Source organism: Dipodomys spectabilis, unplaced genomic scaffold, assembly GCF_019054845.1.
Source record: "Dipodomys spectabilis isolate Male_0828 unplaced genomic scaffold, ASM1905484v1 ptg000478l, whole genome shotgun sequence".
NCBI lineage: Eukaryota > Metazoa > Chordata > Mammalia > Rodentia > Heteromyidae > Dipodomys > Dipodomys spectabilis.
In genome coordinates, this window is record NW_024871155.1 from 781,462 (window position 1) to 921,431 (window position 139,970).

At 50.0% G+C, this 139,970-nt stretch overlaps 5 protein-coding genes across 7 annotated transcripts in view; 1 reads left to right on the forward strand and 4 right to left on the reverse strand.

Annotated features, from left to right (window-relative positions):
- Positions 1–8,362: 8,362 nt before the first annotated feature.
- On the reverse strand, positions 8,363–71,253 carry Ptpn9 (protein tyrosine phosphatase non-receptor type 9). Its single transcript, XM_042668828.1, has 13 exons — positions 71,174–71,253; positions 41,977–42,120; positions 39,378–39,467; positions 37,696–37,820; positions 33,512–33,617; positions 30,459–30,569; positions 28,006–28,334; positions 23,661–23,754; positions 20,804–20,870; positions 14,328–14,406; positions 13,070–13,220; positions 11,583–11,790; positions 8,363–10,166 (listed from the first exon to the last, which is right to left on the reverse strand). Exons 1-13 carry the CDS (start codon positions 71,234–71,236, stop codon positions 9,952–9,954), a joined length of 1,782 nt encoding a protein of 593 aa, XP_042524762.1. The 5' UTR covers positions 71,237–71,253; the 3' UTR covers positions 8,363–9,951.
- Positions 71,254–75,998: 4,745 nt separating this feature from the next.
- Snupn (snurportin 1) lies at positions 75,999–99,511 on the reverse strand. 3 transcript variants are annotated; one of them, XM_042668831.1, is made up of 10 exons: positions 99,237–99,249; positions 98,892–98,905; positions 95,331–95,493; positions 90,863–91,010; positions 89,748–89,852; positions 89,414–89,510; positions 86,072–86,169; positions 83,094–83,171; positions 81,015–81,095; positions 75,999–76,502 (listed from the first exon to the last, which is right to left on the reverse strand). In XM_042668831.1, exons 3-10 carry the CDS (start codon positions 95,486–95,488, stop codon positions 76,179–76,181), a joined length of 1,089 nt encoding a protein of 362 aa, XP_042524765.1. In that variant the 5' UTR covers positions 95,489–95,493; positions 98,892–98,905; positions 99,237–99,249; the 3' UTR covers positions 75,999–76,178. The 3 variants fall into 3 exon arrangements, with proteins under 3 accessions (XP_042524765.1, XP_042524764.1, XP_042524763.1); XM_042668830.1 differs by lacking the exons at positions 98,892–98,905; positions 99,237–99,249 and adding an exon at positions 99,436–99,511; XM_042668829.1 differs by lacking the exon at positions 98,892–98,905 and having other exon boundaries at positions 99,237–99,396.
- Positions 99,512–105,167: 5,656 nt separating this feature from the next.
- On the reverse strand, positions 105,168–106,752 carry Imp3 (IMP U3 small nucleolar ribonucleoprotein 3). The gene has a single exon (XM_042668836.1). It carries the CDS (start codon positions 106,676–106,678, stop codon positions 106,124–106,126), a length of 555 nt encoding a protein of 184 aa, XP_042524770.1. The 5' UTR covers positions 106,679–106,752; the 3' UTR covers positions 105,168–106,123.
- A 3,736-nt stretch (positions 106,753–110,488) lies between these two features.
- Positions 110,489–119,920, forward strand: Snx33 (sorting nexin 33). The gene is made up of 2 exons (XM_042668838.1): positions 110,489–112,044; positions 118,757–119,920. Exons 1-2 carry the CDS (start codon positions 110,568–110,570, stop codon positions 119,008–119,010), a joined length of 1,731 nt encoding a protein of 576 aa, XP_042524772.1. The 5' UTR covers positions 110,489–110,567; the 3' UTR covers positions 119,011–119,920.
- A 9,063-nt stretch (positions 119,921–128,983) lies between these two features.
- Cspg4 (chondroitin sulfate proteoglycan 4) overlaps positions 128,984–139,970 on the reverse strand; it is a 32,965-nt gene continuing 21,978 nt past the window's right edge. The window contains exons 3-10 of the mRNA XM_042668891.1: positions 138,925–139,970; positions 137,229–137,708; positions 136,555–136,731; positions 134,796–134,994; positions 134,573–134,707; positions 134,057–134,220; positions 131,362–131,545; positions 128,984–130,912 (exon numbers count right to left, since the gene is read on the reverse strand). The exon at positions 138,925–139,970 is cut by the window's right edge and continues 2,500 nt beyond it. Of these exons, the coding sequence (XP_042524825.1) occupies positions 129,081–130,912; positions 131,362–131,545; positions 134,057–134,220; positions 134,573–134,707; positions 134,796–134,994; positions 136,555–136,731; positions 137,229–137,708; positions 138,925–139,970 (4,217 nt within the window). The 3' untranslated portion in view covers positions 128,984–129,080. The remainder of the gene's footprint in view (positions 130,913–131,361; positions 131,546–134,056; positions 134,221–134,572; positions 134,708–134,795; positions 134,995–136,554; positions 136,732–137,228; positions 137,709–138,924) is intronic.

Below are 139,970 nucleotides of genomic sequence, written 5' to 3' on the forward strand. Positions count from 1 at the left end.
GAGTGGAAAAAGCCAAGTGAGAGGCCTGAGGCCCTGAGTTGGAGAAGAAAAAAGTGTTTCCAACGAAAAGGGATAGACAGAAACGTTAAAGGCCTTCAGATTGGAAGAGTGGAAACTGAAGACTTAATAAATACCTGTAAATGCTTGAACTTGGGCAGAAGGTGCCAGCCTGCCACAGGTGTACAGGCCCAGCAGTGTGGAGTAAGAAGTTTAACATCCTAACAAGCAGGGAGGCTCTGAGTAGGGGAAATGAGGCAGCAGTAGAAAAACAGTTTTTTTTTTTTTTTTTTAAATCACGTGTGTTTGGCGAATACAGACGTACATCTTCATGGAAAGGATGGGGTGGGGGAAAACTGAGTTTTGTTTCTTTCTACCAATCACTCAATCTAGAGTTTTCCCTACCTTCAGAGGCCCTCAAGGAGAAGCTCTGAGTCAGGACCTTCCCTGCATCATTTGCTGTTTATTAGAAGGTCACACAAAAGGCATTTGTGGGTCCAAGCCCCACACCCCCACCTGTGTTTGACAGAGCTGAGCCTACAGTCAGGGCCCTTGAGAAACACTTGTGTTGCATGTAAGAAGTTAGCGTGCTATCAAATAGGGTACACAGAGTGAAGAGCACACAGTCCTGAGGACAGCTTGGAACTCTGCTGCCAATCAGGGGACTGTCCCATAGACTGTTGAAAGTCAAGTATGCAATATGTGGGCAGGGACAGCAGGAGGAAACGGAAAGTGAAGGAAAGGGGGACACTGTCCAAAAAAGAAATGTACTGATAGCCAGGCACAGGTGGCTCACGCCTGTAATCCTAGCTACTCAGGAGGCTGAGATCTGAGGATCTCGCTTCCAAGCCAGCCCGGGCAGGAAAGTCCGTGAGACTCTTATCTCCAATAAACTACTAGAAAACCAGAAGTGGTGCTGTGGCTCAAGCAGTAGAGCGCGCACCTTGAGCTGAAGAGTGCAGGGACAGTGCCCAAGCCGGGAGTTCAAGCCCCACAACAGACAAAAAAAGAAAGAAATGTACTTATTACCTGACTTGTGAAATGATTATCTCTTCTGTACAAACACCTTAATAATAAAAATATTTAAAAAAGGACTCATGACTGGGGTTCATGCCTATAATCCAGCACACAGGAGGCAGAGGATGATCATGAATTTGAGGTCAGCCTATGAAGCAAGATCACCTCTTGGGAAAGAGAGAGCCCCGTGTGGGATTCAGAAGTGGATGACTGATACAGTGCAGCAGAAGAAATGGCCAGTGAGGAGAAAATATACATTTACTATGGAGGTATGCCTTTATCATACTCAATAACTGTTATATTCTTAGGCAAATCTCTTCCTCTGCCTGGCTTGTTGACCTGCTAAATAGTTTAAACTGAGGTAGAAAGTCTCGTTCTGAGTTGGGTGCTGGTGGCTCACACCTGTCATCCTAACTACTAGATCTGAGGATGGTTTGAAGCCAGTCTGGTCAGAAAAGTCCTTGAGACTCTTCAATAAACTACCACCAAAAAGCTGTAAGTGGAAGTGTGGCTCAAGTGGAAGAGTGTTTGCTTTGAGCAGAAAAGTTCAGGGACAGTGTCCAGGTCCTGTCAAACCCCAGGACTGGCATCAGAACAGAAAGAAAGTGTAGCTCTGTTTGCCGCTGAAAGGGTGCAGGCAGGCAGAAGACAGGGTTTGGGAAGTCCAGTGGTGATCTCACCTACAGTCTGGGTCCTAGAAAGCAAGTAATTTCTGTGAATGAGAGTCTTCAGGAATGGCTATGGAGGAAAGGCAGGAGGCCTTGTGGCCACCAGGGTCAAAGTTCACTCTAGTATGAAGACCAACTTTTCCTGAATCAGAACACTGATGCCCTGATGTCTCAATCCCTGTCTCAGGTCCGCAGTCTACTTGCCACTGGTCACAGCCTAGCGGAAGGCAGGCCAGGTCAGGCATTAGTGTGTATAGAGACAGAGAGGTAGGGTAGAGAGAAAGGACATGTTCTGAAATGCTGGTCCTGCCATTCCCATTTGAATCTCTATCTGTGGCTCATCCTCCATTGCTGTGTAAAAGGATAAGTTAACAACTTAGTAAGTAAAGTGAGGCTCAGAGCAGGACAGTGACTTGCCCTTGTGAAACAGCCAAAACAAGTCTATCTGGGTACAAAACCCTGAGTTTTATCCACTGCCCCTCAGACTGGCTCTGCTGTATTCAAGCCATGATAGAAGGTGGGGTCTTTGGAGCAAAAACCTAAACCCTGCTTCTTCTCCTGACCCTCAAACTGCCCCAACTCCTCCCAATCCCCAGCTCAGACAGCAGTGTGTGGCCACACAGTTCTAAATGAGTTCTGATCATTATTAGAACTTTCCTAAAATTTCTACACACACACACACCCTCAACTAAAAAACATACTCTCCAGCACCAGTGGCTCACACTTGGAATCCTAGCTACTCAGGAAGCTGACATCTAAGAATTGCAGTTCAAAGCCAGCACAGTCCAAAAGACTCTTTTTTTTTTCTTTTCTTTTTTTTGTTCCGGTCATGGGGCCTGAACTCTGGGCCTGGGTGCTGTCCCTCAGCTCTTCAGCTCAAGGCTAGCGCTCTACCACTTGAGCCACAGCGCCACTTCTGGCTTTTTTCTTTTTGCTTATGTGCTGAGGAATCGAACCCAGGGCCTCAGGCATGCAAGGCAAGCTCTACCACTGAGCCACCTTCCCAGCCCACCCAAAAAGACTCTTATCTCTAGTCAACTACTCAGAAAAAGCCAGAAGTAGAGCTGTAGCTTAAGTGGTAAAGCACTAGCCTTGAGCAAAAGCTCAGGGACAATCAGGCCTTGAGTTCAAGTCTCAGGAGTAACACAAAAATAAACAACTAAATAAAATACTCTGACTGAGTGCTGGTAGCTTACACGAGTAATCCCAGCTACTTAGGAGGCTGTGATCTGAAGATCTCAGTTGTTGTTGTTTTTGTTTGGGGAGGGAGGGGTCATGGGGCTTAATCTCTGGGCCTGGGTGCTGTCCCTCAGCTCTTCAGTCAAGGCTAGTGCTCTACCACTTGAGCGATAGCGCCACTTCCAGTTTTCTGGTGGTTTATTGGAGATAGGAGTCTCATAGCCTTTCCTGCCCCGGCTGGCTTTCAATCTCCATTGAGGATCTCAGTTCTAAACCAACCTGGGCAAGAAAGTCCGTGAGACTCTTTATCTCCAATGAACCACCAGACAATGGAAAGTGGCGCTGTGGCTCAAAGTGGTAGAGTGCTAGCCTTGAGCCCAAAGCTGAGGGACACCACCAGGCTCCACAACTGATTTTTTAAAAATTAATTAAAAAAAAAAAAGCCACTCTGAACCCTCAGTCTCATAGTACCCTATTGCTTACAATGAGGACCCATTCAAGTTTTGGGGGGTACCTTGCATGGTGGTGACTGAAAGACATTTAGGGTCTGTACTTCGTTGGCTGCTATGAAGTCCGCAGGGCCGTTGTTCTGAGGTCAGAACCTCAGTGTAAAGAGGCTCAGGCCCATCCAGGAGGCGGGGTCTGAGACAGCCCTCCACCTCCACCTGCCCCTCCATTCAAGAATGAAAGCCAAGCAATTAGTGAGACACTCATGTTAGCAGGATGCCGGTGGCTCACGCCTGTAATCCTAGCTACTCTACAGGCTGAGATCTGAGAATCATGGTTCAAAGCCAGCCCCGGCACAAAAGTCTGTGAGACTTGGTTCTCCAATAACACTACCAGAAAACCAGAAGTGGCACTGTGGCTCAAGTGGTAGAGAGATAGCCTTGTGCTGAAGAGCTGAGGGACAGCGCGCAGGCCCAGAGTTCAGGCCCCACGACTGACCTTCCCCCCCCCCCCAAAAAAAAAAGAATCTCACTTTAGCCATTTCCTAGCTGGATGACTTTAGCCAATCTCATTTATCTTCCCTATTCCTTCCTTATCTGTAAAATAGCAACATTACCCACTTGAGTGAAGTGTGGCAAAATTTAAAACAAAGTATACCAAGCAAGCAAGTCCGCAGGCCAATTGGTTCTTTCTCAAGGCCATCCCATTCTTCTCTGGGTCATTCAGAGGAAGCCTGGAGCTAACCCACCAAACCCACTGAGAGAAGAAATGTATCTTTCTAGCAAACCAGTTCACTTGGGTTGTGTCTATTTCATTATTTCTGATCTCTGAGCAGTGAAGATAGAATTTTTTAGTAGGTTTAAAAACCTGCTGCTAAGCCAGGCTCCAGTGGCTCAGACTTGTCATTCAAGCTACTCAGGAGGCTGATATCTGAGGATTGCAGTTTGAAGCCAACCATGGGCAGGAAACTGTGAGACTCTTATCTCCAATAAACTACCCAGAAACAGCCAGAAGTAGTGTTGTGGCTCAAATGGTAGGCTCAGGGACAGTGACTAAGCCCTGAGTTCAAGCCCCAAGTCTGGGCAAGATAAAAAATAAATAACATTTAAAAAGACTACTACTTCCTGCCATGAAATGCCATCCATGGTTCACTCTTAGGCCCCCTCCCAGCTTAAATTGGGAAAATAGAGGTTAGAACAGCATGAACATTAGTTTACCTGGATTTATTTTCTCAAAGTGTTACCTTTTGTATACCAATAACTGGTAACTTTTTGTATGTATATGCTCATCCTGGGGCTTTAACCCAGGGCCTAGGCGCTGGCCCTGAGCATTTGTGCTCAAGGCTGGTGCTCTACCACTTGAACAACAGTGCCACTTCTAGTTTTCTGGTGGTTCATTAGAGACTTTCTTGCTTGGGCTGACTTTGAACTACAATCCTCAGACCTTAAGATTACAGGCATGACCCACCAGGGCCTGGCTGTTTTTTGTTTGTTAAACAAATAAAAAAAAAAAAAAAACCTGTCCTGTCATCCACTTCCTGTACTGGGGCTTTGAACTCAAGGGCTTCTGGAAAGACAGAGCTATTCCATCCAGCCCAGATTTTTGCTGTCCCCCCTGCCCCCCCCCCCCCATGTCCAGGGGCTTGAATTCAGGGCCTGGGCACTTTCCCAAGCCTTTTTGTGCTCAAGGCTAGCGCTCCACCACTTGGGCTAGCACCACGTCCAGGTTTTGAGTGGTTAATTGGAAAAAAGAATCTCACAGGGGCTTTTCTCCCTGGGGCTGGTTTCAAACCATGATCCTCAGATCTCAGTCTTCTGAGGAGCTAGGATTATAGGTGTGAGCCAACAGTGTTTGGCTGCTGGTTATTTTTAAGAGAATGGGGGTGGGGGGTGGGGGGGATTCGCAGAAACTTTTCTATCCAGAATAGCTTCAAATTGAGATCCTCCAGATCTAGCCTGCAGAGTAGTTAGGATGACCATCGTGAGCCACCACATGTAGTCAATTACACTTCGTGTCCATCTACAAGTCTTGCTGTGATAATAACTATGGGGCAGAAACTCCCCTAAAAGAGAATATGGTGCGACCTTCCTCCACGGATGACCATGGTCTGTGCTTGTGAGCAAGGCCCAACAAATTGAAGACCTAAGTTTATTCTTTTTCTCCTAAAATACCCACTCCATCTGTCCACAGGGAGCAACAGGGAGGCGTAAAGGCTTATGGATTGGTTTTAGGGATTACAGGGGAGCCCTGACCTGCTTTTCCCTCAAACTGGAGATCAAATGAAAGAGAACTGGAGGAATGTAGGGAAGCAGCACCAACTCAGAAACTAGCTGGGCACTGGTACTCTGCGATCTGAGGATTGCAGCTCAAACCAGTCCAGACTGCAAAGTCTATGAGACTAAATCTCCAATTAACCACCAAAAAACTCTGGAAGTAAAACTGGGTGCTGGTGGCTCACGTCTATAATCCTAGCTACTGAGGAGACTGAGACTTGAAGATTGTGGTTCGAAGCCAGGCTGAGCATGAAAGTCAGTAAGACTCTTATCTCCAATGAATTACCAGAAAACTGGAAGGGGCTCTGTAGCTCAAAGGGGTAAGGCATTACCCTTGAACAAAAGGGCTCAGGGATAGCACCCAGGCCCTGAGTTCAAGTCCCACAATCAACAACAACAAAAAAAAGGTGGGGGGGAGGTGGAGGAGAGAGAGAATTTCTCTTATGTTTAAAGAATTACCAACCCCAACCATGTAGGATAAGGCAAACAACCAGGAGCAGAGCTCTGCTTTTAGGCTAGGCTTGCTTCTCTCCCCTGAAACACCTCTTCCTTTGTTCAGCAAGGACAAGGGAAGGCCCTCCAGTGTGAGAACCTTCACTTGCTGGACAGATTCTAGTTCCTTTGCTTTCTCTTCACCTCTAATACATCCTAGCACAGGTAGACTCATACTGGCAGAAGCACACATATCTGGGCATGGTAGCATACACCTATACTCTCAACTACTTGGCAAGCTAACACAGCAGAAACCTAGGAGTTTAAGGCTAGGATTGACCACATAGGTACATTCTGTGTAAAAGTAGTAACTAAGGGCTGGGAAGGTGGCTCAGTGGTAGAGCGCTTGCCTTGCATGCATGAGGCCCTGGGTTTGATTCCTCAGCACCACATAAGCAAAAAGAAAAAAGCCGGAAGTGATGCTGTGGCTCAAGTGGTAGAGCACTAGCCTTGAGCTGAAGAGCTGAGGGACAGCGCCCAGGCCCAGAGTTCAAGCCCCACGACCGGAACCAAAAAAAAAAAACCAAAAAAAATAATAACTAAAAGTGCACCACAATTAACAGTGACAGGAAGAGATGGATACTGGTAGCTCACACTAATCTCCTAGCTACATCTAGTTGAGATCTGAGGACTAAAGTTCAAAGTCAGCCCAAGCAGAAAAAAGTCCTGAGACTTATTTTATTTTTTATCGGTCATGGGTCTTGAACTCTGCCTGGGCACTGTCCCTCAGCTCTTCAGCTCAAGGCTAGCTCCACCATTTGAGCCACAGCACCACTTCCGGCTTTTTTTTCTGCTTATGTGGTGCTGAGGAATCAAACCCAGGGCCTCATGCATGCAAGGCAAGCGCTCTACCACTGAGCCACCTTCCCAGCCCACCCTGAGATTTTTATCTCCAAGTAACTACCCAAAAAAGCCTGAAGTGGGTGGAGGTGTGGCACACATGGTAGGGCACTGGTCATGAACAGAAAAGCCAAGAGAGACTACAAGTGTGAGTTCAAGCCCCAGTCCACACACACGCACGCACGCACGCGCACACACACACACACACACACACAGAGTAAGAAAGCTATTGAACCCTGAAGATTTGAGAAATATGCAATGGATAACTATGGAGAGTGGAGACTGGAACTCATTAGCTATTCTTAAACCTTGACTACCCTGTCACTCCTCTCCCGGGCTGGGTACAGAAATTTCCAATAAGGAACTTGCTGTGCCAAACTTTCAATTTGCAGGCAGGTAAGTTATAGCCTCTCCCCTTCCCCACCCCAGTCTTGAGGCTTGAACTCAGGGCCTGGGCACTATCTCTTAGCTTTAGCTCAACCTCTTGGTTTATAGCAGTTACCAGGAGATAAAGAGTCTCATGGACTTTCCTGTATGAGCTTCAAATCTCAGATCTCACCCTCTTGAGTAGCTAGGATTACAGGCATGAGCCACCAATTCCTGGCTATCCTGGCTATTCTTACTATTACAAAATACCATGGTATTTTGTAGACCCAGAGAGCCAGTCACCAATCCTGCCATCTTTCTAGCACAAGATCATCATGCCTAGATTCAGAAAGGTACTGTGAAAGAAGAGCTAGGAAACGCAAAACAGAAATACAACTTGTCTCTGATGGATGATAAAGCACTCTAGCATGTGTGATGCAGCAAAGGCTTTGGAGCAGACCAATCTGAGCCCAGGTGTGACAGCCAATCACTGGATCCCTCTGGATGCCACCTTCCTCAGCGACATGGGAAGGGGAGAAGGGGGAGAAGCACAAGGGGCGAAGGTAGCGTCTAAGTGGAATACCATAAGGTTTCAATGAGATAACGGGCAGCAGAGCACCTCTCTGGGCTTGGCAGGAACCTGGTGGTGGTCCTACAGACAAGGCGGCATAGCTCCTGGAAATAAAGAGTCTCAGCCAGATGCCAGTGTCTCACGTCTGTCATCCCCGCTACTCAGGAGGCTGAGATTTAAGAATCAAGGTCAGGAAAGTCTGTGAAACTTTCATCTCTGATCAACCTCCAGAACACCAGAAGTGGTGCTGTGGCTCAAAGCATAAGCCCTATGACTGACAAAACATAAAAAAAGTCTCACACACTGAATCCTAAGGGCTGGGGACTCATATGGTAGAGTGCTTGCCTAGCATAATAAACACAAGTCCCTAGGTTCAAAACCCAGTACTGCCAGAAATAATAAAAGAGAGATTGAAGGTTTGGGTTCCTCCCTACCGCCCCACATACCCACCCCAGCTTCTGAACCCCCTCCTCACCTTCCCAACCCGACTGCTACATAGATGAAGCTAAAAGGGTTTGATCATGTTGGTATATTTATAGGTAAATACAAAACCATAATCACTGTAAGAGCCTGAATAGGAACATTACAATTATTTTCGGCATCTGACTCAGTCCATTGGTGTTAAATACAAAAATGAAATGATTGTAAAAAATAAAAAATATACAGAAAGATCTTATTACAGTATAAAAATTATGGAGGTCTGATCAGGTGCCAACCTCATCTTCCGTAATGGGGGGAGAGAATGTTTTGGAGGTTGTGGGAACTTGGGGTGGGGAATGTAGAGTGTTGGGGAATTGTTGGTTCTGGGTCTGGCTCATCAGGGTGGGTGGGTGGGCTGGGCAAAGGCAGGGGCAGGATGGGCAGGTAGAAAATGAAAGGTGATTGAAAGGTACCATCCCTCTCAACAAGGGGCTATGCGTTCCACTCACTAAGAACCCACCCAGTCTGAGGTCTTGGGTAAGGCAGGAAGAAGAGGGCATCTCAGTAGGCCATTTGCCTAAGGAACCTTCCAGGGGCCCAGGGGGAAGGGGGGGGGGGGGTGCTTGCGGGGGAGAATTCTCTCCTTGTCACATCTCCTCTCATACACCTTGTACCGTACTGATGGCTTTTGGCTCTGGCTGCTCAGTGAGTTCATCTCCCTCCCTGCCCCACCCCGGGGACATCAAAAGGAAGCTGGAGTCTGCAATCACAGTGGAGGTCCATTCCCAAAAATCAGCAAAAGGAAACAAAGAAAATCTGTTAAGATAGAGGGCAATCTGTGCTGAATGAAACCAGTGTTACCGCAAATGACAATTTTTGACTCCCACCGGAGTACAGGAGGTCACTGCTTAAGGAGGAGAACTGGATGTGTCCCTCTTCCTTCATGTCCCCCCTCATCGGACAACAGGAGCCCCGACCAAAAACCCTGGCTAGTGCAGGGCCATGAGGAGGGGGCGCTGAAGGGCAACGCGGAGCCCCAGGAATGTCTACAAAGAGTATCTGTGTGTATATGTATTTATAGAATACGACCATATTATCACATACAATATATATTATATACACACGCACATATAGATCCATACACGGAAGAGTGCATACGCGCGCACACACACACACAGGAGGACAGGAGAGATGGGCACACACGCCCTCTGGAAAAACGTGCTTGGCATGTGGGCCAGGTGCCAGCGTACGTCACATGGTCAAGCTCTCTGGGTAGGAAGGTGAGCGCTCGCCAAGCCTCCTGGTGAAATCCTAGCAAAGGAAAGGAGTGGGAGAGAGGAAACCTCCAGAAGAATGGCACTGGGGAGGGGGAGGGAGGTTCCTGCCCCACTTACCTCGGCCCCCTGGCAAAAAATCAATAGCCACAATTTGGTTTTAATAAGGCACAGTTCAATAGCAGGTGCTAGGAGTGAAGAACACATCGCCGCTGGCCCTTTTCTAGTGACAATTTCACCACACTTCGCTAGCCAAAGGGCAAGGCTGCCCGGCGTGCCCGAGTGCACCAGGAGACGCCAGATGGCTCTGTCCATGGCTTCGGTGGGACTGATGGCACCTCTAGGCTCAGCGGAGTCCAGGGTGGTTTAAGGAAGGCTGGCCAGCAGGTAGGAAAGGTGCGGGACAGTTACTGACCCTCCATGGTCAGCAGATTCTGGCCCGAGGGAACCATGCCCTCTTTCTCTGCGAACTCCAGAATGGCCTTGTAGCAGAAGTAATACTGCTCGGGGGTCTGGATGCTGAAGGCCCTCTGGGTGCGCATGCGCGACACTGTCTGGAACACATTAAGGGTGCCAAGCTCTTCCAGCTGGGCCAGGCAGATGTCCAGGGAGCAGAAGGTACCTGCAGGAAGAAGGACACTATCACAAGGCCGGTCCAGCCCTCTTGCTCAGCTTCCTCCCAAGCAACTCAGACAGGATGATGAGCGCACTAAAGGCCACAGGCGCCGGGTGCTGGTGGCTCACGCCTGTCATCCTAGCTACTCTGGAGGCTGAGATCTGAGACTCACAGTTCAAAGCCAGCCTGGGCAGGAAAGTCCATGAGACTCTTATCTCTAATAAAGCACTAGAAAACTGGAAGTGGCACTGTGGCTCAAGGGGTAGAGCGCTCACCTTGAGCTGAAGAGCACAAGGACAGCGCCCAGGCCCAGAGTTCAAGCCCCACGACCGACCAAAAAAAAAAAAAAAAAAAAGGCCACAGGCCTTCTGCAGAAAGGAGGCCAGAGGGCCTTGGGCCTGGAGGAGGAAGGCCAGGAGGAGGTCACGGGGAGAGCCTGAGGCGAGGGAATGAGAACACCTTCCATCTCTCCATCATATATGGGATGATAAGAAGAAGTGGGCAGGTAACAGAGGACTTCCTGCTTCAATCCCAGACAGACACCACCCCCCACTCCTCTGATTCCCAGAGATATATCTTCTGCAGTGGCCTAAGACAAATGGATCCTGGTTCTAGAATGAAGAACAGAGTGCTGGGCTGGGGTGGAGTAGGGTGTATGAGCAGAGAGCCCCAGAAGGGAGGGGAGGAAGGGGAGGGAATGAGACAGAAGCCATGCACAAGGTTCCCAGTGACGCGATGACAAAGTGACAGGGGAGGAAAATCCCAGTGGGGGACAAACAAAGAAACGACACACGGAGGGGCTAAGTCTGCCAGGTGTATATTCTTTTTTTTTTGGTCAGTCATGGAGCTTAAACTCTGGGGGGCCTAGGTGCTGTCCCTGAGCAATTTTGAGCCAAGGCACTACTTCTGATTTCTGAGTGGTTCACTGGAGGTAAGAGTCTCATGGCCAGGCTCCAGTGGCTCACGCCTGTAATCCTAGCTACTCAGAGGAGGCTGAGATCTGAGGGTCGAGGTTCAAAGCCAGCCTGGGAAGGAAAGTCTGTGCAACCCTTATCTCCAATAAATGCCCAGAAAAAAAAAAACAGAAGTGGTGCTGTAGCTCAAGTGGTAGAGCACTAGCCTTGAGCTGAAGAGCTGAGGGACAGCGTTCAGGCCCAGAGTTCAAGCCCTCATGACTGACAAAAAAAAAGGAGAGTCTCATGGACTTTCCTGCCGGGGCTGTGGCTTTGAACCTCGATCCTCAGATCTCAGTGTCCTGAGTGCCTGGCAAAGATGGATTTTTGTAGTTAATTTACCACCTATGGATGAAAGGAGTACTCCTCCACCCCCCCCCCCCCCCCCATAGACTCCCTGTAAGAGCTTGGCGCTCCTCCCTGCCCCTAGACTCTCTGGATGCACCAAAAGTGCCAGGGGACTGCTTACCTGTCCTGCCGATGCCCGCGCTGCAGTGGACCACGATGGGTGGCTCGGGTCCCTGCCCCTTGGCGCGTGCGCCCGTGCTGCTCACGGCCAGGCTCTGCTGGCTCCGGACCACTCGGAGGAAGTCGATGAGTGAGGCCGCGGAGGACGGCACACCGTAGTCCGGCCAGCTGAGAAACTGGAAGTGGGTCACCTGGCGTTTCTGCCGCTCCTTGGCGGAAGGAAGGAAGAAACAGAGGTGAGGGAGGTCAGTGCTGGACACTCAAGACCCCGGCATTCCCATCGACAGCACTTCCCTCTCCCAGCTTTCCCCACAAACGCTTCTCCATCAGTCAATGAACAACGCACAATTCCTGTATTATAGGATCCAAATTAGGATCTCACTGTTTCATGTTGCCTCAAACGTCATCTTTCTACCTCCGCCTCCCAAGGGCTGACATCAGAGATGCGTGACACTGTCCAGTTTAGGACACAAGGCCCTAATGCTAAGCTCGGAGTGTGGCCCATGAGCAGAATTCTTAGTGACAATGCCTGAGGCCCTGGGCTTAGTCTCCAGCACTGAAAGCAGAGTGGACACAGATTCCTGATGCTGAAAGTTTTACTCCTGTTATGGCATAGGTGCTAATATGATTTATACTGACTCTACACTGAATATCCTTATCTTGTTCCTAAAAAACCAGAAGTAGCTCACACACTACGTAAGGTCCTGCCTATCCTCTCTCTAGAGATTATTTCTCCTCCTCCTCCTCCTCCCCCTCCTCCTTCCCTTCCCTCTCCCCCTCCCCCTCCTTCTTCGGTCAGTTCTGGGGACTTGAACTCAGAGCCTGGGCGCTGCTGTCCCTGAGCTCTTCAGGTCAGGGCGAGCTGGTTTTCTGGTGGTTAATTGGAGATAAGAGTCTTAGGAACCTTCCAGACTGGCTTTGAACTGTGATCCTCAGATCTCAGCCTCCTGGCTTTAGAGATTTCTTTTGAAGCTCTTTCCCAGCTTCAAAAAGAAGAGTCAGGTACTGGTGGTTCACGCTTGTAATCCTAGCTACTTGGGCAGATAAGCTTGAGAAGAACGAGATTCAAGGCCAGCTAGAGGCAACAAGTTCACGAGACTGGGTTGGTGGAGTGGTTTACTTGATAGAATGCCTGCTTAGCAAGCATGGGTCATGGAATTAAAACTCCAGGATCTTAAAAATTAAAAAAAAAAAAGTATGTGCAACCCCATCTCAACAGAAGACACTGGGCATGGTGGCACGCACTTGTCTTCCCAGCTATGTTAGGAAGCAAAAACGGGGTGCGTGTGTGTCATGGCCCAGTCGCACACTTGGGCACCAAGTGAAACCTTATCTCAGCAGTAACCACTGCAAAAAAAAAAGGGCTGGATGGCTTAGAGGTACAACACTGTCTCTAGCAAGCATGAGACCCTACGTTCAAACCCTAGCACCACCTCCCTTACCCACTCTACCCTGCACCCCAAAAGGCGAATAGAAACCTATAGTTACCTCCGTGTTGTGAATTTCTAGCGTTGTTTTCTTATAATGGTTCATGTTCTCCACGCCTAAATTAGTCACGGTGAGGAAGCCAAAGCGGATCCGAGAGTCCTTTTCTAAAGGCCAGTACTGGCCACACTTCCTCCGGCCACCTTCCTCAAAGCTGAACACAAACAGAGCGAGTTCAGCCCCCGTCGGTCCTCAACCCACAGTGGGCTCACTTCCCCACATGGCCCCCACGATCGGCTCTGCCCTTGGGGGGCAGTGCCATCTGCATTCTAACTTGCACCCCCGACTCCTGGCAGAAGAGGAAAGGAAGCCATTCATTGTGAACATGCCTCAGGCGGGCCTTGAGCAGGACATTCACAGGGCTCTTACTCTGTCCTCACTCTGCATGGTAGTCCTCACATATTAGGGGGAAACAATGATGAACAAAGAAAGAAAATACTGTGGGCTGGAGAGCACTGGGCCTCCCCCGGCGGAGCATCACCTCTCCCATAAGGCGCTGGGATCCTGGAGCTGGTCAGGGGTGTGGAAGGGCCCAAGTCCTTCTCTGCACCCCTCAGTGTGCCTGTACCCCAAGATCCAAGATCCCAACCACAAGTGGCTACAACTGTTCCCCGAAAGAGGGAATGGAGCCGACAGGCTTCCTGTCTTATCCGTCTAAAATAGGTTATTATACTGGTAAAACAGGGAAATCCTTCAATTTGGTAGATTTGAAGGCCAAGATTTCAAAAACATTCCTCCCTTTATTCAATCAGGTTTCCTGCCTGACTCATTTTATATCATATCTTTTTCTTTTTTTTTTCTTCTGTCCTCCTGCAGGTGGAAATATGAGTGAACAGAAAACAGCCAAAGTAGCTAGAAATGGCGCATAAAGGGGAGCTGGCTGTGGCCTTACCAGGCACAGACGCTGGATTTGTGTTTCCCAACACACCATGGGACAAGGATCGGAGCTCCAAATAGGCTATAAACTGGCACAGGGGCACCAGACACATGGGCCACAACTTTGACGAGTTAACCTGGCTACACTATACCCTCATGTGCTAAGAAAACACTGGGATATGTTTGCCCTGGCTGTTGTAATCGTCACTGTGTCTAAGCAACTCCTTCTGGAGTCACACACGCTTGGAACTGGGGTAGGGATGAGGGTCAGTGGGCCAAAGGGAATGAACTCAGGCTCAGCACCAAGTACTCGCCTAACACGCACCAGGCGCCAGCTTCAAGCGGCACACTGCAAAAAGAAAAAGCAACGGCTGCATCCACTCACCGCGTGGTCATGACAATCACCAAGACTTTCTGTTCCCACACCATGAGCCAGAAATCCCGGTAAGTATTCTCCAAGGGCCCTGGAATATAGAAGAGCGAGCAATGACCCCAGGGCATGCCTTCCTTCCTTCCCTAGCCTCTACTATTGTCCACTCAACACTAGCTCTAAATCGTAGTGTGTGTGTGTGTGTGTGTGTGTGTGTGTGTGTGTGTGTGTGTGTGTGTGTGTGTGTGTGTGTGTGTGTGTGTGTGTGTGTGTGTGTGTGTGTGTGTGTGTGTGTGTGTGTGTGTGTGTGTGTACACACCCAAATGTGCTCATCAGGACTGAAGCTTGAATTCAGGGCTTTACTTGGTAACTTGACTTTTTTGCTCAAGGCTTAAAATTCTACTACTCAAGCTGCATCTCCATTTCCAGCTTTTTCTAGTTAACTGGAGATAAAAGTCTCATGGATTTGTCTGCTTACTCATGCTTTGAACCTCAATCCTTAGAGCTCAGCCTCCTGAGTAGCTAGGATTACAAGTGTAAGTCACTAGCACCCAGCATCAGCTAGTTTTTTTGTTTTTGTTTTTTTAATCGATTGTGGGGCTTGAACACTGGGCCTGGGCGCTGTCCCTCAGCTCTTCAGCTCAAGGCAAGCGCGCTACCAATTGAGCCACAGTACCACTTCTGGCTTTCTGGTGGTTAATTGGAGATTAAGAATTTCATGGCTTTTCCTGCCAAAGCTAGCTTTTTTTTGGTATCAGTTCTGGGGGGCTTGAACTCAGGGCCTGGGTCCTGTTCCTGAGCATTTTGGTGGTTAACTAGGGATAAAAGTCTTATGGAAGTTGGGTCCCAGTGGCTCATGCCTGTCATCATAGATACTCAGGAGGCTGAGATCTGAGGATTGCAGTTTGAAGCCAGCCCAGGCAGAAAAGTCCCTGAAACTCTTATCTCCAATAAACTACTCATAAAAAGCTGGAAGTGGCTCAAGCGGTAGAGCGTTAGCCAAAGAAGCTCAGGGACAGTACCCAGGCCCAGAGTTTAAGCCCCAGCCCAGTAAAAAAAAAGGGGGGGGGGAGGGAGGGAGAGGCAGGGCGCCAGTGGCTCACACCTGTAAACCTCGCTACTCAGGAGGCTGAGATCTAAGGATCATGGTTCAGAGCCAGCTCAGGCAGAAAAGTCCATGAGACTCTTATCTCCAATAAACTATCAGCAAACCGGAAATGGCGCTGTGGCTCAATTGGTAGAACACTTGTCTTGAGCTGAGGAGCTCAGGGATAGTGTCCAGGCCCAGAGTTCAAGCCCCATGACTGACAAAAAAAAAAGTCTCATGGACTTTCCTGCCACTGGCTTCAAACCATAATCCTCAGATCTCAAGTCTCCTGAAGAGTTATGATTATGGGCCTGAGCCCCTGGGGATCAGTTCAGCTAGCTTCCTGATCTTAACACAAGTTGCTACTACTCGGGGATTCCTTAAACACCCTAACAACCCTGTGCAGGAGAATGTCAGAAATGCAGAAGGTGTGTGTCAGGTAAGCCACAGATTCTTGCAGAAAGCACACCTAGACTGTTATGTGCCCTGAGCCGCAGACTTCAGCTTCGATCCAGGATGATACAGCCAACTGCACACCCCTCCAGCTGGCTCTATCTCGCCTATAAGAAGACACTTCTGGCTCAAGCCTAAAATTCTAGCTACTTAGCAGGCTGAGATCTGAGAAGTGTAACTTGAAGTCAGCTCAAACAGAAAGGTGCATGAGACTTTTATCTCCAATCAACCAGCAAAATGTCATACTGGAGGCATGACTTAAATGGTAGAGCACCAGCTACAAGGCAAAAAGGCTAATAACCAAGAGGCCCTAATTCAAGGCCTAGTATGCATGCACACATGGACAAACATACACACATGCACAGAACGCCATGAGCACGCACAAGGCCAGGAACTGTTATAGATACCCTGGAGGTAATGATCAGGAGGCTCTCAACTCAAGACTATCAACCTCACTATACAGGAGGCATTAATAGAAATCTGAGGTCCAGACAGCCTTGAGTCCATAATGGGGAAACAACTAGAAGCAAGAAGAGCTAGGACACAACTTGAGTGGTAAAGCACAGGCCTAGTGAGCAACAGGCCCTGGCTTCAAATGCCAATACTGCCAAGAGGGAAGAAAAAATTACTAAGGGTAGATAGCAAATGGCTTGTTCACACTATAAAGTTTTAACTGGGCACTGATGGCTCATGCCTCTAATCCCAGCTACTCAGGAGGCTGAGATCTGAGGATCATGGCTCAAAGTGAGCCTTGGTAGGAATGTTCATGAGACTCTTTATCTCTAATGAACCACCAGAAAGCCAGAAGTGGTGCTGTGGCTCAAGTGGTAAGAGCACTTGCCTTGAGCTGAAGAGCTCAGGGACAGCGCCTAGGCCCAGAGTTCAAGCCCCATGACCGACAACATAAAAAAACAAAAAGTTTTAAAGGTTGTAGACACTGTAACATTTACTCCTTGACATTTGAGAATCCAGGCACTGTTCAGACAGAACAACACTCTAACAGTACTGACCCAATGGATGCTGCCCAGAATTAGTGATAGACCTCCCATCGACCCACTCAGTCTCAGTACTGTTTCTCCATTGGGGAGCCAATCACAAACCACACATTGCCTTGTGTTAACTTTGTAAGTATCTTTATAAAAATTAATTTTTTGTTATATTTTTGTATCTAGAACAGTTCTATGCTCTTATTTTTGTGTTCTCTTTCAGGAGTCTAATCAGATTTCCTTTATTTTTATTTATTTTTGGCCTGGTCCTAGGGCCTTGAACTCTGGACCTGGGTACTATCCCTAAGCTTCTTTTGCTCAAGGCTAGCACTCTACTACTTGAGCCACAGCTCCACTTCTGGCTTTTCTGAGTAGTTTATTGGAGATAAAGAGTCTCACAGAGTTTCCTGCTTTGAACTGCAATCCTCAGATCTCAACCTCTTAAACAGCTAGGATGACTGGTGTGAGCCACCAGTGCCCAGCTTTTTTTTCCTTTTTGGTGCCTTTCTTGAGGATTGGACTCAGGGCCTGGATGCTGTCCCTGAGTTTTATTTTTTGCTGAAAGCTAGTGCTCTACTACTTGAGCCCAAAGATTTTTTAGGGAGATGAGTCTCATTAACTTTCTTGGCTAGGCTGGCTTTAAACCTTAATCCTCAGATCTCAGTCTCCTAAGTAGCTAGGATTATAGGTACTGGTGCCTGGCTTTTTTTAAAATTTGTTTTTTTAAACCATATTTTTTAATGTTCAGAGAAGTTATACCTTTGTGTTCCTCCCCTAGAGGAATCCTCCTTTAGTCTGTCTGTGGGTGAATGCCTATAGTTTTAAACATGTACTTGACTCTTTTCTTTTGCTTTGTGAGATTGATTCTTGCTTTGAAGCCTAGGCTAGCCTTAAATTTGTACGCGGCCCAGGATGGGCTCAAAGTCACGACCCTCAAGTGCTGGCATTACAAGCAGAGCTGCCATTCCCAGTATGAGCCAGAATTCTATCATATGCACCATAACTGGGACTGTTTGGGTTTGTTTCTCATGATTAGATTCAGCCTTTTTCTTTCCTTTTCCTCCTCCTCTCCCGTTTTCTCCTTCTTTTTTTTTTAGGTCCCAGCCCACTCAGACACTTACATGGGCTAGGCAAATGCTCCGTCACTGGGTTACATCTTCCATCCCAGGTGTGGATTGTTAAGTTCCCAGAACCAAGAACAGCATGGCTGACATGCATGTCTCTATTTCAGGGGAGGCTTATAATCTCAGCAGAGCTGGGCAGAGTTGAGGGGTAGTAGCCTGCTGGCCTAACAACGTGCAAGGCCCTGGGTTCCTTCCTCACCACAAAAAACAATCAGGGGCTGGGAAGGTGGCTCAGTGGTAGAGTGCTTGCCTTGCACGCATGAGGCCCTGGGCTCGATTCCTCAGCACCACATAAGCAGAAAAAGCCAGAAGTGGTGCTGTGGCTCAAGTGGTAGAGTGCTAGCCTTGAGCTAAGAGCTGAGGGACAGTGCCCAGGCCCAGAGTTCAGGCCCCACGACTGGCCAAAACAAACAAACAAACAAAAAATCCACTCATAAACAAACAACCAACCCTTTGTGAGAATTACCTTCATCAGCACCACTAGGAAGTATAAGGCTTTATCTTGCTGGTCTTGCTCTGCCATGGGCAAAGAAGTTTTGGCAGTTTGCTGCAATGTGATTTTGTCTACTTTGGACTTTTTCCATCTTCTTGTGTATTCTTTTGGAGTTGGGGTGGAATACTGTCTTATTCATCTTCTCTATCCCTCAGCTTCCAAACTTACATGAAGATGCCATGTTCTTCTCAAGACAGATAGGAGGAGGCCAGGTCAGGAGGAGACCTGGCCCCACAGGAGTGCATACAGAATTCCTCCTGAATCCTCCTCCCTCCTTGCCCCTCATGATTCATGGTCCAGCTTGGGACTGTACTCTGCGATGGTTAAAGGACAGGCAGGAATGCTTGTGACAGTAACATATTTATTTGTGTGTATCGGTCCTGGGGCTTGAACCCAGGGGCTGGGCACTGTCCCTGAGCTTCCTTTGCTCAAGGTTAGTATTCTAGCACATGAGCCACAGTGCCACTTCTAGCTTTTTCTGTGTATGTAGTACTGAAGAATTGAACCCAGGGCTTCATGCATGTAAGGCAAGCACTCTACCACTAAGCCACATTCCCAGCCCCTGTTCTCATCCTGTGACCTGACCATACTACTATATAATCTAGGAGGTGGATTTAAATTTCCAGTTTATGCCTTTGCAGTGAGTTTCCAGACACACATTGTGCCAAAACTCTACTTATCACCTGTCTGCCTCAAGCATTACCAATCATTAAGAAAGGCCAGCATCTGGGCTGGGAAGGTGGCTCAGTGGTAGAGCGCTTGCCTTGCATGCCTGAGGCCCTGGGTTCAATTCCTCAGCACCACATAAGCAAAAAGAAAAAAGCCAGAAGTGGCACTGTGGCTCAAGTGGTAGAGCGCTAGCCTTGAGCTGAAGAGCTAAGGGACAGCACCCAGGCCCAGAGTTCAGGCCCCACAACTGGACCAAAAAAAAAAAAAAAGAAAGGCCAGCATCTGGGGATCACAACACCAACTCAAGTTATACTTCCTTTCAAACCCATGCCAGCATAGTTTTTTGTTGTTGTTGGTGGTGGCAGTGGTGGTGGTGTTTGCTTTTGCTTTGTTGTTTTTCCTGTCTTTTGCGGGGTGAGGGCAAAAGAAGGAAACAGGAACAGAAGGAGGAAGGACAAATACATGCACTCATGGCACTCAGTGTACACTATGTGGAAAATGTAACTTGTGGGCAGGGACGGGAGCGGGAAATGGGGGAAAGCAAAGGAAGGGGTGACAAAAGCAAGAAAGCAAGAAAGAAAGACAGAGAAAGAAGGAAGGAAGGAAGGAAGGAAGGAAGGAAGGAAGGAAGGAAGGAAGGAAGGAAGGAAGGAAGGAGAAAGAAAAAAGGAAGGAAAGAAGGAAGGAAGGAAAAGGAGGGAGGGAGGGAGGGAGGGAAGGAAGGAGGAAAGGAGGGAAGGAGGGAAAGGAAGGAAAGCAAAGGAAAGGAAAGGAAAGGAAGGAAGGAAGGAAGGAAGGAAGGAAGGAAGGAAGGAAGGAAGGAAGGAAGGAAGGAAGGAAGGAGAAAGAAAAAAGGAAGGAAGGAAGGAAGGAAAGGAAGGAAGGAAAAGGAGGGAGGGAGGGAAGGAGGGAAAGGAAGGGAAGGAAGGAAGGAAGGAAGGAAGGAAGGAAGGAAGGAGAGAAAGAGAGAGAAGGAGGGAGGGAGGGAAGGAAGGAAGGAAGGAAAATGAGAGAGAGAGGGAGGGAGGGAGGGAGGGAGAGAGGGAGGGAGGGAGGGAGGAATATACTCACAACATAACTGACTTAGGAAATGGTAACCTCCACTGTACCACACCTTAATAATAATAAAATTATATTTATTTATTTTTTTTTTTTGCGGGTCATGGGGCCTGAATTATAGGCCTGGGTGCTGTCCTCAGTTTTTCAGCTTAAGGCAAGCACTCTACCACTGGAGCCACAGCGCCACTTCTGGCTTTTTCTGCTTATGTGGTGTTGAGGAATCGAACCCAGGGCCTCATGCATGCAAGGCAAGCACTCTACCACTGAGCCACCTTCCCAGCCCATAAAATTATATTTAAATTAAAAGAAAAAGTTACACCACTGAGCAGGGAATGAAGCTCAGTAGAGGCAGTAGAATATTTGCCTAGAATGTACAAAACTCTGGATCTAATCATTAGCAATGGGAAAAAATAGCAAAAATAACAACAAAGTATTCCATCATCTCATACAAAGAACCACAGGTAGAGAGCATAAAATCTACATCTAAGAACCAGAACATCTTTTCTTTCCATTTTTTTTTTTAGGTCCAAGACTGGGAACTGAACTTGGTACCTGACGCTTTCACTCTTTGACTAATGCTCTACCAACTGCACCATGCCTCCAATCCCAGAGCATCTTACCTTGTGTACCAATGTAAGCATTCTTCTGCTTATAGCCATCCATGAAACTGGCATTAATGTAATCTGTCTAATGATAAAAAGGATACATCATTATAGGTGCAAGAAGGTGCTTTGGGGACAAAAAATGATGTGATGGGTAGGTAACAACCCAAGGGGGAAATATTGTCTTGAGGCAGAAAATGAGGAGCAAATGTGCCAATTCTTAACATCCTTTCAATAACGGTGGTGGGACAAATGGTTCTTTAGGCATATAAAACTCAATCTGCCCCCTTCTTCATACTATGCATACAATGATCACAAAAGTAATTGGGCATGATGGCACATGTCTGTAATCTCAGCATTATTAAACACAATAATTGGAAAGCCAGCTGAGAAGATTCTGTCTCAAAAAAAAAAGTCGACTCAAAGTGGTTCATGGACCCCATGTAAGTTCTTCAAACTTTAAAACACTGAGAAAAACAGATAATGCCAAATCTGTAAGACTTAGGTTAAGCAAAGAATGTTTAGACATAACACTAAACTTAAAAGGGAACAAAAGAAAAAGTATAATCTAGATTATATAAAAATGTGAGCTGAGGGCTGGGAAGGTGGCTCAGTGGTAGAGCGCTTGCCTTGCATGCATGAGGCCCTGGGTTCGATTCCTCAGCACCACATAAGCAAAAAGAAAAAAGCTGGAAGTGGCGCTGTGGCTCAAGTGGTAGAGTGCTAGCCTTGAGCTGAAGAGCTGAGGGACAGCGCCCAGGCCCAGCGGTCAGGCCCCACAACGGGACTGAAAAAAAAAAAAGAAAAAAGTGAGCCAAGTGCGGTGGCTCACGCCTATAATCCTAGCTTTTCGGGAGGCTGAGATCTGAGGATCACAGTTAATAGCCAGCCAGAACAGGAAAGTCCTTGAGACTCTTATCTCCAATAAACTATCAGAAAACTGGAAGTGGCGCTGTGGCAAGTGAAGAGCGCTAGCCAGCCCCACAACCAACAAAAAAAATAAAATTGAAACTTGTATGCTTCAAAGGACACTATCAAAAAAGTGAAAAATCAATCTTTTTTTTTTTTTTTTGGGGGGGGGGGGGTCCGGTCGTGGGGCCTGAACTCTAGGCCTGGGAGATGTCCCTCAGCTCTTCAGCTCAAGGCTAGCTCTGCTTATGTGGTGCTAAGGAATCAAACCCAGGGCCTCGTTCATGCAAGGCAAGCGCTCTACCACTGAGCCACCTTCCCAGCCCCCCAAAATCAATCTTGTATAAAAAAATCCAAGGGTGGGCCAGGATGGAGAAAAGAGGGAGAGATGATGGAGGGGGTAACACCAATCAAGACGCACTACACTCCTAAGCCGCCTTCTAGAACTGAAACCCCTTTGCACAACTATTTAATTAAAAAAATCAAGTGGCGCTGTGGCTCAAGTGGTAGAGCTCTCGCCTTGAGCTGAAGAGCTGAGGGACAGCGCCCAGGCCCAGAGTTCAAGCCCCACGACCGACAAAAAAAAAAAAAAAAAGTCAATTTTTTCTTTAGAATTTAGTAAAGAATATAATCCAATTTGAAATTGAGCAAAAAATAAAATAAAATGAACTATAGAAGCTTGGCTCTGGGGGCTCATTCCTGTATCGCTAGCTACTCAGGAGGCTTAGCTTTGAGGATTACAGTTCAAGGCCAGCCTGAGCAGAAGTCTGTGGGACTCTTATCTCCAATAAACTACTCAGAAAAAGCCAGTGGTAGTACAGTAGCCCTGTGGCTCAATTGGTAGAGCTATAGCCTTGAGCTGAAGAGCACAGGGACAGTACCCAGGCCCAGAGTTCAAGTCCCACAACCAATACCACCTCCCCACCCCCACAAAAAAAAGAAGCAGCTCAGGGTCAGTGCCCAGACCCTGAGTTCAAACCCCCAGGGCTAGCCAAAAAAAAAAAAGATCAAAGAGAATTCTCTTATAACCCAGCAATTCTACAACTAAGGAAGTCAACAACATATATTCATACAAAACCAAAACCATATTCACAAAACTGGAAGAAAGTGAGGGAAGAGCTGACACTGTACAAAAAGACATTACCTGACATGTAATTGTAACCTGTCTCTTTTATATAATAATATAAAAAAGGAAAGGAAAAAATATACAAAAACAGAGCATTACGCATAAGTCAAAAATGTGCAATTAACTAATAGGCCTTCAAGTAATGAATGAATAAAATGTGGTATGTCTACACAATGGAATACTACTTGGCAAGAACAAGTAATGATATGCTGATGTTACAACATAAAGAAGGCAGGGAGACATTTCTCGTTAAGCGGAAGAAGCCAGATACAAAAGGCCACAAATTGTCTGGTTCCACTTATATGAAATACATAGGACAGGGAGACCCACAAATAGAAAGTTGTGCTTCTGGGGGAAAAGCTCAGTGGTACGGCACTTGCCTAGCGTATGTAAAGCCCTGGGTTCGATTCCCAGCACCTCAGTAAAACAAAACACAAAAAAACCAGATTAGAAGCTGGGTGCTGGTAGCTCAAGTCTATAATCCTAGCTAATCAAAAGGCTAAGATCTGAGGATCCTGATTTGGAGCCAAGCTTGGCAGGAAAGTCTGTAAGACTCTTATCTTTAATTAATCAAAATGCTGGAAGTAGAGAAATGGCTCAAGTGGTAGAGCCCCGGCCTCAAGTAGAAAAGCTCAGCCAACAGTGCCCAGGCCTTGAGTTAAAGACTTAGAACTGGCAAAAAAAAAAGAAAGAAAAAATAGACTGGGGTAGAGTTTCAGGAAGAATTGTTTTCTTCCCAGTCTCTTTATGAAGCAGGATGGAACTCGGTGGTCTCTCTGAGGCTACCAAGTGCAGGTCAGGCTATGAAGAGTAGGAGTTTCACTCTGAAGTTCTGGCTACCTGAGTGAGGCCACTTCTCTTGGTCAGCTTCACCCTGGTCTGGTCCAGACAGGGCACGTCCCCATAACGGTTCTTCTCTAGGTTCACTGGAGACCTAAAGGCAATGAGGGACTGAAGTGAGAATAGAGAGCATGGAAGGACAGAATGTACGGGTAGTACACTAGGAATACAAAACTGGGTGTCCCAACTGCAGGGAGGGGCCTTGGGCATTTTTCAGTCTCTAATCTACACGAATCCACAGCATTTCCCCTTTTCCCCTCTGCTTGTCTGTGGGGATTGAATCCAGGGCCACACAGACTCTAAGCACGTGCCCTCCCACCCAGCTAGTCTCTCAACCCTGTTGAACATTTTTCATCGGTACCTATTACTTATAGAAATGAAGGCTCCAAAAGAATTAAGACAGAAGTAATACCAGTAAGAAGTAAGGGGCTGCCGTAAAAAGTACCTATAAACGCCAGGTGCCAGTGGCTCCTACCTGTAATCCTACCTACTCAGGAGGGTGAGATCTGAGGATCATTGCTTGAAGCCAGCTAGGGGCACACAAATCCTTGAGACTCAAATTTCCAATGAACCAGCAAAAAGCTGGAAATGGAACTATCGCTCAAGTGGTAAAGTGCTAACCTTAAGCCCAAAAGCTCAAGAACAGCGCCCAGGCCCAGAGTTCAAGCCCCTAGTACCAGCACAAAAGTAATACAACAACAACAGCAACAACCCTACAAATGCATGAAGTCCTGGGTTCAATTCCTCAGTACCACACTGAGCTCAAGCCCCAGGACTGGCACGTGTGCACACATGCACGTGTGCATGCACACCCAAAGTCTGACAGGGACTTTTTTGTCCGGGCTGGCTTTTAGCTGCAGTCCTCAGATCTCAGCCTCCTGAGTAGCTAGGATTATTGGCGTGAGCCACCAGCATCTGGCTAGACTCCATTTCTAATAATCAGCAAAAAGTAGAGTTGCAGGTATGACTCAAGTGATAGAGCACCATCCTAGGAAGCATGATGCCATGGATTCAAACATTAATACTGTAGGGAAAAAAATAAAAATAAAAACATTCTTAGACTTCCTTCTTCTCCCTGGAAGGCAAAGTGGGATATAAGGCTTTTAAAAGAATAACTGAAAATCAGATGACGGAGTTAGAACCCCTGCCCGTCCCTGATGTTCTATCCTACACTCACACCCAGGCCTGAATCCCACCAGGCAAGAAATTGGAAAACTGAAGTAGCGCTGTAGCTCAAGTGGTAGAGCGCTCGCCTTGAGTTGAAGAGCTGAGGGACACCGCCCAGGCCCAGAGTTCAAGCCCCACGACCGACAAAAAAAAAAAAAAAAAAAAAATTGGAAAACTGTACCTGGACAAAATGAGAAGCCATTAGTAAAAAGAGTTCTATCATTTGGAATACTCTTTTTTTTTTTTTTTGGGTCCGGTCGTGGGGCTTGAACTCTGGGCCTGGGCGCTGTCCCTCAGCTCTTCAGCTCAAGGCTAGTGCTCTACCACTTGAGCCACAGTGCCACTTCCGGCTTTTTTCTTTTTTCTTATGTGGTGCTGAGGAATCGAACCCAGGGCCTCAGGCATGCAAGGCAAGCACTCTACCACTGAGCCACCTTCCCAGCCCCATTTGGAATATTCTTTTTTTTTTTTTGGGTCCAGTCGTGGGGCCTGAACTCTGGGCCTGGGCACTGTCCCTCAGCTCTTCAGCTCAAGGCTAGCACTCTACCACTTGAGCCACAGAGCCACTTCCGGCTTTTTGCTTATGTGGTGCTGAGGAATCGAACCCAGGGCCTCAGGCATGCAAGGCAAGCGCTCTACCACTGTAGCTACCTTCCCAGCCCCATTTGGAATACTCTTAACCAGACAGCTGTTCGATCATTTTAATTTGAAGCTCATCTGTGCAAACAGGACTTCTAAGCAGTTTTTTTTCCCTTTGTTTTTGTGCCAGTCCTGGGGGCTTGAACTCAGGGTCTGGGCACTGTCCCTGAGCTTATTTTGATCAAGGCTCTATCACTGGAGCCACAACACCACTTCTGGCTTGTTTTTGGAGGGGGGGGGGGGGTTGTGGGCTTGAACTCTGTCCCTGAGCTCTTTAGCTCAAAGCCAGCACATTACCACTGGAGCCACAGCGCCACTTCCGGTTGTAATTGGAGATAAGAGTCTCATGGACTTTCCTGACCAGGCTCGCTCTGAACTATGATCCTCAGATCTTAGCCTCCTGAGTAGCTAGGATTACAAGCATGAGCCACAGGTGCCTGGCCCAAGCAGTTTTTAAAGACCCCATTCCTCAGTGCAAATTAAGAGCCAAGGATCTCCAGATAAGTAAGGAAAGCCCTTAATAAGGGGTACAAATTTAAATACACATACAACAACAAGAAAAAGGAAAGCCAATAAAAAAAAATTATTCGAAAAACAGAACTCAGTATCTTCAAAGGAAATAGATAATACTATTATATGAAAGCAAGAATAAGATGTTTTGAAAGAGAAACAAAGAAGAAAACCTCTTGGAAATTATAAAATATATTCAAGTTTTGGGGTGTACCTTAGTGGTAGTTTACTTACATGCCTAGCATGCTAAGATTGAGGGTTTGAACCCCAGCAGGGGGAGGAGGAGGAACACCCAGAATAGGAATGGCAAGATAAAAGAGAAAATTAAAGCAAACTTCCCAGAATATGAAACAAAATTCAAAGCAATTAAAAGTATGAAAAAAATCATATAAGTAAGAGAATTATTCTAAAGCAGGGTGCCTATGGCTCATGCTTGTCATCCTAGCTACTCCGGAGGCTGAGAGCTGAGGATCACAGTTCGAAGCCAGCCTGGGCAAGAAAATCTGAGGCTCTTATCCCTAAGTAACCACCCAAAACAAGCAGAAGTGGAGCTGTGGATCAAGTAGTAGAATCCAAGCCCTGAGTATAAAAGGTCAGGGACAGCAGCTTAGGTCCTGAGTTCAAGCTCTAGAGGACCTGCACTAGAAAAGAACAGATTAAAGATCTTAACCTAGGACCTAAAATTTACAACTACTACAGCAAAGAATAAAGGAAACACTAAAACAGTGACGTAGACAGAAACTTCCTGAACAGACTCCACCAGCTCAGCAAATTAGAGCAAGGGTTAACAAATGTGATTGCAGGGAACTAAAAATAAAACACTTTCACACAACAAAGGAAATAGTCACTAGACAGAAAAGACAGGCTACAGAATGTGAGAAGATCTGAAACTCTGAAACTACTACAGGAAAGAACAGGAAAAACACCAGAACTTTTTGGCATAGGCAGCAGCTTTCTGACTCGCACTGTAACAGCTCAGCAATAGGAGCAAATGGGATTACATGAAGCTGAGAAATTCCGCACAGCAAAGGAAAATAGCCACTAGGCTGAAAAGATAGCCAAGAGAATGGAAGAAAATCTTTGCCATCTATTAGCTGACAAAGAATAGCCAGACACTACTTGTGGGCAGAGACAGGATGGGGAAAACTGGGGGGAAAGCAAAGAAAGGGATGTCATTGTCCAAAAGAGAAAAGTACTCATTACCTAAATGGTGAAATGGTAACTGTACCATAACGATCAAAATAAAATTATATTTAATAAACAAAACTAAACAAGCCAGGCACCAGTGGCTCATACCTGTAATCCTAGATACTCAGGAGGCTGAGATCTGAGGATCACGGTTCAAAGCCAGCCCAGGCAAAAAAGTCTGTGAGACTCTTATCTCTACTTAATTATACAAAAAGCTGGAAGTAGAGCTGTGGCTTAAGTAGTAGAGCCCTAGCCTTGATCAAAAAGAAAACTAAGGGACAGTGCCCAAGCCTTGAGTTCAAGCCCCAGGACAAGCACAAAAAAAAGAAAAAAGGAACAAAGACGCACCCCAAACAAGAAAACATGACAACAGGCGTGCTGTACCAATGCCTGCCTAAGAAAACACTTGGAAAGAAATAGAGCAACATGGAAAGAGAACTGATAAGCTTATTGCCGACAAATAGTTACCAAGTCGTTATGAGCCAGATATAAACTAGCAGAGCATTTGCAAGTAGGACTTAGAAGGAAAAATCCAAAAAGGTAAGAGACAAACTCATTTACAATCCTGCCCCTGGATGCTTCCCGCCTCTCAAGATATTGCATTTTTACTACATTGTGAGCTTGACCCTTAAAAAAAGAATCTTGTATTGTAAGAAAATATCCGGAGGTATTTCCATTATTACGGAGACCCGCCCGTTAGTACAAGGAACTTCCTGCAATGTCCAGGATAGCACACGCACAGCGGCCGTCCGGGTGGTCAGGCCTGCAACCGGTTAGCACAGAAGAGGCAGTAGGGTCCAGAGCTGCAGCTGGGCCTGCCACGTGTGGTGCCCCCACTTACATGGAGCAGTGGAACGTGCCCACGGGGTGCTCCCGCCGGATATCCTCATACTCCTCGTATATGCCACGCTTCTGCCGCGCGTTGACATAGTGCACCAGCTCGTGGATGGTCATGGCATGGGGGCCGGGCACGTGCACCGAGTCCAGGTCGCAGGCAGGAGGTAGGGAGAACAGGATGATCTCATCCAGGGGGTCGGGGTGGCCATTCACCTGGGGTAGGAACTGGAAATTCCAATTGGCCAGGTCAATTTTGACGTACCCACCCAGGTTTTCTGGAAGGCACTCCCTGGGCAGGTGCTGGGTCACTTCAGATGTCTTTAGTATCTGAATCTGGAAGGCAGAAAGAAGAGAGATATTGGAGGGGGGGGGAAGGGTTAACACGGTGATGACAAACAGCTCACACGCTACCACTCAGCTTAGATTTTTAGATTTGCTGGAAATCCTGGTAGACTTGTGAAACCAGTAGACTGTACTTCATCTACCTAGGAATGAGCTCCGCTACTCAGGAGGCTGAGATATGAGGATCACAGTTCAAAGCCAGTCCAGGCAGAAAAAGTACCTGAGACTCTTTTAAATTTTCTGGTGAGAAAATCAGAAGTGGAGCTGTGATTCAAGTGGTAGACCACTAGCCTTGAGCAAAAGAGCTCAGGGACAGCACCCAGGCCCTAAGTTCAAGCCCCCCCCCCCACACACAAAAAAAAGAAGTTTAAATGCCCAAAATATCTTACAAATTCACTCCTTGGAATTCGGGGGCCTGGAACATACCTTCTGAAAGCAAGGTACAGTGCACAAAGGCTTTGTACTGTGTAAGTACCTCAGTACTATCCCATGTTAGTACTCTTCACTACAAAGAGCACAACAGGTAGTGGTTATTTTGGTCAACCCCACACAAGCCTGTTAGCTTAGCTTGTATTTTGCTCACAGCTTGGTATAGGCATTCCCAAAGGTGAATTCTATGAAAGCAAGATGAAGCCATTTACCTAGAGGCAGGGTAGCACAGGAACAATGTCAGGCAAGTCATCATAATATGTAATTATACTCTTAAGACACAAGCCTCAAGCTAGTCTGGTTGGCTCTTCTTACAATCTGTGTGGACTAGGAACGGTGATCTCCTTAAAAACTTGTATCCCCCTTTCTAGTGCCTCTTCTTCTTCTTCTTCTTTTTTTTCGGTCGGTTGTGGGACCTGAACTCTGGGCCTAGGCACTGTCCCTCAGCTCTTCAGCTCAAGACTAGAGCTCTACCACTTGAGCCACAGCGCCACTTCAGGCTTTTTCTGCTTATGTGGTTCTGAGGAATGGAACCCAGGGCCTCATGCATGCAAGGCAAGCGCTCTACCACTGAGCCACCTTCCCAACCCCAGCCAGGGCCTCTTCTTGGAAGGCCCTCGTCTCCCCTGTCTCACCTGCCCTCTGAAGCCCTTTTTGAGCGCCTGAGGCAGAATTTTCCTCTATGCCCTTTGTGTTCTCTCAGGACCCTATGCTCCTGGAGGCACAGAGCTCACTGAGAGCTGAATTCCCAGAACCCACTGCTTTTGAGTTATGCATGAGTGTATATTCCCTCTAATTTAAATGCAAGAACATGCCTGGTGTAGTGCTGCACACCTATAACACACTGGAGGGGGTTATCTTAAGAATCATCTCTCGGCGGGGCACTGGTGGCTCTTGCCTATAATCCTAGCTACTCAGGAGGCTGAGATCTAAGGATAACAATTCAAAGCCAGCCTGGGCAGGAAAAGTCCATGAGACTCTTATCTCCAATAAACCACCAGAATACTGGAAGAGGTGCTGTAACAGAGCACTAGCCTTGAGCTGAAGAGCTGAGGGATAGCACCTAAGCCCAGAGTTCAAGCCCTATGACCAATCCAAAAAAAAAAAAAAAGAACCATCTCTCAGGCTGGGATGTAGCTCAGTGGCAAAGCACTTGTGTAGCAAGTGCCATATCCTGGGTTCGATCCCCACTACTAAAAAAGAAGGCAAAAACAAAACAGAAAGTTAAAAAAGAATCATCTGCCCCACTCTGTCTCACTAGGCAATTAAGAAGATTTCACAGCACAAATATCTTTACATTAGCTTGTCTGATCCATGGCCTCAGTTACAAGTATCCTCGCTATTCATCTTATTTCCTAATTCACAATTTAAATTGCTGTACCAAAACTTTAACTGGGTCAACTACATTGTTTTGGGTTTTTTGTTTTTTGGTCGTGAGGCTTGAACACAGGGCCTGGGCGCTGTCCCTGAGCTCTTCTGCTCAAGAGTATCACACTACCACGTTCAGCTACAGCGCCACTTCTGGTCTTCTGTTGCTCATTGGAGATAAGTCTCACACTGAGCTGGCATGCCCAACTAAAAAAAAAAAATTGTTTAAGGTAGAAAACTAATTTGTGGGTTTTCACTAACAGATAGATGGGAATGTGTTTATCTACCTCCAAGTAAGTGAAGGTAAGCCTGCCTTACCCTCTCCCGGACTTTGTCCTTCAGGAGCAGGCTGATGATGGAGTAGGGAACTCGGAACCATATAGGAGCTCCTACAATCAGTACCTTCTTCAAGCGAGCTGGGAATGCCCCCTATGGAGAAAACACAGCAGGTTTTAAGGACACACCTACAGTTTCAAGTATAGCTTTTCTTCACTCCTTCTCATTCTGACCCAGCAGGGAACTCCATAGCCTAATTTACCTTCTATCTAATTAGCAAGAGGAAAAATGGCCAAAAGAAGTAAAGAAATGTGAAAGCGATTTACCTTTACAAGGAATGCTAGCAAGTCCGGTGCCAGTGGCTCACATCTGTAATCCTAACTTCTCAGGAGGCTGAGAGCTGAGAATCACAGTTAGAAGCCAGCCCAGGCATAAAAGTCTGTGGATTTCCTATCTCCAATTAACTACAAAAAAGCTTTGAGCAAAAAAAAAAAAAGATCAGGGACAGTGCCCGGCCCTGAGTTCAAGACCCAGGACAAGGAAAAAAAAAAAAAAAGGACCTCAAGATTCCATCTCAAAGATAGCCACCAAAAAAGACAGACTGTAGGCATGGCTCAAGTGGTAAGAGTACCAGCTGACAAAGCAAGCCAAGGAAGTATGAGGCACCAATTTCAAACCTCCATACCACCAAAATAACAAAATAACCATAGTATATAGAACTAGAGGTATGGATCAAGCAGCAAAAGCATCAGCTGGTAAGCATGAAGCCCTAAGTTCAAAAATACACTAGCATAAGTCAATTTATAAAATAAGAAGAACATTCAAAGCAGCAGAATTTAGGGAATAACTAAAATAGCCATTTGTTTTTCTTTTGTGCCAGTCTTGAGGCTTGAACTCAGCACCTGGGAGATCTCCCAGAGGTTTAGTGGTCTGTCACTTTGAGCTGCAGCTCCACTTCTGGCTTTCTGGTGGCTCAATGGAGATAAGAGTCTCATAAACTTTCTTGCCCAAGCTGGCTTTGAACTGCGATCCTCAGATCTCAGCCTCCTGAGTAGCTAGGATTACAGGCGTGAGCCACCAGCGCCCGGACTAACTTCATATTTTTGAGCCAGGCTAGAGGGAGCTATTAACAGAAGAGTAAATACGAGTAAACTTTTCATCAATGGAAAAGGATTGAATGGTTCCATCCATCAACAAGAAGGAATGAATCAAAGCAATATACCACAATATGAATTTTAGTAATGATGATGAGTGAAAAAAACAAGTTCTAGGCCAGGCACTGGTGGCTCACTCCTATAATCCTAGCTAATCAGGAGGCTGAAATCTGAGGATCACAGTTTAAAGCTAGCCTGTGCAGAAAGTCCATAAGACTCTTTTCTCCAATAACCCACCAGAAAATCAGAAGTGGCACTGAAGCTCAAGTGGTAGAGTGCTCACCTTGAGCTGAAGAGCTGAGGGACAGCACCCAGGCCCAGAGTTCAAGCCCCATGACGGACAAAAAAAAAAAAAAAAAAAGAACAAGTTCTAGGAAACAACATACAATGTAAGCTCCTGTTTCTATAATTACTACTGTAGAGTCACAAGAACAAATAAAAGCTATTTCAATAATATTTGCCAGGTGAGATCCTAGAACGAATGCTCCTATAGCAATGTTTTCCAAGCTGCAGGGGGTAATGCAATGAGCACAGAAATAAATTTACAGTTTCACATTTTAGAAATACCAAATCCAGGAGCCAGTGGCTCATGCCTATAATCCTAGTTACTCAGGAAGCTGAGATCTGAGGCCAGTCTGGGCAGACAAATGGTTGGGAGATTTTTATCTCCAAGTAGCCAGCAAAAGGATAGAAATGGAGTGGTAGCTCAACTGGTAGAACATCTTCAGCAAAAAACGCCAAGCAAGGGCACAAAGGCCCTGAGTGCGAGTCCCGTACTGGCACAGACACAGGACAGAATAGGATGGGATGAGACGGGATGGGACCGGATAGAAGTCATCTAAGTAATTACACACAGCAAGGGTGGAGCTGCTTCTGTGAAATGTTTTTGCTCTGTAAATACATATACATAGGTCTATCCACCCTTATTATAAATTTTAAATCTAAACAACCCAGACAATCTCATCCATTTTCCCCCCAAATTCACTGGGATGCAAAATATGACCAGAAACAGCGTAGTCTATTTTATAGCTTTTATTCTTCTCCGCTGTATTGAGTGCTGGGATAACAGACAGGCACTGTCAAGCCTGGATAACCAGGTATCTTTTAAAGTTGAAAAAGTAAGAAATGCCTCCAGATTTTACATATGGGAGTGGCTAACATACACGGGAAGATTGTTATGTCATATACATTTATATGCATATAATACTACTTATTTGTATAGATTAAGTTTATATGCATTCCTTTGTACTAAGTTGACATGTAAAACATATTTCAAGGTGGCTCACACTTGTAATCCTAGCTACTCAGGAGACAGAGATCCGAGGATTGTGGGTCAGAGCCAGCCTGGGGAGGAAAGTCCATAAGACTCCTTATCTCCAATTAACCACCATAAAACCAGTAGTAGGCTGTGGCTCAAGTGGTAGAGCACTAGCCTTGAGCTGAAGAGCTCAGGGAGAGGGCCCAGGCCCAGAGTTCAAGTCCCAGGACTGGTTAAAAAAAAACAAAACAAAAGGGCTGGGATGTAGCTCAGCGGCAAAGTGCTTGCCTAGCAAGTGCAACGTCCTGGGTTCAATCCCCAGTACCAAAAAAGACAAAAACAAAAACAAACCGTATTTCAGGTTAGCCTGAGACACACAAAAAAAAGTCTGAGAAGCCACTGGTGCAGTAACACGGTTCCCAGATGCTATACTTATGCCTTCATTAATTATTCTTCTACAAGACTCCAGGAAAGAAACATTCCATTTTTATGACTAGAATTTGCTTATGCTTTTTTTGACTTTCAGTTCTTCTCACTTCATTCTCAACACCATATCTTGTTCTTATGAAGCAGTTATTAGTCATCGTTTATAGGTGCCTTTCAATTAAACATAATGTCCAAATTTACATCATTCCCAGATCTCTTCCCCCAGAATAGAAAGAAAAGCCCTCCCACAGCCTTACCTTCAGCAGATTTAGGACCTTCTTGCCAAGTTCCAGCTCAAAGTTGGCATAATTAGAACCACACATGTCATAGATAAACACCAGTCCATTCCTTTGAGTTTCAAAGCTGTAAACCAAATCATTCAACAAAAACATTTGTTCAGTGCAAATGACTTTATTCAACAAAAGCTAGGTATTAACTGGCTTTTGATATGCATACCAAAAAGATCATTACCAACATTGTGTGATTAGACTACTCATATATAGGTGCATTTCTGAAAAAACACATTTCTGAAGTGGGGGGGGGGAGGTGTGTGTATGTGTTCTGAAGGGGGGGGGGGGGAGAAAGAAGGTGTGTGTGTGCTTTTTTTGCTCAAGACTAGCATTCTACCACTTGAGAAACAGTTCCATTTCTGAGTTTTTGGTGATTAAGAGATCAGAGTCTTAATGGACTTTCTTGCCCAGACTGGCTTCTACCACTTGAGAAACAGTTCCATTTCTGAGTTTTTGGTGATTAAGAGATCAGAGTCTTACTGGACTTTCTTGCCCAGACTGGCTTTGAATGGTGATTTTCAGATTAGGATTACAGGCGTGAACCACTGGCGCCTGACTAAGTGAGGCTCATTTTCTGCTTTACCTTCGAGAAGTCTTTTATCCATTTACCCCTTTAAGAAAATCCAAGAAAGAAACCCAGAAGGTAACATTTTTTTTAAAAAATTTTCTAATTTTAAGGCATATACAAGGTTTTCCATCAGATGTTGTTTCTAAGAATCCCACAATGTCTTACATTAGTATTAAATAATAATTAGTACTTTTTCACGATCCCAGAAACTATGGTTTTCTGACATCAAAGGTACTGCCAAACATGTGGCACAATTAGTGAGCAGACCAGCCGGTCTAGAGAATTTCCGTTTCTCCATGTGCTCATCTAAGGCTAGTTTTTTAAATTACAGGTTTTCTTCTCAAAGGCCCTGATTTTAACAAGCTGAAATGGAAGTCAGTGACAGGAAAGAGAATGTAATAAAAAGCAGGTTGTATATTCTTCCCAAATCAAACTGCTATCCTGTGAAAACACATAGGATAAATACAAATACAGAGTCTTGCTTTCCTTGGTATAGAATATGAGGTGTACAAATATGGCAGATTGCCTCCCTGCCAAGCTTGATTTCTACATTGTATGTTACAAGGGAGACCAAGAAGTTTCAAACACAAGTGGGGGCCAATGGTTCCTGCCTGTAATCCCAGCTACTCGGGAGGATGAGATGGGAGGGTCACAGGTCAAAGCCAGCCCAGGCAAGAAAGGCCATCAGACTTTTTTCCAATTAAGCAGCAAAAAGCCTGAAGTGGAGCTGTGGCTCAAGTGATAGGGGACTATCCTTGAGCAAAAGATGCTCAAGGACAGTCCAGCCCTTGAGTTCAAGCTCCAGGTCTGTCACACACAAAAAAGCCATAGTCCCTGTCATTTGTTTGAAAAGAACCTGGAGAAGGGAGGGATATGTGAGGGCCAATCGATAAGCAAGACTGCAGAAAACAGATGACAGACAGGTGAATATTTATGACAGCATTCTCTTCCCATCACAAATACTGGGCAATATTCAATTATATAATGTTAAAAAGGTTCCCTGCCCTCAAGGAAGTCACATATTAGGGTTACATATAAAAACAAAAACAACAACAGCAACAAAAAAACTCTAAGCAAGCTCTGAGTGGCTCATGCCTGTAATCACAGCTACCCAGGAAGCTGAAATCTGGAGGATCATGGTTTGCAACAAGCCTGGGCAGAAAACTCTGAGATTCCATCTTTAATTAACCAGCAAAAAGCCAGGATGGAGGTATGGCTCAAGCAGCAGAGTGCCAGCTGAGAGCAAGAAAGCCAAGCAAAAGGCCTTAGTTTAAGTCTCAGTATTGGTGCGTGCATAGAAGCGCATGTGCGCACCCACATATACATATATACACACACAGAGAAATCTATTATTAGTATGTTAAAGTAAATGGCATCCATGTGCCATGTACAGTTTTTTGGGGGGAAGAGGCAGTGCTGAAGGATGAAACTCAGGGCCCTGGTAAATACCGTACCACTAAGCCAATATGCACAGCCAAGGCTATGAACAATTAAGTCCATAATGCAGCATTGGTAGTAACTGTCATGAAGGTCAGAGTAAGAATTTCATTCATGGCAGGTTGAAGTGTGAGAGCCAGTGATAACACAAAGGCAAGACTTAGTGAAGGAAGGGAGAGGAAAGACCATTCTGGTTTTCCAGTCTTGGGAGAAAGTATTTTGCTTGAAGGGCTCACATCTGGTTAGCACACATGTGTCCACTGGATGATGAGAAATCACTGAGGTTTTAAACCAAGGGATGAATATTATAAAAACAAAGTTGCAATTCTATTTATGTATTGTGCTGTTTGGCCCTAGTGTGGGATAACAAACTCACGCTGGCAAAGAGCAAGATTTGGCTACTGTCCCACAGCTGACCACCACCAAACAGTTGGCCAGGCCTACATGACAGTTCACCCAAACAGGAAAGTCAAGCTGGTATACTAAAGGACCCTCTCATTTGTCTTCCTGAGCTAGTGGGGCAATTCACACATTCTCACATTTTGACAAGTATGCTAAAGACTTGCCACAGGAAAGGGGAGCTGAGAAACCCCACACCTCTACTAAGAACCACTCACACTGCTGCCCCTCAACTCCTGAACAACTTCATCGTTTCAGAATTATATTGTATGTGGGATGTGGATTTCTCTCTTGCAGCATAAGCTAAGTACTGGGAAAGCAATGGGAACAAGGCAACACAAGTGAACTGGACAGGGAGTCCTAGCTCAGACAATCCTTTGGCTGCTTCCAGCTTCTAAGTGCACAGCATGCTCTCTTGCTGCCTCAGTTCTCTATAGCACTTGCTGGTGTGTTGGCTGGTTGGCTGGATGAACCCAGGATCGCTCAGCCAGTCTTCTACTGGAGCCACGCTACCAGCCTTTTTATTTCTGACTAGGTCTCACTCGCTTTACCTGAGTATACAGGACTGCACCACCACACCTAGCTCCTTCTTATCCACAGGACCAGGCAAAGACATCAAGAGCATAAAGAGATAAATGAAAAAAGATGCAGAGCAGGAAATCAGCCTAACAGAGTAGAAACAGCTCAGGCCAAGAGCAAAGCAAACAAGGCCTGAGACCGGGCTGAGCCCCCCACAGGAGGACAATTCAACAAAAGCCCCACAGTGGCAGACTGCAGCCTTAGAATGTGCATAGCCCCGTGCTCAAACCACACCATGGGGGAAAAACGTGCAGGGAACTTCTTTGCTCTTTACTTTCTCTGTTTATGTAATCTCATTCTCCTGAGGGGAGAAAGAGACCTGGCATAAGCTTGTTCTTATTCCTATGTGTCTGTTTTTACAATCAAAGCTATTTTGCCTAACTTCATACTTTTCTTGTTTTGTTTTGTTTTTGTCGGTCGTGGGGCTTGAACTCTGGGCCTGAACGCTGTCCCTCAGCTCTTCAGCTCAAGGCTAGTGCTCTACCACTTGAGCCACAGTGCCACTTCCGGTTTTCTAGTGGTTTATTGGAGATTAGAGTTTCATAGACTTCCCTGCCTGGGCTGGCTTTGAACTGTGATCCTCAGATCTCAGCCTCCTGAGTAGCTAGGATGACAGGCGTGAGCCACCAGCGTCCGGACTAACTTCATATTTTTGAGCTCTTCCCCCAGAATAGCAATTTTCAAAAATCCTGAGGCACACATAATTCCTATTTCACAAAGAAACCGAGGCTGGTAGAGGGTTGTTGTTGTTTTTAATTTTTCTTGGGGTGTGTTTGTGTGCCTGTCCGTCTGACTGAGACAAGATATCACTGTGTAGCCCAAACTGGTCTTTCACTCACGATCCTCTGGCCTCATCTACTAGGGAACTAGTTAGTCGCATGCCCCTAGGTTTGTGATAAAAGCAAAAAGAATCTGGGCAAGTAATTTTATCCCCTCTGACTTCCAATAAGTGAATCAATTGCTAAGAACTGGCTCTTCCATATCCTGACTTCTGGAAATAGATCCACAGAACACATCTCGACAGTCACCCGCAAACAGGTTACACCCTTCAAAACATGGGCTGTTTTCTATTCACTGTGCTGCCCAGGGCACAGCCCAGAGCCAGAGGAGGAATGAACCTGCTACACTGAACCAAGTCAGAAACCGTCCCAGCTCTGCCCATGCTTACCTATCCACCGCTCGGTCTAGCAAGTAGAACAGAGCCTGAAGAACCACGTGCGGGACTGACTTGTGGGGATGATGCAGTCTGGCAGTGAAGAGAGCAATGGAAGCTCCAGTTGGGTCCCGAACATTCTAGAGCAAATAAGAGAAGAAACATTTGGAAATAAAATAGAATGTCCTAACAACCACGAAGTCTCACACCCTGGATCCAGAGTTGGCACAGGAAGAGAGAGATGCTGGCAGTATGTCCCTGACTAGAATCCATTGCTTCAGAAAGGAAAAATACTATCCTCCCACGTGCCCGGCTCTCGCAGCACCTCCTGCGCTACATCTACATTGTTGTGGTAAGGAAAAATGGAAAATCCCCTTTTTGGTTTTTTTTTTGGTCTTCTACTGAAAGCGATCAAAGGATGGTTTTAAACTGGCTTCATAGCTCATATCCCAAGCAGGAAGGTAGAAGAAACCAGCAGCAGGATCGCCAGTTGCTTTATTATTATTTTTTAACCCATTTCTGTTTCTTAGACAGGTTATACACATAGCCTGACCATAATGGGTGTGTGTGTGCACACGCATGCGCACTGCTACCAGTGCTTAGACTCAGGATCTCATTATTTTGCTCGGCTTCTTTGCTCATAGCTCTACCACGTAAGCCACGCTTCTGGACTATGCCATGCTGCTGTAAATCTCTGGTCATATCCTTACCTGAGAGGCCAAGAGGTCTCTGGGAAGTGGAGAGGTCCCATTAAAGAAGGAAAGGGCTCAAGGGGTAGAGAGCTAACCTTGAGCACAAAAGCTTAGAGACAGTGGCCAGGCCCCAAGTTCAAGCCCCAGGACGGAAGTGGGGGAGGAGGGAGACTGATATGCTGGGGATAGGAGGGGTTAAGAAGAAAGAAATGAAGGTGATGCACATGATCCAAGTACATTTTATGTATGTATGGAAACCACACTTTTTGAGAAGGAAAGGCTGTGTTCTTACACATTAGAGACCCACTGCAGGCCTTTAACCTGACTGGAGCAATGAGAAACTTTTCTAAGTCTCCTATAAATTAACTATCCATCATTCATTTCTTTTTTTTTTTTTTTTTTTTTTGGTCATAGGGCTTGAACTCAGGAACTGGGCAAGATCCCTGAGCTCTTTTGCTCAAGGCTAGCGCTCTACCATTTGAGCCACAGCTCCATTTCTGGTGGTTCACTGGAGATAAGAGTTTCACAGGCTCTCCTGCCACGGCTGGCTTCGAACGGTAGCCCTTAGATCTCAGCCTCCTGAGTAGCTACGATGACAGGCCTGAGACACCACGCCACCAGTTTCAATCTTTTTAACTATTAGTAGAAATGTCAACAACTTGTAATTATGAGTAATTCAATTGTTATTAGGTACCTCACATCTACTCCTGACTGTGGTTAAGATACCAAGGGAGGGCTGGGAATGTGGCTTAGTGGGAGAGTGCTTACGTAGCATGCATGAAACCCTGGGTTCAATTCCTCAGTACCACATAAAACAGAAAAAGCTGGAAGTGGCACTGTGGCTCAGGTGGCAGAGTGCTAGCCTTGAGCAAAAGAAGCTCAGGGACAGTGCCTAGGCCCTGAGTTCAAGCCCCAGACTGGCCAAAATAAAAGGGGGGGAGGAATCCAAAGAGAACAGATACGACAGGAAGCTGCAAAGCACTGCCAAGATGTCTTCACACTCACTAGGATGGTGAACTTGCCACTGAGGATCTCAGAACGGAGCGGCTCCTCATGAGGCTTCAGCTTCACGATGCCTTCCTTTCTTCTTGTTTCCTGCAAAAGAAGCGTATCAAGATGAATATAAAAATAACTACACCCCCAGGACAGTGTCACGGAACCACCACATCTCAGAGATAAGGAATAGGAGACAGCAACCGAGTTGTGAATTACTTTGCAACCTCCCTTTCCCAACCAAATTCCTGTCCACAGCTATCTCATATCGAATACTATCTGTAAGAATCCTAACCCTGAAAAACAACTCATGAGTAACATTAAGGTAGCAGATCCAATTTCTTTTTCTCCCCCCCTGAATGAGTCCTGTTTGAACTCAGGACCCAGGGTGCTGTCCCTCAGCTTTTTCACTCAAGGCTGGTGCTGTACCACTTGAGCCACACCTCCATTTCAGAGTTTCATTGAAGATAAAGAGTCTCAAGAACTTTCTTACCTTGCCAAGCTTTGAAGTGTGATCCTCAGATCTCAGCTTCCTGAGTAGCTGGGATTACAGGTGGGAACCACCAGTGCCACCCGATCTTTCTGCTTTTCAAACCCTTCTACGATGACCTCCATCCATTCTAATGGTTCCAATATTCTATTTTAATTATGCCGAGTTCTCTTTTCAGCCACAATAATTTTCTCCTTTTTTTTGCTAGTCCTAGGGATTGAACTCAGGCCTGGGCATTGTCCCTGAACTTCTTTTGCTCAAAGCTAGCGCTCTCCCACTTGAGCCACAGCGCCACTTCTGGCCTTGCTCATCTCTGCTTTGATCTCTTTGCTCCCACTCCCACTCTGACTCAGCTAGTTTTCTCTCTGTCCAACTCCTGGCATCTGCCTGCCACGCTCCTCTCATTGCCTGATTCCTGCTCATGCTTCAGATCTCAGTTAGAACTGATTTCTTTTTTTTTTTTTTCCCCCCATGGGGCTTGAACTCTGGGCCTGGGTGCTGTCCCTGAGCTCTTCAGCTTAAGGCTAGTGCCCTGCCACTTGAGCCACAGCGTCACTTCCGGCTTTTTTCTTTTTGCTTATGTGGTGCTGAGGAATCGAACCCAGGGCCTCATGCATGCAAGGCAAGCCTTCTACCACCGAGCCACCTTCCCAGCCCCCACTTTCAGTTTTTGAGTAGTTAGTTGGTGATAAGAGTCTCACGGGAACATTCCTGTCTAGGCTGGCTTCAAACCTTGATCTTCAGAGATCTCAGCCTCCTGAGCAGCTCAGATGACAGGGATGAGCCACTGGAGCCTGGCTCACATAGCATTTTTATCAAGGATATTACCAACGAAGAAAGTAAGCATTAAGCTGGAGGTGTGGCATGTGTGTCTGTGTGTGTATACAGAGAGAGACAGAGACTAAGAAACAGTGAAGAGGAGGAGGAAGAGTAGAAGAAGGAGGTGGAGGGGAAGACGAAAGAGGAGGAGGAAAGAAAGAAAAAAGAATCAATGCAGAACCAAAGTTTGATCCCCCTTAAAAAATATAAAAAAATTATAACTACAGTAAAATGCTGGTGTAGCTATATTTGCAAAAGGTACTGTTAAGACCTGGATCTTAATATAATGGTTCTTTTTTCCCAGCACTAAAGCTCTTCTTCTTAAATGACTCTCTAAACTCGGCATTCATCTGAAGAAAAGGTTTCTAAAATTCCCAGATATCCTGAAAACCTGTGGAGTAAATGGGACAGGTCACCAGGGGACGGGGCACAAGTGAAGACTCAGCCAACTGCAGGAAGGATGAACTACTATCCCGACAACAGGATGCGGTCAGGTGTCAGAACAGGTGGCATCTACCTGTTCTATCGTCAAAGTCTGGACACCAGTGGTTCACGCCTGTAATCCTAGTTACGCAAGAGGCTGAGATCTGAGGATAATGGTTCAAAGCCAGCCTGGTCAGGAAAGTCTGTGAGACTCTTAGGTTAACCACCAGAAAACTGGAGACAGAGCTGTGGCTCAAAGTGGTACAGTACATGGGCTAGAAATGTGGCTTAGTGGTAGAGTGCTTGCCCAGCATGCATGAAGCCCTGGGTTTGATTTTTCTATATCATATAAATACAAAAAGTCAGAAGTAGCCCTGTGGCTCAAGTGGTAGAGTACTAGTCTTGAGTAAAAGAAGCTCAGGGACAGTACCCAGGCCCTGAGTTCAAGCCCCATGGTTGAAAGGAGAAAACAAAAACAAAAACAAAAACAAACAACTTTAGGGACAGAAATGTCTTTGCAAAAGTACCCCTGCTGGGGCTGGGAAGGTGGCTCAGTGGTAGAGTGCTTGCCTTGCATGCCTGAGGCCCTGGGCTTGATTCCTCAGCACCAGGTAAGCAGAAAAAGCCAGAAGTGGCTCTGTGGCTCAAGTGTTAAGAGCGCTAGCTTTGAGCTAAAGAGCTGAGGGACAGCACCCAGGTCCAGAGTTCAGGCCCCACCATGATCAAAGAAGGAAAAAAAAGTACCCCTGCTCACCATGACTCTACAGTCTCAAGCATTCGTGTTTCTCAGCCAGAGAAAGGTGTGTATATGAAGAACAGCAGAAAGAACATGAAAAGGTAGAAAGCAGCCCCCCCCTCCCCCCCGCCCCATGCACCTACTCTGTATGAGTGGAACAACTCCACAGCACGAAGCACATCAAACTTCCTGGCCATGAGGAACTTGACGGCGACATTCCATGACAGCGGAGACACGTTGTACTGGACTGTCCACTTGTTTATCTCCTCAAGAAACTGCTTGGTAGCCTGTTGACAAACGAAGAATTAATATACACACACACACACACGTAGGAAACAACAACAACAACAAAAAAAAAGCTGGCAAAATTATCATTCTTTCCCCAAGCCAGAATGAATCTAAAGTTTACATAGTTTACTGCAGGTAACAAGACAAGACAAGAGAGCTGGGCGCCCGTGGCTCACACCTGTAATCCTAGCTACTCAGGAGGCTGAGACCTGAGGATCATGGTTCAAAGCTAGCCTGGGCAGGAAAGTCCTTGAGACTCTTATTTCCAAAAAACCACTTGGAAAACCAGAAGTAGAGCTGTGGCTCAAGTGGTAGAGCACTTAGCCTTGAGCTGAAGAGCTCAGGGACAGTGCCCAGGGCCAAAGTTCAAGCCCCATGACTGACAAAAAGAAAAAAGACAGGAGAGAAACAAACAGGTCTAAAGTCAAATAGTTTGAAACGATATACAAGGCAATACATGGCGATGCATGAGAAAATGACCAGGGGGAGACCAGGGCTCCTCGATGTGATGTTTGTTATTGGTCCCAAAGCAAAGGAAAACAAAACAAAAACCCATCCGAATCGTAGCGCATAGTTTGAAGGGACGAACAACGCAAGGGCACTGGAAAGGACTGTTGCGTAATGGTGCAGAACAGCCATCTCAGCTGCTACTCTGGTCCCACAAGCGAACTGGACAGAGCAAAACAATCAGCAAATGGTTTGGACTTTGGAATTAGCAGCACTAGTTAATAGCAACAAACCTACCAGGAGGAACTGAATAAATCAAAAAGCCAGCTGTTCTTGTGCTCACTGACCCCACAGAATCTTGCTGGGCCTTATATGGCAGCCCCCTCCCAGGGAGTCGCCAACAGTTCCCTGAATCCTCAGCCCCCAACCTCAAGCTGGCAAGACGCCTGTTTCTAGAATTGTTGGAAGCCCTAGACCTCCCTATGATAACCAATTTCTGCTCTAGCCAAACTACCCTTCTATTTCTTTAGAGTGATGAGAGTTTTGTACAGTTTACTCTGCATTGCATGGCTCTCCTCTCTCTTCTGTCTAGAAACGTTCCCCAGGTATTAGTCCACAGTGTGATCAACCTACTGAGAATTCTGAATTTTAAACACACCCTCATTATCATTTGACCCACATTTAAGATGCATTTATTCATATTAAACATCTACTTATTAAGCCACTAACTGTAGATAAAAGAAAAAGTATGTGGGGCTTCAGTGGCTCATGCCTGTCGTCCTAGCTACTCAGGAGGCTGAGATCTGAGGATGGAGGTGGAAAGCCAGCCCAGACAGCAAAGTCCGTGAGATTCTTATCTGCGATGGACCACACAAAAAAGCCACAAATGTGCTGTGGCTTACAAGGGTAGTGTGCTAGCCTTGAGCACAAAAGCTCAGGGACAGTGCTCAAGCCCTGAGTTCAAGCCCCAGAACCAGCTCAAAACAAACAAACAGTACAGTGACACTGTCTGTTTGCTTAGTCTGCAAGACCCTGGATTCTATCTTCAGCATGGGGGGGGAAAAGGAGAGAAAGGAGACAAAACCAAACCAAATAAAACCACATTTGCTCCAAAAGATGTACAAGTGACTAGGCACAAGGAAAGTACACTCATTTTCCAGTTGAAAATAAGGGTGGCGAGAGCAAAGGCAATACTGGACTTCAGAGCTTTGACCATAGGCCCTGCATGGAGAGTGCTGGCCACAGGCCCTGCCTGGCCAAGGCTGTCCATACTGCCACACATTATGTTTGAACAACTAACTGGAATCCTAGACTAGTTAGCAGAGGCTCCCAGCTGAGCACCTCCTTCATCCCTCATTTCTATAAAGTGACAATGGAACTTTGTACAGCAGTGAGAAGTGAGGTGTGAGAGGCTACATCTGAGTTCTAGAGCCTTCCGCCGGAGGCACTGGAGAAAGGAGACAAGCAGCAATGCTAATCAGGCACAGCCAGTGAAAAGAGCCAAGAAACAGAAAGAAAAGAGCCAGATCACACTGGCTGGGCATCAGCTGACACCAAACCAGGGAAATGAGCCCGACAAAAGGCAACTGGACAAACTTAAAAAATGCTCCCCCCCCAAAAACAAAACAAAACAAAACACACAGTCTGAGTTGTTCTGCAAGATTAGTGCCCAGTATCAGAATGAGGAAGGACAGTAAGGAAAAGACGTGGGCATACAGCGAGCCTACAAACCCCAGTACATCAAGGGTGTCCCCAGGAAACGTGCAAATAGTATTTTTTTGGGGGGGGTCCGGTCGTGGGGCCTGAACTCTGGGCCTGGGCGCTGTCCCTCAGCTCTTCAGCTCAAGGCTAGTGCTCTACCACTTGAGCCACAGCGCCACTTCTGGCTTTTTATGTAGTGCTGAGGAATCGAACCCAGGGCCTCATGCACGCAAGACAAGCATTCTACCATTGAGCCACCTTCCCAGCCCCCAAACAGTATTTTTTTTAACAACCATCTTCTTTTAAATCCGTCCTATAGTGAGCTTCCTTGAAGCTATTTGTAGAATAAAACACTAGAATAGAAACATACTTACCCCACTGTTTAGCAGAGTATACAATATTTCCAATAAAAAGAAGGAAGAAATAAATTGATGCTCAGGGTGCAACGAAGTGATCTGAGCTTCTCAGACATGAACTACACCAAGATGACTTATCCTTGTTCATAAATAAATTACTAAGAAGAGGAGGAAGACACATGTATCACTATGGCCTGATGAGAGAAAGGCATGAAGTTCTTATTCCCTCCCTTCCAAGTACCTCTTGCTTTTTTTTTTTAAATAAACTCACTCCAAGGTTCTTAATGTCCTGTAGCTCCCAAGAGCTAGCCTCGAGCTGACCTCTGTCCCCCTGCTGGCCAGGATGTTATTCTTGGCTTTCAGCATGGGAACAATTCCTCCTGCTGTGGCCTGGACCAGGCCTTGCCTGAAAAGTCCAGTGTACTGTAAACAGGGCTGTGCTATTTACACAGATCCCGCTTGCTCTGCTTGGCCTCCTGAGCCCCAAGCCTCTGGTGAAAGAGATGAACCTCGGAAAGAAGAAACGAGGAGCCCCATGTCTTCCACTGGCCTCCTCCAGGACCCTTGCCCAGTGCTCTGTGTGTGAGCACACAGATCGGGCCTTAACCACTGAGCACACACACTTTGGTGGGTAGCCTGGCTAGTTACCCGAAAAACAAGTCCCAGCACATGTGGTGAGCAATATGCTCTTCAGGAAAGAGCATCGAAAAGCATCAAATGAGTACCCGTCCCATTTCCTGCTCCAAGAATGAACAGGTCAAAAAGATGAGTCACAGTTTAGAAAATATTTTAATTCAAGGCCAGTGGTTTGAATGGATCCAGGCCCAAGAGCAGGCGCAGTGGTTAATGCCTGGCAGCTAGGGAGGGCTGGGCCGAGGAGCCTCTGTCTCCCCTCTAGAAAAGACATGAAGTAATTAATGTAAAGGAAAAACAAACTTCACTTACAGCCACTCAACTAGATTATCAATAAACATGTGTTTCCCAATAGTCAAAGACTTAGTATAATTACATACTTCCACAATTAGGTTTAAATAACTAAAACCAAGTTTCCTAACCGTGACTGAGAGTCTTAATGGTACTAAGAGAACCTCCTATAAAATAGCTGAGATTCGGGGCTGGGAAGGTGGCTCAGTGGTAAAGCGCTTGCCTTGCAAGCCTGAGGCCCTGGGTTCGATTCCCAGCACCACATAAGCAAAAAGAAAAAAGCCGGAAGTGGCGCTGTGGCTCAAGTGGTAGAGCGCTAGCCTTGAGCTGAAGAGCTGAGGGACAGCGCTCAGGCCCAGAGTTCAGGCCCCACAACCAGACCCAAAAAAAAAAAAAAATAGCTGAGATTTGGAGAGAATAAGCGAGCGGGTGATTGTTGAAAAGGAAATGTACTCATTACCTGAATCATTCACTAACTGGAACCCCTCTGTACATCACCTTTACAATAAGATCGCTGAGAAGCTAGGTGACAGTGGCTCATGCCATGCCTGTAATCCAAACTACTCAGGAGGCTGGGATCTGAGGATAGCAGTTCAAAGCCAGCCTGGGCAAGAAAATCGTTGAGGCTCTCACCTCCAATTAACTACCAAAAAAAAAGTCGGAAGGGACTGGGATTTTGGCTCAGTGGTGGAGCACTTACCTAGCATGCGTGAGACCCTGGGTTCAATTCCTCGGTACCACATAGGCAAACGAAAGAACGTCAAATAAAAAATATTTTTTAAAAAAAGCGAGAAGTGGCGCTGTGGCTCAAGTAGTAAAGTGTTAGCCTTGAGCACAAAAGCTCAGGGACAGTGCCCAGGTCTTGAGTTCACGCAGGTGCTTGTGCAGAAACACACACACACACACACACATACATACACACACACGCTCAACACCAGCCATTAGTGTTGAAGTGATGGTATCACAGAGAATAACACCAAAAATTCCCAAGAGGATAACCACCTTAAAGGTTAAAAAACAAAAACAGTGCTGGTATTCTTGTTTCACAGGCAGAATCGTAAACGAGGACAGCCCGGGAAGAGGAAAACAGAGGAAACCTGCTCCTGAAGTAGAAAACTCCTGTCCCCCGAGGAAGCGGCCACCCTGCTCCATCCAGGAGCAAGTCTGGCACAGGTCTGGAAGTCAGGAGATCACTCCACTCCCCATCCACCCCCATGCTATTCATGCTCTCATACTCTTTCATGCTTTGGGGTCTGAACTTAGTGTTTCAGGCAGACACTCTACCATTTGAGTCACAACTCCAGCCCTTTTTTTGCCAGTCCTGGAGCTTGAACTCAGGGCACTGTCCTTGAGCCTCTCTGTGCTCAAGGCTAGCATTCTACCACCTGAGCCACAGCACTACTTGCGACTTTTTCTGTGTATGTGGTACTGAGGAATTGAACCCAGGTCTCCATGCATGCTAGGCAAGCACTCTACCCTAAGACACCTTCCCAGCCTCCAGCCCTTTTTGATCTGTTTGGAGTTGGGTTTTTATTTTGGTGGTACTGGGGTTTGAACTCAAGAGGCTCACACTTGCTAGGCTGTCCCTCTACCACTGGAACCACACCTCCAGTTCAGCTTTTTGCTGGTTACTTTGGAGATGGAGTCTAGAGGACTTTCCTCTAGGGTAGTCACAAATGGTGATCCTCTAGGTCTTAACTTCTGAAGTAGCCAGGATTACAGGTGTAAGCCAGGGTTACATGGTATGGTTGTTTTGAAGGAAGGGGCAGGATTTCACTTTTTTGTACAGGCCAGACCAGAGAGCAGATCATGATCCTCCTGTTTACACTTCCTACTGTGAATGGGATGACAGGATTTGAGAAAGCATCTCATTTTTTGGTTCTATTTACATTTTTGGCCTGGATTGATCAGGAACCACTGGATCCTCCCCCATCTCAGCCTATCACCTACCTAGGATTGCAGGGTAAATCTCTAAATGAATGGCTGTTTCGTTTTGGTTTTGGGGTTTCAACTCAGGGCCTTTGCACTTGCTCACAGGTGTCCCAACACTTAAGCTACAACCCCCAGCCTATTCTCCTTCTGAGTTTATTCTAGTCATTTTACACTAAAATTTCTTCTAACAGAAGCAATTGTATGCCCTGTATTGTTTTCCTGTAGCCTATTATCAATTCAATCTCTCTAATCCACTTTATTCAAAGAAAAAAAAGAAAAAAGATCTCCCGATGTAGCCCAGGCTAGCCTTGAATTGGGCAACTCTGCCCTGGTGTCCCAGTGCTGGGACAAAAGCCTACATTTAAATTAGAAATCTCCAATATGCATTTATCTGTGAGAAAGAATTCTCTAACAGGGAAAATCCTCCTCCTTTGGGGCTCATGTGGCCATACAAAAGCAGTTCTAGCCAAGAAGTCTTTACACATCCATCCGCCTCCATGTTTAAATCCTTTTTTTCCCTACTGGAGCTCCGGGGATTAGCAGGGCCTCACGGAGCACAAGTTCTTTTTCACAGCACACAGTGACTAGGGAGCACTTGTCATTATAATAAAGGAAAACTATTTTATGCAGGACAAACATCAGTTAAAAAACGCAGCCAGTCTTGCTGCACTGAATATCTAAATGAGAAAAGTGATTCATTAAAAAACTCAGAAGTCTGGCTTTTAGCAAATTGGAGGTTCCTCCGTGTCTGAAGGAACATTTTATTTCCCCATTATTCTAGGACAGATACATTATAGTAAACTGCCTTCTCCTTGGGTCTGTTTTTCTATCTTTCCTTCTTTGTAAATTATTGCTTGCTGTGTCTATTCATTTTTTGTCCATGTCAATCTGCTGAGAAACAGATTCTAAGCAAACACACACAGAAGAGAGGTTCACTGGATTTCTAATCTAGAATTATGAATTTCCCTTTAGCACTTTATTACTGTGCTAAATATAGAAAAACTGTCCTTGTAAATGAATATTAATTTTAAATTAACGTTATTAATATTAAGTTAGTATTATTGCAAATGTTTTCCTTTTATTATGAAAACACTGCTTTCCTTAAAACATGATTTAAAATTGCCTTTCCAGTGGGGTGCACATGGCTCATGCCTGTCATCCTAGCTACTCGGGAGGCTGAGATCTGAGTACTGAGGTTCAAAGCAGTGAAGTCCATGAGACTCCAATTAATCACCAAAAAGCTGGAAGTGGAGCTGTGATAATGCCAATCTTGAGAGAAAAAATATGTAGGCCCTGACCTTAAGCCCCAGTAGTAACACCAGAAAAAAAAAGGAGTGGAGAATTTTCAATTTTATCATGCTATGAAATAATGTAATAAAGGAAATTTGGGGGGAGGGAAATCACCTATAAACCTCATCATCCAAAAGAGCTACTTTCATGCTTTTTGGGTTTGGATGGTTTATGGATGGAACAGAGCCATCAACACAGGCAAGTTTACATCTTGAGCCCTCATCTTCTTAAATGATTTTTAAAAATTAAGGTGAGACTGGGTACAATGGCTCACATCTGTAATTTCAGCTACTGGGGCAGCAAAGATGGGCAGGATAGGCCAACCCAGACAGAAAGTTATCCAGACTCCATCTCGATATAACAAGCCAGGGGTGGTGCTATAGACCTGTGGTCCCAGCCATCTGGGAGGTACAGGCAGGAGAATCACAGTCTGGAGCCAGTGAGGAGAGAAATGTGAGCAAAGATGAGCTGGAAGCACAGTTCAAGTGGAAGAACACTCACCCAGCAAGCTCAAAGACCTGGATTCAAACTCCAGTACTGCTAAAAATAAATTTAAAAAAATAAAAGTTTGAGCCAAGCAGTGATGGTTTGGGCTGTAACAGATGCCAGGCCTGAAATCCCAGCCCCCTGTTGACTGAGGCTAGCATGTTTGAAGCCAACCTGGGCTACACAGAGACCTTGTCAAATTACTAGATCACATACTTCAACAGAAAATCCTGTTTCTAGATGTTTGTTCTCACGTAGCTTGAGGAGAAGGAAAGAAAGCTGAAGTGTCTGAGTCCTGGTTCACACAGGTTTCCTCCCTGGCATGTGTGCAGGGGCTGGCAACATAATATTCCCCTCAAGCAAGAACATCAGAGAGCCTTCAGCACCAGGCAATCAGGCAAGCACTCACCAAGCATTTGCAAAGGATATGAGAAGCCACTACAAGAGGAGATAACTACTCTGAGCTATGGGGCTGGGAAGGTGGCTTAGAGGTAGAGCGCTTGCCTAGCATGCATGATGCCCTGGGTTTGAATCCTCAGTACCACATAACACAGAAAAAGCCAGAAGTGGCACTGTGGCTCAAGTGGTAGAGTGCTAGCCTTGAACAAAGAAAGCCCAGGCCCTGAATTCAAGCACCAGGACTGGAAACACGGTGGCACCCCCACACCTCCCCTCCCCCTTCGCCCCCCACATCCCAAGCCATTTATAATCCTATGTGGTCAGTTCTGGAACAAATCTATTCAATGAACAGAATGAACAGTGATGGGTGTCAAACGCTCTTTTCGCTCTGGAGAAGTATCTTGAAGAACAGTAAGAATCTGCCAGGAAAAGAAGTGTTTGCCTAGCATCTGGAGCCCCTGCACTGGCCCTCTAGACAGACAGACACACACACGCGCGCGCGCGCACACACACACACACACACACACACACACACGCACGCATGCACGCACGTGGCAGAACTGTCTATCAGGCTTTGCTACTCCTGGGACCCAAGGTGATTCAGGAGTCTGGAACATGTCCTCGGAACAGCTCCCAGAAAGTCTCTCTCTCCCCTCTCTCTCTCTCTGGTTAGTCATGGGGCTTGAACTTGGGGCCTTGGTGCTGTCCATGTGCTCTTCAGCTCAAGGCTAGTGCTCTACCACTTGAGCCACAGCTTCTGGTTTTCTGGTGGTCCACTGGAGATAAGAGTCTCCTGCCTTGAACCACAATCCTGGCTTTGAACCACAATCCTCAGATCTCAGCCTCCTAAGTAGCTAGGATTACAGGTGTGAGCCACCAGGGCCCAGCAGAAAGTATCTATCTTCTTACTCTTATGTTCGTGCGTCAAGGCACTTGAGGTCGAGAAAAGCAGGACTGGATCAAAAGGAGTCGGGTACGATATAAAAGGAAGGCATAAATGCCAGGCTTTTGTCCTGCTTTTAAAGTTTCCCTGGTGAGCCCAGAGATAGGATCTCAACTACTGTAGCCAGACTGAACTCAAAACTCCTGATGCTCCTGCAGCAGGCCAAGTACTTCAATTACAGATTGACTGAGGTGCAGGTAAGCGTTAGCCAGCTGCTGGTGACTCACGTCTATAACCAGAATAGAACCCCTGCGTTCTATTCCTCAGCACCACATACACAGAAAAAGCCAGAAAGTGGCACTGTGGCTCAAGTGGTAGAGTACCAGCCTTAAGCAAAAACAGTTCAGGGACAGTGCCCAGGCCCTGAGTTCAAGCCCCAGTACTAGCAAAAAATTAAAAAAAAATTGTTCACCCATTAAGAGCAAATTCAAAAACCCTACAAATCCCATGGGAAATGCCAAGGTAAAAATCACCAGGAAGGGGCTGGGAATGTGGCTTAGTAGAAGAGTGCTTGCCCCTAGCATATATGAAGCCCTGGGTTCAATTCCTCAGCACCACAGATAAAGCCTGAAGTGCTGCTATGGCTCAAGTGGGTAGAGTGTTAGCCTTGAGCAAATGAAGCTCAGGGACAGGGCCCAGGCCAGAAGTTCAAGCCTGGCCAAAAAAAAAAAAAAAATCACCAGGAAGAAAGGTCTACTATCAATGGTGCTGAAGAAACCAAATGGGGCTGGCTCAGAAATGCAGAACCCTGGCAAGCACAGTGTCAGAACCAACGAAGAAGCAAAGCTAACCACTATTAAAGGATTAACATCACACTGGGAGCAGAACAACAGGAAATCGTGGCTGACCAAGTGTAGCTCCCTTTAAGATTTCAAAGCTTCAGGCAACACTGCAAGACCAAAGTTAACCGAGCCATTAACTCCCCAGTGTAAATGAGTTCCTGCTGGCAGAGGGAAAAGCAGAGGGTTTCTCAGCACTCTAGCAGCCAACTGTGGAGGCACCGGTCCGCGAAGAGCCTGACCCCTACCTATATCTGACTCACTGAAAATGTTCTATGCCTTTAAGAAACATTAATACTCTCTCCCTTTGGATGACTGTTACCCTCCCATACATAAGGAAGTGTCAGCAAGTATTACAATGAAGAAGGCAATTCGATACCATGTATGGGCGCTGGAAGGTGGCTCAGTGGTTGAGTGCTTGCCTGGCATGCATGAGGCCCTGGGTTCGATTCCTCAGCACCACATAAGCAGAAAAAGTCGGAAGTAGTGCTGTGGCTGAGCTGAAGAGCTGAGAGACAGCATCCACAATGGACCAAAAAAAAAAAAAAAAGTCACATGGATTTTCTTGCCCAGGCTGGCTTTGAACAGCAATCCTCAGATCTCAGCCTCCTGAGTAGCTAGAATGACAGGCATAAGCCACCAGAGACTAGCTAATCTGAGATTCTTATCTCCAACTAACCAGCAAAAAGACCGAGGTGAAGGCATGGCACACACAGTAGAGTCCCAACCCCAACAACAATAACAAAAAAATCCAGCCAGCACCAGAGGCCAGAGTTCAAGCCCTAATACAGGCATTGGAACAATCAATCAATCAGCTATTGAAGATGTACCCATTATATTCAACAGCCTTGGAAAGCTAAGAAAGAAATCAGAGTTTTAGGTGCCAAGGCGCTTTCTTATTTGGGCGGGGGGTGGGGGGGGTGGGGGTTCCAGTCTTGGAGCCTGAACTCTGGGCCTGGGCGCTATCCCTTAGCTCTTCAGCTCAAGGCTAGCGCTCTACCACTTGAGCCACAGCGCCACTTCCAGCTTTTTTCCTTTTGCTTATGTGGTGCTGAGGAATCAAACCCAGGGCCTCATGCATGCAAGGCAAGCGCTCTACCACTGAGCCACCTTCCCAGCCCAAGGCTCTTTCTTATAATCACAGCAACTCAGCAGGCTGAGACCTAGAGTACTGGGTGGAGGAGGGGGAGATACAGGAAAAGGGAAAAGGGTATTCGAAGACAGCTGGGCATGGAAGTCTTCCAGGGTCCATCTCCAAATTAACTAGCAAAATGTTGCACAGGTGACATGAATCAAGGGGTGGCACACCCCAGGATGAGCTAGAAAGCTGGGCAAAAAGAGGCCCTGAGTTCACGCTCCAGTACTGGCATACGCATGTACACACACAAATACACACCAAAAATTTTAAAAATTTTTAAAAATTCAGAGTCACAGAGATCTTATGCACTGTGAATGAGGCCCTGGGTTTGATAGGAAGGATGGAAGCAAAAGGAGGAAGGGAGGAGAGGGAAGGACAGGGCATGAACCAAAGCTTCTCAAAATCTAGTCAGCAAGCACTCCAAGATCACTTCCCTCTACTACCAAGCTGAAACTTTAACATTTCTAGTCTTTTCAATTTTTGGGGGGGGGGGAGGAGGCCGGTCCTGGGTCTTGAACTCAGGGCCTACGTGCTATCCATGAGCATCTTTATGCTCAAGGCTAGCACTCTCCCACTTGAGCCACAGCACCACTTCCAGCTTTTTAGGAGTAGTTTATTGAAGATAAGAGCCTCATGGACTTTCCTACCCTGCCCAGGCTGGCGTGGCTTCAAACCTTGATCCTCAGATCTCAGCCTCCTAAGTAGCTAGGATCACAGGCGTGAGCCACCAGCGCCTACCTTCCTTTCAAATCTTAATGGTGTTTCTATCCTACTAAGCAGCCTTAAGACATGTAAGACAGGCTATCATTCATCTCATCAGGTAATATCTGTGCCACTGTTTGTCTAGGTACAAAACTATGCTGGAAAAACACAAGAAATTGGTAACATTGGCTGGCTCAGAAATTGGATGGCTTGAGATCTACAAAAAAAAAAAAGAAGAGTATTTTCTACTTTCCTTGCTGATACCAAGGCTGACCTCAAACTCCTGGGCTTGTGCCTTCCAGGGTAGCTGGAATCATCAGCATTTACCACTGTACTCAGCTTGTTCCTGTCTATTCCTGAATCATAAGACATTATGTACTCAACAAGTAAAAAGTAACTAAACCAGTAATGTATTAATTTTCTATAGCCTTGAACTAAAGTGTATGTACTAGCGATCTTTTTTTTTTAGTTGGTTGGTTGGCTGTGGGGCTTGAACTCTGCGCCTGGGCAAATATCCCTCAGCTCTTCAGCTCAAGGCGACCGCTTGGGCCACAGCGCCACTTCCGGTTTTCTGAGTGGTTCAGTGGAGGTCAGAGTCTCTTGGAGTTTCCTGCCCGGGCTGGCTTTGAACTTCCACAGATCTCAGCCTCCTGTGTAGCTAGGAGTGAGACATGGACTCCCGGCTTGGGGATCTCCTTTTTTTAAAGACATTTCATTTACTCAATTTATTTTTATTTTTTCTGAGTAGTTTATTGGAGATAAGAGTCTCATGGATTTTGCTGCCTGGGCTGGCTTTGAACAACAATCCCCAGATCTCTGCCTCCTGAGTTAGCTAGGATTACAGGCACCTAGCCAAACATGATTATTTTTAACAACAAGTTTAAACAAGGCCACCAAGTGATGTCTGTTGATAGGCTTTATTCCAAGGCCAAAATAAGTAAGTTCCAGACTTCTACAAAGGGATAAAAGATTACAGCTGCTTTTATGAATTTGTCACTTCCGTAGACCCTTCCGCCAGTCTGTTCGTGGCACTGCAGGAACTGGGTCTCGCTCACTGCCCAGCTGGAGGCGTCTGCCTTCTGTCTGTAACATGGTTACTAAATCCAAGGAGCCTCTCCCTCTCCACCTTAACCACTCTCCAACAAAAATGATCAAAGACTTCCCAGCAAAGACAGAGAAAAATACTCCCGCCAGAAAGCAGACAACTCTAGATTGTCACAGGAGAAAATTCACAGCAAGAGGCTATGGGGCAAAAGAATGTAACACAGCAGTGAAACAGGAAAAACACCAACAACCACCCCTGGAAAATAAACAGGAAGAATAAACCATTAGCAACAGCAATCACTGAGGTCCCCAGAAAGAGATGAGAAGGGCAAATGCCACTCATTTCTGTTGGTTAATGAGGGGGTGAACCACTCACACAACCAGAAGAAACCAGAAAGTCATTCTTGAAGAAGCCGTGGTAGGGCCGGATGGAGAAATACAAGACTCATAACCACTTTATGTTGTCAAAGTGATGGCTGAGAAGTCAGGAGAGAAAGGAGGAATGCAAATGGCTGTCAGGAAATTGGGAGTTAGTCTTCCAAATGACTCCAGAATGTTCTTCCTCTGTCCCATCCTGCCAACCTGGCTTAACCTTATTTACTACGTGGCAGCCTAAATCACTCTATTCCGTTTTCCACCTGCTTCCAGGAAATCATAATGTTGGGCCAAGCGCCATTCATAGTCCTAACACGCTTCATCCACACCACGGGGAATGCCTCACACAGTTCCCTAAGTAATGTGTGAGTGATGTCTCTGGGACTGGCGGTCATTCCTATAATCCCAGCTACTCAGGAGGCTGAGATCTGAGGATCAGAGTTCAAAGGCAGCCTGGGCAGGAAAGTCTAAGAGACTCTTACCTCCATTTAATCACCAGAAAACCGGAAGTGGCTGTGGCTCAAGTGGTAGAAGGCTAGCCTTGAGCTCAAGAGCTGAGGGACAGCACCCAGGAGGGACAGTGCCCAGGCACTCAACTAATTAAATAAATAAATAAGTAAATAAGACAAATAATCCTGGATAAAAATTGGAAAGCTACCAGAAGTGGCATGAGAAGAAAAATTATGAAAGCCCTGACCATTACGTCACAGAAGAAAACATCTGGGGATTAAACTGCCAGGGTGATAACTTCCGGCATGTACAATAAAATTTTACAACCTAGAGATATGATCCCCGCCCATTAAAATTTGAGTAGATGTGTTGTAATCTGTGAATACTATGCCAATGGATGGGCAAACCTCATCCAAATTTTGTGTGTGTGTGTACATGTGTGTGGTGCACCCACATACACACTGGTCCTAGGGCTTAAATCCAGAGCCTGGGCTCTGTCTCTGAGCTTCTTTTGCTCAAGGCTAGCGCTCTACCACTTGAGCCACAGGTCCACTTCCAGCTTTTTGGTGTTTAATTGAAGAGGCTCACAGATTTTCCCTGCCCAGGCTGGCTTCGAACTGAGATCCTCAGATCTCAGCCTCTTGAGTAGCTAGGATTATAGGCATGAGCCACCAGCATCCAGCACAAATCTTTTTTGCTCTTAGGATGCTAGGATAGAAGACAAGTGCTCTTCCACTGATCCATATCCCCTGCCCTCATGCAAAAAACAATTTTTGTGCCTGTAGCAAGGCTTGAACTCAGGGCCTCTTACTCCTGCTCTAGCTGGTGCTCTACCACTTGAGCCATGCCTCGTGGCTGACATTTTGCTAGATAATTGGAGATGGAGTCCCAATGACTTTCCTGCTGGTGTTGGCTTTGAGCCTTGGTCCTCCAGGTCTCAGCCTCCTGTGTGCTAGGATTACAGGTGTGAGCTACTTGTGCCCAGCTTTTTTTCTTTTCTTGAGACAGGGTCTCACTGTTTCCCTGACTGGCCTTGATCTGCGAGGCTCCACTGATGCCCTGCCTCAGCCTTCCAAGTAACTTCCACTTCCCTAATTTAATTCTCACAATAACCCCACAGGCACACACCACCACACCTCGCTTTTGGCTGCTGTTTGAAAAGGTGAGTTTTAAACTTTTTAAGTTTTTTTTTTTTTTTTTTAAAAGGGGATAGTTGGCTGAGACAAGAAGATTTTGAAGCCAGGCACCAGTGGCTCACGCCTGTCATCCTAGCTACTCAGGAGGCTGAGATCTGAGGACCATGATTCAAAGCCAGCCCGGATAGGAAAGTCCATGAGACTCTTATCTCCAATGAAGCACCAGAAAACCGGAAGTGACACTGTGGTTCAAGGGTAGAGCGCTCTCCTTGAGTTGAAGAGCTCGGCGACAGTGCCCAGGCCTAGAGTTCAAGCCCCATGACCAGAAAAAAAAAAAAAAAGAGAGAGAGAGAGGATTTTGAATTCTAGGCCCACCTGGGTTACATAATGAGACCCTGTTAAAAAGAGAAGGGAGAAGAGTGGAATTTCTAGAAGGAAGAAGGCTGGGAATGTGGCTTAGTGACAGAGTTCAATTCCTGGTTTCAATTCCTTAGTACCACATAAACAAAACATAAATAAAGTTTTATTTTTGTTTAAAGGCAGAAAAGAGGGAATGTAGGAAGGGGAGAAGTAACCATCAAAAAGTAATTCAGGCCTGGAGCTGAGGAGCTGAGGGATAGTGTCCACGCCTAAAGTCCAGTACCCCCCCACAACTGACCAAAAAATAATAATAATTCAGAAGCCAGGCGGTGGTGGCTCACACCTGTAATCCTAGCTATATAGGAGATTGAGATCTGAGGATTACAGTGAAAAGCCAGCCCAGGCAGGAAAGTCCCTGAGACTCTTATCTCCAATTAACCACCAAAAAATCAGAAGTGGTGCTGTAGCTCAACTAGTACAGCACTGGCCTTGAGCTAAAGAGCTCAGGGACAACACCCAGGCCGAGAGCTCAAGTCCCAGAACTGACCCCCCCCCAAAATAAATAAATAAATAAATTTACAGCCAGGAGCTGTGGCTTACTACTGTAATCCTAGCTACTCAGGAGGCTGAGATCTGAGGATTGCAGTTTGAAGCTAGCCCAGGCAGAAAAGCCCAATAGACTCTTACCTCCAATTAACCACCAAAAGAGCAGGAAGTGGAGCTATAACTCAAGTGGTAGAGTGCAAGCCTTGAGCACAAGAGCTCAGGGACAGCACCCGGGCCCGTATCTGACCTCTAGAGTTTGTGACTTGGTGAGTTTGGGGTGAGACAAACATCTGCACTGTCAAGAAGAGTGGGAGATGCTGCCCTGCTGGGAGGACCAAACTTCTGGAGGCACTCTCGGCCCCCCTCCCACTCCCCCCCCCCAACAGTTATCACTTCCAGAAACATCCTCGGAGAGAGGGCTGGAGGTGCCCTATCTGTGGGTCTAATTACATCCCGCAGCTCAGTGCTCTGTCTACAAAGAAAAATACTAAAGCTTCTGTAAAACAGATGACAATTCACACACCAAGAACTTAGTAACACCGAAATACGTTACCGAAAATCCTTATGATTCTAAATCCAAGAACAGCAAGTAAATGATAAATGGAATAACAGATCTTCTTGCTTGTCATTCACAAGCTACATCACTGTCTACATCAATAAGCCAGTTCTTGGCTTATTTAAACAGGTAAAATACACCTAACAATTTATCATTTTCACTATTTGGGTGGGGGGGTAGTATTGGAGATTGAATTCAGGGCAAACACTCCACTAGCCATCGCCTCTGTCCCTCATTTTTACAATTTCAATGTCATTAAATACACACACACTCACTCTGTTGTGTAACAGTGGCCACTATCTAAACCTCAAAGCCCTTTCATCACCCCCATTGAAAACTCTATATCCCCATTCAACAGTAACTCTCCCCACCCACCTTCCTCCAGCTCCCGGAAGTCTACATTCTGTCTGTATGAATGTGTCCACCAAACATCTTCGCAAATACGTGGAACCGTACATTTGTCTTCCTGTGTCTGGCTTCTTTCACTCAGCATGTTCTCAAGGTCTATACAGTAAGTAACACATATACCAAATTTTAATTCCTTTTTAAGACTAAGTAAAATTCCCTTGGTATGCATATACCACCACCTTTTGTTTATCTGCTCATCTGATGAACATGAGGGCTGTGAATACCTCTTGGCTACTGAGAATAATGTTGTGATTAACATGACACTATTTTCAATTCCTTGCTGTGTGTGTGTGTGTGTGTGTGTGTGTGTGTGTGTGTGTGTGTGTGTACACACTAGGGCTTGACTTCGGTGCCCATGCTCTCACTTCCTTGGCTTTTTTGCTCACAGCTGGCACTCAACCACTTGAGCCATACCTTGACTTGAACGGACAAAGTTATTTCTACTTGCTGGCTAATTGGAGGTAAGAATCTTACTGACTTTTTTTGCCCAGGTTAGCTTCAAAACATAATCTTCAGATCTCAGCCTCCTGAGTAGCTAGGACTACAAATGTGAGCCACCAGCACCGAACTTTTTACTTTTTAGGGGGAGGGCATGGTATGAGGTTTACAATCACTGAGTTCCACACCCCTAGCTACAAACTGTCATTATCTACAAACTCAAGCATAAGTCATTTGAGACCACCCGATGACTTTTGCAAAGTTTTATCGGGGACCGCAGCTGTACTTCAGTGGCAGAGCCCACCCTTAGCATGCACGAGGCTTTGCTTCCTTCAATCCCCAACAGCACTTAACAAATCAAGTAATTGGAGTTTTATTTGAAAAGAAGAGAGAGAGCCAGGTGCCAGTAGCTCACATTGGTAATCCTAGCTACTCAGGAAGCTCAGATCTGAGGATCGCAGTTCAAAGCCAGACACAACAAAAGTCTTTGTGAAACTCTTATCTTCAATTAACTACTCAAAAACCTTAAATGACATTGTGGCACAAGTGGAAGAGTGCCAGCCTTGAGCACAAAGAAGCTCAGGGACAGCACCCAGACCCTGACTTCAAGCCCTACAAACAAAGAAAGAAAAAAAAAGCTGGGAGTGTAGCATAACAGTAGAGTTTGTCTGTTTCAGCCCAAAACAATACCATCTCCTACATACCCAACTCAGGCTAGAACGTTTTTGTTTCAGTACTGAGGATTGAACCCAGGGACAAACCCTATCACCAGGCTACATTCCCCAGCCCAGTGACCATTAGAATTGTAAGGCTATCTTGAGATGTTTGATTTCAATCCTATGAAATCATATTTTTCATTTTTCTTCACTATCATTAAAAAAAAAAAACACCTTTTCTATAGAAAGCAAGGTAACTACAAATGATTTTACTTAATACAATTGAAGCAATTCTCTCAAAAGCCCCTTGAGGAAAAGATGACATATCATATTCAGAAACATGAAATAAAATGCCCAGAGCTATTGGAAGCTGCAGATTTCTGAAGTTTATTTAAGAGGCATTACCACCATATCCAAAGGCCTACTTTCACTTCTCAATCTTTTTGTTGAAAAAAAAATTAAATAAATAAAATTAAAAAGATAGGCTTACATTAATCTAAAACACTGGGATCTCAGCACTAAATACTATGACCCTAAACATGCAAAGAAACAAACAGGACTCCTTAAAAAAATGCTTTTTAAGGGGGCTGGGAAGGTGGCTCAGTGGTAGAGCGCTTGCCTTGCATGCATGAGGCCCTGGGTTCGATTCCTCAGTACTACATAAGCAAAAAGAAAAAAGCCAGAAGTGGCTCTGTGGCTCAAGTGGTAGAGTGCTAGCCTTGAGCTGAAGAGCTGACGGACAGTGCCCAGGCCCAGAGTTCAGACCCCACAACCAGAAACCCCCCCGCCAAAAAAAAATGCTTTTTAAGAGGCTGGGAAGGTGGCTCAGTAGTAGAGTGCTTGCCCTGCATACATGAGGACCTGGATTCAATTCCTCAGTACCACATAAGCAGAAAAAGCTGGAAGTGGTGCTGTGGCTCAAGTGATAGAGTGCTAGCCTGGAGCTAAAAAGCTGAAGGACAGCGCCCAGACCCAGAGTTCAAAGCCCACGACCAACAACAAAAAAAAAGCTTCTAATTCTAAAAGAAACAGTCATTGTAGAGAATCTTAAAAGTCCTGTAGAATGATGTAATAATAATGGTAGAGCCCCTGCCTAGAACTTGCCCATCAATTCTCGTTTCAGAATAATTTCATAACTGCAGTCACGGTTAGTTCATGCTTATAATTCTAGGTATTCAAGAGGAAGAGACAAGAGTTCTAGGACAGAAACAAAATAAAGGCAAGAGGGTTGGGGCATAGCTCAAGTGCTAAAGCACTTGCCTAGCAACTACAAGGCCGTAATTCAAACTCCAGTACTGAGGAATTAAAAAGTTGACCTCAGGGGCTGGGAATGTGATCTGGTGCCTAGCATGCAAAAAGCCCTTGGTTCGATTCCTCAGTACCACAGAAACAGAAAAGGTTAAAAGTGGCACTCTGACTCAGTAGTAGAGTGCTAGCCTTAAGCAAAAGCAGTTCAAGGACAGTGCCCAGGCCCTGAGTTCAAGCCCCAGAACTGGCAAAAAAAAAAAAAAAGATCCCAGCAAGGCCCTAGTGGCTCACACCTACAATCCTAGCTCGTCAGAAGGCTGTGATCTGAGGATCTTTGTTTGAAGCCAACCAAGCAACAAAGTCTGTGAGAAGCCGGGCACCGGTGGCTCATGCCTGTAATCCTAGCTACTCAGGAGGCTGAGATCTAAGGATGGCAGTTCAAAGCCAGCCCAGGCAGGGAAGTCTGTGAGACTCTTGTCTCCAATAAATCACTCAAAAACCAGAAGTGGTGCTGTGGCTCAAGTGATAGAGCACTGGCTTTGAGCTGAAGAGCTCAGAAACAGGGCCCAAGCCCAGAGTTCAAGCCCCACGACCGACAAAAAAAAGGTCTGTGAGACTATCTACAAATAATCACCAAAAAGTTGAGCTAGAGAAATGGATCAAATGGTAGAGTGCCAGCTGAGCACATAAGCCAAACATCAGCTAAATCAAACCTTAGTATCAGCCAAAAGAGTTACATAATACAAAACTCATGCTCAGAAATTTGTTTTTAATGAGTAAAAATTCTCACAACCAAATGACATTTTACCTAAACTGCTAATTACAAAATCAGTAACTGCAATAATAAAAATAATGAGAATTTGTCATCCTTTCCTCTGCTCCTTTCCCCGGTAGAATACCTCAAAAAAATATACATATATATATATTTTTTTGTACTGCTCCTGGGGCTTGGACTCAGGGACTGCATGGCTGTCCCTCAGCGTTTTTTTTTTTGCTCAAGGGTAGCACTTTACCCCTTGAGCCACTTGTGCCATTTCTGGCTTTTTGGTTATTTGGAGATCAAAGTCTTATGGACTTTCCTGACCGGGCTGGCTTTGAACTGTGATTGTCAGATCTCAGCCTCTTCAATGGCTAGGATGACAGACATGAGCACCAGCGCCCGGCTTGGAAGGCCTCCATTTAACATTATGAATCATCTGATCTGTGACGCCTGGACACTTCCGGGGAGACGGATGACATTTAGCACAGGACCCGTAAGACTGTGGGAAAATAGAAGTTCTTGGCCACAAGAAAGGGGACAAAACCCCTGCCCTTGGGAAATGTGCCAAAGTCCTCTGAAGTCTACTCTCTAGCAGTGTAATTTTTAGTTTTAAAAGATTCCATTAGGGATGGAGGTGTCACTCAATGTTCAATTCCCAGCCCCACCAAAAAACAAACACTTCGAAAGATTCCAGTATAAAAATATAAAGCACGTAAAATCAGAGACCTGCTCTTTGAAAAGGACAGCATAAAAAAAAAAAAGGTAACAATTGCTGACACCCACAAAAACAGACACTAAGTGAGCGTTCCAAGGGTGAATCCTCCTTGGGCTTAAAGGAAGACTAAAAGGTCACAATTCAAGAAGAAGGGACAGGGAGCTGCTTTCCTGCATGTTTACTAGAAGCACTGAATGGAGGGTTCTACAGGAATTTCCTTATTAATCCTTATTATGCTACAACTCCAAATAACAGAAACTCTAAAATAACAATGTTTGCCAGGCACCAGTAGCTCATGCCTGTCATCTTAGCTACTCATGAGGATCACAGTTTGAAACACAAAAAAACTTGAAGTGGTGCTATAGCTCAAAGTGGTAGAGCAAGAACACTAAGCCTGAAAAAACTGAGATGTGCCCAGGCCCTGAGTTCAAGCCCCACGACCAACAAAAAATAAATAAATAAAATTGGAATTTTCTTTACAGGCTTTTAAAGTAGGCCCAGTTGGTCAGCCTTGTATTCCCAGAAGGCAAAGGGAGGCCAGCCAGAAATACATTCCAACACCCTGACTCAAAAAAGAATGAAAGAATGAATGAATGAACGAATGAGAGTTCAACAGGTAGAATGCTGACCTACGAAGTTAAGGCCAAATGTAGGGCAAGCCAGTGGCTCAAACCTGTTATCCTCAACTACTCAGGAAGCTGCGATTGAGGATTGTGCTTTCCAGCCAGGGCAGGAAAGTCCCTGAGACTTATCTCGAATGAACCACCAGAAAACCAGAAGTGGTGCTGTGGTTCAAAGTGCTAAAGCAGAACAGTACCCAGACCCTGAGTTCAAGTCCCAGAATGGAAAAATAAATAAATAAGGCCAAGGCCTAGGTACTGGGTTAAATTCCCAGTACTGAAATAAGTTAGCTAAGTAATTAAAATAAAGGAGTTAGGATTAGAGATTTAGCTCAGTGGTAGAATGCTTAGTATGTGTCAAGATCTGAGTTCACACTACTAAATATTCCCATGCTGCTGATCACATGTATGGTGTATATGTGTACACCGTTATATGTTATAGACTGTGATAGACAATTTGCTCCAGGAAAGTTAAAATAAACTTGTGACTTTAAATGACCATCATTATTCCACAATACTGTGAAATTTGGGAAATTATGTAATCACTTAATCACAATTAAAAAAAAAAAAAGAACCTCAGGGAAGGTAGGGAGGGAAGGGATGGTAGGGGGAAAACAATGGAGGTGGTAACAATGCTCAATAGGAAGTGTACTCATTACCTTGCTCAAGTAACTGTAACCCTCTGTATAGTATCTTTACAATAAAAAATTAAAAAAAAATAACTGGGGAAAAAAAAAAGATCTGAGTTCAATCTCTAACACTAACATATGCACACGCATGTGCACATACACTTTTTTAAGTCTTACTAGGTTTCCCAGGCTAAGCCCAAAGTCACACTGCTTTAGCCTCAAAGCTTCCTAAGTTTTTTGGTTTTTTTTGGGGTTTTTTTGCTTTAGATTTTTTTGTGCTTGTACTTTTGGTACTCAGGGCCCTGTACTTTTGTTTTAGCTTTTTCAACTCAAGGTTAGAACTCTACCACTTGAGCCACCTCTCCACTTCCCAGTTTGGGCTGGCTTTGAATCTCAATCCTCAAATTTCCCCCTCCAGGGTACCTAGGATTACTGGCATGGGCCACCACACCCAGTGCCTCAGCTTCCTAAGTAGATGGGATTTTACGAGCCTGTACCACCATGGCCAGAATGAATTACTTTTAACGTGAAAGAATATGAGTTATCAAAACTCTAGTTCAAAACTACTAGAAGCATAAATACTATTTATTGTTCTATTTTCCTATCCCATCCATTACTACTAGGTATCCATGCAAAGCCAAAATATCTTACAAGGCTACAATTAACTGAATTCAAATATCATTATAGTTCTGGTTGTTTATGGTTTATTTATTTTTATTTTTTGTGCCAATCCTGGGGCTTGAACTCAGGTCTGGGCCCTCCCTGTCCGTTTAGTTTCTGCTCAAGGCTAGTGCTTTGCCACTGAAGTTATTCCACATCCAGCTCTTTTGGGTGGTTAACTGGAGATAAGAGTCTCATGATCTTTCCTGCCCACGCTGGCTTCGAACTGTGATTCTCAGATCTTAGCCTCACTAGGATTACAGGCGTAAGCCAAGGGTGCCCAGCTTATGGTTTATTTCAAAGAGGAGGTTCTCTCTTACTTATTTCCTAACACACAGAGAAGAGATGAAAACGCTACCTGGTCCTCTGCGGTCAGCTTCATCAATAAACTAAATACGATTACCAACTTCAGGTCAAGTTATACATGTTATACATGCTGTGGAAAAGCAAAGCTGGGCCCCGGTGGCTCACATCTGTAATCCTAGCTACTAAAGAGGCTGAGATCTGAGGATCATGGTTCAAGGTCAACTAGGGCAGAAAAATTCATGAGACTCTTATCTCTCATTAACGACCAAAAAGCCAGATGTGGAGCTTGTGGTTCAAGGGGTAGAGCACCAGCCTTGAGTGAACAACCTGAAAGGACAGTGCCCTGAGTTCAAGGTCCAGTGCTAGAACACACATTCATTATGAACACAAAGAAAGAGGGAGGGTAGGGAGCAGAGGAAGGGGGAATAGGAGGAGAGAGAGAGACAGAGAAAGGAACAAAGAAAAGGTGTGCCTCAAGTGGCAGAGTGGCAGCTGTGAGCAAGAAAGCTGAAGTGGAAGCTCAAAGCCATCCCATAAACTTAGCTACTATATAAACCAACTGAAAACTGGAGTAAATTGGTTAATTGTTCCATGGAAACTAGCACAGTGTAACAGAGGAAATGCTGAGGAGGAGGGGGGCCAGTGCAGAATAACCCCAAATCTGGATGGAAACCTGCTGGCTAGCTATGAGACCTTGAGCAATTTCCTTCTCTCCCGAAGATTTCTTGTTGGCAAAATGAAGGGATTTAGTTCCATTCTTGAGAGGATTAACTGGAGGAGAAGAGTCCAACACAGAGCCTGACTCAAAACAGAAGTTCAGGAAACAGCTATTACTTTGTTGTTATTCCTGTAAATCCCTTAAAGGCAAAAGCCCCAAGCAAGGCTGCAGTTACTGAGGAACATAAAGGCAAGAAATGGGAGCTGAGTTCAATTCAGAGGTGGAGCACTTGCCTAGCATATCTGAAACCCTGGAGTTGAACCCCCAGCACTGCGAAAAGAAAAGCCAGAAACAGCCAAGTTAGGAAGGAGGATGTGTATTAATTCAACTGGTAGAATGGGGGAATATTAAGTAATAATGACCTTTAAACAGCATATCAAGCCAGGCGCCCGTGGCTCACAGCTATAATCCTAGCTACTGAGATCTGAGGACCCCAGTTCCGAGTCAGACAAGGCAGGAAGGTCCATGTGATTCTTATCTCCAAGGAACATGCAAAAAGCCAGAAGTGGAGCTGTGGCTCAAAGTAGTCAAGTGCTATCCTTGAGCATAAAAGCTCAGGGATAGCGCCCAGGCAGGGTCAAAAACTAAGAAAAAAGTTTAAATAAAGTATATTAGCCTATGTGTTTAAAAAACAAAAACAAAAAAAATACAATGTCTTGCCAGGCACTGGTAACTCACACTTGTTATCCTAGCTACTCAGGAGGCTGAGATCTGAGAATCATGGTTCAAAGCCAGCCTGGGCAGGAAAAATCTGTGAGACTCTTATCACCAAGTTACCACCAGAAAACCAGAAGTAGCATGGTAGAGTACTAGCCATGAGAGAAAGAGCTCAGGAACAGTACCCAGGCCCTCAGTTCAAGCCTCAAGAACAACCAAAAGTGTGTTTGGGGTTTTTTGTTTGTTTTGTTTTGTGCTGGCACTGGAGCCAGGCCACTGGGTTGACCTCAAACTTGGGTGTCCTTTCTACCTCAGTTTCCCAAACGCTGGGATTACAGGCTTGTGTTACCACATCTGACAAGCAATGTCCTTACTTCGATAGCTGATGCTGCTGGTAGACAAATGAGAACCACTCTGTTCATTCCACAGCTATTCCACCAGTCTAGGAATTAACAACCAGCTAGGGAATGTGCACTGGACCGTGTGCAAAAGCAAAACATCCTGACCCTCCTGATGCTTTCAGTCATGGGATGACACAAGTAAGTGTAAATCCTGTGGGAAGCAAGAGTAGGCAGGAGGGATCTATCCTAATGGGGGGCATTCAAGGCAGGTTTTCCACAAGGAAGTAAAGAAAGCCTAGAGAGCTAGGCATCGGTGGCTCACACCTGTCATCCTAGCTACTCAGAAGGCTGAGATCTGAGGATCAAAGTTCCAAGCCAGCCCAGGGAGAAAAGTCCCCATGAGATTCTTTTTTTTTTTTTTTTGGTCGGTCGTGGGGCCTGAACTCTGGGGCATGATCACTGTCCCTCAGCTCTTCAGCTCAAGGCTAGCACTCTATCACATGATTATAGCGCCACTTCCGGTTATTGGAGATAAGAGTTTCACTGAGTTTCCTGACTGGGCTGGCTTTGAACCTCAATCCTCAGGTCTCAGCTTCCTGAGTAGCTAGGATTACAGGCACAAGCCACCAGCCCTGGGCCTCCCCATGAGATTCTTATTACCAAATAACCATTCAAAAACTGGAAGTGGCTCAGAGTGGTAGAGTACTAGCCTCCAGCAGAAGAGCTCAGAGACAGCACCCAGGATTAGCCAAAAAAAAGGTGGGGACTGCAACGACTCTAGTCCTAATATGTATTTACATAAATCATTTCTGCTCTTCATTATTCCCTAAGGATTCAGGCTTCCATCTAGTTCTGGCATGAAGAAGTAGAAAAGAAGCTAGGTATGAGAGTGCACACTTATATTGCCAGCACTCAGAAGGCGAGGTAGGAGAATCGAATCCAAAGCCACTTTGGGCTACACAGGAGTTCAAGGCCAGCCCAGGCCTCACATCAAAATCCCATCTAAAATTAAAAGTGTAGCTGAGTGGGCTGGGAAGGTGGCTCAGTATGCTTAAGGCCCTATGTTCAATCCCTCAGCACCATATACACAGAAAATGCTGGAAGTAGAGCTGTGGCTCAAGTGGTAGAGCGCTAGCCTTGAGCTGAAGACCTGAGGGACAGCACCCAGACCCAGAGTTCAGGCCCCACGACCGACCAAAAAAAAAAAAAAAAGTGTAGCTGAGTGCTAAGGACTCACACCTGTTTAATACCAACTACTCAGGAGGCTGACATCTGAGAATCAAAATTCAAAGTCAACCCAGGAAAGAGAAAACCCCAAGACTTGCAAAAAGCAGGAACCTGAGGAACTTGAGATATGGCTCAAACGTAAAGCTCTGAGGTGTAAGTGAAAAAGCCATGTGATGCCCCCAGTTCAAGGCCCTGGTACCCGCACAAATATGAATGACTTCCAGAGGAAAGCAGCTTTGTGCAAATACCTGTTAGCAAGGGGAAGCATGGAAAGAATGTCTGGGAAGACCAGTGTACCTCGAACAAAGATGCAGTGTGAGATCGATACATGGCTGAGGGTTGAGAATGCGTAAGAGCCCCCGAGCAATGGAGGAGCTGGGGTGTAGCGCAGCCGTACAGCACTTACCCAGCCTGTGCAAGGACCTGGGTTCAACCTCAGAACTACCAAAGATAAAAAGAAAACAATCCACTAAAGGGTTTTTTGTGTGTATGTGTTGGGGGTGTCTGAACTCAGGGCCTGAGCATTGTCTCTGAGCACTTTCGCTCAAGATTAGCGCTCTACCACCTTGAGCTACGGCTCCACTTTGAGCTATTTTGTGATCAAAGTCTTCTGGACATTCCTGAGTCCAGGCTAACTTTAAACTGCGATCCTCAGGTCTCAGCCTCCTGAGGTGTGGGCTGTGGCGCCCAGCCACTGAAGGGTATTATAAATGCTTGTATTGGGAGCAGGCAAGCTGAGGGTAGCATACAGTCAGATTTGCAATCTGACTTTAGCTTCAGGAGCACAGATGGATCAGATAGATAACTCCTAGAGGGTATGACAGTTTAGAATAGAGGCTGAAGGAAGTTTAACTAAAGGGATAGAAAGACTGGGTAATATATAACAGGACTAAGGAACGGCAAAGTACCCCAAATTTCTGAATGGCAAAAAAGGAGGTGCTATTCAGGACTCATATCTGTATTCTTAACTACCATAGAGGCTGAGAACAGAAAGATCAAGATCCCATGTCAGTCTGAACAAAGAAGTCTGATACCCTCCTTCTCAATCCATGGCTGAGTGTCATGGCTCACACTGTCCATCACAGCAATATGGAAGGTCATGATGGGGAAGATTTCAGTTCAAGGCTAGCAGCAAGCAGAAAAGTCCATGAGACTCCATCTCAAAAGAAGGAAGCTGGACATGACATGACTATTCTCTAAGCTACGGAGGGTAGCCCAGAGACCCTATCTGAAAAGTAACTAGCAAAAATTAACTAGCAAAAAGTAAGGCTGGGGGGGGGGGGGGGGGAGAGGAGATGGGAAGGGATGGGAAGGGGAAACAAAGGAGGAGGCTACAATGCTTGATAAGAAACGTACTCATTATCTTGCCCATGTAATTGTAACTCCTCTGTACAGTATTTTCACAATAAAAAAAATCATAAAAAAAAGTAAGGCTGCAGCAGGGCCACACCTGTAATCCTAGCTACTCAGGAGGCTGAGCTCTGAGGATTGAGGTTCAAAGCCAGCCCTGTCAGGAAAGTCCATGAGACTCTTTATCTCCCAAAGAATCACCAGAACACCAGAAGTGGCAATGTGGTTCAAAGTGATAGAGCACTAGCGTTGAGCAAAACAGCTGTGGGACAACACCCATGCCCTGAGTTCAAGCCCTACAACTGACCAAAAAACAAAAAGTAAGGCTGGGATGCTGAGTTCAAATCCCAGTAAAAGGGTAGAGGAAACCTGCTGCAGACATCAGATCAGTAAGGCAGTTCACACAAAACAGACTAAATGCGTTTTTTTCTTTTGCCTGAATTTCTGGCAATCCCCTATTTGCTTATGAAATAGATTCCTAAAGTTGTTGGGGTTTTTTTCTACTTCCAAATGGATTCACAAAAGTACAGAAAATTTCCAGCTGAGATATTTCAAAAATTCTGCCACCAACTTAGAAATCAACTTCAAGTGAGTTCTAAAATTGGTTTCAGCAATGAGCCAGCATTATGGGATGAATGTGTCATTTCTCATGACAACGTCTTTGATAAGATTGACACCCATTTGCTAAGTCTTTTACAGAAATTTTAAGTCAAGGATACTCAAGTGATATGAAACTAAAATGAGAATATCTAATTACTGCCATAATTCAAACTATGCTGCTTTTATATGTGTGTCTCAGTGTTTTTGAAATGCCTGTAGAAAATACAGAATTTTACTGGGGGAAAGGGAGGAGTTGCAAGTAAGAGAAAAAGAGCCGGGTGCCAATGGCCCTCACCTGTCATCCTAACTACTCAGGAGGCTGAGATCTGAGGATCACAGTTCAAAGCCAGCTGGACAGAAAAGTCCCTGAGACTTCCATCTCCAATTAATCACAGAAAGAGCTGGAAGTGATGCAACAGCTCAAGTGGTACAGAACTAGTCTCAAGCAAAAAAGGAGCTCAGACACAGCACCCAGGTCCAAAGTTCAAATCCCAGGAAAGAAAAAAAAATGAAAAAGGTGTGGGGGGGGGGAAGATTTTTATTAAAATTGGTGTTAAGATTTTCAGCTTCTTCTGAGATTCAGGCAACACATTTAGCCCTTCTTATTATGTGCAGTAACAGGAGTCATTGAGATACAAGACCAAATCCTTGCTTTCAGGGGAGTTTACAATGTTAAAAAGCAAACAGGTAAATTACTCTGGAAGCCTGGGGCGTAGGCTCGGCGGTGGGAGAATTAGTTTAGCATGCACGTGCATCTCAGGAGCGGTCCTCAGCACCTCAAAAAAAAAGGGGGGGATTGGAAAAGGGGGGAGAGGAGTGGAGGAGGGGGCGACACTGTCAAAAACAGAAATGTACTCAGTACCTGACTTAGGGAATGGTACAAGGCTCCAGACAACCCCTTAATAATAATTCAATATTTTTCAGGTTAAAATGAGATTTCAAGTCGATCCAGAGCAGGATATATGCTGGGGAAGAGAAATCGTACCGAGGATAGCAGAAGCCTGGAAGTCCAATGGGGATGGAGGGGGGAAGAGCCCCGGCCGGCCCCGTCCTCCGCGCCCAGCTCTGGCGGCCTGGGCTCCGGGGCCCCCTCGGCCGCGCCGGGGCCGACCCGCGCCCGCCGCTGCAGCAGACCGGGTTTTTCTTACATTTCTCTTTCCCTAACTCACAGGCTGACTTGATTTCCGAGCGTTACACACAGCCGGCCTGCGGCCCGGCGGGCCCCGGCCCGGCCCCGGCGCGCAGACCCAGCCGCCCCCCGGGGAGGGGGGGGGCGCAGCGCAGGCCAAGGTGGGCCCGGGAACAAAGGCTGGGGGGCGTCCGCGCCCAGCCACCCCTGCCCTCCGTCTGGGCTGAGCCTGATGGGGCGCCTCCCTGGGAACCCGGGCTGGCTGTGGTGGCTAAGGTTTGGGGAGCACCAAGGAAAGGACTCCCGACCCCCCCTTCCCCACCCACTGGGGCCCCCGGCCGCCCGTGGCTGACTCGCCCCCTCTTCTCCGCCCCCCCCCGAAGTTGGTCCCAGGCCGCCGTGGCTGGGATACGGGGGTGCGTGGGGGAGAGTTCTAAGGATCCTGGGGCTTTTCCTTTACCCGAGCCACCCCACCCCAACCCCAAAAGGAGACCGCAAACCGCTTCCTTCGGGGAGCCTGAAGGTCATGAGCTTTCGGGGACAATGGAGCTCCGGCCGCGAGCTCCGGGAAGATGGAGACGGTGCGCCGGGGTGGGGTGGTGGGGGGCAGGGAGCGGGGCGAGGGGTGCGCCCGGCCGCGGGGGGCTGGGCAGGGTCCGCGAGGCCGAGGCGGGGGCCCGGGGGTCGGGGCGGGGGGAGCCTCGGGGCGCGCTGGCCCAGGCCGCGCGGTCTGACTCCGGAGCGCATCTGGAAATCCGGGGCACCCTGGTAACCCAAGTCCCAAGGCGATCCGGAGGACGGCAATCCCACCCAGGGGACAGCCGCGGGACGTGTGTTTACGCGGCGCGTGGAGAGGCTGGGGGGGCGGCGGCGGGCACCCAGGGGACCCCGAGTGCGGTGCGCCCCGGCTACCCTCGGCGCGCGGAAGGGCGGAGGCCCGGGGCCGGGGTCGCAGCCGCGGGACCCCGCGCGGCCGAGCCGGCCTAGGCCGCGGACACACCCACCGACGCCCCGCGCCCCGCTCACCTGCTCCTCCTCGGGGGTCAGCTCCAGAGCCGCGTCCGGCCGGGGCGCGGCCGCCGGCTCCATCCCGCCGCCCCGGGCCCGCGCGCCGCCTCGGCCTCGGCTTCCGCGTCCGCGCCCGGCACCTCAGCAGCCCGCGGCCGGCGCGCGCATGGCGGGGCCCGGCCGGCGCCCGCGGCGGCTCCGGAGGAGAAGCGCCCGACGCCGCGGCCTCGCCCGCGCCGCCCCGCGGACGGGGAAGGAGAGGCGCCGGCCCCGAGGGGCGGAAGCGCGCCGGGGCCGCGGGCGGGCCGCGCTGGTCCGGGGTCCGGGGCCCGGGGCTCGCGGCCTCCCGCCCGCGTCCTCAGCAGCCGCGGCGGCCGACGCGCAGCGCGGAGGGCGAGGCGGCGGCGGAGCAGGCGGCGGCTCGGGCGCCCCCCTCCCGGCTCACGGCCCGCGCCGCGTCCGCCCCGGCGCCCCGCGGCTCCATTGACAAACCCGGGGTCTCATTCACAAACGGGCGGCGCGCGGGGCCGGGCGGGGCCTGGACGCGGCGGGGAGGCGGGGGGCGGGGGAGCGCGCGGGGCGGGGCGCGACGGGGGAGGGGAAGGCCGGGCCGGAAGACGGGAGGAGGAGGGGCCGGGAGGGAGGGGAGAGGCTGGGGGAGGACCCCGGGGGGAGGGGAAGAGAAGGGGGGAGGCTGCGGAAGGAGGAGGGGAGGCGGCGGGGAGGGGCTGCGGGCCGGCCGCCTCCCGAGGTGGCGCGGAGGGAGGGTGACGGTGGGGGGGGAGGGAGAGGGGAGGACAGGGAGACAGGAGGCGTGGGGAAGGAGGAGGGGAGGGGAAGAAGGGGGGGGTGCAGGTGACGGGAGGGGGAGGGGGAGGAGGGGTGGAGTCTCCTCGCCCGCGTGGCCGCGCGCGCTCACCCCGGGGCCAGTGCCCGGAGGCGCCCGCCTGCCGGTCCCGAGCGCTTGGGGCCGGGTGGAGGGGACGTGGGGTCCCGGACGCCCCGCCCGCGGTGCCCGGCCGCGCCCTCAGCCGCAATCGGGACCCCCAACAGCTCCTGCAAACCCGGGGTCTTTACCTGGGAGTCAACCCCGCCAAGGGCTGGGGGCTGCGCGCGGGCCCGGGACTCAGTGCCCCGTGGGAGTGGGTCTGGGCAAGGAGTGGGGCGCTGGGACTCCAGTTCTGGCAACATCCCGTACAGAGGTGTTCCAACACCGGCCCCTGAGAGCACAGAAGCCCGGGAGGGAATTAGGGAGGGGTCTTCAGAGAGCCGAGGGCTGTGCCCTTTGATGCTCACCCAAGAACGTTTTTTCTGAATTCCGTGTGTACGTGGGGTGCCAGTCGTGGGGTTGGAACTCAGGGCCTAGGTAGCTGTCCTTGAGCTTTTTTCGTTGTTGTTCAAGGCTAGTGCTCTGCCACTTGAACCACAGTTCCACTTCCAGCTTTTTTGATTATTAGAGATGAGTCTCTAACCCTGGCTGGCATCAAACTGAAATCCTCTAATCTCAGCCTCCGGAGTAGCTAGGATTACAGGCTTGAGCCACAGGTGCCTGGGTCCTGAGACTCTTATTTCCAATTAACCACTCAAAAACCCGAAGCAGCGCGCTGTGGCTCAAAGTGTTAAGACACTAGCCTTGAGTAAAAGAGCTTAGGGACAGTGCCCAGGCCCTGAGTTCAAGCCCTATGACTGGCCAAAGAAAAAAAAATCTGAGTCTGAGAAGTGAAGTGAAAGAATTTTTCTCTAGATGACATTTTATGTACTTTGTTTTTAAATGTTACATGTGCACAGCCTGGTGAAGTTTCATAACATAGGTGTGTACCAATGTACAAATCAAGAAACACAGCATTCTAGGGCTAGGATGTAATTCAAATGATTGTCTGCCTGGTACACAAGGCCCTGAGATCAAACCTTAATATCACACACTCAAAAAAAAAAAAAGAAGAGGGTGCTGGGAAGGTGGCTTAGTGGTAAGAGTGCTTGCCTTGCATTCATGAGGGCCCTGGGTTGGGTTCCTCAGCACCATAGAAGTAGGAAAAGCCAGAAGTGGCACTGTAGATCAAGTGGTAGAGCACTAGCTTTGAGCTGAAGAGCTGAAGGACAGCGCCCAGGCCCAGAGTGCAAGCCCCACAGCTGACCAAAAAAAAATGGAGGAGGAAATTTCACTGATGGTTCAGGAGGCTGGTAATCTGAGGTTTGAGATTCAGAACCAGCTCAGACAGAAAAGTCCATGAGACTTCAATGAACCAGCAAAAAGCTGGAAGTAAAGCTATGGCTCAAGTGGTAAAGCACCAGCCGTGAGGGATGGAGGAACAATCCATTATTCCCAATTTGCCAGAGTCCCATCATACCTCCAGCCCAGTTCCTACTCCCCTGAAACATAACCATTTGCTTTGCTCTATTATCACAGTTTTACATGAGTGTGCTTGAATTTTGTTTTTGGAAGTACTGAGGTTTGAAGTTGAGACCTTGCGTTTGCTCAGCTCACTTGGCTGGCACTCTACTACTTAAATCACACCTCCAGTCCTGTTACAGCTACTTGCTATCGAATTTTTCTCCCAGCTGGCCTTGAATTGTGATCCTCTGGATCTCAGCCTCCTGAGTTTGGAGACCCTACAAGCACCTTGCTAAAACTTTTTTTTTTTAATGTTTAAATAATAATATGAACAAAACACACTTCTCCCTAAGCTGAAGTAGGAAATGGAAGTAGAACAAACCATTGATTGGAGATGAGTGCTAACAGGATTTCAAACCACCATTTATACTTTCATAATGCTTTTGCCCAGTGATCTACAGGATACCGGAAGTCAGTGATTGATCCAAAGTTATGTAACTCATTAATTAGCATTGAGCTAGAACTTGAACCCTGGCATACTACCTACGATTCTAAGGAAGAGTTTTAACTAAATGAGCTAACAACAGAAAACTTGGAAGTGTTTTCCCACACACAGCTGTGTGCGGGGGTGTGCAGCTGTGCAAAGGATACATTCCCCAGAATGCATCTTAACATTACAATGTTTGGAAGTTCACCAGTAGAGACACGGGTAACAAAATCAAATGCAAGCCATGCACCAGTACATCTGTCATCCTAGCTACTCAGGAGGCCTAGATCTGAGAATCACGGTTCAAAGCTAGCTTGAATATTAAAGTCCATGAGGCTCTTATCTCCAATGAACCAGCAAAAAACCTGAAAGTTAGGGCTGGGAATGTGGCTTAGTAGCAGAGTGCTTGCCTAGTATGCATGAAGCCCTGGGTTCGATTCCTCAGTACCACATAGACAGAAAAAGCTGGAAGTGGTGCTGAGGCCTAAGTGGTAGAGTGCTAACCTTGAGCACAGACTCAGAGACAGAGGTCAAGCCTTGAGTTCAAGCCCCAGGATTGGCTAAAAAAAAGCTGGAAGTGGAGCTGTAGTTCAAGTGCTAGAGCACCAGCATTGAGCAAAAAAGCTCAGGGACAGCACCCAGGCTCTGAGCTCAAGCTCCAGAACTGAAGAGAATAAAGTGTTTGTGCTTGCGTGCGTGCGGCGTGCGTGCGTGCGTGCGTGTGTGTGTGTGTGTGTGTGTGTGTGTGTGTGTGTGGCAGCTGGCTGGCTTTGAAAGGAAAAATATCTTAGGAGAACCAGAATACAAAAGGAACTACATATCTTGCCTTTTCAGATTTAAATCCACAAAATCAAGGCTGGTGCTGCCATCATCTAAGATCAGTCATATCTTAGAGATTGCAGAATGGTTTGCAACCAAAAAGCTCTAGTTCACAGATCAGAAGGGGTCTTACCCTGAGCTCTTCCTTAGTGTCTTTTCCTCCACAACACATCTAAAGCTTTCCAATCCTACTTACGCTGTGCTGTCCTGACCCTACTTGTTTAGGTTTGTTTTGTTTTTGTATTGATCTTGGGGCTGGAACTCAGGGCCTGGGCACGGTCCCTGAGCTTTTGTGTTCAAGGCTAGTGCTCTATCACTTGAATCACAACTCTATTTCAGGTACTTCTGGTGATTATTGGAGAAAAGAGTCTGATGGACTTTGCTGAGCTGGATGGAAACCTTGATCCTCAGATTTCAGCCTCCTGAGTAGCTGGGATTATAGGCATGAGCCACTGAACCACTTCACCATCTTGATGTACTCTATCTACTAGGGGTTAGTGGGCTTGTTTTCTTACTGGATGTGTGTTCCTCAGGGTCAGAGGTCTATGTCTTCCTCTACAATCCACTCTACATCTTATGGACCAAGTACAATGTTTGTCTGCTGGTAGCTCAAGCATTTCTAGAAGAAATGAATTAACCCCATTAGCATTTTATCTCTGGCAATGTCTAACCAAAAAAATAAAAAAATATCACACTTGTCTTCTGAGAAGAAGGAACACATCCAAATACCAAGAACTTCAGTTCCTGGTAGGACAGTTGCGAAAATGGCTTACCGACAGCAGCTGGTGGAAACTTCAGCAGAATCCGTGAGTGCTAAAAGGGGTGAAGTGGGCCAAGACTTGAGAAGTCATGGTTTAGTAGCCTGGAAGGGGGGGGGGCGGGGAAGAGAAGGGAGCAGGGGAGATTCAAGACTGTAGAAAGTTTAAAGAACAGCCAGGCCAGGCGCTGGTGGCTCATACCTATAAGCCTAGCAACTCAAAAGGATAAGATCTGAGGATCAACGTTCAAAGCCAGCCCGAACAAGAGTATCTGTGAGACTCTTCATCTCCAAACAACCAGCAAAAACAGCTACAAGTAGAACCGTGGCTCATGTGGTAGAGCACTAGCATTGAGCACAAAAGCTCAGGGATAGTGCTCAGGCCCCGAGTTCAAGGCCCAGGACTAACACCGCCCCCCCCAAAAGCATCACAAACAACTTCTTTCCTAAGAATGACATATATTTACATTCTATCTGGGATACCCTTTATCTCAGCTGCTGGAGCCTGCATGTCACGCCGGATGGCTGTTTCCAGCCGGAGTCGCCATCTTGGCATCTCACGGTCCTTGGCCCCAGTCTTTCTGGGGGTGAGGCTCCCTCCCGGGACACGTAAAGGAAGCTGCCTTCTCTAACTGTCCATGAGGCTGGCCGGGTGGTCGGGGCCGGGGGGGGACGTGTTGAGCTTGGGGGTGGACAGGTGTTCTAGTTCATAATGTCCGTTCTGCGAGGTCTTGTGTGCCAGCTGCTCCTTCGCGCCCTCTTTCTGGATCCTCTTGTGTTCAATTATCTGCTGGAGCTGGTGGCCGGCATATTCTGGCTTGGTGGTCAGTGGGCCAGCTGGCACAGCCACCCCAAGAACATCCGATACCATGTAGGGACGCAGCCAGCCCACCAACGGGGTGCTTCCGGGGCTGTAGTGGGTCTGCTTGTGGTAGAAGAGAAGTCCATCCACCTATGGAGGGGAATCAGGGAGCACAGGGTAACTTTGGTGGGGGGGGGGGGGGGGTCAGAGTGGGGGAGGGGGGCGGTTGGAGACGATGCCAAGAGAGCCTGCACACACACAGGCGGCTCAGGTGGTCTGAGTCATTTGTCTAGGCCACTGCCAGAGACAAAGAGTGTGGCGCCGGGCACTGGTGGCTCACGCCTGTAATCCTAGCTACACAGAAGGCAGAAGTCTGAGGATCGAGGTTCAAAACCAGCTGGGACAGGAGAGTCCCTGTGAGACTCCAATTAACCACCAGAAAACCGGAAGTGGTGCTGTGGCTCAAGTGGTAGAGAGCTTGTCTTGAGCTGAAGAGCTCAGGGACAGTGTCTAGGCCCAGAGTTCAACCACCACAACCGACCAAAAAAAACAAAAAAATGTGGCTCCTCACATGTTTAATTTCTAAATAAATGGCCTAGTGACACATGCCTGCAAACCTAGCATTAAGCACTCGGGGCTAAGGAAAGTGCACTGTAGGCTACAAGCCAGCCTTGTTTACTGGTGGGACTCAAACACTAAATACATGTTGTCCTGGGATATGGTTCAAGCTAGGTACCAGTGACTCACGCCTGTAATCCTCACTACTCCAGAGGCTGAGAACAGTGAAGACAACCAGGAAAGGGAAGTCCATGAGATTCTTCATCTCCAGTTAACCACCCTGAGGTTCAATACCCAATACCAGCATGTTAAACAACAGTAACAACAACAAAAACATCAAGTGATAGAATGCTGGCCTAGCAAGCAGTAATCCCCCAGTATCGCAAAGAAATGAATGAATAAAAGCAATGGCCTAGAAAACTAAATTTTACAAAATAAAAGCAAAATGGTCCTTTCCTGTTTACATAGTAACATCCTGCCCACTATTTTAACACCTTTTTTTGAGACAATGTGTATTACCAGTAGTGCAGGCTACCTCTGACCCATCTATTCACCCCATCTCTCTCCCTCATCTCTTCTCCACTTTTTCTTTTTTTTTGGTCAGTTGTGGGCTTGAACTCTGGGCTTGGGCGTTGTCCCTGCACTCTTCAGCACAAGGTGAGCCCTCTACTGCTTGAGCCATAGCGCTACTTCGGGTTTTCTAGTGGTTTATTGGAGATAAGAGTCTCATGGACTTCCCTGTCCAAACTGGCTTTGAACTGCAATCCTCAGATCTCAGTCTCCTGAGTAGTTAGGATTACAGGCGTGAGCGACCAGTGCCTGGTGGTTGTTTTTTTTGTCAGTTGTGGGGCCTGAACTCTGGGCCTGGGCGCTGTCCCTCAGCTCTTCAGCTCAAAGCTAGCGCTCTACCACTCGAGCCACAGCACCACTTCCGGCTTTTTCTGCTTATGTGGTGCTGAGGAATCGAACGCACGGCCTCATGCATGCAAGGCAGGCATTCTACCACTGAGCCACCTTCCCAGCCCTCTTTTTAAAACAATTTTTAACACTTTTTATTTTTTTGGCCAGTCCCTGGGCTTGAACTCAAGGCTTGGGCACTGTCCCTGAGCTTTTTTTTGCTCAAGGCTAGCACTCTACCACTTGAGCCACAGCAACACTTCTGACTTTTTCTGTGTATGAGGAATTGAACCCAGGGCTTCCTGCATGCTAGGCAAGCACTCTACCACTAAGCCACATTCCTAGCCCAATTTCAACACTTTTTTTTTTTTTTAAAGCAATACTGGGGTGTTTGAACTCAGGACCCATTACTTGCCAGGCCGGTGCTCTATCACTTTTGCTGCACCTTCAACCCATTTTGTTTTAGTTCTATGTTAGGGTCTCACTATGCTAGAGGGTCCTACTTATACTTCCCACAGGGCTGGGCTGAAAGTATATCCCACTTTGTTCAGCTTTTCTTTCTTTTTAGTTTAATTGTTAAGTCTGAGTTTATCTGAAACTGAATCCTCCCAATCTTAGTACTCAAAATAGCTCAGATTATAGGTATGAGCCACCATGTCTGGTTCCAACTATACATAACACTAAAAATACACACATGAGGGCTGGGAATGTGGCTTAGTGGTAGAGTGATTGCCTAGCATGCATGAAGTCCTGGGTTCGATTCCTCAGCACCACATAAACAGAAAAAAACGCAAGTGGTACTGTGGCTCAAGTGGTAGAGTGCTAGCCTTGAGCAAAAGAAGCTCAGGGACGGTGCCCAGGCCCTGAGTTCAAGCCCTGGGACTGGTACACCCACAAAATCCACACTCATAGGTATGTGGAGATTTACAGAGAATATCTATATGCATAGTGTCCATGTATGTATATACATATACATAAACTTATATATACATATATGTTTTGTTTTTCTCCCAGTTTTGAGATGTTTCGGGTCAAACACGAATGCTACGTGAGCATTCCACCACTGAATTACATCCCTCAATTCTTTCTTTAGGTCTGAAACTGAGACTCAAACTCAGTATCGGATGTTTTCTCTCATTGGCTAGTATTCTACCACCTGAGTCATGCCTCCAATCCCTCAATACTTTTTTTTTTTGCCACTACTGGGGTATGAACAAGAGGATTATAAACTTTCCTGTCCAATGTGGCTTTGAACTGTTATCCTCAGATCTCAGCCTCCTGAGATTACAGCCGTGAGCCATTATGCCCAGCCATCCCCTCCTTCTTATTTAACACTCCTACCCACCAAGCTGGGTTTGAGAGAGGGGGCTGCTTGGGCTTGGGCGGTTCTGAGGAGCTTCCTAAACACACACAGTGAGAATCAAGCAGAAACTCAACCTGAGGTCTTCTGCCTGCACATTCCAAGCTCTTTCCATTACCAGCAGCGGTGGCTGAGTTCCCCAAATGGAAGCAAAGGCAGGACACTGGACAGAGCCTGCCGGGGCACCTGACTACGGTGCGCAGGACACAGGCTTCTCAGCCATGGCTGGCTGCCCAAACAGCCCCCGACATTGTCTGCGAGCCATGTTCTGGGAAACGCATTTCTCAACGGGAAGCACGCCTCCAGGCCCACATTTTCTTTTCCATGATTCAGTGACTCATCTCTAAAGAGCATTTATTGCCACTGGGGTATAAGGGTTATAAATAAAGATAGGGTTCTTACCACCTTCTTAATTGACTCTCAGAAATGAAGCAAATTTGCCTTTGCCATTTCCTCATGCGGGAAACTGTGATCGCTTACAAAATTATATCCAGTTTCAAGAAAACACTGGCTGGTGACAAGGCAGAACTTTAAAGTGTGGTGGGCGATGATGGGAGGTTGGTAAATGAGGAGAGGAGACTGCAGGTTCTAAGGATGACAAAACACTGCCTGGGGGCTGGGAGGTGGAGTGGAACTCACTGGAGGAGCATTTGCCTAGCATGTGCAAGTCCATATGTTCAATCCCCAGCACCACAAAAACAAACGAAGCAGGGTGCTGCTGACTATCAAACTAGCTACTTAGGAGGCTGCCATCTGAAGATCATGGTTTGAAGCCAGCCCCAGCAGGAAAACCTGTGAGACTCTTAGCAACAATGAACCACCAGAAAATCCGGAAGTGGAGCTGTGGTTCAAGTGGTAGAGGGCTACACTTGAGCCCAAAAGCTCAGGGACAGTGCCCAGGCCCTGAGTTCAAGCCCCAGGACTCACACAAAAGAAAGAAAGAAAAAAAAAACAACAAAGACAAGCAGCTTGCAGTGAGTGCTTCTGGAAACAGGAAACTTCTAGAGCTATAACAGGGCAAGGTCTTGGCAGAGTGAGGGGAGCTGGTCACCTTCTCCTATGCCACTGGATATCAGGCATTGCCATCCCTGGGACTACTGTGGTCTAGGCCAAGCAGAGGAACAGAGGTTCATGGATTGTCAGGGACCCGTCATTCACTGGTAGCATTTTGCTCCGCAGACAAACTGGAGCCAGTTCTTCTGCTTGAAGCAGGAAGAGGCACACAAGAAGGCTGGACTAAGAATGAAAATTCTTGTAAGAAGCCAGTGGTTCCTGCCTGTAATCCTAGCTACCCAGGAGGCTGAGATCTGAGGATTGTAGTTTGAAGCCAGCCTGGGCAGGGAAGTCTGTGAGACTCTTTTTTTGTTGTTTTGTTTGGTCATGGGGCTTGAACTCTGGGCCTTGGCACTGTACCTCAGCTCTTCAGCTCAAGGCTAGCACTCTATCACTTCAGCCACAGCACCACTTCCAGCTTTCTGGTAGTTGATTGTAGATAAAGAGTCTCACAGACTCTTTCCTGCCCAGGCTGGCTTTGAACCATGATCCCCAGATCTCAGCTTCCCATGTAGCTAGGATTACAGGCAGTGAGCCACCAGCACCCAGCTGTGAGACTCTTATCTCCAATAAACTGCTCAGACAAAAGCTGGAAGTGACGCTATGGCTCAAGTGGTAGAGCACTAGCCTTGAGCAAAAGAAGCTCAGGGACAGTGCTTAGGCCCTAAGTTCAAGCCCAAGACCTGCATAAAGAGACAAAAAGAAGAGAGAGAGAGAGTATATGTATGTATACCTAAGTCTCTACTCTGTAATCTACAATCATAGGAAAATGGTGAAGACAGTAGTTTTATTACCTCGAATGGGAAATCCATAGACAGCACTTTGCACAGGCTCTCAGGGGTACAAGGGAAATTCTTCAGTCCCACAAATTTAAACTGGAATAGAAATGAGAACGTAAAAAGAGTTAGTATAAGCTGGGCACTGGTGGCTCTTTACTGTAACCCTAGCTACTCAGAAAGGCTGTGATCTGGAATTGTGGCTCTAAGTTATCCCTTGCAAGAAAGTCTGTGAGATTCATCTCCAATTAAGCATCAAAAAAGCACAGGATGGGCTGGGAAGGTAGCTCAGTGGTAGAGTGCTTGCCTCCCATGCATGAGGCCCTGGGTTTGATTCCTCCTCAGCACCACATAAACAGAAAAAGCTGGAAGTGGTGTTGTGCCTCAAGTGGTAGAGCGCTAGCTTTGAGGTGAAGAGCTGAGGGACAGTGCCCAGGCCCAGAGTTCAAGCCCCACAACAGGCAAAAAATAAAAAAGAAATTAAAAGCCAGGGCTCATGCCTATAATGCAGCCACTTAGAAGGCTGAGATCTGAGAATCTCAGTTTAAAGCCTGAGCAAGAAAGTCTTTAAGACTCTTATCTCCAGTTAACTACCAAACGCTGGAAATAGAACTGTGGATCTAGTGGTAACGCTAGAGTAAAAACAGCTGTGTTCAAGTGTCAGTTTCAGCACCAAATAAATTCAAGCCCCTGGGGCTTGAATTCAGGGCCTAGGCACTTTCCCTGAGCTTTTTTTTTTTTTTTTGGTCCAGTCGTGGGGCCTGGGCACTGTCCCTCAACTCTTTAGCTCAAGGCTAGCACTCTACCATTTGAGCCACGGCGCCACTTCCAGCTTTTTTTCTTTTTGTTTATGTGGTGCTGAGGAATGGAACCCAGGGCCTCATGCATGCAAGGCAAGCGCTCTACCACTGAGCCACCTTCCCAGCCCCACCCTGAGCTTCTTTTGCTTAAGGCTAGCACTCTACACTTCAGCCATAGCACCACTTCCGGCTTTTTCTGTTTATGTTTATGCTAGGCAAGCACTGTACCACTAAGCCACATTCCCAGCCCTCCAACAATTTTTTGATTTGAGAGGTTCAATCAGGAGTCTTTATTAGAAAGCCAGTAACCATAAGCAGACTCCTGTCACAAAGACCTGCAGCCCCACGAATACAGTTGACACTGTCAGAAAACTGAGCCATGAGAGGAAAGAAAGAGCAGAAAAACAACACCAACCACCCAGAGCAGCTCCAACGGAGAGCTGAAGTGGGGCGCCATACTGACCAGAGGAGAGTGCCAGGAGGCAGGACAGGACAGGAGCCACGTGGCATGGCAGCCTTGTGTTTTTTGTTTTGTTTTGTTTTTTGGTGTATAGATGGATGAGTTGCTGGTTATATGAAATCACAGTACAGTTTTAAAATTAATTTTATGTATGTGGTACTGAGGAATTGAATCCAGGACCTCATGCATGCTAGGCAAGCACTCTACCACTAAGCCACATTCCTAGCTCCCCACCAACTCCTGATCTGATACTTTTGTTTACTGTCTGATACTCTACCATACCTCCAACCCCAGATCTCCAGGGTTTTTGGTTTTTGTGGAGGGTTTTTGTTTGTTGTTTTGGGGTTTTTTTTTTTGCCAGTGCTGGGGCTTGACCTCAAGGCCTGAGTGCTGTCCCTGAGATTCTTCTCTGTTCAGGGCTAGTGCTCTACAACTTGAGCCACAGCTCCACTTCTGGCGTTTTGTGGTTCACTGGAGATAAAAGACACATAGACTTTCCTGCCCAGGCTAGCTTTGAACAGATCTAATCCTCCCAAGTGGCAGGGATTACAGGCGTGAACCACTGGCACCTAGCCTTCGGTTCTCAACTTAGTCATTGTTAAAACCACAAACAATTCAGATCCAGAGCAGGTTCAGGCCCATATGCTTCCTATTAATACATGATATCAATGAAGGTCATTTCAGCGTGGAACAGCAGTGGCTCAAGCAGCACAGCACCTGAATTCCAACTCCAGTACCACCAAAACATAAAAATAAAAAGATAATTAGTCTAAATGGATGATCTTTAGGTGACAGAGAACCTAAATCAATCATTACAGGATGAGAAGCTGGCCTTACGGGATTGAGTTTGGTCTTCTCCCCAAGTCCCTCTTCCTCTGGTAACTTTGAATGCATCCAGTAGAATCGGAAATCAGTCTGCCACACGAGAAAGAAAGTCAAAAGAGAAAACACTGCCCATCTCCAACTCGAATATGAACCTGTCTTACAAAGACCTGAGTCCTTTCTGTTGTTTAACCCCTATTTCACTAAGAGCCATAGGCTAGGAAGATGTTTATCAAGTCCTTCAAGATTTTTTTCTTCCCCTTAAAATCCATCAAAGCCAAGTGGGGTGGCACATGCCTGTAATTCCAGCACTCACAAGGTCAAGGGAGAAACATCACAAGTTTGAGATCAGACTAGGCTACACAGCAAGTTCCATAACCGTGTGGACGACATAGTGAAACCCGGCCACAAAAACAAACCAGAACACAAACCCCAAGGGAACATAGGTGCTGGGGATTGGATTTGTATTTTTATTCTGGGTGTAGGCTTGGCTCTGCTCTGGGATGCTGTCAGCTTCTACCTCTTGGGAGAGCGTGGCCACGGCGCTGGTGCTCAGGATCTGAGGAGATGACGCTTACAATGCTCCAGGGGCAGATGCTAAAGATGCATGCTCCAGTGAGGGGAAGATATCTCATCCCCTGAGTGTCTCCTGACCTTCAGTGGGGTGATGGCTCACGGGGATAGCTTGTGACAATCTCATCCTCAATCTCTGCTTCCTTCCTTACCTCCTCCATCTTTTCTTCCTTCTCTCTCTCTCTCTCTCTCTCTCTCTCTTGCTGTTGTTGGTACTGGGCTTGAACTCAGGCACTGTCCATTAGGTGTTTAGTTTAGTTTTGTTTTGCTCAAGGCTAGTACTCTACCATTTGAGGCACAGTTCCACTTCTGGTCCTTGGTGTTAATTGAAGATAAGAGTCCAAAGGATGGGGCTGGGAAGGTGGCTCAGTGGTAGAGCGTTTGCCTTGCATGCATGAGGCCCTGGGTTCGATTCCTCGGCACCACATAAGCAAAAAGAAAAAAGCTGGAAGTGGCACTGTGGCTCAAGTGGTAGAGCGCTAGCCTTGAGCTGAAGAGCTGAGGGATAGCGCCCAGAGTTCAGGCCCTACAACCGGACCCCCCCCCCAAAAAAAAAAAAAAAAAAAAAGAGTCCAAGGGACTTTCTTATCAGGGCTGGTGTTGAACTGAGATACTCAGATCTCAGCCTCCTAAGTAAGTAGAATTATAGGTGCGAGCCACTGGTGCCCATCTATTCTGTTTTTGGTTTGTCTGTTTTGTTTTTTGTGCCAATCGTAAGGCTTGGATTCAGGGCCCAGATGCTATCCCTGAGTTTTTTTCACTCAAGTCTGGCATTCTACCTCTTGAACCACGAGCCCACTTAGGGCCTTTTGGTGGTTAATTGGAGATGATAAGTCTCACATGACTGGGAATGTGGCCTAGTGGTAGAATACTTGCTTAGCATGCATGAAACCCTGGATTCGATTCCTCAGTACTACATAAACAGAAAAAGCCAGAAGTGGTGCTGTGGCTCAAGTGGTAGATTGCTATCCTTGAGCAAATGAAGCTCAGGGACAGTGCCCAGGCTCTGAGTTCAAGCCCCAGGTCTGGCAAAAAAAAAAAAAAAAAAGAGTCTTACATACTTTCCTGCCTGGGCTGGCCTCAAAGCATGATCCTCAGACCTCAGCCTCCTGAGTAGCTATGATTACAGGTGTGCGGTACCAGAAACCAAATCTGTTTCTTTCTTCTCTTCAACTTCTTCTTCCCTTTTTTCTTTCTTCCCTCCCCTCTTCTTCCTACTCTTCTCTTCTCCCTTCTCCTGTACTTTCTTTCTTGTCTTCTTCCTCCTTTTTCTCTTCCTCTTTTCTCTCCTCCTTCTTCTCTTCTCCCTCCCCCTCTCCCTCTTCCACTTGCCCCTCCCCTTCCCTCTCCCCTTCATGAAGAATATCTAGAAGCTTGTTAAAGCACTCCCCGGCTCCTGTTCAGCAGGTGTGGGAGCTGCTTCTTTAACCCTTCCCGAGGTGCCTGATCTAGAGAGTACTCGCACAGCATGATGGGAAACTAGCTGAGCCATAGATAATGGGGGGGGGGGGGTCTGCTAACTGCTCCTATTAGTGGTTGCTCAGTGATGGGAGAACAGTGTAGAGGAAGGCATAACAAAGTGGGAGGGGAAAGGATTTCTTCTCATTCTGAAAGTCACTTCCTAGAGCAAGTCTTGGAGACCTGGAACTACCCAGGCCACCCAGGCACCGGCAGGGTCAGGATATGGTGGGTGAAGGAGTCATTTGATGGTATCTCACGTTCTACCTTCGTTTCCTGCTGCCCACCACAGCATCTCTTCACCCCACAATCTGCTCTGCCAGCAATCCTCCAGCTGGAGAGCAGCAAGGGGAAAATACAGCTGTGACAAAGCCCAGCCTACACCTCTTGTTTCTCCCCTTCCACTCTCAAGGACTGGTTATACTCCAGCCAGGCACTGAGGCTCAAGCCTGTAATCCCAGCTACTCAGGAAACTGAGATTGAAGGATCATGGTTCAAGGCCAGCCCACCCAAGAAAGTCTGTGAGCCTCTTAACTCGAATTAAGCATCCAAAAAACCAGAAGTGGAGCTGTGGTTCCAGTAGTAGAGTGCTAGCCTTGAGCAAGAAAATTCAGGGGCAGCACCCAGGCCCTGAGTTCAAGCCCTAGCACCAGCAAAATTTTAAAAAACAAACAAACAAAAATAACAGAAAAGCTGCTACACTTTCCTCAGTTCCACTTATTGTGTTTTTCAAACTAAGCAAATTTAAAACACTCTCAAAGATGCAGGGAGCATTAGATAATGTTCATGATATACCACATCCGGGACACCCTAACAGGCTGGTCATGAACCAAACCCACAGGCAGGGGCCAAGTTCCAGAGAGAGGGAAGAGAGGAAAAGACGGGGGGGGGGGGGGGGGGGGGGGCGGGGGGGGGCCGGGGGAGGGCCGGGGGGAGGGCCGGGGGGAGGCAGCAGCCCTTACCTGACAGTCATAAAACGGGTGCCCCCGCCAACACATCACATCCAGCACATAGTAGGTCTGCTTCACCTCACTGTAGATGCAATCTAGAATGGTGTAGTCTGCAGACAGAGGCAGAGAGTCAACAAGCAGCTCTCTTCCAATCTAGGAGGCCTCATCTTAGAGGCTCAAACCAAACAACCTTTAGGTCCTGCAGTAGGGACTACGGGTTCACCGGGGACAGAGTTCTGCATGGCTTAAGGGTGACACTAGGTGAGGATTGATACAACTCTTCAGCCAAGTGGGAACTTGGAATTTCAACACCAGTTTGGACATTTGCTCATCTTAGAGAACCTGAAGTTTAATATTTAAGATCCTATTTTAATTGATAACTTTCCTTTTTTTTTTTTCATTTTTGTTTTGGTGCCAATACAGGGGGCATGAACTCAGCCTGGGCACTGTGCCTGAGTTTAGTTTACTACTAGATCCACAGCTCCACTTTTAGCTTTTTTTGCTGGTAAATCGGCAATAAAGAGTCTCATGCACAAGCCGGGTGCCGATGGCTCACACCTATAATCCTAGCTATTCAGGAGTCTGAGATCTGAGGATTGTGGCTCAAAGACAGCCTGGGCAGGAAGTCTGTAAAAACTCTTATCTCCAATGAACCACCAGAAGTGGTGCTGTGGCTCAAGGGGTAGAGCTCAAGGACAGGGCTCAGACCCAGAGTTCAAGCCCCACAACCGACCCCAAAAAAAGTCTCACCAACTTTGTACCCCGGGCCGGCTTTGAACTGCAATTCTCAGATCTCAGGCTCCTGAATAGCTAGGATGACAGGTATAAGCCCCCAGCGCCCAGCTTTTTTGTTGTTGTTGGTGGTGGTCATGGGGCTTGAACTCTGGGCCTGGGCGCTGTCCCTCAGCTTTTCAGCTCAAGGCGAGCGCTCTACCACTTGAGCTACAGCGCCACTTCCGGTTTTCTGGTGGTTTATTAGAGATAGGAGCCTCATGGTCTTTCCTGCCCGAGCTGGCTTTGAACTGTGATCCTCAGATCTCAGCCTCCTGTGTAGCTAGGATTACAGGCATGAGCCACCAGCACGGCCTTTTTTTTTTTTTAATTTAGAAAAAGTGTCTTGCTATGTAGCCAAGGCTGGCCTTAAACTCGAGGTCAAGGGCTGGGAAGGTGGCTCAGTGGTAGAGCGCTTGCCTTGCATGCCTGAGGCCCTGGGTTCGATTCCTCAGCACCACATAAGCAAAAAGAAAAAAGCTGGAAGTGGCGCTGTGGCTCAAGTGGTAGAGGGCTAGCCTTGAGCTGAAGAGCTGAGGGACAGCGCCCAGGTCCAGAGTTCAGGCCCCACGACCGGACCCGAAAAAAAAAAAGACTCGAGGTCAAGTGATCTTCCTGACTCAATGCCTCCCTTCTGGCTGGACTATAGGTGCATGCTACCACACCCAGCTTACAATTACCCTACAAGTTCTTATGAAAGACACTGTGTGTGAGGAAAGGGATAGAAGTTGTCTCTGCCTTTTAAGAAGTGGAGAGAAGATGACCACAGAGCAAGCAATGAAATTATACAGTACACACTATGACACAGGAGTTCCAGAAAGAGGAAACAGGAACAGCAGGAAATGCTTTACAGGAAGAATACAACATAAACATAGTTAAAAGAACAGGGTAGAGCCAGGCACCAGTGGCTCTTGCCTATAATCCTAGGTACTCAGGAGGCTGAGATCTGAGGATCATGGTTCCAAGCCAGAATGGGCAGAAAAGTCAGTGAGACTCTTATCTCCAAGAAACCACTAGAAAACTGAAGTGGCGCTGTGGCTCAAGTGGGAGAGCACTCACCTTGAGTTGAAGAGCCCAGAGACAGCGTCCAAGCCCAGAGTTCAAGCCCCACGAATGACAAAAAAAAACAACCAAAAAAAAAAAAAAAATCAGGGTAGGGCTGGGAATGTGGCTTAGTGGTAGAGTGCTTGCCTTGCATGCATGAAGACCTGGGTTCGATTCCTCAGCACCACATAAGCAGAAAAAGCCGGAAGTGGCGCTGTGGCTCAAGTGGTAGAGAGCTAACCTTGAGCTGAAGAGCTGAGGGACAGAGCCCAGGCCCCAAGTTCAGGCCCCACGACCGGCAAAAAAAAAAAAGACTAAAAAGCATGGTGACACACACCCATAATCTCAGCACGCAGACAGAAAGTTCCAGGATAGTGTACATACACTACATAGTGAGACCCTATCTCAAAAAATAACCAAAAAGCAGGGCACTAGTGGCTCACACTTGTAATACTGGACACTTGGGAGGCTGAGATCTGAGGATTGTGGCTAAAAGCCAGCCTGGGCAGGAAAGTCTGTGACACTTTATCTTCAATTAAATATCAAAAAAGCCAGAGGAGCTGTGGCTTTAAGCTGTAGAGCACTAGCTTTGAGCAAAAGAGCACCCAGGCCCTGAGTTAAAGCCCCACAACCAGGGGGAAAAAAAAAAGCCAGAAATGGCAGCGTGGTCAAAGAGGTAGAGTACTAGCCTTGAGCATAAAAGTTTAGGGACAAGCCGGGTGCTGGTGGCTCATGCCTGTAATCCTAGCTACTCAGGAGGCTGAGATCTGAGGATCGTGGTTCAAAGCCAGCCCGGGCAGGAAAGACTGTGAGACTCCTATCTCCAATAAAACCACCAGAAAACCGGAAGTGGCGCTGTAGCTCAAGTGGTAGAGCGCTAGCCTTGAGCTGAAGAGCTGAGAGACAGCGCCCAGGCCCAGAGTTCAAGCCCCACAACCGACAAAAAAAAAAAAAAAGTTTAGGGACAGTGCCCAGGACCTGAGTTCAAGCCCCAGGACCAGCACAAGAAAACAGAAAACCTCAATGTAGCTCAGGTGGGTGAGCATCTGCTTAATCAAATGGGAGGCTGGAGGTTCAAACCACAGTGCCAATAAAAGACCAAACAAAAACAACAACAACAAAAAAAAACTGAAGCAACAGACACTGTCTTATACTGATTATGAAACTCAGTAAAGCTGGGTACCAGTAGCTCATGCCTGTAATCCTAGCTACTCAGGAGGCTGAGATCTGAGGATTGCAGTTTAAAGCCAGCTCAGGCAGGAAAGTCCCTGAGACTCTTATCTCCAATAAACCACCAGAAAACTGGAAGTGGCGCTGTGGCTCAAGTGGTAGAGTGCTAGCCTTGAGCTGAAGAGCTGAGGGACAATGCCCAGAGTTCAAGCCCCACGACTGACCAAAAAAAAAAAAACAACTCAGTAAATAGCTGGGTATGGTAGTGCACACCTGTAATCCAGGCACTGAGGAAGCTGAGGAAACAACATCAAGAGGTCATAGCCAATCTGCACCCCACAGATTCTTAGGTGAGGCGTCTTAATGTACCTTTTGCTGTTGTTGAGTTCCGCCTATTGCCTCCTGGCAGAAGGGAAGAAAACCTGTTGACACAGTAGCCGCTCTTGGTGTAGGCACTGGTGGAGCCCTGGGGAGAGAAAACTACCATTCTTGTCAGGTGTCCACTGATCTCCTTGCCTCTTGCCCAGTCTTTCTTTAGTGTAATCACTGGCCCAAAGATGGTAGACAGCAGATCCTCACTGCAGGAAAGGACTGCGGGGCCCACTCCAGGCAAGGCTGCTGTACCCCAAGAGAATGAAGAACAGAGAAAACCCCTGGCCTCAGATCAGGCCTCCAGGCATGAGGGGTAGAAGTGGCTACTCACCCTGGAGGCCACAATAAGGGCTCTTTTCCCCACGGGGCACACGACCACAATCCATTCCTGCCCCAGATCTGAAGGGACATCAATTAGCCACTCCGAGAGCATCAGCTGGAAACAAAAACATGGCGTTAAAGGTTACAGGAGTGTGCTGCACAAATGTTACAAGAACAAAGCGGTCCCATCCTACATACAAAATGCAAATGTGTTACAGGTGAGGGCAGAGCTCACACCAGTCATCCTAGCTGCTCAGGAGGCTAAGATCTGAGGATCACGGTTTAAAGCCAGCCCAGGCAGGAAAGTCCAAAGACTTATCTCCAATAAACCACTGGAAAACGGGAAGTGGTACTGTGGATCAAGTGGTAGAGCACTAGAGTTGAGCTTGAAGAACTGAGGGACAGCACCCAGGCCCAGAGTTCAAGTCCTACAACCCACAAAAAAATAGTAAGTAAATAAAAACCAGGGCTGGGAATGTGGCTTAGTGGTAGAGTGCTTGCCCTAGCATGCATGACGCCCAGGGTTCCATTCCTTGGCACCTCATAAACAGAAAAAGCTGGAAGTAGAGCTGTGGCTCAAATGGTAGAGTGCTAGCCTTGAGCAAAAGAAGCTCATGGACAGAGCCCAGGCCCTGAGTTCAAGCCTCAGGACTGGCAAAAAGAAAAAAAGAAAAAAAAAAAAGAAAAGTAGATAAATTAATAATAATAAAAAACGAAAACCAAAAGCCAGCAACAGGCTAGGGCTGGACACAGGTGTCTCACTACTGTCATCCTACTCAGGAAGCTGAGATCTGAGGACCAAAGTTTGAGATTAGTCTGGTAAGCAAAGTCTGTGAGACTCTTATCTCTAATAAACTAATCAGAAAAGGCAAGAAGTGGCGCTGTGACTCCAGTGCTAGCCTTGAGCCCAAAGAGGCTCAGGGACAGCGCACAGGCCCTGAATTCAAGCCCCAGGACTGGCAAGAAATATATAAAGAGTCTGTTAGAAGATCAATAGCTTGAGGGCTTTCTGCTTATGGCTGGCAGCGGCTGGCTACTGAGGGCTCATGGCTGTTAACCTACTATCCACACGCTTGATCAAGGATTTCAGTCAGTCCAGCGCTGAGTCAGCTCTGTACCACTTACTTGATTGGCATAGCGTTTTGGTAACTTCTTGCCAGTGTCGATGTCCATTTCCTCATCACCCTTCCTCTCCTCCTCTTCCTCGCTCTCCACCCCGGTCCAGTCATCTTCAGCCAGTCTCCGGGCATGGTTCACATAATCCAGCCGCTTGCTGGAGGAAACAAAAGACATGAGCACAGGGTCTTTATGTTTTATACATGGATATCTCAGAATGTGATGGGTTTCATTTATTTCAAAGGCTACAAATTTGGGCAGGACTTGGGTTTTTTTGGTAGAAATTAGAAATGATGGAGCCAGGCACCAATGACTCAGGCCTGTCATCCTAGCTACACAGAGGATCATGGTTCAAAGCTGGCCCAACCAGGAAAGTCCCTGAGACTCTTACTTCCCATTAAGAGAGGAACTGGATGACTAGATGACTAAGATTATGGAGGAATATTCTTCACCAGATACTCTTCTGTATACTTTGAACCTCATTGGTGTATTATTACCCATTATAAAATAATAGCAGGAGCACTGATCACAATAGCTAGGATATGGAAACAACCCAGATGCCCCACCACAGATGAATGGATCCAAAAATCGTGGTATCTATACACAATGGAATATTATGCAGCTATTAGAAATGACAAAATAATGGCATTTGCAGGGAAATGGATGGAGCTAGAAGAAATCATGTTGAGCGAGGTAAGCCAAGAGCGAAGAGACAAACAGTACATGGTCTCCCTGATAAGTGGATGCTAAATCCAAAATGTTAGGTGATATGACAAAACTAACAGGACTTAAAAAACAAAGAACTCCCACTCATCTGGTCGAACCACTACTAAATATCCCCATGCTGCTGATTGCATGTATGGTGTATAACATGTGAACACCGTTATATGTTACAGACTGTGATAGACAATTTGCTCCAGGAAAGTTAGAATGAACTTGTGACTTTAAATGAGCATCACTATTCCACAATACTGTGAAATTCCGGAAATTATGTAATCACTTAATCACAATCAAAAAAAAAAGAAAAAGAAAAAGAATTATGAAATACAGTCACCCTGCATAATCTGGGACTTTAACAACAAAATCTCTCTAATTGAATGTGTTTATGGTTGTGTTTGTTGAGACAAGGTCTTCATATGTAGCATAGGATGGTCTCCAACTCACAGTCTTCCTCTCTCAAACTCTCCAGTGCCAGGACTGCAGGAGTGCCTAGCTCCTCTGGGTCATTATTGACCTTTAAGTTCCAGTTGTAGCTGACTGCTTTCATCTCCATGAACATGGAACTCTTCCCTGACCATTCTCCCCACCCCACACAGCTAACTCCCTTAAGAATACTTACTTTAGGGGCTGGGAAGGTGGCTCAGTGGTAGAGCGCATGCCTTGCATGCCTGAGGCCCTGGGTTCGATTCCTCAGCACCACATAAGCAAAAAGAAAAAAGCCGGAAGTGGCGCTGTGGCTCAAGTGGGAGAGCGCTAGCCTTGAGCTGAAGAGCTGAGGGACAGCGCCCAGGCCCAGAGTTCAGGCCCCATGACCAGACCCAAAAAAACAAAAAAAACAAGAATACTTACTTTATATCCAGACCCTCTGAACCTCCAAACAAGGCTGTATTCACCTCACCACAGGCTTTCTTCCACGGTTCTCATCACCCAGCCACTTGTTTGATGGACATTTTCCTAACTAGTCTGTGATCTCCATGAGGGTAGTGACCGGTTCATGAGTAGCTGCACAGTGCCTGCCATACCATAGGTACTTACTATGGTTTGCAGGTGTCCTTCAGTAGTGTTGAAATTTAATCTCTATTGTGAGGTAAAATGTGGTTCAGCAGTAGAGTGCCTGCCAAGCAAGCATGAGGCCTTGAGCTCAAACCCCAAAAACAACAAAAGAAAAAGTAGAAAGTGAATCTGAATATAGTTTCTAGAGATGAGGCCATTAGGGGTGTTTAGCATTAGATAAGGGAGTCAGGGTGCAGTCCCCATGGCTAGTTAAGAGGAAAAAGGCTAGGGATGCAGCTTGGAGCCAGAAGTCTTTATGTGTAAGGCCATGGGGGTTCAGTCCCCAAAAAACAGAAGAGGAAGAGAAAGTGGAAGAGATGCTTCCTGTCTCTTATCATGTGATACAGAGCCACCATGGGAATCTGCTAATAAGAAGGCCATCCTCAGAAGTGGGCCCAAGAACTTCCAGATATGAGCAAAATAAACTTTTCTTTATAAAGTTAATAAATAAATAAATAAATAGCAGGGCTGGGAAGGTGGATCAGTGGTACAATGCTTGCCTCCCATGCATGAGGCCCTGGATTCGATTCCTCAGCACCATATAAGCAGAAAAACCCAGAAGTGGTGCTGTGGCTCAAGTGGTAGAGCACTAGCCTTGAGCTGAATAGCTGAGGGACAGCACCCAGGCCCAGAGTTCAGGCCCCACAACTGACAAAACAAAACAAAACAAAATTAAAAAAAAATAGTAAATAGCAGTTAGAAAAGAAAAAAGTCAGGGAATAAAATTTGTTTTGGTTCTGTTTTTTGTGCTGGTCCTTAGGACTTGAAATCAGGGCCTGGGCACTGTCTCTGAGCTTTTGTGTTCAAGACTAACACTCTACCACTTGAACCACAGTTCCATTTCCAGATTTTATTTTATTTTTTGGTGTTTAATTAAAGGTAAAGAGTCGTACAGTACGTTGAAAATGAACTGCACAGCTTGTGGGTGGGGATGGGAGGGAAAAACTGAGAGAGAGCGAGAGAAGGGGTGACCATGTCCAAAAAGGCGAGCCGGGCGCTGGTGGCTCACGCCTGTCATCCTAGCTACTCAAAAGGCTGAGATCTGAGGATGACAGTTCAAAGCCAGTCCAGGCAAGAAAAGTCCATGAGACTTTTACCTCCAATTAACCACTAGAAAACAAGAAATAGAGCTGTGGCTCAGAGTAGTAGAGCACTAGCCTTAAGCAGAAGAGCCCAGGGGCAGTGCCCAAGTGCTGAATTCAAGCTCCACAGACCAAAAAAAAAAAAAAGAAAGGAAAAGAAATGTACTCAGTACCTGACTTATATACTATTTCCTCTATATATCACCTTTATAATAACAAACAAATAGACAATAAGCCAGGCGCCAGTAGTTCACACCTATCATCCTAGCTTCTCAGGAGGCTGAGATCTGAGGATCACCGTTCCAAGCCAGCCTGGGCAGGAAAGTCTCTAAGACTCTTATCTCCAATAAACTACTCAGAAAGAGTCAGAAGTGGCACTGTGGCTCAAGTGGTAGAGTGCTAGCCATGAGTACAAAGAGAGTCAGGAATAGTGCCCAGGCCTTGAGCTCAAGCCCCAGGACTGGCAGAAAAAAAACAAATAATTTTTTTTTTTAATATTAAAAAGATGGCAGGCACTGGTGGCTCACACTTGTAATCCTAGCTACTCAGGAGGCTGAGATCTAAGGATCAAGGTTCAAAGCCAGCCCATGCAGGAAACTCTGTGAGACTCTTATCTCCATTTAACCACCAGAAAACTGGAAGTGGCACTGTGGCTCAAGCGGTAGAGCACTTGCTTTGAGCTAAAGAGCTCAGGGACAGCACCCAGACCCAGAATTCAAGCCCCACAACCAACAACAACAACAACAACAAAGTTAGTCTCACAGACTTTCCTGCCTACACTGGCTTTCAGCCACAATCCTCATATCTCAGCCTCCTGAGTTGCTAGGATTACAAGACATAAGCCACCACCGCTGGCAAGAGAATGTAATCTGGAAGCAAGCCAGATGCTATAGAGAAGCATTTCTGTTTCACATATCTAGTCTGGACAAAATACAGACTCTGTGACAACTGCAAAACTGTTCATTTTCTTCTAATCCCCAGTTCTTAAATTTATGACCCAGAAGAAAAGTCCATGGTGCACCAAGAATAAAAAAATAGGATCTCTCTCCAAAGCAGCCCAACCTCAAACACTCCCATTCTGCTCTCTTTCCCCTTTTGCTCATTTTGGCATTTAGACCAGAGAATGTGGAAGACATTTCCTCTGATTCCCTGGGAATTATTTGTCTTGAACTCCCAAGGGCTCCCTAGTAACATTTGGGCCCCAGGAAGACGGGAAGACCACACTAGTACCAGAATTCCATGTTGGAAAGGCCACACATCAGCTACCCAGAGAAGGTGGGGGAGTAGAAGTCTAGGCCAGGCTTCCACAAGTTCCTAAATTGCAAAGCTCAGTATTATTGCCCCAGGAGTGGGTTGGGGGGGGGGGGGGCAGGAAGTAAAACTTAACCAAATGAGTTTTTGCTTTCAAACTTCAGTCCTCTCTTCTTCCTGGTCCTTTCCTAAGTGCTGGGGATAAAGGCCTACCTTGGGCAGCCTTCACGCTGCCCACCATGTGGGCAGCAAGATCCACCTTTAAGGGAGCGTCCTTCAAAGGGGGATTCCATAGAAAGGAGCTCAATCCCCCTGAGAAGTTTACAGTTCCCAACCCAGAGAAAGAAGCCAAGGAGTTAAAGCCCCCTTACGATTTCTGCAGTTCCAGTAACTGGCGCCGCCGCTCACTTTGCTCCAAGGAACTGTACTTGGACTTGTACTGAGACAGGCGGGGGTGTGGGGCCGCTGTGCTGTTCAGATCTTGAGACACAGAAAAGCTACTGGCCAGGGCCTGACTCAGCTCTTCCATTTTTGCTATAAAAAATAAAAGAAGAATTCATATCATCCTATGTGTATAGGTGATTAGATGAAAATGATGAGTAACTAAAAAACAAATGAACAAACCCACATAAGCCGGGCACCAGTGGGTCACGCCTCTAATCCTAGCTACTCAGAAGGCTGAGAGCTAACAATCTTGGTTCAAAGTCAACAGGGGCAGACAAATCCAAGTCACTCTTATTTCTAACTAACCAGCCAAAAGTTGAAAGGCCCGACTCAAGTTGTAGAACACTAGCTATGAGCATGAGTGAGCATGAGGCCCTGAGTTCAAGCCCATTACTAGCACAAAATAACAAAACCTAATCCAAAAAAATGTAATCCAAAATGACATTCTTTCCATGGATGGGGGTGAAAAGAAGCTAAAGGATAAATGAGTTACATATTAACAAAAACAGTGTTGCTCTCTTTTTCTTTTCTTTCTTTTTTTTTTTTGCCAGTCCTGGGGCTTGAACTCAGAGTCTGGGCACTGTCCTTCAGCCTCTCTTTGCTCAAGGTTTACATACTACCAGTTGAGCTACAGAACCACTTCTGGCTTTTTCTGTGTATGTGGTACTGAGGAATCAAACCCAGGGCTTCATGGTATTGTCTTTTATTGATACTTCTATGAATCATTTGATAGCCAAATAACAATTGCTAAGAAAATTCATTCATGGGGCTGGGAATGTGGCTTAATGGTAGAGGTCTTGCCTAGCACGCATGAAGCCCTGGGTTCGATTCCTCAGTATCATATAAACAGAAAAAAGAAAAAAAAATGGAAGTGGCACTGTAGCTCAAGGCTAGCCTTGAGCCAAAGAAGCTTGGGGACAGTGCCAAAGCCCTGAACTCAAGCCCCAGGACTGGCAAAAAGAGAATATTCATTCATTCTATGATTGAATAACATTAAAAAAAATCTTTTTGGTGCCAGTCCTGGTGCTTGAACTCAAGGCCTGGGTGCTTTCTCTGAGCTTTTGTGCCCACGACTAGTGTTCTAGCACAGGATTGACACCTCCACTTCTAACTTTTTTGGTGGTTAATTAGATAAGAGTCTCATAAATTTTCCTGCCCAGGTTGGCTCTGAACTGTGATTGTAAGATCTCAGTCTCCGGAGTAGCTAGCATTACAGGGGTGAGCCACTGGTACTTGGCTACTTTTCTGTTTTTAATCACCAGCCTACCACTGACAGCCATCTAATTTTTTTTTCTGCAGTGCAGTTCTAATTAGCTATCACTCACTAATGAACATAACTCTCAGATTTAAATTTTAGCCAACTGGCCATTCAATTCTATTACAAAGGCCAACTCAAACTAAGGAAATATAGCTGCAAGAGAAACACTAAATGAGTGAGTATAATATATATATATATGTATATACATATAACTATTACAATTAAAACCCCTTTGTACAATTAATATAGATCAATTTTTAAAAAGAGAAGAAATATTAGGGCTTCCAAAAGAAGACAAGAAAAGCCAAAAGATCTCAAAACTAGACAGTTGCCTTCTCTTTTCATAGTTTTGATCTGGGGCAGTAGGAAGAAAGGTTTCAAGACAACCTGTGTGACTCAGACAAAAGCTGAAATGTGGAAGGTTGACTAAGTGTAGTGTAGAGGAGACTTCCCGAGACAGCGTTGAACAACAGGAGTAGAGAGAGGGGTAACTTCAGTACATCCCATTCACTCCTGTGAACGAAGGCATGAATAGCACAGGAACTCACCAGAGTGAGTTCTGCCTCAAATTAAAAGAAACATGCACACATTTGGGAGAATCTGATTCTCAAAGCTGGCTGGTCCAACTTTTCAAATCTGGTATAAATCAGAGGACAGGAATCAGTGCTCAATTCGATGCCTGCTCAGGTCCCAGTACTTCCTGAGCACCAAATCAACAGGTTCATTGTAGTCTCCATACTAAAAATACAACTCAATAGGCCTCTCCTTGGCCAATGAGTATATATACATGTACATGTGCCTATGTATAATCTAGATCTATCCCCAGATAGATATAGAAGTGATATGTGATGTAGCCCAGGATAGCCTTGAAATCCGTCATCCTACCTCAGCCTCTCAAGTGCTGTGATTGCAGGCTTTCATCACCGTGTACGGCTCATCTTTTGTGTGCGTATATGTGTCAGTCCTGAGACTTGAAAGCAGGGCCTGGGCTTTGTCCCTGAATTTTTTTGCTCAAGGGTAGTGCTCTACCACTTGAGCCACATCTCCACTCCTGGCTTTTGAGTGGTTCATTGGAAATAAGTGCCTCATGGATTTTCCTGCTTGGACTGCCTTTGAACCAAGATTCTGAGATCTCAGCCTCCTGAGTAGCTAAGATTACAGGTATGAGCCACCGATGCTTGGCTTAGTTTTTGCCTTTTTTTTTTTTTTTGGTCGATCTTGGGGCTTGAACTCTGGGTCTGGGCTCTGTCCCTCATCTCTTCAGCTCAAGGTGAGGGCTCTACCATTTGAGCCACAGCCACAGGTTTTCTGGTGGCTAATTGGAGATAAGAGTCTCAAGGACTTTCCTGCCTGGGCTGGCTTTGAACCGCGATCCTAAGATCTCAACCTCCTGAGTAGCTAGGATTACAGGCGTGAGCCACCAGCCCCTGGCTAGTTTTTGCCCTTTTTGTATCCTTCTCCCCTTTCAGGAAAGTGATCTTACATCTGGCAGGGAGCCCTTCTTTTCCAAACAGTGATTTAAAATTACTGTCTGGTAGGACTGGGCACCAGCAGTTCACAGCTGTAATCCTAGCTACTCAGGAGGACGAGATCAAGTCAGAACAAGCAGGAGAGTCCGGTAGACTCTTTATCCCCAATGAATTTCCAAAAAGTCAGAAGTGGAGCTATGGCCTTAAAAAAAAAAAAAAAGCTAAGGTGATTATGATCCTTGGCAATTTTTTTTTGGGGGGGGGGCTGCTCCGGTCGTGGGGCCTGAACTCTGGGCCTGGATGCTGTCCCTCAGCTCTTTAGCTCAAGGCTAACACTCTACCACTTGAGCCACAGCGCCACTTCTGGCTTTCTTCTTTTTGCTTATGTGGTGCTGAGGAATCGAACCTAGGGTCTCATGCATGCAAGGCAAGGGCTCTACCACTGAGCCACCTTCCCAGCCCCCCTTGGCAATTTTTAAAATCCATCTTCTGCTACTCAAAGTAATGACCAGGACTGGGAATGGGGCTTAGTGGGAGAGTGCTTGCCTAACGCATGCAAGGCAAGTAAGATCTGGGTTCGACTCCTCAGTACCACATACACAGAAAAAGTGGCACAATGGCTCAGGTGGTAGAGTGCTTGTCTTGAGCAAAAAGAAGCTCAGGGACAGCGCCCAGGCCCTGAGCGCAAGCCCCAGGACTGGCAAGAAGAAAAAAAAAGTAATGACCAAATCATCTTTTTATTAGGACCTATCATTCTTTACCTGGATATTAGCTCCTGCTCCGCCAAGAACCACAAAAATCCTTAAAGTTGACGCCCGGGGCACGCCAGGGATCCCTGTTTGCTTCAAGGCCCTGGCCTGGCTCCTGGGCGCCCAGACCCCTCCGGGATGGTGCTGTCCACCTCAGAGTCCGGATCTTAGCCGCAGGTGACCGCATCTGCACCCGAGGACGCCCGTGCTGGTCTCCCCCTGTCCCTACCCCACTGGCCCCGGCTCGGGACCCCACCACTAGGGCTCTACCTGCGCCGCACTGCCCCGCCCCGCCCCGCCCCGCCCCGCATCGCCCCGCCCCGCCCCGCCTCTCCCAAGCGACTGCGACGCCCAGACCTGGCTTGAGGTCGCCCCCAACCACAGAAGTCCCCCTCGGGGCACCGGAAACGAGCCAAAGGGGGGGCTCCGGCCTGGTCCCGCGCCCCCCACAGCTGACGCCCTGAGACATGAGCGTACGGAGACGCCAAGGAGACACTGCCCGCGCAGAAGGGCCACTCCGGACCCAGAGGGGATCACCCGGGAACTCGGGACTCACCGGACCGCGGAGGCTAGGCACGCGCCGCCGCCGGCTCCGCCTCCGAGAACTGGCCAATCAGCTGCCCCCGCAGGGCTTGGACCCACCTATTGGTCCCCCAACGCGGCATGGGGGCCTATAAGGCCACGCTTTCCGAGTTCCGGCTCCGCCCACCGCGGTGCATGCCGGGACTTGGGGGGAGTCGATGCAGCGCACAGCTTCGGCCCTTAGTGTCTGGCGCTTCTCCGGTGGCCGAGGGCGGGGCTTCCGGTTTCAGGACCGCGGCTTTAGACCCGCCCCCCTCCTTGCTTCGGGATGGTTTTGGCCGCGTCTCGTCCCTGCCGTCCTGGGGCTCTCCGCGGCTCCCGGTCCCCGTCATTCCTGCATTCTGACTCCTCGAGGCTCCTCTCGCCAGTAGGAGGAGCTAGGACCTCGCGGCCCGTCGGTCAGCACCGTGCGTCCCGTCTCGGTCCCGAAGGCCGCGCCCACCATCCCGGGCCGGCTTCTCCCACGCGCCCACCATCCCGGCCCCGGCTTCTCCCACGCTGCCCACCATCCCGGGCCCGGCTTCTCCCACGCGCCCACCATCCCGGGCCGGCTTCTCCCACGCTGCCCACCATCCCGGCCCCGGCTTCTCCCACGCTGCCCACCATCCCGGGCCCGGCTTCTCCCACGCGCCCACCATCCCGGGCCGGCTTCTCCCACGCGCCCACCATCCCGGGCCCGGCTTCTCCCACGCTGCCCACCATCCCGGGCCGGCTTCTCCCACGCTGCCCACCATCCCGGCCCCGGCTTCTCCCACGCTGCCCACCATCCCGGCCCCGGCTTCTCCCACGCGCCCACCATCCCGGGCCGGCTTCTCCCACGCGCCCACCATCCCGGGCCGGCTTCTCCCACGCGCCCACCATCCCGGCCCCGGCTTCTCCCACGCTCCCACCATCCCGGGCCGGCTTCTCCCACGCGCCCACCATCCCGGGCCGGCTTCTCCCACGCTGCCCCCCCCCCCGACGCGCCCCACGCTGGGGGCCAGCGGACTCCTGGTCAGCACCAGCCGCACGCCGCGGCTTCCGGCTGTGGGCCTGGCCGCGATGCCACGCCTGGCGCCGCGCCCCTCGCCGGGGGCAGGGATGGCGGCGTGAGGTGTGTGGAGGCCGCCGGACACCGGGATTCAGGACTCAGCCAGTTCCCGCGCGGCCTCTGCTGACTAGAACCGAGATGGAACGTCCAAACGTGAATAGCTGTTTGGTTGAATGCCTACACTGAGCCAGAATCTTGGCTCAGTTAACCTTCAGATAGGAGTTATTTCTTCCTGTTATTATGTTCAGATTAGGTGTAAGGTGTAAGTTATATTCCGAAAACGGAAGCTCGGTAAAGTAACTTGGCCAAAGGTACACAAATCTTGAGTCCGATGTTTGAATTTGCTCAGTGTTTAAAGAGTAAATTATTAGTAATAATAGCAAATTATTATTATAGAGCAGATAAACAGGAATTAGTTAAGAGACCAGAAGACCAGAAATGGCCCTGTGGCCCAAAGTGATATTGCATTAGCCTTGAGGGAAAGTACTCAGGGACAACATTCGGGTTCTGAGTTCAAGCCCCACGACGGACCAAAACAAAAAAAAAGTTGGGTAAATGGAAGTGTGGCTCAAATAGTAGAGCGCTAGCCTTGAGTGAAAAAGCTAAGAGTGTGAGGCCCTGAGTTCAAGCCCCAACTCCATTACTGACATGCTTGCTTCGGCAGGAAGCCACATCTTAACCAGCAAAAAAAACCCCAAAAAGCAAAAAACAGCTGGAGGGTGCCTGTCATCCCAGTTACTGAGGATGCTGGGAGTGTAGCTTAGCGTTAGAGTGTTTGCCTAGCATGCACCAAGCCCTGGGTTTGATTCCTCAGCACCACATAAACAGAAAAAGCCGCGGTGGCTCACGCCTGTGATCCTAGCTAACTCGAGGCTGAGATCTGAAGCTCACGGTTCAAAGCCAGCCGGGGCAGGAAAGTCCAAAGACTCATCTCCAATAAACCACTGGAAAACCGGAAGTGGTGACCACCACCAACAAAAATACATGCTAGGCACAGGTGTCACACACTTGTAATCCTAGGTACTCTTGAGCCTGAGATCTGAAGATTGCCATTCAAAGCCAGCTCCGAGCAATCCCCATATGACTCATATCCAATTAATCACTCAAAAACCAGAAGTGGAGCTGTGGCTCAATTGGTAGAGAGCTAGCCTTGAGCACAGTGCCCATGCCCTGAGTTCAAGCCCCATAGCTGACCAAAAAAAAAAAAAAATGGGATTCCTGAATTTGCATTCCTTTGGAGATGTTATGAAGCTGTAAACTTAGCTCTCCCATTTCCACTGAAAGTCAGGAGTCATTTTTTGGGGGGGGTCTGGCCGTGGGGCATGAACTCTGGGCCTGGGGCCCTGTCCCTCAGCTCTTCAGCTCAAGGCTAGCGCTCTACCACTTGAGCCACAGCGCCACTTCCGGCTTTTTTCTTTTTGCTTATGTGGTGCTGAGGAATCGAACCCAGGGCCTCACGCATGCAAGGCAAGCGCTCTACCAATGAGCCACCTTCCCAGCCCATGTCAGGAGTCCTTGAGATCCACTTATGAAAAGCATTTCAGGGAAGTCTTACAAGGTGAAAGTTTAAGGAAAATTTTATTCTATAAAGAAAAATAGGAAAGACATTTCCTGTTCCCAGGAAATAGGAGTTAAAGACAAAATGGCAGTAACCATCTGTACTTTTTTTTTTTTTCAAAGTTTTAAAAGCGACATTTATTAATTGAAAATAAATGTGTTAATATGCTCTGGGCAGCATGGAGTTCATGTTTTTAGTGAGTTGAAGTACATGAAAATGTTTTATATCTGTTATTTATTGATGTGCTTATAATCACCACCAAATTCAGATAGGGGAAGGGGTTTGGGGACTTGAACTCAGGGCCTGGGTGCTGTCCTTCAGTTTTTGTTTTGTTTTGTTTTTTTCAATTGTGAGTTTGGGTGCTGTCCCTCAGCACTTCAGCTCAAGATGAGTGCTCTACCATTTGAGCCACAGTGCCACTTCAGGTTTTCTAGTAGTTAATTGGAGATGAGTCTCATGGACATTCCTGCCCAGGCTGACTTTGAACCTCAGTCCTCAGATCTCAGCCTCCTGAGTAGCTAAGATTATAGGCATGAATCACCAGCACCGGCTGGCGAATACACTTTTGAACTGGGTAAATACACAAGGTCTAGATATCTAGCAACCGCTGATCCTTATTGCTCTGAGTGGGTAAGAAGGGCAGAATCCCAGGTGGTAACCTTCAGCACTTCCTTTTGCCAGATATATTTTTCATTGTTTTGGTCTTTACCCATCCAATAGTTTATCTCAAAGGATAAAACAGATTTACATGATCCACTACTGATTTTTTTAATTTTTTATCTTTTTGTTTTTGCCAGTCTTAGGGCTTGAACTCAGGGCCTGGGCACTATCCCAGAGCTTCTTTGGCTCAAGGCTAGCACTCTATCCCTTTGAGCCATAGCACTACTTCTGGCTTTTTCTGAGTATGTGGTACTGAGGAATGAAACCCAGGGCTTCATGCATGCTGGGCAAGCTCTCTACCAAGCCACCTTCCCAGTCCCCCCTCCTGATTTTGATAGGCCCCTCTTCTAAATTTGTAACTTAATTTTAAAAAATTAGTTGCTCAAGCCAGTAATCCTATTTTCCTTCTTGTTGATCCTGTGGTTTGAACTCAGGACCCGGGTGCTGACCCTGAGGTTCTTTTGACCAAGGCTTATGTTCTACCACTTGAGACAGTGTTCCACTTCAGGCTTTTTGGGGGGAGGTAATTTATTGAAGAGTCTGAGGGACTTTCCTCTCCAGGCTAGCTTTTTGGAACCATTATCTTCAGAACTTAGCCTTCTTGGATTGGGATTGGCTTAGTGATAGAGTGCTTGCCTAGCATGCATAAAGCTGTGGGTTCGATTCCTCAGTACCACATACACAGTGTTGCTATGGCTTAAATGTGTTGCTGTGGCTTAAATGGTAGAGCGCTAGCCTGGAGCTGAAGAGCTGAGGTGCAACGCCCAGGCCCAGAGTTCAGGCCCCATGATCAGAAAAAAAAAAAAAAAGAACTTAGCCTTCTGAGTAGCAAGGATTAGAAACAAGCCACCTATGACCAGCTCAAGAGAAGACTATTTTCTCCAATTAACTACTAAAAAGGCAGAAGTAGAGGTATGAGTCAAATGGTAGAGCATGAGCCTTAGGCAACAGAGCTAAGGGACAGTATCCTGGCCCTTAAAGGCCTAGTTCAGGTGCACGTGCACACACACACTTGCATGCACTCACACACAAAGCTACTCACTTGTCTCAGCAATCCATATATTTTTGTTTTAGTTTGGTATAAAATTTGGCATTGTTCTTAAATTCTTTTTTTTTTTTGCCGATCATGGGCCTTAAACTCTGGGCCTGGGCACTGTCCCTCAGCTCTTCAGCTCAAGGCTAACGCTCTACCACCTGAGCCACGGTGCCACTATCTAGCTTTCTGCTTGTGTGGTGCTGAGGAATCAAACCCAGGACCTCATGCATGCAAGGCAAGCACTCTACCACTAAGCCACCTTCCCAGCCCTTTTTTTGTGGGGGGGGGGGGTGGGGCTTGAAGTCAGAGCCTGGGCACTGTCTCTGATCTCTTTTGCTCAAGGCTAGTGCTCTACAACTTTGAGCCACAGCTCCACTTCTGTTTTTTGTTGTTTTGTTTTTTGGTTGGTTGTGGGGCTTGAACTCTGGGCTTGGGCGCTCTTCCTGCACTCTTCAGCTCAAGACGAGCACTTTACTGCTTAAACCTTAGCACCACTCCCAGTTTTCCAGTTCATTGGAGATAAGAGTCTCATGGACTTTCCTGCCCAGCCTGGCTTTGAACCGAGATCCTCAGATCTCAGCCTCCTAAGTAGGATTACAAGCATGAGTCACCAGTGCCCGGCCACTTCTGGTTTTTGAGTGGTTAACTAGAGACGTCTCAGGGGGACTTTTCTTCCCAGGCTGGCTTCGAACTGTGATCCTCAGATCTCAGTCTCCTGAGTAGCTAGGATTACAAGTGTGAGCCAACAGTGCCTGGCTCTTTTCCTTTCAAATGGTAGTGAGCATGCCCAGGATTGAACAGGGCTCTGAACATGCTAAGCACAAGCTGCATCACTAAGCTACATTTCCAGGTCTCTCAATGGCTTTTAAGAACATCTGTTTTTAGAAACCTCCTGGGCCACTTCTAACCACTAGATGGCCAAGCTACAGGGTGATTATTTCCTTAGGCAAGCAAATCCTTCAGTCCTCTTAATATGGTATTTCCTGGGGCTAGAGTATCAACAGGAAATCCTGTGGAGAAGAACTCAGCCGAAACATTCATTCCCAGAAAAGGTTGGAACAGTGACAAATCTGCCCAGCCTAGTACATCCTGTAGGCTCCATGTGAGGCCCCAGTTGTAGACCTCACTCAGGTTATTCCTCTCAGCTCCCAAGCTAGAACCTGCACCTACAAAACTATGTGAGATCAGTTAGAGCCTGGTGCTAGTGGCTCACACTTGTAAACCCAGTTACTAAGTTCTGAGGATGGCAGTTCAAAGCCAGGCTGGGCAGGACTAAGTCTAAGACTTATCTCCAAAGAACCAGCAAAAAGCTGAATATAGTGTTGTGACTCAAGTGGTAGAAAAAGCTAAGGGACAGCAGCCAAGCCTGCATGCACACATAACATTAAAACAACACACACACACACACACACCAAAACGCACTTGCAGAGACTATGGCCATTTATTGATATTGGGGGGAAATAACATTGCTTCTTAAGAGGAAGAGGACCTTGAATATTAAACTCCCCACTTGTTTTATGGAAACTTAAGCCCAAACTCGCCAACTGTACATAGCTGAATCTCAGAAGGGAGTAAGTGTCCAATTAAATAAACTGAACCCCAAACAGTCCTGATTCAAAACGACAAAGGAGGGGGAGCAGGGGCTATTTACACCATTTTGGCCCCAAGAAGTTAAAAAAAAAAATCCACTTTGCAGTACAAACTGTTTCCCAGTGTGTCCCAAAGGTGGTCATTTAAATCTAGTTGTCCAAGTTGTAAGAAAATCTCATGGGTAACAGAGACGATATTCCCTACCCCCAAGTACTTGAGGTCTGTGGCTCGAAGTTCAGGAGCTGCAATTCACTAATACTCTCTCAGCGGCTCTCGTCTCGGTTCCCCATTTGCTAATGGGTCCACGGTCGGTGAACGCTTTCGAGGACTCAGTTTCTGCCCTCAATTTCCCCATCTGTCAGAGGCAGCTGTGGCGAAGGAGGACCCACGATCGGTGAACACACACTCGTGGAGGGCAGACTCAGCGTGTCCGGCCTCAGTTCCGTCAATAGTAGTTATGGCAAGAGGAAGGTCCCACGCTCAACAGTCTTGGGGAGGACAGACTCAGCGTCTCTGGCCTCAGTTTACCCATTTGTCAAAGGCAGCTGAGGCGAGAGGGAGGCCTCACCATCAGTGAACACACTCTCGGGGAGGGCAGACGCAGCATCTCCGGCCTCGGTGTCCCCCACGTCAGAGGCAGCTGTGGTGAGGGGAGGCCCCACGATCGGTGAACACACCCTTGGAGAGCGGCAGACTCAGCGTCTCTGGCCTCAGTTTACCCATCTGTCAGAGGCGGCTGTGGGCAGGGGAGGGAGGGGAACAGAGGAAGGTCGGAGCGGGGAGACCCACTAGGCGTCCAGATCGAAATCGTCGCGCTCCTCGTTGTACTCCAGCACGTGCCGCTTGATCTTGGACGAGTCGACCCAGGTGACAAAATCCTCCATGCTGCGGGTGACGAGGAAGGCGGGGTCGGTGACCACCTCGGGGCCCACGCGGACGTGGCCCTGCTCCACGAAGGCCACGGCGGCCTGCAGGTGCTGGGCCATGCGCAGCTTGAGCAGGACGGTGGGCAGGCGGCGGCGGCAGAAGGCGGAGGCGGTGACGGCGTCGCAGAGCTGCAGCGAGCCGCGCGTGGGCACCAGGCCCAGCGCGTACAGCTTGCCCAGCAGCGCGGCCGACGCGCGTGCGCGGAACGGGTCGCGCTCGGGCAGGTCGCGCAGCCGCCGCGCCAGCTCGCGCACCGCGCGGCTCAGCTGGTTGTAGCGCGTGTACTCCTCGCGCCGCTGCAGCCGGTACCGCCGCAGCACGCGCAGCTCGTGCAGGTTGTGGTCGGTCACTTCCCAGTTCAGGAAGTCCACCTGCTTCAGCAGCTTCTGCTCGTGGAACTTGAGCTTCCGCACCATGATGGCGACGGCGGCGGCGGCGGCCGGAACGACGAGACGCGAAGCTAAGATCCCGTTCTGAAGCTCGCGTGACTTCCGCCTTGCAGCGACCGGACTAGGGATGGGGGCGGTCTCCCCAGACAACTCTGAGCCAATGAAAGAGAGGCTGCTTGTGGCCACGCCCATTCAACTTCCTATTGGTCAAAATTGGACACGCCTCTAATGGGTAGATCGAGTATTTCTACTTCTGATTGGCGGAGCGAGGCGGAAGCCTTGCGGCCTGAGGTGAACGCGTGCTGCTACGACTCTGCGCGGTTTTCAGTTGCCAAGAATGTTCCTCTAATTGTGTTCATCGTTTCCACTCATTTCTCTGTGTGTGTGTGTGTGTGTGTGTGTGTGTGTGTGTGTGTGTGTGTGTGTGTGTGCGCGCGCGCGTACACACGTCTTGGGGATCGAACTCAGAGCATTAGCATTGTCCCTAGGCATTTTTCACTCAAGGCTGGCGTTCTACCAGTTGAGCCACAGCTCCACTTTGAACTTTTTGGTGGTTCATTGGAGATGAGATTCTCACGGATTTTTCCAGCCCGGGCTGGCTTCGAACCGAGATCCTCAGATCTCAGCCCCCTGAGTAGCTATAATTACAAGTTCTAACCCTTTGGACTGTGCGCAAGTGAATTAGCCTGATGGATTGGGTTGCTGGCAGCTGTGCGGGGAGTTGCCAAATTATTTAACGCTAGGCTCGTTAACAGCTGTGAGCGTAGCGTTTTCTCAGGCCTTTGACGCCACCTAGCTTTGTCATTGATCATTTTGTTTTGTACGTTTTCCATTGTCTTAAAACGTATGGTATGTGATATCTGGAAAATATGTATGTACCATAAATTACCTATGATGAATACTCATGAACTGAATAGCTAATTTACGTAGTGCCACCATCATTTCATCTACCTATCCCAACCACTCCTCCCCAGAGAGAAAGATAATTCTGAATTGTGTTGTTTACTGTTTCCTTTTGTTTAGAATAGTATCTTTATACATGAGTCCCTAGATATACTGTAATACTATTCTACTCTCCTTTGGTGGTGCATGCATGAGGCTCCAGGTTGAATGCACAGCACTGGAAAAAAGAAGAAAAAAGAGAGAGAGGGATCTTGAGATTATCCTCCTGAGTCTTATTCACAAAACATTTTGGGGGTGGAGATCCTGAACATGGGCCTTGAGCTCTTGCTTACCTTTTTCACTTGAGCTTTACTTTGACTATTTGCTGGCTAATTAGAGAATTGTTTGCCCAGGCTGACTTCAAACTCCAATCCTCAGATCTCAGCCTCATGAGTACCTACAATTATAGGTGTAAGCTGCTGGCTCCTGTCAAACCTTTCTCTTTCTTTCCTTCCTTCCTTCCTTCCTTTCCTTCCTTCCTTCCTTCCTTCCTTCCTTCCTTCCTTCCTTCCTTTCCTTCCTTCTTCCTTCCCTCCTTCATTCCTTTTGCCAGTTCTGGGCTTGAACCAGGGCCTGGGCACTGTCCTTGAGCTTCTTTTCCCCAAGACTACCACTCTACCACTTGAGCCACAGCGCCACTTCCGGCTTTTTACTTTTTGCTTATGTGGTGCTGAGGTATCGAACCCAGGGCCTCTGGCATGCAAGGCAAGTGCTCTACCACTGAGCCACCTTCTCAGCCCCTCTTTTTTTTTTTTTGTCAGTCCTGGGCCTGAACTCTGGGCTTGAACAAAAGAGCTAAGGGACCTTGCTTACTTAGGCCCTGAGCAAGGACTGGCTGGCATGTGTGGTCATGTGCGCACACCCACACACACCCACTGGCAAAAAAGCAGGACTAGAAGTGTCTTGGCTGAAGTGGTAGAGTGCCAGCCAAGCTAGCTGAGCAAGGAAGAAACACAAAACAAAACACCCCAAACTCTACCACCCTCCTCCCTCCCCACAAAAAACCACCACAAAAGTGACACCTGCACCCCTAAGGGAAGGGAAGGCCAAACCCAGCTTGCTCTGGCAGACCACCACGGGACCCCACAACTCTGCGCCTCCCTGTTCCTCTGGCTGCAGTGGGGTCCAGTGCTCCTCCCCCTCCCCATCATGGAGGTTTCCCAGGGCAGGGGGTCCTATCATCTGGTGGTGACCTGATGACCGCTGCAGCCCCCACCCCACCTCACAGGCTCCTGCCGGCCTGCCATGTGCTGACTTCCCTTTGCCCTAGGGTAACCGGGTGCCCCAGAGGTCAGGCCAGCTCCCCTAAGTCAGGATGCACCCCGATTCCCCGTGCCTGTCTCCCCACTCTCACCTCCGGGGCTGAGCGAGCAGAAGGTGGGGACTTGGAATGGGGGAGCGAGAGGGGCGTCCGGGATCGCAGGGGGGCGGGGCCCGGCCCAGCTGGGGCGCAGGGGGGGCCTCGGAGTCTGTCCCGCGCCCGCCTCCGGTCCGTCCTCCCTCCCCTCCCCTTCCCTCTGCCCTCCCCCCCTCCCCTCTTCCCTCCCCTCCCCTCCCCTCCCTTGTCCCCGCCCCTCTCCCCTCCCGTCCCCGGTCTCCTCCCTCTCCTCCCCGGTCCGCTCCCGGCCCTCCCCTCCGCTCCCCGTCCCCTCCCCTGCCCGGCCCTTCCTCCTCCCGGGGACGCCGCCGCCTCCCGGAGTCGCCTTTTTGTTTTGGCGCTGGCGGCGCCCAGGGGCTGGCCGTGCGGGAGCCCGGGGTGCGGGGCGCCGCTGCCCCCCAGCGTCTCCGGCCGGTCGGACCGCGGCGGGCGCAGGAGGCCCAGGGCCCGCGCTGCGGAGCCGGAGCCCCGCGAACCGCGGCGGGGCCGGGGCGCGCGGGGCCCCTCCGCCCTCCGCAGCGTCCTCGCACTCGGATCCGGGTTAGTCTCGGGCTCGGAAGGCGGGGGGGGGGGGGATCGGGGGGAGGACGAACAGAAGAGGCGGCGGGGCCCCGGCGGGCGCCCCGAGGTCGCGGGTCCTCGCCCGGCCCGGCCCGGCCCGGCGCATCGGGGGCCCGGCCGCGGGGCCCGGGAGCGGGGGGGGGGGGGCACCGGGGCGGGGGGGCACCGGGGCGGGGGGGGGAGCACCGGGGCGGGGGGAGGGGGGCACCGGGGCGGGGGGGGAGCACCGGGGCGGGGGGGAGGGGGGCACCGGGGCGGGGGGGGGGAAGGGGGAGCACCGGGGCGGGGGGAGGGGGCACCGGGGCGGGGGGGGAAGGGGGAGCACCGGGGCGGGGGGAGCACCGGGGCGGGGGGAGGGGGGCACCGGGGCGGGGGGGAGCACCGGGGCGGGCGGGGGGGCACCGGGGCGGGCGGGGGGGCACCGGGGCGGGCGGGGGGCACCGAGGCGGGCGGGGGGGGACACCGGGGCGGGCGGGGGGGCACCGGGGCGGGCGGGGGGGGGGACACCGGGGCGGGCGGGGGGGGGCACCGGGGCGGGGGGGGCACCGGGGCGGGCGGGGGGGGACACCGGGGCGGGGGGGGCACCGGGGCGGGCGGGGGGGGCACCGGGGCGGGGGGGGGGCACCGGGGCGGGGGGGGCACCGGGGCGGGCGGGGGGGGGCACCGGGGCGGGGGGCAGGGCCGATCCGCGCGGGACCCGCCGGCCGACGTGGCTGCCCCCCTGTTTTCCAGCCCTGCCGCCGAGCTGCCTCCCGGGTCCGCAGCCTCCGCCGTCGGGAGCGCGATCGCAGCCCCCCCCACGCCCCACTTCCCCGGGGGAGAAGGAGGGGAGAGGCCCGCAGGCCTCCCCGCCCCACGCCGGGCCGCCCCACGCCGGGCCGCCCCACGCCGGGCCGCCCCACGCCGGGCGGCCGCTCCCGGGCCATGGCCAGCGGCGTGAGGAGGCCGATCGTCCCGGACGAGCCGCCGCCGGCTGACACGCACCCCTGAGCCCAGCGCCGCGGGGACCCCCACCCCGACCCCACCGGCCCAGCCATGGCCCTGAAAGGCCGCGCCCTGTACGACTTCCACAGCGAGAACCAGGAGGAGATCAGCATCCAGCAGGACGAGGAGCTGGTGGTCTTCAGCGAGAACTCTCTGGATGGCTGGCTGCAGGGACAAAACAGCCGCGGGGAGACCGGGCTCTTCCCGGCCTCGTACGTGGAGATCGTCCAGCCCGACGCCGCCGGCACGGACCCTGCGGAGAAGCCGCCGGCCGGCCGCCCCGCCAGCCCTCCCCCGGGCGCCCCGGTGGGTTTGCCCAGCAGCCCTGGGGTCGCCAGCCCGGCCCGGAGCGGCGCGGGCTTGTACTCCAACCCGGGCAGTTTCGAGGAAGATGACGATGACGACTGGGACGATTGGGATGACGGGTGCACGGTGGTGGAAGAGCCCCGGGCTGGCGGGCTGGGCACCAATGGGCACCCCCCGCTCAACCTGTCCTATCCGGGCGCCTACCCCACCCAGCACATGGCCTTCCGGCCCAAGCCGCCCCTGGAGCGCCAGGACAGCTTGGCCTCTGCCAAGCGAGGCAGCGTGGTAGGCCGCAATCTGAACCGCTTCTCCTGCTTCGTGCGATCCGGGGTGGAGGCCTTCATCTTGGGGGATGTGCCCATGATGGCCAAGATTGCCGAGACCTACTCCATCGAGATGGGTCCTCGGGGCCCCCAGTGGAAGGCCAACCCGCACCCATTTGCCTGCTCGGTGGAGGACCCAACCAAGCAGACCAAGTTCAAAGGCATCAAAAGTTACATCTCCTACAAACTCACGCCGACCCATGCCAGCTCGCCCGTCTACCGGCGCTACAAACACTTCGACTGGCTGTACAACCGCCTGCTGCACAAGTTCACGGTCATCTCCGTGCCCCACCTGCCAGAGAAGCAGGCCACCGGCCGCTTCGAAGAGGATTTCATCGCCAAGCGGAAACGCAGGCTGATTCTCTGGATGGATCACATGACCAGCCACCCCGTGCTGTCCCAGTATGAAGGCTTCCAGCATTTTCTCAGCTGCCGGGATGATAAGCAGTGGAAGATGGGCAAACGCCGGGCCGAGAAGGACGATTTGGTGGGTGCCAGCTTTCTGCTCACCTTTCAGATCCCTACGGAGCACCAAGACCTCCAGGATGTGGAGGACCGCGTGGACATCTTCAAGGCCTTCAGCAAGAAGATGGACGACAGCGTCCTGCAGCTGAGCACCGTGGCCTCCGAGCTGGTGCGCAAGCACGTTGGGGGATTCCGGAAGGAGTTCCAGAAGCTGGGCAGTGCCTTCCAAGCCATCAGCCATGCCTTCCAGATGGACCCTCCCTTTAGCTCAGAGGCCCTCAATCATGCCATTTCTCACACGGGCCGGACCTATGAAGCTGTGGGTGAGATGTTCGCCGAGCAACCCAAAAATGATCTCTTCCAGATGCTCGACATGCTGTCTCTCTACCAGGGCCTGCTCTCCAACTTCCCTGACATCATCCACCTGCAGAAAGGTAAGGCCTCAGGGAGAGCAGGCGTGGCCTCGCCCCAATGGAGTGGGGTCATCTTCCTAGGTTAATCTCGCTCACTCACTGGGCAGGTGTGTTGAGACTGAGCTCTGGCAGGGTGCTATTCTAGGTGGAGGGTTATTGCACCCAGCTGATGCTTCATTCTTGAGTGTGTGTGTGCATGTGCACGTGCACGTGAGTGCCTGTACTGGGACTTGAACTGAAGGCCTAACTGCTATCCCTTAGCTTTTTTTCTGACTCAAGGATGGTGCTCTACCACTTGAGCCACAGCACCACCACTGGCATCTTGCTGGTGTTCATTGGAGATAAGAGTCTCCTGGACTGTCCTGCCCTGGCTGGCTTCCAACCAGGAGGAGATTCTCGGATCTCAAGTCTTCTGAGTAGCTAAGATTATAGGCATGAGCCAATGTCTTTATTTTATTTTATTTTTTGGTCAGTCATGGAGCTTGAACTGAGAGCCTGGATTCTGTCTCTGAACTCTTTTGCTCAAGGCTAGTGCTCTACCATTTAGAGCTACAGCTCCACTTCTGGTTTTCTGCTGGTTCCTTGGATATAAGAAGAGTTTGACGGACTTTCCTGTATCAGCTAGCTTTGAACGGTGATCCTCAGATCTCATCTTCCTGAGTAATTAGGATGACAGGTGTGAGCCACTAGCAGCCGGCTCAGGCAATGCGTTTTAACTCTTGGCAGTTCACTTATTTACTTGGTTCCTGCCTCATTTACCCCCATCATGCTCTGAGCCTCAAGGCTGTGTTCTGGAAACATTGATGAAGTTAGGGAGCTGGGTACAAATACCTTGGAGAAACTCCCCCCTCCATGAGTTCAGGGACCCAGAATAGAGCTCATGCACACAAAGCTATCTCCCTTCACCCCCCCAGCCCCTCCAGCTCCCCGCTGCCTGATTTCCCTGCTCCACCCACCTGTGAGCCAGGGACCTTATCTGTGTGGGAGGGTCTCTGTCCTCCTTCCCCTCCTTTCGCTGGCGTGGGAGGCTCTGGTCCTCAGCGGGGTGGTTGCTCAGGGAGTCTGGCTCAGCTGGGACTATCCCTGCAGCCAGCTCCCCAAGGACACAGCCCAGATCTAGGCTCTGTTCAGTTCCCATGGTCCCCTCCGTGGGGGAGGGACACTGTGGCCCCTGCAAGGGCTGACTGGGAATTGCTAGGAACATGATTCATCTCAGGTCACATGCAGCACCAGGCTGGGCTGAGGTGGCCAAACAAAAAGGGTCCCAGCGCTGCCCATAGGGATCAGTATCATCTTCCCTTCCCTTTCTTTTTGCCAGTCCTGGGGCTTGAACTCAGGGTCTGGGCACACTGTTCCTTAGCGTTTTTCTACTCAAGTCTAGCACCCTACCACTTGAGCCCCACAGCTCCACTTGCAGCTTTTTGGTGGTTCATGGGAGATAACCGTCTCACAGGCTTTTCCTTGCCTGGGCTGGCTTTGAACTTGAATCCTCAGATCTCAGCCTCCTGAGTTAGCTAGGATGACAGGTGTGAACCACTGGTGCCCAGCGAGGTACCTGGACTTCTTGTCTTTCTTAAGGGGTGAGTTAGGGGTGACTACAGGTGGCTGGGGACAGCGGATGTCTGAAGAGAGGTGTGGTTCTCCCTGGGGCTGGGTGGTAACTTGGTTTGCAGGGCGCTGGGGCTGGTTTCCCAGGCTCTAAGGCCCTGAGGTCAGGCCTGGCTTAGTGGAGAGTTTTTATCTGGGTGGGGCCTTGGGCCCTCCCTCTGGTCGGAGCTTGCAGGACTTGCCAACACTTTTCATGCCCGTAAACCCCAGAAGTCAGAGTGAGCAGGCTGCCATTCTCACCAAGCGGTGACTGCCAAAACTTCTAGGCACCTGTGGCTCATGCCTGTCATCCTAGCTACTCCAGAGGCTGAGACCTGAGGATCGAAGTTCAAAGCCAGCCTGGGCAGCGAAGTCCTTGACCCTGTTAAATCTCCAGTTAACCTGAAAAAAACCAGAGGTAGAGGTAATAGCTCACGTGGTAGAGCATTATTAGCTTTGAGGGATAAAACTAAGGGACAGTGCCTAGGCCCTGAGTTCAAGCCCTAGTACTGACATATTCTGTCTCTCTCTGTCTGTCTGTCTGTCTGTCTGTCTGTCTGTCTCTTTCTCTCTCTCTTCTGCTCCTAGCCTGCTTTCTCCCTGCTTTCTCCTCCTGCTTCTTTCCCTCCCTCCGTGCCTACCCCCAATTTCCATCCCTACCTTTCTCCCTCCTCCTTTCAGCTCTAGGAGATGCAAGTCCTGAGTTCTAGTTAGCTTGTGCCCCTGGGAAGTGCTTTTTCCTCTTTGGGCCTCGTTTCCTATCAGTGAAACAGGAGAAGGAAGCCTGGGAGCTGTAGCCTTCAGAGGCGGAGCTCCTGGGAATGGAGGACACATTAGACCTGGCTGGTGGGGGAAGGGGGCCAGCGTGCTGGGCCTGGGAAAGCTGGTTCAACCAGCTCCTTGGCTGGTGTGTTCCTGTGTGGGCAGCAAGAGGCTGGGCATCGTCAGTAAACAGCTGTCTGTGCTGGGGCAGTAGGGCAGCCTCATGCCCAGGGCGCCTGTGGCTCCCAGAGGGAATGAAACCTGGCTGACCTCTGTTTTGTTTTGTTTTGCTGGTCCTGGGGCTTGAACTCTGGACCTGGGCATCGTCCCTGGGCTTTTGTGCTCAAGGCTAGCGCTCCACCACTTGAGCCACAGCTTCACTTCTGGTTTTCATTGGAGATAAGAGTCTCATGGACTTTCCTGCCCAGGCTGGCTTTGAACCTTGATCTTCAGATCTCAGCCTCCTGAGTAGCTAGGATGACAGATGTGAGCCACTGGTGCTTTGGCCCTTGGTGAGTTTTTCTCCTCAGTCTCCACGTTGGTAAACTGGGATGTGGAGTCTGATTGATGCTAAGATAAGGCCACCAGCCTACTCTGCCCACTGGCCCAGCCCCTGGATCCCAATTCAGGGGTCCCTTAGAGGAGCAATAACTAATAATTAACTTCTTAACTGGGGGTATTTGGGGGATGAAAAGGGACCCTAGTAAATAGTTTATCCTGAAAGCTAGGCAGTATTAGCTCACGTCTGTCATCCTAGCTGCTCAGGAAGCTGAGAGTTCTGAGGATTGAAGTTCAAAGCCAGCTTGGGAAGAAAAGTCCATGACTCTTTTATTTTTGTGGTCATGGGGCTTGAACTCTGGGCCTGGGCGCTGTCCCTCAGCTCTTCAGCTCAAGGTTGAGCACTCTACCACTTGAGCCACAGTGCCACTTCCAGCTTTCTGGTGGTTAATTGGAGATGAGAGTCTCATGGACTTTTCTGCCTGGGCTGGCTTTGAACCGTGATCCTCAGGTCTCAGCTTCCTGAGCAGCTAGGATGATAGGCTTGAGCCACCAGTGCCTGGCTTAGTCCATGACTCTTATCTCCAGTGGGCCAGCAAAAAGCTGGAGTGGAGGTGTGGAGGTGTGGCTTATGGGGGTCGAACGTTAGCCTTGAGTGAAAAAGCCAAGCAAAAGCTCAAGACCCTGAGTTCAAGCCCTAGTGTCTGTCTGTCTGTTTCTCTCTCTCTCTCTCCCTCTCTCTCTCTCTCTCTCTCTCTCTCACACACACACACACACACACACACACACACACATTATCCTGAGAAAACAAGGCTCTGGGACAAGGCAGGATCTGTGCCCCCAAGAGCCAGCATGGGACAGGAGTGGGCCCTGAGCCCAGCGCAGCCTGGCACTGATGCTGTCCCTTATCTCACAGAAGAACACAGAGATAACGGGATAGCAGAGCCCAGCTGGCGCCCAGGAACTCTGACTCGCCAGCCAGGCTGTTTCCAGCCAGCTGGAGGATGGAGCTCCCCTGGGGATGGACAGCTGGGGCACAAGGGAGGAAGCTCCAAGGAGACCTGGGCTGAGAGCTGGAGCTCCACCCCCAGCTACCATCCTGGGTGCACCAGAGCCAGGCCAAGACCACAGAGTATCTGTGGCCATGGGGTAGAAGCTTGGCTGAGGCAGCGTAGGCCAGGTGGAGGCCAGCTTGTGCCCAGAGGTGGGTGCATTCAGTCTCTGTGAGGTTTTTTTTTCTTCTTTGTCAATACTGGGGCTTGAACTCGGGGCCTGCGGGCTGTTGCTGAGCTTTTTCAAGCTAGCACTTTGTCACTTGAGACACAGCTCCACTTACAGTTTTCTGATGGTTAATTGGAAATGAGAGTCTCATAGACTTTCCTGCCTGGGCTGGCTTTGAACTGCCATCCTCAGATCTCAGCCTCCTGAACAACTAGGATTATAAGCGTGAGCCACCAGCACCCGGCTTAAAATGTTTTTTTTTTTTTTTTTTTTCCCTTAAAGTGCAAGATCCACCGAGAGCTGGTGGCTTGCACCTGTAATCCTTAGCTACTCAGGAGGCTGAGATCTGAGGATCGTGGTTCAAAGCCATCCCAGGCAGGAAAGTCCATGAGTCTCTTATCTCCAATAAACCACTCAGAAAACCAGAAGTGGCACTGTGGCTCAAGTGGTAGAGCACTAACCTTGAACTTAAGAGCTGAGGAATAGCGCCCAGGCCCAGAGTTCAAGCCCCACAACCGACAAAAAAAAAAAAAAAAATTAAAGTCAGGGTACAGGTGGCTGACACCTGTAATCCTAGCTACTCTGGAGTCTGAGATTTGATGATCACAAAGCTAGCTGGGGCAGGAAAGTCTTTGAGACCCTTCTCTACAATGAACCACTCAGAAAAAGCCAGAAGTGGAGCTGTGGCTCCAGTGGTAGAGCGCTAGCCTTGAGCAAAAGAAGCTACAGGGGTGCCCCATTGCCCCTGGATTGGGAAGGCTTTGGAAGTGCTGAGAACATTTTCTGTCCTCACAAACCCTCCCTACCTCCTTCCTCTTTGCCTTGGAGATGTCCTGTTGCCCCTCCAAGAGAAAGAACCAGACACAAACACCCCCCCACCCATCTCACCCCCCCCCCCTCCCACCCCCAGCCTCCTGCATTGGCTTCAAGGCAAATGTTTTAATTCAGAACGGAATTTCATTAACCAGCTGCTAGTGGATTCATTCCGCTTTTTCCACATTGGATCTGCCCACGTGTATTCCCCTTCTGCCCCACTTTGTCATCTGGTGATTACCACCCTCTCCTCGTCTCCCCAAGGGACCTGGGGTGTAGAGTAGGCTGGGCTTGCATGTGAAGGAGACAGGACAGGTGGTCTAGAAGGGGGGGACGGTTCAGGCCTCTCCCCAAGGGTACCAAGGGAAAAGGCTCTGCCATTGTATAGAAGTGACACCCAAGCTGGGTCTTGAATTATGAATAAGGCATCCTGTGGGCGGAGAGGTACAGTAGGAAAGATCTAAAAGGGTTTGGTGAACAAGGAATGGGGGCCAATTCCCTGAGGCCTCCAGGACCAGGGGAATGAGTGTGGATCTTGGTTTACAGGGAGTGCCAGTTAGGGCACCCAGCTGGAGGGGCATCTTTGGGTACCGCACAGGACAGACAGACTGAGCCAGGGTGGAGAGATTTTTCTGGCAGCCCAAAGATGAACCAGGAGCCTGAGCCAATCAGGTAGATCGAGGTCTGATAGGAGCTAAGGGAGTCAGTGCCCAGCCCCAGAGTTCAGGCCCATGACCGACAAAAAAAAAAGGAAAGAGACCTTCTAAGATGCCAGGCACTGTTGGCTCACACCTGTCATCCCAGCTACTTAGGAAGCTGAGATCTGAGGATCTCAATTCAAACCCAGCCCAGGCAGGAAAGTCCATGAGACTTTTTTTTTTTTTTTTGGCCAGTCCTGTGGCTTGAACTCAGGGCTTGGGCACTGCCCTGAACTTCTTTTGCTCAAGGCTAGCACTCTACACTTGAGCCACAGCACCACTTCTGGCTTTCTCTATTTATGGGGTACTGAGGAACCGAACCCAGGGCTTCATGCATGCTAGGCAAGCACTTTACCACTAAGCCACCTTCCCAGCCCTGTGAGACTCTTATAAACCACCAAAAGCCAGAAATAGAGCTCAAGTGATAGAGTGCTAGTCTTGATCCAAAAAAGCTCAAGAAGAGCACACAGGCCTTACTTCAAGTCCCAAAACCCGGCACAGAAAAAGAGAAAAGAAGAAAACCAAAACAAATCTAGCAGTAGCCAGTCACCGGAAGCTCAGGCCTGTCACTCTAGCTACTCGGGAGGCCGAGATCTGAGGATCTGAGTTTGAAGCCCGCTGGAGCAGAAAAGTCCGTGCGACTTGTCTCCAAATAACTAGCAAAAAAAGCCAGAAGTGGAGCTGTGGCTCAAGTGGTAGAACACCAGTCTTGAATAGAAAGAGCTAAAAGGACAGTGCCTAGGTCCTGAGTTCAAGCCCCAATTTTACACACACACACACACACATACACACACACACACACACACACACACACACACACACACACACAAAGGACAGTGCCTAGGTCCTGAGTTCAAGCCCCAATTTTACACACACACACACACACACACAGCAGGAATGTGGTTGCCAGCAGCTGTCAGGTCTCCAGGATTGGAGGAAGTGATAATCTGTTCTGTACAGGGTACAGAGTGGGGGCCCCGGGGGGGGGGGGGGCCTTCAAGGGAGAGGTCTGAACCAGGCTGCGGGAGGGTTCTCCTGCCCTTGAAGGGGGTCTAGGTCAGACCTCAGCCCTAAGCTGCCTGCCCTCCCTCCTCTGTGCCCCCTCCCCCCGGCCCCCTCCCCCTGCCCCCTCCCGCGCCCCCCCCCACCCCCAGGTGCCTTCGCCAAGGTCAAGGAAAGCCAGCGCATGAGTGACGAGGGCCGCATGGCCCAGGACGAGGCGGACGGCATCCGCCGGCGTTGCCGGGTGGTGGGCTTTGCCCTGCAGGCCGAGATGAACCATTTCCACCAGCGCCGGGAACTTGACTTTAAGCACATGATGCGGAGTTACCTGCGGCAGCAGATCCTCTTCTACCAGCAAGTCGGCCAGCAGCTGGAGAAGACCCTGCGCATGTATGACCACCTCTGACTGGGGAGGGCCCCCTCCCCAGGCCCGGTCACTGCCGTCCACCCCATCCCGCCCCGTTCTATCTAGCCAGGAGGCTCCAGCATGCACGAGGCCCGGGGCCTCCTTACCTCCTGGCAGAAGGGTTACTGGAGGAGTCCCGGGTCACCCCTAGGGAAGTCCCTCCTACCACGACGGGTCCACGCTCCTCCAGGCCAAAGCCCAGGCTGCTGGTCAGTCACTTGGGCCGGGCCTCTTCCCCTCTCCCCGGGATGCTCATTCGGCGCCCACCCACTTCCCTGTTCATTCCTGGACACTGCGGCCCGCTGTGGCTCTGGGGACCGTATGCCAGGCATCCAGGCCGGGATGGGGCCCGTCCTGCAGGAGTCCAAGCAGGGGGCAGTGTCACACGAGGGGTACCCAAAGAAGTGCACATGCCGCAGACCTTCTGCAGGACGGGATCGCCTCCAGGGAATGGGGGGCATTCCAGCAGGGTCTTGGAGAATGACAGGGACTCCGCTGGACAGTGAATGAGGAGAAGGCTCTTCTTTACCTTTCTTTTCTTTTCTTTTCTCTTTTTTTTTGGTCAGAGACCAGGATTCGAACTCAGTACCTGACGCATTTGCTCATTGGCTAGCTCTCTACCAACTGAGCCACGAGTCTGTTTCCTCCATTAACTTTCCCAGATCCCTTTAAGACTTCCCCTGGGGGATTCTGGCCTGTATGGCAGAAGGAAGGGCCCATCTTTGGCTCCTGTGTCTTGGCTTTTTCTACCTTTACTCTGTCCCCTACAAGGGGGGCTGCTGGTCACCTCCTCTTGTGGTCTTCACTGCTGAGCCCCATCTTTTCTTGATTTGGCTAGGAGATTTTGCTGTTGTTGTTGATGGTCCTGGGGCTTGAACTCAGGGCCTGGGTGCTGTCCCTGTGCTTTTTTTTTTTTGCTCAACCCTAGTGCTTTACCAAGTTGAACCACAGCACCACTTCCAGTTTTCTGGTGGTTGCTTGGAGATAAGAGTCTCATGGATTTTCCTGCCCCATCTGGCTTCGAACCTTGATCCTCAGATCTCACTGAGATGACAGGCCTGAGCACCGGTGCCCGGCTTGGCTGGGGGACTCTGCGGCATCTCTTTCTGGATTCAAGGTGCTAAGATGAGCCCTCCTAAAAATGGCCAGATTACTGAGGGGAGCAGGCTGAGTTTTTCTGCACATTCTCCAAGCAAACCCAGCCTAGCAGGGATCTCTGTAAGTCCAGACTTCAGTCTTCACACTCTTTCCTATTGCACAGTGAGAAAACTAAGGAGAGAAAGTGGGGGGCCGTGGGGGCCCCCTAGCCCTCTGCCAGCCTTACTGGGAGGCAGGCCCTGCCCTGGGCAGCTGCCAGCCTCTTACCTATGTTTACGTCCTGAGGGATTTCTGCCTTCCAGGGGATTGACCTTTCACCTTTGTGCCCTGTGAGGTCAGGTCTGCTCCTCGCTGCTGCCCAATCTCTTTTCTCTTCTATTCTTGATAAAGCCTTTTACAATTATGATCACCAACAAAGCCTGGCTTATGTCTGTGTTGTGTGGGTCTTGGACGTGGGGTTGGGGTCTGGGGCGGGGGGCGGGGGCAGGGATGGTACGTGACGGGGTGAGGAAGAGGCCCGTGTCAAGCCGCACTCCTGGTCCAGGCAAAATGTCCTCAGAGAAACTTCTGGAATGAATTCCTCTGGCTCTGGGTCAAAATTAGGTCAGATTTGGGACTTTCAGAGGAAATATTTTTCCCCTCCCTGCCTGCCTTTTATTTTCCAAACCGTTCAAGGAGCTCCACACCCCTTAACCTCTTCTTGCCTTTGACCTTCTTGTAGCCTTCTGCAGACAGCACAGGGCTGGGCTGAGGCAATCTAGAATATTACCCCCACCCTGCTTTTTTTTTTTTAATGGTGTCAGTACTGACGCTTGAACTCAGAGCCTGTGTTCTTGGCTCTGCTTTATTTATTTTTTGTCGGTTATGGGGCTTGAGCTCTGGGCCTGGGCGCTGCCCCTCAGCTCTTCAGCTCAAGGCGAGCGCTCTACCACTTGATCCACAGCGCCACTTCTGGTTTTCTGGTGATTTATTGGAGATAAGAGTCTCATGGACTTTCCTGCCCAGGCTGGCTTCGAACCACCATCCTCAGATCTCAGCCTCCTGAGTAGCTGGGATTACAGGCGTGAGCCACCAGCCCAGAATGTAAAGACTTTTGCCTCTGGCAGCCTCCGGAGGTCTCTGAGTGAGGGCAGTTATATGTGGGAGTAGGGTGTCACTGCCCCCCACTTTCTAATGTCTGTGTGAGGATGTGGGGCTCCCTCCGAGCAGGGCGCTGGGGAGCCGTGCGGTCTCGGTCACATGCTGGGCAGATGTTCCAGGCTGAGCTGGGCCCAGCTGTCTCCAGCTTCCCCCCTGTTTGTTCGGAGGGGGCTGGAAAACAAGGCCTTTCTTTCTGTCCCAGGCAGCTACCAGGACCTGGGGGGGGGGGGGGGGGACCCTCAACCCTGGTCTTGGCCCAGCCCTGGAGAAGGAGTCTGTGTGGTGGCCTCATGTCAGATCTGGGAAGAGAGGTGTAGCTCAGATCCTGCATCCTGTCCCCCCCTGCATGCAGGAGGGTGTGAACCTGGCCGCACCGCTTTGCCATTGGGTGTAACCTGGCCAGGCTCGGGGAGACCCGGGCGGCGGCTCTGGAAATCCTGTGGCAGAGAGTCATCCACTCATTCATGCGCTTGCAGGTATGGTCCTGTGTGTGTGTGTATGTGTGTGTGTGTGCCAGTGTACCCGTCCTGGCACTTGAACTCAGGACCAAAGCACTGGCTGTCCCTTACCTTTTTTTCTTATTTTTTTTTGCTCAAGGCTGGTGCTCTACTACTTGAGCCATGGCTTCACTTCCAGCTTTTTGCTGGAGATAAGGATCGCACAGACTTTCGGGCTTCAGCTGGCTTTGAACCACGATCCTCAGATCCTCCTGAGTAGCTAGGATGACAGGCGTGAGCCACCGGTGTCTGGCTCAACTCCTTTTTAAAATTGTTTTTGGTGTCAATCCTGGGGCTTGAACTCAGGGCCTGGGCGCTGTCCGTAGGGTTTTCCACTCAAGGCTGGTGCTCTACCACTTGAGGTACAACTCCATTTCTAGCTTTTTGGTGGTTCATTAGAGATAAGAGTCACAGACTTTTCCTGCCCAGGCTGACTTTAAACTCATCCTTGGGTCTCAGCCTCTTGAATAGCTGGGATTACAGGCGTGAGCACCAGCACTCGGCTTCTTCACTCCTGGGCATTACAGGTTGGTTGTACCTGGCCGCCCAGCCAGGGCCAGAGCCCCAGAGCTCACCGAGGTGCTCACTTTGCCCACTATGGGCCCATCTCCAAGCCCTAGGGATTTCCTGTCTTTGCCCTTGGAGTTGAACCCCAGTGGCCGTGAGATCAGGAGTCAGAATGCGGTGGGCAGGGCCTGGATCTGGGCCCTGAGGAGCATTCCAGCATCGTGTCCTTCCTCCCTGAGCATGTGGGGACTGGACCTGCCCTGCCCGCCCGCCCGCTGACTCAGGCTGGCTCCAGCCTAGCCCAGGAAGTTTCCCCCACCCAGCCCACACGCGCCCAACCTGTACCCATCACTGGGCTCTGCTCCTCACTCTGCCCTTCGCGGGGAAAGGGCAGTCCTGGCAGGAAGGTCGTGGACAGGGGATCAGAATTTACCTCCCCCAGACAGAGCTCAGAAAGGCGGATTGTGAAATCTAGCCCCAGCATTCAACAGACTTGAACACAAACCATTTTTTTTTTTTTTTGAGTCAAAACGCCAGTGCAATCCAAATCTGTTTCAAAAGCAATGTCTTGCATAGCTGTGGCCAACTTGATCTGCACGCCAGCTCTGGCCCGCATCTTCTCTTCCTCCTCCTCCTCCTCCTTCCTTCTGCTTCTCCTTCACCTCCTCCACCTTCTTCTTCCTTCTCCTCTTCCTGCTCCCCCTTCTCCCCCTCCTCCTTCTGTGCCTCCTCCTCCTCCCTTCTCTTTCTGCTTCTCCTCCTCCTCCTTTTTCTCATACCAGTACTACAACTTGAACTCAGGGCCTAGCGCTGCCCCTTAGCTGTTTCCTTCAAGGTGAGCACTCTACCACTGAGCTACATCTAGCTTTCTGGCAATTAATTGGAGATAAGTCTCATGGACATTCCTGCCTGGGCTGGCTTCACACTGCCATCCTCCGATCTCAGCCTCCTGAGTAGCTGGGATGACAGGCGTGTGTCCCTGGCTCCTGCCTTTGTTCCTGAAGTCTGTGTTTGTATTTATGGCACGGCGTTCCAGGTAGGAGGATAACATGGGCAGAGAGCTGGGTAGCACTTACACAGCAAGGGTTCTACGAAGAAGGGTTGGGTTTCCAGCCTTGGGCACAGCCAAGATCCCCGGCACCCTGCTTTCACAGTGAGAAAAGGGGCTGGGCCAGGTCTGGAAGGCCACAGATGGTAGCAGGCAGGTCTGAGCCTGGAAACACTTTTTCCGCCACCCTAGACTTAGGGCCTTGGCCCATGTCACTGCCCTGTCTCCATGGTGATCTGTCTCCTTGGGGCCTCCTGGCTGGCATGGGAAAAAGGGTCCATGAGGCCACTGGCTAGCTTTGAACCATGGTTCTCAGATCTCAGCCTCCTGAGGAGCTACGTCCATCAGCGCACCTAGGACAACACCGCCCAAAAGTTCACGGCCAGGCTCACTGGCTTCCATAGATGGATGGATTCCTGGGGTGATCACGGGCAAGGTCACTCCTCTGAGCCTCAGTGTCCCCAACATCACCCCAGCAAGGGTGACCCTGCTGCCAAAGGGCCACAAGTTCAAGTTCAGGGGAGTGAGCTTTGTCACTTCCTCCTGGAAGCCAGGCCGGGTGGGCTCGAGGCCACACCGGCCTTGAGTCTGTGCCGGGACTTGGGCTCAGTGCCGGCCGTGGGTGAATTCTCTCGCTGCCCACGACGTCTGCCAACATGCCCCAGCAGACAGACGGTGGCCCAGGGGCACTGAGTCACTGGCTTCAGGTTGGGCGGCTCAGGCCGTGTCTGCCTGGCTCCTTTCCCTTCCCTCGATGAGCCAAGTGTGAATCCTGCCCACCTTCCCTCTCCTACCTTCCCAGGGACAGGGCTGCGGCCTCGCCCTGCCGCGGAGGGAATGGAGGGGTGCTGGGAGCCGAGGGGGAGGCAGGGGTGGGGGACAGAGGGGAGGTGGGAGCTGGAAGCAGGAATTGGGTGGAGAAGGTCGTGCCTTCGGCTGGGCTCGCAAATAGCACTGGGCAAATATTTGCTGAGTGGTAATTTTCTTTGCGTGTGTGTGTGTGTGTGTGTGTGTGTGTGTGTGCGTGTGTGTGTGTATGTGTGTGTGTGTGTGCATGCATGTGTGTGTATGTACATGTGTGCCAGTCCTAGGGCTTGAGCTCAGGGTCTGGGCATTGTTCCTTAGCTTTTGCACTCAAGGCTGGCTCTCTACCACTTGAACCACAGTTCCACTTCTGGCTTTTTGCTGGTTAATGGGAGATCAAAGTCTCTTGTACTTGCCTGTCTGGGCTGGTGTTTGGCTCATAGCAGGTGCCTGTGGATGTCTGAATGGCTCCTGGTGTGCGTGTGTGTGTGGGTGTGCACGTGTAGTCTGTGTGGTGGTGGGGAGCTTGTAGGTACAGGCACATGCGCACTTGCATACTGGTTGCACACTTCCTTCCTGGCGTCATGGCCCAGGATTCCGTGACTCACACAGGGAGAATTTCCCTCTTCCTCAGCCAGGCGGGAGCGGGGAGGGAGGGGGTTGTGTACTGGCAGGCCTGGCCCTCTGGAGGCTCCTCCCCTCCCCCTCTTTCCTCCCCCCCCCTTGTCCCCCCCCTTCATTCCTGGCCACCAGGCCTCATGTTGTTCTAACTGCAGCGTCGGCCTCCTGCCCCTGGGCACTGAAGTCCAGCAGGCCAGGCGCCGGTGGCCCCTGCCTGTCATCCCAGCTACTCGGGAGGCTGAGATCTGAGGATCGCACTTCAAAGCCAGCCTAGGCAGGAAAGTCCGTGAGACTCTTATTCCATGAACCACCAAAAAAAAAAAAAAGCTGTGGCTCAAGTGGTAAGGCCCCAGCCTTGAGCAAAGAAAGCTCAAGGACATTTCCTAGGCCCTGAGTTCAAACCCAGGACTGACACAAAAAGACAAAAAAAAAAAACCCCAAAACACCCACAAAACACAATAAACCCACAAGCAAAAGCAAAAATAGCAGGGTAACTCAGGAGACGCTGGATTGGGAGAGAAGACGGGGTCAGAAAGGGAGGCAGGAAGTGTGGGCACCGCTCCCCAGGTCTGGCTCTGTTCTCGAGGGTTAGGAGGGTGGACGAGTGTGGTTTCCTGGGGGCTGTGGCCTCGCCTGCCCGCCCCTTCCACCCGTGGTTTCTTCTTGTAATGTTCCACGCCTCCAGGCTATCCTGGGCAGCTCGCTCTTAGCACCCCCCCCCCCCCTGGCACGCCCGCAGCCTCCGTCTGCAGGGCTGAGTGAGGAGGGCCTCTCCAGCCACAGTGATTGGCTCACAGGAGGGGCCAGCGCCCGCCCACCAGCCTTGCCCACCGCCCTCCAGCCACTAGCCATGGAGGGGTCCTTCATGGAACTCTGGCTTTTCAAAGTCACTGCCCTGCTCAGTGCCTGGCACCCATGGCCTCTGCCCAGATGTCTCTCTGGGTGCTGGAAAGACGTCAGCCAAGAGATGAGCTGCTTGCATTTGCTCACTCTTCCTCCCTCCCTTTCTGCCTCCCTCCCTTTGTCCCCCTAAAAAGAAAAACAAAACAAAAGCAAAAACAAACGCCACTGCTGACAATAACAACAACAAAGCAATGTGTTGATAAATCTGGTGTGTGTGTGTGTGTGTGTGTGTGCGTGTGCGTGCCTGTGTCCTAGGGTTTGAACTCAGGGCCTGGACGCTATCTCTGAGCTTTTCTGCTGAAGGCTGGTATTCTACTGCTTGAACCACACCTCCACTTCTGGCTTTTTGGTGCTTACTTGCAGATAAGAGTCTTGAAGACTTTCTTATCCGGCTAGTTTTGAACCACTGTCCTCAGATTTCAGCTTCCTGAGTAGCTGGGATTACAGGCGTGAGCTATGGTACCTGGCTGCTGGGTGGATTCCCATTCACGTCTCCCACCAAATTTTTATAACAAAATCCCATGCCAGTGCTCATGGTGGGGAGGGGCGGTGGTCTAGAGGGCCTGGTCCACTGGCCAAGAGCCTCTCATCAGCCCAGCCTCGCTCTTCATGGGTGGCCAAGAATGGGAGACCCAACCAGTAAAACTCTGCCCGGGGTGTGGGGTGGTGGCGACGAGGTTCCGCCCCTTTAAGATCCAAAATGGAAGATTCTCAGATCCAGGAGCTAGGATTATAGGCTTGAGCACCAGTGCCCGCAGTAGGCTGAGGCTGATTTCTGTGCTGCGTAGGGAAAAGTTGTGTTCACACACACACACACACACACACCCAGGCACACAGGATGTGCTGGAGTTCCTGAAGTGCCCGGAGGAGAATTAGTTTGCCGAGCAACACTCACGCGCTTTGGGTGGGGTGGAGGTCCGCGTGGCGGGGCCTCACATGTAGGTGCACAGTGAGACACCCTTTCCCGGGTCCGGGCTGGGCTGTGGTACAATGCCAGGCTCAGAGCCATGGAACTGTGTCACCTGTGCCAGGACCCTGGGGCCGCACTGGGGCAGGGTGAGGAGAGAGCCGAGCTGGCACCAGGTCCTGCAGGGCGGCTCACCATCCCGCCCCCCCCCCCCTACACTTACTTCCAGGCGGGCTGGTTGTGTCCCCAGAGCTGTGAAGGCCCTGAGGACCCAGCCCCCTGTCCCCCAAGGCCCTGGGCGGGGCTGGGAGGAGGATTGGGGTGGGGGAGGCCACCCTTGCCCAGATCTCCACAGTGGGAGGATGCCAGAGGCCAGGACATCATGTACTGGGAGTCAGGGTCACCTCCAAACCCACAGGTAGGCACTGTCCCTGAGCTTAGCTTTTTTTGGTTGTTATTGGTTGTGGGACTCGAACTCAGAACCTTTTTTTTTGGGTCCAGTCGTGGGGCCTGAACTCTGGGCCTGGGCGCTGTCCCTCAGCTCTTCAGCTCAAGGCTAGCGCTCTACCACTTGAGCCACGGCGCCACTTCCGGCTTTTTCTTTTTGCTTATGTGGTGCTGAGGAATAGAACCCAGGGCCTCATGCATGCGAGGCAAGCGTTCTACCACTGAGCCAACTTCCCACAACTTCCCAGCCCACCTTTTTTTTTTTTTTTTGATGCTAGTCCTGGGGCTTGAACTCAAGGCCTGAGTGCTGTCCCTGAGTTCTTTTGCTCAGGCTAGCGCTCTACCACTTGAGCCACAGCACCACTTCTGGTTTTCTGGAGGTTCATTAAAGATAAGAGTCTCACAGATTTTCCTGTCTGGGCTGGCTTTGAACCATGATCCTTAGATTTCAGACTCCAGAGTAGCTAGGGTTACAGGTGTGAGCCACTGCTACCCAACTCCAGGAGACTCTTTATCACCAATTAATACAAAAGGGGAAAAAAAGCTGGATGTGGAGTTGTGGCTCAAGTGGTAGAGCACTAGCTCAAGCTGAAAAAGCTCAGGGACAGTACCCAGGCCCTGAGTTCAAGCTCAGGACCAGAAAAAGAAAAAGAAAAGCTCAGAAATCTAGAGTTGGGAACAGTTTTTGTTTTTTGTTTTTGTCGGTCGTGGGGCTTGAACTCTGGGCCTGGGCGCTGTCCCTCAGCTCTTCAGCTCAAGGCCAGAGACTTCCCCAGGCCTTGTCCACACAGGCCCTAGGGCAGAGCCAAACACAAATGACACAGAGCTTCCAAAATCTCCAAAGCACCTTTTATCCATATTCTGTGGTGGCTGCTCCCCAGTCCCCGGGGTGCACCTGAGACCCTCCACATTTTCAGCCCAGTCTTCACCCCAAAGTTAGGTCAGCTCTCATCCCATGGGGGTGGGGGAGGCTGGGAATGAATTCTCTTAGCCTCTTCTCCATTCCAACCCGGGAGCAACCATCATCCTGGGACCCGGCTAGTTCAGCTCAGCGCCATGTGGGATAGCTTCTTTATAGTTTTTCTGTTGTTGTTGCTTGTGAGGCTTGAACTCAGTCCCTGAGCTCTTTGGCTCAAGGCTAGCACTCTATGACTTGGACCACAGCCCCACTTCTGGTTTTTCTGCCGGTTCATTGGAGATAAGAGTCTCATGGACTCCTTCCTGGGCTGGCTTTGAACCATGATCCTCAGATCGCAGCCTCCTGAGTAGCTAGGATTTTAGGCATGAGCCACTGGTGCCCCTCCCTCTCTCCCTCTCCTTCTCCCTCTCGGTATGTGTATTGGTCCTGGGGCTTGAACTCAGGGCCTGGGCACTGTTTCTGAGCTATTTTGCACACCTCTACTTCTGGCTTTTCTGGTGGTTCATTGGCGATAAGAGTCTCACAGACTTCCCTTCCTGGGCTGGCTTTGAACCGCGATCCTCAGATCTCAGCCTCCTGAGTAGCTAGGATGACAGGTGTGTACCACCCATGCCTGGCTTAGAATCTCCTTTAAATAAATCACCCCCAGAGTTCCCGTCCCCCAACCCACTCCCGTATCCCAAATATATTATTCTATGGCTTAGGCCTTCCCTTCCTCTGCTCCCCAAAACACCAGAGAGGAGGGGAGAGGTTTCCCCTCCACCTGGAGGGTGGACGAGGGGCAGCGTAGGTTGGGGTGCTGAAGCCGGGGCCCATTTCCCCCCTCCTGCTGCCCCCCTCCCTGGGGTCTTCTCCGTGTCCTCTGAGTCCAGGTGAGGTGTCACTGACCCCAGGCCTCACACCCAGGACCAGAGGCTTCCCCCCCCCGGTTTTGACAGCCCAGGGCAGCACCCAGGGAAGATGCTCAGGTTAAACCCGCCCCCTGCTTTGGTCCCCCATTTCTCCAGCTCTGGGTGTGTGTGTGTTGGGGGGGGGCGTCCCAAGAGTGTCTCCACTCTATCCAGGAACCCCTCCCCTTCCCGCGCTTCTCTCCCAGCACCCTCCTCTGCTCCTGGCACCCCTGGGCCTCTTCTGTGTTTTCTCGGGGGTGCGGGCAGCATGTGGATCCCCGATTGGGCCTCACACCCAGTACTGGCCGTTCCTGAGGGCAGGGTTGGGTGTCCGGCAGAACTGGAGCAGTTCGGGGTCGGGCTGTCCCCCGGGTGGGGGGCCTTGGCCGGGCACGGCGGTGAGGGGGATCGCCTGGCCGGGCTCCACCTTGCGGAAGGTCTCGGTGTCGCCGGCGAAGCCGTTGCGCGGCTTGGCGGTCAGCACCTGGACGTGGTGCTTGCCGGTCTTGTTGCGCTTGCGCAGGTAGAAGAGCAGCGGCAGGATGAGCGCCAGGAGCAGCAGCACGAGGCACACGGGGATGATGATGCTGAACATATTGGCCTCCAGGAACCCCAGGAAGCCGCCCCTGGCCGCGGTGGGCCCGGGGCTGGCCGCCGCGGGGCCTGGCTGCCCGGTGGGGCTGCTCCCCTCCGGCTTGCCCGCTTCCATCCTCACCACCTTGGGGACACGGAGCAGGGCCACGCCGTATGAGCGCGCTGCGTCGTAAGGCTCGGTGATGAAATCCACGGAGGCCACGGCCGGAGGGACGCCGGGCGCCCACAGCTCCAGGGTGAGGCGGTCAGCGACCGGGCCGGGAGGGCCCTCGGGCCTGTCCACCTCCAGGCCCAGCCTCCCGGCCTCCAGATCTCGCTGAGTGAAGCCTTCCACCAGCTGGCTGTTTCTGGATTCTGTCCGGGCCTGGCTCGTGGGGACCACGCGACCGTGTTGGGGCCCCTGGAGGAGCCGGAAATGGGGGACAGTGCCTGTGAGGTTGGCCAGCTCGCCGGCGTCCAGCACGCTGCGGTCCAGACGCAAGGTGGCGCCCTGGGGCCACGGCCCACCAGGCCACACGCGCAGGAGAGCGCGCACCGTGACGTTGACGGTGGCCGTCGCGTTGGCACCCCTGGCCAGCGCCAGGACCCCGAAGCGATCGTGGGGCGAGGAGAAGTTGGTGAAGGTAAAGATCACCTCCCCCCGGTCCACCTGGAGCTGGCTGAAGGCCGAGGCGGGCCGCCCCCCGACCAGCAGCTGCCCGTGCCGGGGTCCCTGGGTCATGCGGTACGCCACGTCCGGCTCGGGCCGGTCAGAAAACACCTGCAGCTGCTGCTGGCTCAGAGGAGAGCGCCCCGATGCTTGGGGCACCTCCAGGGGTGCTTGGGTCTGCACCTCGAGGGTGGATGGCAAGACCTCCACAGCCAGGGACACGGGCAGCGGGGGGCTGGCCCCGTCGCTCACGCTCAGCTCCAGGACCCCCGCCACGCTGCTCCCATTGGCCACGAAAGCCAGGCGGCCTCCGTCCACGTCGGCCTGCGTGAAGCGGGCCACGGGCCCCGGGCTGCCCCCCGCCAGGCTCAGGAAGCCGTTGTGGGGTGCCCGCTGCACCTGGTATTGGATCTCCTCTGGGGCAGAGTCGGGATCCACCACGCTCAGCTGAGCTCTAGAGATGGGGGCCCGGGAGCCGCGGGTGAGGCGGAGGGGGGCGGAGGCCTGGGGCTGGGGTGGCCGCTCGTTCACATCGCGGACGGTGATGGCGAAGGCCTCGGAGGTGTGGGGTGCCGTTGCCGAGACCCCCGCTGGACCCCGGAGCTGGGCACGGAAGCGGAAGCTGTCCGGCTGGGTGCCCCCGCCGCCGTGGGCGTACACCAGCTGCCCCGCGGCCAGCTGGGACTGCAGGAAGTGGGGGCTCCCGGCGTGGAGGGGCTCCCCAGATGCCCACAGCTGGCCGCGCGTGGGGAACTGTGTCAGCTGGAACAGGACATCGTGCTCAGGACGCTGGGCCGCGGGGACGCTGGCCAGGAAGTTGGCGGCGTCCAGGGCGGCTGGGGTGATGGCCGCTCGCTGGCCCTCGGGGACCCAGAGACCTGAGGGTGACACAGGCAGTGGAGGGGAGGGGAGGGGGGCCCCCAGGGCTGGACCCCCACACCAGTCGCCCCGACCTGTCATCCCGGCCACTCGGGAGGCTGAGATCTGAGGATCGCGGTTCAAAGCCAGCCCAGGCAGGAAAGTCCGTGAGGCTCTGATCTCCAAGGAACCCCCAGAAAACTGGAAGTGGAGCTGTGGCTCAACGTGGCAGAGCGCTCGCCTTGAGCGACAAAGCTCAGGGGCAGCGCCCAGAGTTCAAGCCTCAGGCCTGGGACAAAAATACCTCTGGGTCTCCACCCTGATCTCAAAGCCGTTCCCCAGCCACGGTCCCCCGGATTCCCAAGGTCGTGGGGCTGAGCCGAGCGGCTGGCCTGGCTGTGGCCTCGGGCCTTTGTCTCCATGTCTCTCTGTGTCTCCCCCTCCCCCCCATGGTGTCTCTGTTCTTTACCTTTGTTTCTCCAAAGGCGGCTGGGACGCTGGGGACAGGCGGCCTGGAAGGTCACAGTCACAGCCAGGGTCACGGCCACGTCCGGGGCGGGCGGCGAGGACAGCGCGAGTTCTATGGTGTCCTGGGCTTCCCAGAAAGGCTCAGGGGACGCCTGGTGCTCGTACAGAACATGCCCTGCGTAGACCTGCGGCAGACACCATGGCGTGTGTGTGTGCGTGCGTGTGCGTGTATGTGTGCGTGCGTGTGCATGTGTGCGTGTGCGTGTGTGCATGTGTGTGTATGTGCGTGTGTGTGCAGACCTAGGACTTGAACTCAGGGCTTGGGCACTGTCCTTGAGCTTCATTTGCTCAAGGCTAGCACTCTACCACTTGAGCCACAGCACCACTTCTGGCTTTTTCTGCGTATGTGGTACTGAGGAATCGAACCCAGGGCCTCATGCATGCGAGGCAAGCGCTCTACCACTGAGCCACATTCTCAAGCCTGCCCTTTTTTTTTTTGTCAACCACCAAGAAACTGTCCTCAGCCATCAGGAAATCTGTCCCCTTTGTCTAAGCAAAATGTGTCCCCATAGTTTATCTGTCATTCTTTTCCTTTTAGAAGACAAGAGGTGCTGGGAAGGTGGCTCAGTGGTAGAGCGCTTGCCTTGCATGCATGAGGCCCTGGGTTCCATTCCTCAGCACCACATACACAGGAAAGGCCAGAAGTGGTGCTGTGGCTCAAGTGGTAGAGTGCTAGCCTTGAGCAAAAAAAGCTCAGGGACAGTGCCCAGGCCCTGAGTTCAAGCCAATGGACCAGCAAAAAGGAGGAGGAGAAGGAGGAGGAGGAGGAGGAGGAGGAGGAGGAGGAGGAGGAGGAGGAGGAAGAGGAGGAGGAGGAGGAGGAGGAGGAGGAGGAGGAGGAGGAGAAGAAGAAGAAGCAGCAGAAGCAGCAGCAGCAGCAGCAGCAGCAGCAGCAGCAGCAGCAGCAGCAGAAGAAGAAGAAGAAGAAGAAGAAGAAGAAGAAGAAGAAGAAGAAGAAGAAGAAGAAGAAGAAGAAGAAGAAGAAGAAGAAGACGACGACGTCGACAAGGGGAATTTTTTTTCCTTCTCTCAGCAAAACAGGACTTTCAGACAGGCCTCTGGTGGCTCACCTGTCATTCTGGCTACTCAGGAGGCTGGGACGTGAGGATTGCAGTTCAAAGCCTGTCTGGGCAGGAAAATCCACGAGACTCTTCTCTCCAGTGAACCACCAAAAGCTGGAAATGGTGCTGTGGCTCAAGTGGTAGAGAACCAGCCTTGCTCACAGAAGCTCAGGGACAGCGCCCAGGCCCTGAGTTCATGCATCAGGACTTGGGGGGGGGGGTGGGGAGAGAAAGAACTTTACGCAGAATCTGAGTGGGGCTCTGAGCGAGGCGGCCGTGGCGGCTGCTGGGCGGGAGAAGAACGCAGGCCCTTCAGGCAACAGGGAAGCGGGATCCTGTGAAATCTCCCAAGGGCTCTATGTTGACAACTAACTTTAAAGCATCAAATGCCGTATGTGGCCAAACGCCCCACATCTGTGGGCCAGATGTGGCCAGCAAGGATGGAGACACTGCCAGCAGCGAGCTGTGGCCGGGCTGGTGGCAGGGCGGGAAGGGGACACAGCCCTGTGGTGGGCCTGGGGCCTGGGTCTGCGGCTCCTGTGGGTAGGATGGGGGTGCCTGGGTCGGGGGCGGGGGGGGAGACTGGCTTGTTCAGAGAAAGCAGAGTCCGCAGGTGAAGGGTGGTGCCCTGGTGCCCCGCCCGCTCCCGTGCCTAGCCATGAGTTGCTCTGAATGAAGTTTTGGGACTTCCACGAGTTGAAGTTTCCTTTCTTTTTGTGCCAGTCTTGAGACTTGAACTCAGAGCCTGTGCATTATCCCTGAGCTTTGTACTCAAGGCTGGCGCTCTACCACTTGAGCCACAGTTCCTCTTCCAGCTTTTTGGTGGTTCCTTGAAGAAAAGAGTCTCACGGACTTTCCTACCTGTGCTGGCTTTGAACTGTGATCCTCAGATCTTGGCCTCCTGACTTGCTGGGAAGACTAGGTGTGAGCCACCAATGCCTGGAGTTCTAGTTCCCTGGGACTTGAACTCAGGACCTGGGCATTGTCCCTGGGCTTCATTTGCTCAAGGCTAGTGCTCTACCACTTGAGCCACAGCGCCACTTCTGGCTTTTTTCTTTTTGCTTATGTGGTGCTGAGGAATCGAACCCAGGGCCTCATGCATGCAAGGCAAGCGCTCTACCACTGAGCCTCCTTCCCAGCCCTGGAGTTCTAGGTTTGACCTGTGGCTCTGGCTTGGCCGCTGCCCAAGGCCCTCCCCGCCTGGCCTGCTCAGCTCCCCCCTCCCCGTCCCATGGAGCACTGCGCCCGCTGCCCTGAGCCCCACCGACTCCCAGGACAGGAACCCTGGTCCTCACCAACTTCGGGGGGGGGGCACTGCTTCCCCACCCCCATGCTCCTTTCTAGCCTTTTCGGGTCCCTTCTGGAGGCGAAGCCCCAGAACAAGAGCGCTGCTCTGAGTCCCACAGTGCTGCCCCCAGTCCCTCCATCTGGCCACGCTCCACGTGTCCCCCCTTTGCTGGCCGCCCTGGGGGTCAGGGCTGGCAGGGCCTGGACTGTAGCAGGTCCAGGGAGGCTGATGCTGCATGGTACGGGAGGCCGGAGGGTCTGGGCTGTGTCTGTGAGTTGAGCCCTTACCTCGGCCTGGGAGAAGTTCAGCAGGGGCTCCGCAGAGCCGCCCTGCTGCCGGAGGAGCCGGCCGAGCTGGGGACCCCGCAGCACCCGAAACAGCAGGTGCCCGGGCTCCGTGCCGGCGCTGGAGCTGGCCCGCAGACTCTGGCTGCTCAGCGTCTGGACGGACTCTGTGTGGGGGCAGAGGGATGGTCAGTTCAGTTCTATTATTTTATCCTTTGTGTTGGACCTGAGATTTGAACTCAGGGCCTGGGTGCCACCCCCATACCCCCCCCCTCAAGCTTGGCGCTCTACCACTCGAACCACACCTCCACTTCTGACATTTTGGTGGTTCACTGGCGATAAGAGTCATATGGACTTGGCCGCCTGGACTGGCCTCAAATGGCCATCCTCAGATCTCAGCCTCCTGAGTAGCTGGGATGACAGGCGTGAGCCACCGCTCAGGCCTTCCTGGGAGCCGGGGTGGGGGTTGGTGGCAGTCCCCCCTGGGCTCCACCCCAGGCCTCAGGGTGAAGGCCGCACCTGGGCACACGGTCAGTGTCCGGCTGCCGTCCAGCGAGAGGAGCACCTGCTTCTGCGCGGTCACCCGGAAGAAGTGTCCAGGAGATGTGTGCGCACCGTCGGAGAGGGCAAAGCGGAAGCCTCCGTCCAGGGCCCCTGAGGACATAACGGGGCTGGGTTCCTGGGGCCTGGGTGGCTCCCCCATGGCAGCCCCCCCCCGCCATGGGCTGGCCCCAGCACCCACCTGTGTGTGAGAACAGCACCAGGCCGCCGTCCAGCTGCGCCTGGGTGAAGAGCTGAACCGCGTCGCCCGGCGCCGCCCGCAGCGCCACGCGGCCGTTGCTGGGCTGCTCGATGGTGTAGACCAGGTCATCGGGCCCTGAGTCGCTGTCCGTGCCCCTGAGGGCCTCGGGGGGGATGGGCACGGTGGCCCCCTCCCACATCTGGAGGCACAGGCGTGTGAGGCTCCGCCCCCATCCTCACCCCAAACCCCACCTCTGACCCACCTCCTCCTGATCGCCCTCCAGGCCCTGAGGAGACCTTATTAATTAATTAATCTTATGTGCCAGGGCTGGGGCTTGAACTCAGGGCCTCACACTCTTCTTTCCCCTCTCAAAGCCGGTGCTCTACCACTTGAGCCACAGGCTCCACTTTGGGCTTTTTATTTTCTGGTTTAATTGGAGATAATAAGAATCTTATGGACTTTCCTGCCAGGGTTGGTCTCAAACCATGATCCTCAGATCTCAGCCTCCGGAGTGGCTGGGCTGGCAGGCGTGAGCCACGGGTGCTGGACTAGCGATGGATCCTTGGATATGCTTTGGCTGCCCCAACCCTCAAGTGCAGAAGCAAAATGAGGTGTGCCTGCAAGCAGGGTGGGGCTTCCCCAAATCCGGCCCCTCAAATGTGTCCCCTGGATTTTCTGAGTTCCTCTCCTCCCTCCCACAACCCCGGGAGCACCCGGCTTCAGCCAGGACTTAGGGAGCAAACACAGGCCTATGGTGCCATCTGGTGGCCAAATGGCCACACAGCACTCCAGGCCTATGGTCCCAGGCAGCCCACATCACCACCAAAGACAGCTAAAGTGAGCACTCCTCTGGACTTTCCATAGCTCCTGCCAATGTGGCATCCACCTCTATAAGCTGGCATTCAAAGCTCAGTCCGTCAGGGCTTGTGCCACGTGGGGCTTGGTCAAGCCACACTTCCTGTTCCTGTGACCAGTGGAGTTTTATGACTCTCTGGGCTTCCTCCTCTGCAGAGCAGGGGTCCAGGAGCTCAGAGACCCCAACATTTGATTGTTGGGGGTGAGGTAAGTGGGGGACAGTTAAACACTCACCCTTAAGGAATTTTTTTCCCCCAGTCCTGGGGCTTGAACTCAGGACCTGGCACTGTCCCTGAGCTTCTTTTGCTCAAGGCTAGCACTCTACCATTGAACCACAGCGCCACTTGTGGCTTTTTCTGGGTATGTGGTACTGAGAAATCGAACCCAGGGCTTCATGCATGCAAGGCAAGCGCTCTACCACTGAGCCACCTTCCCAGCCCTCATTGGAACTGAGTGTGGTGGTACCTGCCTGTAATCCCAGCTAGGTGGGAGGCTTAGGTAGGAAGATCGGGGTCAGAGGCATGAGACACTACCTGGAAAACAGTTAAAATGTAAGGGAAAAAAAAAAGGGGCGGAGGGAGTCCGAGCGGGGCAGTAAGAGCTTATGTAGTAAGCACAAGGCCCTGAGTTCAAATCCCAGCAGCTGCTAACGATAATCCTGTCAGGTGCTTTGGTGCTGAAGCACAGCAAAAGCTGTGTTCTTGTCAGGTCTCAGGAGCCACGGGGCCGCTGAGCATGGCCATCCACGCTTAAACGGACACAGTGCCAACTCTCACCTTCTGACCATTTAGCCAGAGACCTCACTTTGCAGAGGAGGCAACGGAAGCACAGAGAAAGGGGAACAAGGGAATGGGAGGGTCTTTCCCGCAGCCGGGAGGGGGTGGCCCGGAGTGGATGGCCTCACCTGCAGGCCCCTGTTTGTGGTGAGGACGGGAGGCTGGTCGTTCACCGGCTGGATGGCGATGGCGAAGGCCACGGGCGCGCTCTGGCTGCGGATGCCCGAGGCGTTGGCCACCAGCACGAAGCGATCCGTAAGCGTCTCGCTTCCATCGTGCTCATAGAGAATCTGCTGTTCTTCCACCTGTGGGCCAGACAGCACCGGCTGTCACCCCACGCTCCCAGAACCCGCGCCCTTCACGCCCTGCTGGCGGGTGCGGGAGGAGCGGAACTTGCTTTCTGTTCTTTTCTTTTTGTGGCAGCCTTGGGGCTTGAATTCAGGGCCTGGTGATCGCACTTGGCTTTTTCCGCTCAAGGCTGACACTCTACCCCTTGAGCCACAGCTCGGCTTCCAGCTTTTTTGCTGGTTCTCTGGAGAGAAGAGAGACTCGCAGACTAACTTTCCTTCCCCAGGGCTGGACGATCCGCAGCTCTCAGCCTCCTGAGGAGCTGGGATCGCAGGCAGGAGCGGGGGTCTCAGTGTCTCTGGGTGGAAAGTGGGGGACAATTTCGATCTCCTGGAGGGAGGAATGAGATGAAGCACAAAGCGGAATATGTCTAGATGCGACCTTCTTCTTCCTTGCTGCACAGACCCCAGGCTGGGAGACCTTGATGCCCTCCCCTTGCCCCCCACAGCCGTACCTCTCTCCAGGAAAAGCTGAGTAGGGTCTCCTCTGGCCGCTGCTGCCCCTCCTTCCGCAGGGCCCCGTGCTGGGGCGGGTCCAGCACGTGCAGCCGGAGGCCGGGCAGTGTGGAGAGGCGTGGCCCGGGGACCTGGATCAGGGGCGGAGCCAAGGTGCGCGCTCCGCCCTCGGGAACGCTGAAGTTCTGGGCCTCCAGGGGTAAGACTCTGGGCAGTACCTCCACCTCCAAGAGGACGCCTTCCAGGGGGGCGCCAAGGCCGGAGGCCACGTCCAGGGAGAAGGCGTCCTCCTCAGCCTCGGGGCGAGTGTGCACGTAGAAGACCCTGCCCGCATTCACGTCCTCCTGGGAGAAGCTCCCCACGGGGCCCAGGCTGCGGGGATCGGCCGCATCAGGGCCCTGGGACACCAGGTGGCCGGCAGCCGGGGGCGTCTTCACCGAGAACATGATGTCCGCCGGGCGCACGGCCTCCTGAGACACCTGGACGGCAGAGGGCACAGGCACCAGTGCGTCACACAAGCCCAGGGCCTCACACCCAGACGCGCTGCAGCCGCACACCTTTTACCTGTTATTTTTGTCCATCCTGGGCCTTGAACTCACGGCCTGGGCGCTGGCCCTGAGCACTTTCACTCAAGGCTGGTGCTCTACCACTTGAGCCACAGCACCACTTCCGGTTTTCTGAGTGGTTCATTGGAGATAAGAGTCTCATGGACTTTTCTGCCTGGGCTGGCTTTGAACCATGATCCTCAGATCTCAGCCACCTGAGTAGCTAGGATGACAGGCGTGAGCCACCGGTACCTGGTCTCATCTTTATCCTTCTCTAAAACCACGCACGTGCAGCACCCACACAATCTCATCACACACATGCACACACACACACACACACACACACACACACACACACACACACACTCTCTCTGCTCAGGAAGCTAACATCCCCTCCTGCTATCACCACCAATGACCACTAGATGGCGCACACAGGCCTCCGCTCCAGGCCCTGGGAATTTATCTACCAAAGCCGGGTGTGGAAGCTGGGCCTGGGACTCACCAGAGTCCGCTCAAACACCACCACTTGCCTCAGGGCCTCAGCAGCTGGTAGCGTAGGAGCACAAGGCCCAGAGAGGGCAAGGGCCTGGCTTGAGCTCACACAGTCAACAGCCTGAGGTTGTGTGAGCTTTTGTAGTCTCGGGAGGGAAACGGAGGGGCTGGGGCAGCGGCCGGGTCTGCCTGTGATCAGTAGTGATCTCAAGGCTCAGCCCCCAGTCCCGCCCCGGTGGCTCACGCCTGTCATCCCGGCGACAGAGGAGGCTGAGATCTGAGGATCGGGGATCAAAGCCACGCCTGGGCAGAAAAGTCCCCGTGAGACTGTCATCTCCAACGAACCACCAAAAAGCTGGCAGTGTGGCTGTGGCTCAAGGGGTCGAGCACCAGCCTTGAGTGCACCCAGGCCCTGAGTTCACGACCCAGGATTGGCACCACACACACACACACACACACACACACACACACACACACACACGAGAATATGGCACTCACAGATGCACACCCCAACACATGAGCCACAGCGGCCAGCCCCAAACACACACGGGCACACCCTGCAGACGGCAGAGCCCTTCTGCCTGGTCCCCCCGACTCTGCCTGGTCCCCCCGACTCTGCCTGGTCCCCCCGATTCTGCCGATCACCCCACTTTCTCACCTCCAGCTGCTCTCTTCCGATCCTCGCTGCTTCTCCCTGGAAGGCGTAGATCTTCTGGTGTCTGAGCAGCTGCGGCGGGGCCGGCGTGCGGTCCAGCGCGATGGTCACCTGTAGGATGGCGTCTGTGCGCACTGGGCCCGCCTCCACGGAGAGCCCCACAGCGTCCCGAGGAGCGAGGCTGCCATTATGGCTGTAGAGAATCTTCCCACCCAGCAGATCCTGCTGGGAGAAGGCGGTGGCCGGCTGGCCGGCTCGGAGCAGCTGTCCCCAGCGCGGGCCCGCCGTGACTCGGTAGTGGACCTCCTCTCCGCTGCGGATATCCAAGTTGGTTTCCAGGTGGAATGCGGCCGCGTCGACGGTGCCTTGGCCGCCCTGCGGCACCACGAGGCCCGAGCCGTTGGCCACGCGGAGGTAGGGCTCCGAGGCCTGGACTTCCAGCATGGCGGTGGTTTGGTGCTGCCCGTCAGACACCTGCAGCTGCAGCCAGCCGTGGTCGGCCCCGGAGTGCACAAAGAGGATCCTCCCGGCCCGCAGGTCCTCCTGCGTGAAGCGGTACACGGGCCTGGCGGGGTCGTCCACCGCCACGATGCTGCCGAAGAGGAGATCCTTGCGCGTGAGCACCAGCTGCGCGTCGCTGGCGTCCGAGTCGGCGTCGCTGAAGGCCACGTCGTCGGTGGTCAGCAGCCGCCGGCCGCCCCGCGCCACGCGCAGCACGCGGCCGACCGCCTGCTGGGGCGCGTGGTCGTTCACGGGCCGGATGGCCACGCGGAAGACGCCCCGGACTTCCTCCCACGCCGCGTCGCCGCCGCTGCTCTCGCCCTGGCGCGTGGCCACGAACGGGACGTCGTCTTCCGTGGTCTCGGAGTGGTCGTGCTGGTACTGCAGGAGGCCGTGACGCAGGTCGTCGTTGGTGAAGGTGGTCACGGGCCCGGCGGCGTCCCGCGGGGGCCGCCACGCCAGCCGCCCGTGGCGGGGGCTCTCGATCACCTCGTACGCGTAGTTGTCGCCGTGGAGGCTCTCGATGAACAGGTGCTGCGGGGTCAGCG

Bases quoted from the DNA above. Each gene is read 5' to 3' on its own strand.
- Ptpn9 (XM_042668828.1), bottom strand. From the start codon at position 71,236: ATGGAGCCGGCGGCCGCGCCCCGGCCGGACGCGGCTCTGGAGCTGACC. The intron at 14,407-20,803 runs GTAAGATGCTCT...TCTATATTCCAG, and splicing joins TGCTTACATTGGTACACAAG to GGCCCTTGGAGAATACTTAC. The intron at 10,167-11,582 runs GTAAGCAGTCCC...TTCTTCCTGCAG, and splicing joins CGCGGGCATCGGCAGGACAG to GTACCTTCTGCTCCCTGGAC.
- Imp3 (XM_042668836.1), bottom strand. From the start codon at position 106,678: ATGGTGCGGAAGCTCAAGTTCCACGAGCAGAAGCTGCTGAAGCAGGTG.
- Snx33 (XM_042668838.1), top strand. From the start codon at position 110,568: ATGGCCCTGAAAGGCCGCGCCCTGTACGACTTCCACAGCGAGAACCAG. The intron at 112,045-118,756 runs GTAAGGCCTCAG...CCCCACCCCCAG, and splicing joins CATCATCCACCTGCAGAAAG to GTGCCTTCGCCAAGGTCAAG.
- Snupn (XM_042668829.1), bottom strand. From the start codon at position 99,348: ATGTCTCAGGGCGTCAGCTGTGGGGGGCGCGGGACCAGGCCGGAGCCC. The intron at 91,011-95,330 runs GTAAGGGGGCTT...TGTTTCCTCCAG, and splicing joins TTACTGGAACTGCAGAAATC to CAAGCGGCTGGATTATGTGA. The intron at 89,511-89,747 runs GTGAGTAGCCAC...TTCTCTCCCCAG, and splicing joins CCCTTATTGTGGCCTCCAGG to GGCTCCACCAGTGCCTACAC.